Source organism: Corythoichthys intestinalis, chromosome 14 (genome assembly GCF_030265065.1).
Source record: "Corythoichthys intestinalis isolate RoL2023-P3 chromosome 14, ASM3026506v1, whole genome shotgun sequence".
In the NCBI taxonomy this organism is placed as follows: Eukaryota; Metazoa; Chordata; class Actinopteri; order Syngnathiformes; family Syngnathidae; genus Corythoichthys; species Corythoichthys intestinalis.
This window is the reverse complement of record NC_080408.1, coordinates 13794430-13921584: the sequence shown is the minus strand read 5'-3', so window position 1 is coordinate 13921584 and position 127155 is coordinate 13794430. Positions and strand designations below refer to the sequence as shown.

Genomic DNA, 127155 nt, shown 5'->3' with positions numbered 1-127155 from the left:
TTTCAATCAAAAAAAAAAAACTAGTAGCCCGCCATTATTGATGCCAATAATTACTTACACAATGCTCATGGGTGCTGAAGCCTATAAAATCAGTCGCACCCAAGCGCCAGCAGAGGGCGACCAAACTCCGAAAAACACAACAAGTACACATTTCACTGTGCTGTCATTTTAATGTTTGAGCGGGGCATGTGTGTTAATTGCGTCAAATATTTTAACGTGATTAATTAGAAAAATTAATTACCGCCCGTTAACACGATAATTTTGACAGCCCTAATATATCAATATACAAATACATTACAGGCAGGCGAAAAGCTCAGAGTAGTCCAGACAATTTATTGTCAATGAATTATTCCCAAGATGCATTTTGCTTGGCTTTTGCACAGATTTTTGGATTTTTATTACTTTTCTTAGTGATTATTTCTTTCTGGTAACGCAGTAGTTTTATGCAATGATTTTATAATAAATTATTTTTTAAATCATTTATGTTCATTTAATTTTTTCACCATGAATGCAAATGGTCTTTTCACAGAACAAATCCAAAACTACTTTGAATGTTTTTTTTTTTTTTTTTGTATTTATTATTTGTTTTGCTGTTTTAATTATGAATTTGATGAAACTTTACTGGAGTAATGTAAGACAGTTGTGCGCCAACAACATACTGTAGGTTTGAGGTTATTAGGACAACCAGAATTCATACTCAAGGTTCACTGGATTAGAAAGCACGCTTTAAATTTTGGGGAAAAATTAAGGTTTTATGATTGCACATTATAATCTGAAAAATATGGTATTAATAACCAAGTCAAACAACCTTTAAGGACTCTCCTGTTATGTTGCGGGTCGAATTGACCCCTCTAAAAGTCCCTTAAAACTGTGATGTCAGATCCATTTTAACTGGGATATCTGGCATTAACTGATCATGTTTCACTGCATAGACTGCGATGGACATCCAATCTTCCAGACCTTAATCAAAGGCTATGTTCCTACTGCAGGTCTTAATGCACAAATCCAATTTTTTGTCATATCTGATCTTTTTGCATGCCCGCTCAGCCTACTATTTTCAAGTGTCACCGAGTAAGCGACCCGCATGCGCAGATGTAGAAAAACGCATCACTAGAAAGAAGCGCCAACATATGCTAGCATAATTAATATTGTGGAATGTGATGTTGCTGTCCATTGATCTATGTTCTATCTCTTGTGCTAAATTAAATTAGATAAGTCATTGAGTAATAGCAGGATTGGCTACTCCTTGGTAGGGCTGGTGTTGGTCTTCGGAGGGGCTTTGAAAGTTTCTCTGCCTGTGCCAGCTGGCCCATCCCAGCCGAGCTGCCACAGCTTCAGCAGGAGGTGTTGCAGAGATCAAGCTAGTTCCTTAATAAGCCTAAAGACTTCACTGGAGATTTCCTCTGACCTCACTCCTATCCGCAACTCAGCTTATATTGAGGATGCCGTAGTGCACATTAAATAACACAAAAATCACAAAGTTCCCCTCATCTTAGGTAAAGTCCTTCATCACCAAACCGAGCAAGTCTGAACACCTGAACACCAAGTCCACAAAATGGCCTTCCCTAAACTGTCCCAAAGGGTCAGAAAGCATCCCAAAAACTCTTTTTCTGTAACACGTATGTCATTTATTTAAGAATATGCGTGTTAAATTGAGTGAGTTGTTGTTCCAAGGATTGCTAACTAGTTTAAAGCCATCTGTCAACATTAGGCCTCTTTGCCAACAAGCCCGGCTTATTCCCTATAGAGTAGACCACACATAACATTGTTAGAATGTGGCTTCACTCCCATTCATTGAGCACAGGAGTCACCCAATGCTATGTTAATTTGGCAGGGAAAGGCACCATACAGCCACTCGTACATTTGGGAAAAAAAAACTTCAATGGAAACATACCTGTTAACAAGGCAAGTGGAACTAGGTGACTGTGTGAGCCTTACGACTAAAATAGTAAGAACAAAGATATATAAAAGTACGGAGACCATATTTTGATTTCTAAAAAAAAGGACACTCGGCCCGGCCTCGAGATACTTGAATTTTACTTAAAGGTGCCTATATCACTTTAAAATATTTAAAGTGTGCCTCTTCTGTCAGGATAGAAAAATTCACTTTTATAACATATATATATATATATATCAGGGGTCGGGTTAACCGAATATTTTCCGTTGTTGACCGTTTTTTTACAACGGTGACGGAAAAAACTGAAGTCCATCTGTCATTTTGACAGGTTGCAATTCACACCCCAGACCACAGGGTGGCGAGTGAGCACATTAATTAGCTATTGTCTCTCTTGATGCATGACGTCGTTGGCCTTACTCGGAAAAATGTCAAGGCAACTGAGTGTCCGAAGTTTCTTCAAAAAGCCCCAAAACGACGATGGTGTTGATAAAAGAGGTAAAAAAAAGAGGGACTGATGCAGTGAAGGATGACAACGAATCAAGTGAATCGCTGGTTAACTCCTCACTGCGACGAGCAGTTGAAAACGCCGCCAATTACCAAGAAGAGCAGAATTGGTAACACGGTGAAAGCGGCATAAAGCCAAAAAAGTGGACCAGACTAGCCAGAGCCTGAAATGATTTCAAGGAAAATATGGAGGGTGCCACCACTGTGTGTATTCTTTTTGCTAAGCTGAGCTCGCATACCACGTTAGCATGTGGGCTATAAACGAACACTTGACGCGCCGTCACCCAGGTGTATTTCGGAAGACAACAGGAAACAACAAGCTAGCGGATTGTAAGTCCATACAACTTTCTAACGATTTTTTTTTTTTAATTGGAAGTTGCCTTTATGTGCGTCGTATCAACGTGCATTTTTATTTAATAATAATAATTATTTAAAAAAATATATATATATATATATATATATAATGGAATTATTAAATGTATTAGGATCATAGAAGGTCCCACTTGGGGGAAAAAAAAAAATATATATATATATATATATACATGATATAATAAAAATATATATGGAAACACAGTACTGGCCTGCTTACTGTAATCCATGACTGCACTAATGTTAGTTACTTTATATTATAAAGTATTATTGTATTATTGTGTATATACATATAGTGACTGCATCAAGATATAGTCATTTTGAAAATTTAAGTGACGGGTAAAAATAGATTATGACCGGATTTTTATGACCCTGTCAGTCAAAATGACAGACAACGAAAAAGTCTATATATGTGTATATATATATATATATATATAGCCATATCGTATATATCATATACGAAATGGCAATATTTTTTTTACTCAACAGGTTACTCAACAGGCTTTATTCTTCCCCAAAAAATAATCAAACAATAAAAATGCAAAAAAAAAAAAAAAACAGGAAAAAAAAAAAACGAATTAAATTTTGATTTAAAAAATAATACCGGTAATACAATGGAGACACAAATGGAAATGTATGTATTCGTCAAACCTTTTCTTTTATCCCAGGCAATAGTAGGTGGTTTTATTTACCTGACATGTTTCGGCGAGCACTTCCGCCTTTGTCAGAGGGTCACTGATGTTGGTGTGACGCGTCTTTATCAGCTGATGGATGAAGGCGTGACTCACCTGTCAAAATGACAGGCGAGTCACGCCCTCTGCTGCCCATTCACTCTTCGAAGATGCTGTTCCAGGTCGTAGAGAGCATGTATGCCCCCTCGTCCCTGTTGATGGTCATCGGAACACCCCACTATCCACAAACTGTCAGTAGTCAGAACATTATATGAACGTATGACAATAATAACGGACCCGGAAGACAGAACACAGTCGGAGATTTGTTGATGCACTGAAAAGCTGGACCAACAAATCACGGCCCTGACATAATAAAAAAAAAAAAAAACTGGAAATTTGCGGCCTCTGGGGAGCAAGCTGCCAGGATCAAACGGTATTTCAACATGCCAAAAAGACATTTGCATTTACTGTCTTTTTTCAAAAAGAAGGAAGATGGTTCAAAACGAGTCAGAAAAGCAACAACCGGTGATGAGGGCAGCTGCAGCGATCATGCTAACGGGTGCAGCAGGAGGTTAACGCCGCAGCAGCTAGCTGGGGCAGGAGGCTGCTACCGTGGCAACAGCTGGTCAGATTCAGTGCCATCCGGAGTGGGGGCCAACTACAGTGCCAGCAGTCAACCAGTTGGACCACCAACAGCAGGAGCAACAGGCCAGTACCCTTATGGGAAATTCGGGTTTGGGCTGCATGATTTGCGAGGCGATGGGAACTTTGGAGATAGAGAAGATGAGGGAGATGAAACTCACAAAAGAATGGGTTTGTGTTTTTTATTGTAATTTCTGATTATTTATTTATTTATTTTTAATGTTTCACAAGTTAGACTGTACGTTACTGTAAGTCCCACCTGTGGGTATGTGGGAAATTGCCCGTGCTGTGCAGAGTATAGCCTAAATAATTGTAAATTGTTGTCATAACATTTATACCATGGATATTATCTGAAATTGAGACTTGTAAGTCCCACAGCATGGCATGTGGGCATTTGTGTGTTGTTTTCAGCACCATTTTCTGTGTATGTTCCAGGACCTGTGCCCGACTCGTCATCCCTACGCTTTACAATTTAAGCACTGCCCACAATCTCACCAACAGGAGCGTTGCGTTGCTACATTGAACATCGAATTTTCAAATCAAGAAATTTTGTATTTGTTTTATATTTTATTTATGAATTATTATTTAATTTTACTTTATATATGTTCTAGGACTTTTTGGACAATAATGTATGAATTGATGGGCCGAAAGTTGAACTTTATAGAAGGTGTGTTTTCTTACCTTACCACCTGGCACAAATGTAACAGCTTTTCATAAAAACATCAGTCAAACAGTTAAAGATGCTTTTGGTATTGTCATGTTCTGGGGCTGCTTGGCTTATGACAGGACTTGGACTGTGATAGATGGAACAATAAATTCTGCTCTCAAGGTTCGGCCATCAGGTCGTGATGTTCATCTGGAGCACACTATGGTGATACAATAAACCCGAAACTCGACTGACTAGCTTAAAAAAAAGCTTGCGGGGTAGCTGAGTCACAGTCAAGACTTGAATCCAATTGAAATGCTGGGGAATTACTTTAATTACTTTCAGCTGCTCCCTGTTAAGACCAACATAAGGAAAGTTTTTGTTTGAGCTAATGATTTTTTTTTTGTGCATTCTTATTTAGTTTATGGTTGTATTTAGGCTTTTTCTATGAATGATTTGTTAAGAACATTGATAAAAAAAATTTTTTTTTAATTTTTTAAAAAGAATTTTAATGCAATACCATAATACCATGAAACCGCGGTATTTTTGCTTAAGGTTATCATACCGTCAAAATCTCATACCGGCACATGCCTAATCGAATGTGACGTTTCTTTTTTAATTGCATTTTTTAAATTTAAGTCTAGTGAGTTTTTTGCCACCGAGAACACTTTTGATGATGTAAATTTTAAATTGTAATCTTTTAGATGTAACGCAGAGGTCATTATTGTCTGAGGAGTCAATTGTGACACCTGGCAAGTCATTGCCGAGGGAAATTGATAATCATGTTATCACATTAATATATTAAAGCTGTCCCTCTTTGCTTGTTTCCCCCACCATTATCCTAATTGAGTGCAAATTGGTTAAGCGGGCGCCGCGTAGTTAGCAAGCATCTTAGTTTTATCAGATGACAATTTAAGCCCGCCACATCCTATTAACCACAAAGCGGCTAACACTGCAAAGGCGCTGTGTCAGCTTGCGAGCGAACGAGGGAGGAAAGAAAGAAGGCAGGCAGGCTATAAGAAAGAAAGAAAAGGGGGATGGGGAGCAGGAGGACAAGCAGCTGATGGCAAGTAGGGCCTACTGCCTGACCATGTGACCAACTTGAGGACTAATATGGGAAAAAGGTACCATAATAATGAAAAATAACATACATTAACTCATTGGCTATCATTGATAGTAGTAGATGTCCAATCAATTTTGGTGCATTAGCAGTGAATTATAACTGTCAAATCTTCCAGTCAAAATTGATTGGACGTCTATCCCCGCCTATGGCTGTGAATTACTTTTTTTTTTTTTTCTTTCAAGGAAATTTGCACATTTTTTGTAGGTTTATAGAATAGAATAGAATTCTGTTTTCTATGTTGAACCGCTGTACAGGGAAAATATTTCCACCTGATCTAAACAGGTATGTCCAGTATAGTGAGTATTTTGCCTTTATTTTTCATATTGTATTTTATATACCGTAATTTTCGGACTATAGGGTGCACCTGACTATAAGCCGCCACCAAGGGCATAGGTTTGCGTAGGGACGGTAGGGATAAAACGTTACCAACTTTACAGAATGCTCAAATTGTCCCCACCAACTTTCAAGCAACCTTATTTGCACTACATACAGTGCCCTCCATAATGATTGGCGCCCCTGGTTAAGATGTGTTTTTTAGCTTCTAATAATTTTTTAAAATTCAAATAATATGGGACCTTCATGGAAAAAAAGAGAAAAATCCAACCTTCAATACAAGTGCATTTATTCAGTGGGGAAAAAATCCCACATAAAGAAATAATTATTTGACATCAAATAACGTGTGTCACAATTATTAGCACCCCTGGTGTTAATACTTTTTACAACCCCCCATTTGCCAACAAAACAAGGTCTGGGGACTGAGATGGCCATGGGAGGAGCTTGATTTTGTGTCTGGTGAACCATTTCTGTGTAGATCCCAGTTGAAGCCTGGGACCGTGTGCTTTGGTCAGATGAGACCAAGATTGAGCTTTTTGGCTACAAACACTCTAAGTGGGTCTGGCGTGCCATGAAAGATGCGCATGCTGAAAAGCACCTCATACCCACTGTGAAGTATGGGGGTGGGTCAGTGATGCTGTGGGGCTGTTTCGCGTCCAAAGGCCCTGGGAACCTTGTTAGGGTGCATGGCATCATGAATGCTTTGAAATACCAGGACATTTTAAATCAATATCTGCTGCCCTCTGCCCGAAAGCTGAAGATGGGTCGTCACTAGGTCTTTCAGCAAGACAATGACCCTAAACATATGGCCAAATCTACACAGAAATGGTTCACCAGACACAAAATCAAGCTCCTCCCATGGCTATCTCAGTGTCCAGACCTTGGCAAAAGGGGGTTGTACAGAGTATTAACACCAGGGGTGCTAATAATTGTGACACACATTATTTGATGTCAAATAATTATTTCTTTATGTGGGATTTTTTCCCACTGAATAAATGCACTTGTATTGAAGGTTGGATTTTTCTCTTTTTTCCATTAAGGTCCCATATTATTTGAATTAAAAAAAATTATTAGAAGCTAAAAAACACATCTTAACCAGGGGTGCCAATGATTATGGAGGGCACTGTAATGTGTTCAGTTATGTAGGTCATTTACATTGTCTTCCCATATGTTGTAATGCATTGACCCTACCATTATCAACTGAATTATTTTCATTATGTTCAGACTTATATTTACCTCTTTTTCACTTGCTGAATGTGCCACCCCCCCCCCCCCCCCCAAAACGCACATTCGATTGGCTGGTGACTTGACTCACCCCGACACACACATACACTTACACCCACACAGCCCAGACAGAAATACATGTCGAAAACATGCTGCCTCCATCGAAGAGAAGGGAAATTAAAAGGTTTTTTTTGTTCGACCAGCAGTAGCCACTGTAATTTAAAAAGATGCCAATGTTGTGTAGGTGGGAAACACACCACTAATTTTGCTACTGAAAGTCCGACCTGCATTAGACTTAGCATAACATTAAACTGTGTGAACTTGCTAGACTGCAAAACTTGGGTAGGAAACCGCTTTTTTCCTCAAACGCACGTTTGATTGGCCGATGACTTGACCACCATTTTTTTCTTGATTTAGGTGAAAAATGAACAACTTTTAGATGTATGGGCCTAATAAGAATAAATGGTAATATATACTAAAAGTAAGTGAAAGAATCTGATGCATTTATCTGTTAACTAGCCTTTAAAAGTCAAAACAAAATGAAAAAAATTATTTGACTAGATTTAAGAAAAATGATCAGATTAAGACATTATACAGTAAAATTTGCAGTTTGAAAGTTAGTACAAGTTAATACAGATTTATTTTGCATTAATCATTTAGCCTATCAATCAATTAGGTTCTTATTGGTGAGAAATGTAGCCCTGACCGCCGTTCACCCAATCTGTTTGGTTTTATTAATGTCCTGTCCCCAGCAAAAAGTGTCCATGCAGCTTATGCTGTTATATCGTCCCTACCATGATTGAGACCAAACCTACGTCCTTGGCCGCCACCCACCAAATTTGACACGAAAACAGCATTTGTTCATAGATAATCCCCACTGGACTATAAACCGCAACTGTCCTCACTGTATTATGGGATATTTACGCCAAAAAATATTAACCAGTAACACTTTATTTGACAGCGGCATCATTAGACTGCCATAAGACCAAATGAACCACCATGACTAGCTTCAAGAAGCTTCATGTGGCCATCACTGCTCCCTTGAGGGAGACAGTCAACCTCCTGCTGTCAACATTGTTGTCGTCCAACATGCCTCCTATTATACATTGCAGCACTGCAGGTGTAAATAACAATCAAAATTAATAAAGATGTCCCGATCGATCGGGATGCCGATCAAGCGGGTCCGATCACGTCATTTACAAAGTATCGGAATCGGCAAAAAAATATCGGACATGCCTTTTTTTAATATACAGTATATATATTTTTAAATTAAATTGTTTTCTAATTGTATTTAACGTTACAGACAAAATGTCTTACACTCATCCAGTCTTTAGTTTTGGCTTAAAGTAGGGCTATCAAATTTATCGCGTTAATGGCGGTAATTAATTTTTTAAATTAATCACGTTAAAATATTTACCGCAATTAACGCATGCGCTGCACGACCCACTCACGCATTGTCGCGTTCAATCTATAATGGCGCAATTTTACCTATATATAGGACTAAAAGGCAGCGTAAAATGAGTAGAGTGAATTTTAGCAGTCTTTGGAGCCTTTTTGTAATTGGCTAAAGCCTTAAAATCCCTCTCTCAACAATTAGAAATATCTTGGAAGCAATTTGGGGTAGAAAGGTAGTAGTTGATCTTTTTCTTAACACCCTATGTTATTTCCCAACGCAGAGAAGATATATCAATTGGTGCCACTACGCACAGTCAAGGTTGCACTTCCCATCATGCATTTGGGCAGAACAGTTAAATGGCTACAGTATCATTTACTGAAAGCTCAGCAAATACACTAGATGGCAATATTTAGTCACAATATACAAAGTCACATTTATCCTTTAAGAATTACAAGTCTTTCTATCCGTGGATCCCTCTCACAGAAAGAATGTTAATAATGTAAATGCCATCTTGAGGATTTATTGTCATAATAAACAAATACAGTACTTATGTACTGTATGTTGAATGTATATATTCGTCCGAGTTTTATTAATTTTTTTCTTAATGCATCTCCAAAATGTATATGATCGGGAAAAATTATTGGGAATGATTGGAATTGAATCGGGAGCAAAAAAAAAAAAGCAATCGGATCGGGAAATATCGGGATCGGCAGATACTCAAACTAAAACGATCGGGATCGGATCGGGAGCAAAAAAACATGATCGGAATAACCCTAAAAATTAATATTCTGTGCTAATTATTTCTTCAGTTACTGTTCCAGTTGTTTCATTAATTGCTAGTTATGATTTTTGGTAACACTTTTTTTTACATTAGTGCCATAAGACTGTCATACCCCCATCATTAGATCATCATAATTATGAAATGACACTTCCATTAGCATTAATGACTGCCTATGAAAGATGTCATTTTGCATCATAAGACTCTCATAAGACCAAAAGAACCACCAAGAAGATTCATGTGGCCATCACTGCTCCCTTGGCGAAGACTGTCAACCTCCTGCTGTCAACATTGTTGTCGTCCAACATGCCTCCTAGCATGCTTTGCAGTGCTACAGAGGTAAATAACAATCAAAATGTATGTTTTGTGCTAATTATTTCTTCAGTTACTGTTCCTGTTGTTTCATTAATTACTAGTTATGGTATTTGGTAACACTTTATTTGACAGTTGCGCTATAAGACAATCATAATCATGACATGACAGTGTCATGAGCATTAATGAATGCTTATGACAGACGTCATTTAGTGTCATCCGGCAAATTATCTCACTTTTGAATGGATGTAAAAGATCCGAGCTAGACATAAATGGAGTTATTGATATAATTTGCCGGATAACACCGAATTACATCTGTCATAAGCATTCTGTAATGCCCATTACAGTGTCTTGTTATAATTTTGACAGTTTTATGACAGTCATGTGACGCCGCTGTCAAATAAAGTGTTACCTATTAACCCAAATATGTCAACAAATAAGCCACACTCGACTATAAGGCCCAGGATGCAAAATGAGGTGGAAAAGTAGCGCCTTATTGTCCGAAAATTACGGTAGTACTATGTGTTTGTTTAAAAGGCCTATATTTGAAGGGAAAAAAATATATATATATATATATATATTTTTTTTTTTTTAAATCATAGTTTTAAATTTCAGGTAAAGTTGGATTTTAACATATTACTGTACATATATTTATGCATTCATCTTCTTTACCGGTTATCCTTACGAGGGTTGCGGGGGAGCTGGTGCCTATGCCATCTATCTATGGGCAGGAATCAGGGTACATATACTAATTTATACAAAATCTTTTAAAAAATAATCATTTTTACTTATAATTTACTTATTTGAAAGTATAAAATTTTCTAAATATGTTTTAAGTGGTGCTATAATGCTTTATTTTAATTGAATAAATCAAATGGTGTGCCATTTAAGTTTCTGAATAGTAAAAATGGCGTAATTATAATGTGATTAAATTGGCCATTTTTCAGTCACACACAAAATAAATCAAGACAAAGGTGCTATTGGCCTACTTCTGAAAGATGAGTTAACACGTCAAACGTGTAGTAAGGTGACGCAGTTGTTTGGCGAGCGTTTAAGAAACCTTGGAAGCTTTTCTGCCGCTTTATCTTTTAATCTTTCAGTTTGCCAAAATGGGCAAAGGGGTTAAAACCCTTCCTGCATTCATCCAGCTTAGGATCCCTTATTGCGCTTGGGATTGTATCTGTTCTAAGACAAACCCACCAACATTATTATTAGTCCGTCTTTTGATAGTTTGCTAGAAGGCATACAAGCATCGGACCTCTCCCTGCTAGTCTGCAAAGAAGTGTAACTAAGTGATCATGTCTCTATTGTAACAATAATGAAAGAATTTTAGAGACTATAGTACCATAGACTTCATAACCTACTGACATAACACGGGAAACGGGGCCAATTCATAGGGGAAATATTTTCAAAAACAGATTCAAATATTTTCAAAACCAAAGCTGCTCCCGACCTAAAACCAAAACAGTCACCTACCTTAGCCATATATGATTCTCCATGAGCAGTGGCATAAAAAAATTCAGTCGTTCAATAATAAAATCCCGATTAATTATTTTTTATATAAGTATAACAAAACTTAAAATGGCTATAAAATGCTCAGATTTTACACTAGATGCAAAAAAAAAAAAAAAAAATCACTAATTGCAGAGATAACCTATATTTTCAGGATCAATAGCAATAAAACATATAAGTTTTCGCCCAAAATAGCAACTTCAATTTTTTTTATTTTTTTTATTTTTTATTTATACAAGTTTTCAACAGCTAATAAATCACTCAATTTTCACATCAGAAACTTAATACTTGAGGAAAGCATGCAAAATCAATTATAAAATATAAATAGATTACTAATAAATTCTCTTTACAATCACAACATTTACAGAATAGAATAGCCCTTTATTGTCATTACAGTTGTACAATGAAATTGTGGAGCATTTCCCTTTGCAGTGCATGGTAAGTTCAAATCTCAAAAGTGACTTGCAAGTATAAAATCTAAATAAATTAGGGCTGTCAAACGATTAAAATTTTTAATCGAGTTAATTACAGCTTAAAAATTAATTAATCGTAATTAATCGCAATTCAAACCATCTATAAAATATGCCATATTTTTCTGTAAATTATTGTAATGGAAAGATAAGACACAAGACGGATATATACATTCAACATATGTACTGTATTTGTTTATTATAACAATAAATCAACAAGCTGGCATTAACATTATTAACATTCTCTTAAAGTGATCCATGGATAGAAAGACTTCTAGTTCTTAAAAGATAAATGTTAGTACAAGGTATCGAAATTTTATATTAAAACCTCTCTTAATGTTTTCGTTTGATTAAAATTTGTAAAATTTTCAATCAAAAAATAAACTAGTAGCTCGCCATTGTTGATGTCAATAATTACAACATGCTCACTCATAGTACTAACCCATAAAATCAGTTGGACCCAAGCGCCAGTAGAGGGCGCCAAACACCAAAAAACAAGTAACAAGCGGACATTACGCTGCACTGTTATTTTCATCTGTTTGAGCGGGGCATGTGCGTTAATTGCGTCATTTTTAACGTGATCAATTAAAATAATTAATTACCGCCCGTTAATGCGATAATTTTGACAGCCCTAAAATAAATATAAAATTCGTATGAGATAGCCCTATGTTCAGGCAGTGCAAATAATGTGTGAAGTAGCAGCAGTTTGACAGTTAAGGCTTGATGTCAGGAAATAAAACACATGAGTATTCTATTCGATAGTCACAATGAGAGAAACCTCCCACTTCATCGGGGATTTAACCATTTGCAGTCAGGAATCACTCGAGTCAGCTTCAAAGTTAAACGTGCGCACGGAGTCGGCAGCTGCGAGGCTCCACACAACTGGGTAGCGTCGCGAATCGTCTCCCTACTGCCGAGTTCCTGTGTTGCCTTTTTATTTAGTAGCAATAGTCAAAGCATGTCATAACAGCGGGTGCGTGGTGCGCGATGATTGGTTAGTTCAGAATAGCAAAGTTCAGAATAGCAACAGTTTGGGAAGTAAGTCAGCTCTAACTGCTTCTCCCTATTTGGTGTTATTTCCCAAAACTGGATGCTTACTGTGAAACAGACGTGAAACTTATTACAGCCTAACCTGGGGATTTTCCACAGAAAAACATCCCGAGTTAGGACCTTGGAAACTAGCTCTGGCTGGTACAAGAGGGAGTCATCTCCTAATAGAGCAGTCAACAGGCGTCATTGTGGAAGTTCAAAGGAATATATGAAGCGCACATATTTGGAACGCACGAACATGAATACAGTCTCACATGCAAGCATATAGTTTCACAGAAGTTAATAATTGTGTTTTATAAGCATGAATAAAATATTCTGTCACACTTGAATATTGCAGCTGAGTAAATATTGCACATAGAATATTGCTTATAAATGAATATTGGACTATGCCTTAGAGCATTTCCCTTTGCAGTGCATGATGTTAAAATCTTAAAAGTGACTTGCAAGTATAAAATCTAAATAAACAAATATAAAATGCGTATGAGATAGCCCTACTTTATAGATATGGACGTAAAACAGTTTCAATTCTTGGTTAAAAGCAAAAGAAATCGTACGTGTAGTATCTATTTTACGTAAATATGGTGAATGTGCGGCTCGTCTTGAGTTCCCTGTGGTGCCGCCTTACTACAAGTCCACAGCAAAGAGCTTTTTAAGTTGAAATTCTTGTGAATAAATGCTTACATCCCTGAATTTTTTATAGATATGGACGTAAAACAGTCTTGATTCTTGGTTAAAAGCAAAAAAAGCGCAGTTTGAATTTATTTGACTTAAATCTGTTGAAGAATGATGCTAGTCTGTTAGCTCTTTGTTATGATAAGGGGGCTGCCACAATTGCTTTTTCTGTTCAAAACTCTTTTGAATAAATGCTTAAATCACTGAATTCTTTATAGATTTGGACGTAAAACTGTCTCGATTCTTTGTTAAAAGAGAAAAAAAAACGGGCAGTTACGTATCTATTTTATGTATATTTGTCGAAGAATGACGGTTCCCATTCTCCCATTGATTTTTTTCACGTTTCAAAATGCATGCATGGTACGAAAAATATAATATTTACCTTAAATCCTCGAACAAATCACTCCTGAGACAATCTTTCCTGTTTGTATGTGGTACAGCTTTCGTAGGTCTTCAAAAATACAAGCTTAAATCCGACATGAGTGTGTGCCGTCTTCGGCTGTTACTAAATGAAGCTCGGCCCCCTATGATAAGGCGTGACGCAAAGAATGGCGAAGTGTCAGGTCAATAGATTATGAAGTCTATATTTGAACATATTTTCCATTACATGTACACAATGCTGACTTAATTAGTTTTGCCCTATAAGATGTATTAATTTACATGTATATTGATTTTAAAAAATGTACTATTTAAATGTGAATTTGATGTCATTTATTAAATGTTATTTGTTAAACTACCTTTGACTTTTATTTTTAAATTTAGTTTGTAATAAACATTTGAATACCTCAAAATTAATTAGATTTTACAATTAGTTTTGAATTATTTATTTTAGAATTTGTCAAAGTGCCTTTTTTATTTGGCTAAAATCGATTAATGAACAAATATTGAATTATTACATACAGTTTAAGCTTTCACTGTAATTCAACGGTATTTTTTTGCATTTATTTGAATCACAATTAGAATTTTTAAAATCATTTTTGTGTCAGAGGTATCATATATTTTTTCTACCAATGTTATACATTAAATTTGTTATTAGTTCATTTTGTGCATTTTATTTTATTTTTTCTTAAGTGTGTCGTGCAAATGTTCATCCGCAAATAGGGTTGTTCCGATCATGTTTTTTTGCTCCCGATCCGATCCCGATCGTTTTAGTTTGAGTATCTGCCGATCCCGATATTTCCCGATCCGATTGCTTTTTTTTTTTTTTTTTTTGCTCCCTATTCAATTCCAATCATTCCCGATATTTTTTCCCGATCATATACATTTTGGCAATGCATTAAGAAAAAAATGAATAAAACTCGGACGAATATATACATTCAACATACAGTACATAAGTACTGTATTTGCTTATTATGACAATAAATCCTCAAGATGGCATATACATTATTAACATTCTTTCTGTGAGAGGGATCCATGGATAGAAAGACTTGTAATTCCTAAAGGATAAATGTGACTTTGTATAATGTGACTAAATATTGCCATCTAGTGTATTTGTTGAGCTTTCAGTAAATGATACTGTAGCCATTTAACTGTTCTGCCCAAATGCATGATGGGAAGTGCAACCAAGACTGTGCGTAGTGGTACCAATTGATATATCTTCTCTGCATTGGGAAATAACTTAGGGTGTTAAGAAAAAGATCAATTACTAGCTTTCTTCCCCACATTGCTTCCCACAATATTTCTAATCGTAGGGAGAGGGATTGTAAGGCTTTAGCCAATTAAAAAAAGGCTCCAAAAGCTGCCAAAATTCACTCTACTCATTTTGCGCTGCCTTTTAGCTCTATATATAGGTAAAACGGCGCCATTACAGATTGAACGAGACAATGCGTGAGTGGGTCGTGCAGCGCATGCGTCAATTGCGTTAAATATTTTAACGTGATAAATTTTTTAAAAATTAAATACCGCCGTTAACGGGATAAATTTGATAACCCTACCTTAAGCCTAAACTAAACACTCTGGATGAGTGTAACATATTATGTTTGTAACGTTAAAGACAATTAGATAACGATTTAATTAAAAAAAATATGTATATTAAAAAAAGGCATGTCCGATATTTTTTTGCCCATTCCGATACTTTGAAAATGACGTGATCGGACCCGATCGATCGGGACATCTCTATCCGCAAAGGTTGAATAAAAACAACCACCGTAGTTTTCGGCCTATAAGAGGGGTTTTAATATAAAATTCCTATAACTTGTACTAACATTTATCTTTTAAGAACTACAAGTCTTTCTATCCATGGATCGCTTTAACAGAATGTTAATGGTAATGGCATCTTGTTGATTTATTGTTATAATAAACAAATACAGTACTTATGTACAGTATGTTGAATGTAGATATATCCGTCTTGTGTCTTATCTTTCCATTCCAAACATTATTTTACAGAAAAATATGGCATATTTTATAGATGGTTTGAATTGTGATTAATTACGATTAATTAATTTTTAAGCTGTGATTAACTCGATTAAAATTGTAATCGTTTGACAGGGATTCAGGGATTTAAGCATTTATTCACAAGAATTTTCGCCAGAAAAGCTCTGTTTACGCCAGAAGGTCACTAGCCTCATTCGCTAACAGAGTAGCATTGTACTTCGACAATATACGTAAATAAACGCTAACTGCACGGTTTCTTTGCTTTTAACCAAGAATCGAGATTGTTTTACGTCCATATCTATGAAGAATTCAGGGATTTAAGCATTTATTCACAAGAATTTTCGCCAGAAAAGCTCTGTTTACGCCAGGCGGCTGCTAGCCTCATTCGCTAACAGTATATAGCGTATAATGATTGTAAAGGGCTATTCTATTCTATAATAAGTTGTGATTGTATATAGAATTTGATTAATAATCTATTTACATGTTATTCATAATTGATTCAGCATGTTTTCCTCAAGTATTAAGTTTCTGATGTTAAATTGAGTGATTTATTAGTTGTTAATAACTTGCAGTAAATAGAAAAAAAAATGAAGTTGCTATTTTGGTCAAAAACTTATGTGATATGTTAAATATTGCTATTGATCCTGAAAATATAGGTGATTATCTCTGCATTTGGTGATTTTTGTGCATCAAGTGTAAAATCTGACTTTCACAGCAATTTTAAGTTGTGTTACACTTGTATAAAAATAATAGGGATTTTATAAGGGAACGACTTTGAATTTTTTGATGTCGATGCTCATGGAGACTTATATACTAGTATGGCTAAGGTAGGTGCCTGTTTTGGTTTTAGGTCGGTAGCAGCTTTGGTTTTGAAAATATTTGAATTTGAAGTTTTTGAAAATAGACCCCCTACGAATCGGCGACGTTTCCCGTGTCATGTCAATAGGTTATAAAGTCTATGATCTTTAGGTGTAAATATCCCATAATACAGTGAGGACAGCTGTGGTTTATAGTCCAATACGGCTTTTCTATGAACAAATGCCGTTTTCGTGTCAAATTTGGTGGGTTGGCGGCTAATAGTCAGGTGTGTCTTATAGTCTGAAAATTACGGTACACCTAAACACACCATCATGTCTACTTCATCTGATGTATATCTATCAATATGTTTGTGTAATAGATGTGAAGTGTGGGTCAGAGAAGAGTGACCTGACATAAGGCAAGGTTATTATAAGTTCAAAGGGCAGGAGGCTTTGAGCAAAGCTGCGCAATGATTGCTTGCGCTGTTATTTGGTGGTTGTGGTGGTGCCATTTAATAAGGATAGAGACATTTTTATTGCCATTCTGAATCGTGTCGCAACGTTGTCATCTTGGGGTCCGGATCTAATGACTTGAATCGGTCATATTTTCATGTTACGTTGCTGCAAGAAACTAGTATTGGGATCACTGCCAGCACTGCACCTTCCAGTCCAAAGAGATTGGACGTCTATCACCATCAATGGTTGCATAAACCCACAAAACTGCATGATACTTCACTCCTATTTGCTGACATCATTCTGTATATGTTGACTATATAGGGACCATTTTGTGCTGTAGTGTGATAGCTGTAACACTTGAATTTCCTTTAAAAAAAAATGTAAATAAATTGTTCAACTCATTGATTTATCCAAAATGCTTTTAAGCTTGGATTTTTTTGTTTTCTTTCATATTTTTGTTCGGAATTGCTAATTCCTTACCTTTTAACCCCTTCAGAACTGAGCATTTTGCTGAAGGACACGACGCGTTTGCGTCTTTAAATCAATAAATACACTGATTTTAGTTGGTATTGCCACTACTGGGAGATGATGGGACGGAAAATTACCTATCGAAATCAAATCGTGAGGTTTAGCGCGCCCTCTTTTCTTTGAGACAAAACGCAATTTGAAAAAAGGCAAATGTAAGTGCTTATTTCTAATTAAAAACAATGTAACTTTAACATTAAAATAACCAATAAAAGCATGAAATATCCTTGACCAAAGAATTGCACTTTGTTCTGGTATTTGAGTAGAGTAAAAATCAAAGATTTTTTTTTTTTGCCCAGCAGAAAAAATGCAGGTCTGAAGTGGTTAAAATGGTAATTTTTCACTATTCACTTTAACAGTGACTATGAATAAATTACCGCACTGGCCCAAATATAAGACGGCCTTGATTATAAGACGACCCCCTCTTTTTCAAGACTCAAGTTTGAAAAAAGATTTTTTAAACACCAAATTAATTTTTATACAGAAAATCATTACAGCACATATGAAACAAATGATTATAACAATATATCTGAGAGAAAAAGCTTGTTATTTTGCCTCAATCAAAGCTTAATATCTGAACATTAAAATATGTAAACTAAAGTGCAATCGCATTTGTAAATGAATGGCTTCTGATTTTTGAAATGTAAATAAACCAATCTATTGTGATGAACAACAAAATTACAATAACTGCATTAACCATCAAAGTGAAGTCTAACTGTAACTGTAGTCTTGAAACAAATCTGAATAAGGAAAAACATTGCAATAAAATAATGCAAATTGGTTAAACTTGAGAGTAGCTGAGATCTATCATGAGAGAACATAGCTTCAATGATATCTGGCGCCATCTAGCGTCGGGAATGGGTATAATGTCGAGACAGCGAATATAAGACCCCCACTTTTTCAGTTTTATTTCAATGCCCAAAAAAACCACTGTATTATATTCGGGCCAATACGGTACTTGTTATTATTTCATTTATTGATTTTGTGTTTGTAATTTTTATTCTTTCAAGTTATTTGCTTATGTAGCAATTTTTTGTTTTTGACTTTTTTTTTTTTTTACGTATCAGTTCTATTTTCAGTTGGGGGGTTTTCTGTATGCATTAGTATTCTTATATTCTACTTTTTTAGGCCTTGTTTATAGCCTATATTTTCGTTTTTTGTCATATATTTTCTTCATGTACTGTTGACAACATTGTTTTTTAATTCAATATATATTTTTTAAAATTCTTTTCTATTGTCTGCAAGAAGGCCAAGCCTCTCTTTAAATAAGCTTACGTGCAGCTTGGCGCACACCGGCTCTCTTGTGCTTGATCTCTTGGCCGGATATGTACTGCTCCTGCGTCTTTTTTACCCTTTGACCGCCTGCTTTTACTCTCTTATCAGTGGAAAATTGGAACCCGTTGAACGACGGCTCTGTTTGAACTCCCGCTGCCGAAAAGATGATGTCAGCCCGGGGATGTTAATGTGATTAAATAATTATTGTTTTAAAGCGCGCTGGGTTAAGAGGCGTGTTTAAACAGCGCCATACTGACACGGGAGCACCTAGCTGAATGGTCGCCTACGAGGCTAATCCGATCTTCTTTGACCCTCAGCTAATTTGAGCCCAAATAAAATAAACAAGACACCTCAAAGCTCCCACGTAATCTGCACTCGCATCCGTTGATGTCATACTGTAGCACTAGGCAGGAAGTTCAGGCCGCCGTTTAATACGCACTAGTCTGGTGTCTATGTTAACATAAAAATGAGGCTTTGAAAACCACTGTCTGAACTGTGACTTTAATTTGAGTACCACACACAATTAATGCGAGCACCGACAATTAGGACAGATTTATATATATATATTAGGGAACTGCCTCAGTTCTTCGTGGCATAGATTCAACAAGGTGCTGGAAGCATTCCTCAGAGAGTTAGGTCCATATTGACATGATGGCATCACACGGTGCAGATTTGTCGGCTGCACATCCATGATGCGAATCTCCCGTTCCACCACACCCTAAAGATGCTCTATTGGATTGAGATCTGGTGACTGTGGAGGCCATTTGAGTACAGTGAACTTATTGTCATGTTCAAGAAACCAGTCTGAGATGATTCCAGCTTTATGACATGGCGCATTATCCTGCTGAAAGTAGCCATCAGATGTTGGGTACATTGTGGTCATAAAGGGATGGACATGGTCAGCAACAATACTCAGGTTGGCTGTGGCGTTCCAACGATGCTCAATTGGTACCAAGGGGCCCAAAGAGTGCCAAGAAAATATTCCCCACACCATTACACCACCACCACCAGCCTGAACCGTTGATACAAGGCAGGATGGATCCATGGTTTCATGTTGTTGACGCCAAATTCTGACCCTCCCATCCGAATGTCGCAGCAGAAATTGAGACTCATCAGACCAGGCAACGTTTTTCCAATCTTCTATTGTCCAATTTCGATGAGCTTGTGCAAATTGTAGCCTCAGTTTCCTGTTCTTAGCTGAAAGGAGTGGCACCCGGCGTGGTCTTCTGCTGCTGTAGCCCATCTGCCTCAAAGTTCGACGTACTGTGCATTCAGAGATGCTCTTCTGCCTACCTTGGTTGTAACAGGTGGTTATTTGAGTCACTGTTGCCTTTCTATCAGCTCGAACCAGTCTGGCCATTCTCCTCTGACCTCTGGCGTCAACAAGGCATTTCCGCCCACAGAACTGCCGCTCACTGGATATTTTTTCTTTTTCGGACCATTCTCTGTAAACCCTAGAGATGGTTGTGCGTGAAAATCTGAGTAGATCAGCAGTTTCTGAAATACTCAGACCAGCCCTTCTGGCACCAACAACCATGCCACGTTCAAAGTCACTCAAATCACCTTTCTTCCCCATACTGATGCTCGGTTTGAACTGCAGAAGATTGTCTTAAACAATGTCTACATGCCTAAATGCACTGAGTTGCCGCCATGTGATTGGCTGATTAGAAATTAAGTGTTAACAAGCAGTTGGATAGGTGTACCTAATAAAGTGGCCGAAATCGTCATCGTTGAATACGGTACGCCCGCCGTTGTCTTGCCAATGTAGTTACCTCCGTCAAAAATTGTATCCCCTGGCCGCGGGAGCGCACACACACACACACATTAGTCATTAGTTATGTCGACTTAAACAATTAATTGAAGCCAGAAAGGAACCACAGTTATATATTTTGGACATCGACGTTTATTGAACTGGAGAAACTCCATGCAGGACATGAATTACAGTAATAACAGCTGTACGAGTAAAAGTTGCAAGAGTTGCATTTTTTACATTAAGTACGTATGTTATGTTATATGACAGATAAAAAAAAAGTTGTTTTTTTGATGGATGGCCCATATTTTAAAACCTTGTAGATAACTACATCACCAAAACACGGAAGTTAAGCAAATCATTGCAGCGCAGTGGCTCCACCCATGGGATACGATGTTTGATCGGGGTAACTACATTGGCACGACCCCGACGGGCGTACCATATTCAATGGATAACGATCTTGGCGAAAAGTATAGCTGTCCAAAGCAGCCTGATTTAGAATTCCCCTCAAGAATAATGGGAAACACAAAAAACGCTCAATTTTAATTTATTATTATAAATATTCTTGAAAGTTCATTTTATTGCTGACACTGCGTTTCGGGGTCATCAACATGTTGTGCCCCCCTGCCCCAAAGGCCAAACTCCGCCTATTGGGAAAACATGCTGAAAGGATAATGAAAGGCATGTATTCTTTATCCTCTGTGAAGAACAACTAATATTACATTATAGTTGAGACAATGTGTTTCATCACGTCTACTCATCTTTATAATGATATTCATATGTGCTGTACTGTAATGGTAATTGTTCATGTTTTGTCAGTTCAATGGCTAATCAATCACTGAGTCAGGCGTGTGTAATTTGGAGGAGTGTGTGTTGGAGCACCCACGACGTGTTCTAATCGGTCTTGCTAATCCGTAGCTTAATGCACATGTAGGTCATTGTTTGTCTTCACACTGACTATACGTCTGTGGAAACCTTGAGGCCAGCTCGTTAATAAGAATCCTTCCAAACATAAACAAATGTGCAAGCAGGAAGGGTGATGGAAAATCAAGCGTCAGCCAATGCAGCGTTTAACAGCTACACACGCACTGTATCACCCTCTAGTGGTCATTTAAAAGTAATCTCAAATATGCATAAAACGAGACAAATTGCTTTGACACAGTAGGATTTTTTAAATATAAAATTGTTTTTTTTTTTTTATATTTACTCATTCATTGCCATAGGCAGTAAATTTAGATAATTTTAAATAAGATGGAACAGTAAAATTATTTTTCGAAACTAATGGATTTCTAATGTAGTTCAACAATATGAGTTTTGATGCCAACTTTCTGTATTTGTGTCAAGGGCGTAGGTTTGCATGGGACGGTAGGAACACTACCAACTTTTCAGAATGCTCAAATTGTCCCCACCAACTTTTAAACAACCTAATTGGCATTATATAATGACTTCAGTTATATACAGTGCCTTGCAAAAGTATTCGGCCCCCTTGAACCTTGCAACCTTTCGCCACATTTCAGGCTTCAAACATAAAGATATAAAATTTTAATTTTTTGTCAAGAATCAACAACAAGTGGGACACAATCGTGAAGTGGAACAAAATTTATTGGATAATTTAAACTTTTTTAACAAATAAAAAACTGAAAAGCGGGGCGTGCAATATTATTCGGCCCCCTTGCGTTAATACTTTGTAGCGCCACCTTTTGCTCCAATTACAGCTGCAAGTCGCTTGGGGTATGTTTCTATCAGTTTTGCACATCGAGAGACTGACATTCTTGCCCATTCTTCCTTGCAAAACAGCTCGAGCTCATTGAGGTTGGATGGAGAGTGTTTGTGAACAGCAGTCTTCAGCTCTTTCCACAGATTCTCGATTGGATTCAGGTCTGGACTTTGACTTGGCCATTCTAACACCTGGATACGTTTATTTTTGAACCATTCCATTGTAGATTTGGCTTTATGTTTTGGATCATTGTCCTGTTGGAAGATAAATCTCCGTCCCAGTCTCAGGTCTTGTGCAGATACCAACAGGTTTTCTTCCAGAATGTTCCTGTATTTGGCTGCATCCATCTTCCCGTCAATTTTAACCATCTTCCCTGTCCCTGCTGAAGAAAAGCAGGCCCAAACCATGATGCTGCCACCACCATGTTTGACAGTGGGGATGGTGTGTTCAGGGTGATGAGCTGTGTTGCTTTTACGCCAAACATATCGTTATGCAGTGTGGCCAAAAAGTTCAATTTTGGTTTCATCTGACCAGAGCACCTTCTTCCACATGTTTGGTGTGTCTCCCAGGTGGCTTGTGGCAAACTTTAAATGAGACTTTTTATGGATATCTTTGAGAAATGGCTTTCTTCTTGCCACTCTTCCATAAAGGCCAGATTTGTGCAGTGTACGACTGATTGTTGTCCTATGGACAGACTCTCCCACCTCAGCTGTAGATCTCTGCAGTTCATCCAGAGTGATCATGGGCCTCTTGACTGCATCTCTGATCAGTTTTCTCCTTGTTTGAGAAGAAAGTTTGGAAGGACGGCCGGGTCTTGGTAGATTTGCAGTGGTCTGATGCTCCTTCCATTTCAATATGATGGCTTGCACAGTGCTCCTTGAGATGTTTAAAGCTTGGGAAATCTTTTTGTATCCAAATCCGGCTTTAGACTTCTCCACAACAGTATCTCGGACCTGCCTGGTGTGTTCCTTGGTTTTCATAATGCTCTCTGCACTTTAAACAGAACCCTGAGACTATCACAGAGCAGGTGCATTTATACGGAGACTTGATTACACACAGGTGGATTCTATTTATCATCATCGGTCATTTAGGACAACATTGGATCATTCAGAGATCCTCACTGAACTTCTGGAGTGAGTTTGCTGCACTGAAAGTAAAGGAGCCGAATAATATTGCACGCCCCACTTTTCAGTTTTTTATTTGTTAAAAAAGTTTAAATTATCCAATAAATGTTGTTCCACTTCACGATTGTGTCCCACTTGTTGTTGATTCTTGACAAAAAAATTAAATTTCATATCTTTATGTTTGAAGCCTGAAATGTGGCGAAAGGTTGCAAGATTCAAGGGGGCCGAATCCTTTTGCAAGGCACTGTAGGTAATTTAGATTGTCTTCCCATATGTTGTAAGGATAGAATTGACCCTACCATTATTAAGTGAATTACTTTGTTCAGACTTACATTGACCCCTTTTCACTTTCTGAATGTACCAGTCCATTTTTTTCCCCTCAAACGTACGTTTGATTGGCTGACGACTTGACACAAATACAACATGCCGCCTCCTCCTCCCCCTTCGAAGATAAGGAATATAAGTTTTTTTTTCCACTAGAAGCAGCCACTGTAAGTAATATAAAAAGACATTGAAGATGCTGTGGAGGTGGTAAACACACCACTAATTTTGCTACTGAAAGTCCGACCTGCATCAGAGTTAGCATAACATTATTTGTGTGAATTTCCCGAACTCGAATAGGAAGCTGCTTTGAAAGAAATATCCTCCTGTATTTGTTTTCTACTGTTAGCGTTAATTAAACTGTGAATAATGTAGTGAACCAAGGTTTACGCCCTTCTCGCCAATTTTCATTTTTTATTTTATTCATGTGGTTTTAAAGCAGCCCAAAAAAGCTTTCATTTTTTGTTATGTTTTGCTCTGCTTGTGGACAAAAGAGGTAGTGTTTTACTTTACCTGAAGGAAGGCTTCATTTTTATTCATTTCTGTAATACGCATTGAGTGTTTTTAGGACAAATATTTATTTTTTGCATTCCTGGATAGTGAAGAGACTATCAAAAGGTTTGTATTCATTGTGTATGTTAGTATAATTCAAGTTATGTTCAAATATTGGGGTTCAATTTTGCTAATAAAACCCAGAAATTTATTCTGGAAGCTTTCAAAATGTTTCTTTAGTAATTTTCCTCCTTAAAACTAGTTAAACTCCCTTGTTTTCAGTGTAAATCTACTACAATCTGTCAGTCAATGATCTGTCAATGCTTCAAGTAAATTTTACTCAGATTTCTTGAAATAATAAAAATAGCTAGCTGGAAATAAGTTAACAGATTTATTTTAGGCAAAAAATGTGGTTTAATCTTAAAAAAAAGCTTCTTCGTCAGAAATATTCTTAATTCAAGAATAGATATTGTTTAAAACATTATTTGAAAGCATTTTTGTCTGGATTTAGGTGAAAAATGATAAACTTCTAGATGTATGTATATTAATAAGAACAAATAGAAATATTTACTTTTCAAGGGAAATAATCTGACGTATTAATCCGTTAATTTTAACACTCAAAACAAGATTAAAGAAACACTATCAGATTAAGACGTTTTTAAATTTGCAGCATTAAAGTTATTATAAGTCAGTACAGATTTATTTTGCATTGATCATTTAGCCGATCAATTAATTAGATTCATATTTGTGAGAAATGTAGCCCTGACCCCTGTTCACCCGATCTGTTTGGTGTTATTAATGGCCCGTCCCCGACAAAAAGTATACATGCAGGTTATGCTGTTATATCGTCCCCATATAATGACTTCAGTTATATAGGTAATTTAGATTGTCTTCTCATATGTTGTAAGGATAGAATTGACCCTACCATTATTAAGTGAATTACAGTATTTTCATTATGTTTTGGCTTATATTCACCCCTTTTCACTTGCTGAATGTGGAAGTCCATTTTTTTCCCATCAAACGCATGTATGATTGGCTGATGACTTGAACACACACATTCACCCCCCCACCCCCGACAGAAATACTTTACAACATGCCGCCCGTCCACACCCTTCGAAGATGAGAGATATTAAAGGTTTTTTCCTCCGCCAGCAGCAACCACTGTAAGTGATGTAAAAACGTAAATGTTGCGTAGGTGGGGAATACACCACTCGTTTTTTTTGCTGAAAGTCCGACCTGCATCAGCGTTAGCATAACATTAATCAGTGCAAATTACTCGAACTCGGAGAGGAAGCTGCTGTGAGAGAAATATCCTCCTGGATGTTTTCTACTGTTAATGTTGATTAAACTGTAAGAAATTTAGTCAACCACAGTTTACCCCCTTCTCCCCAGTTTTCATTTTCATGTTTTTTTTATGTGGTCTTAAAGCAGCACAAAGGAGTTTTCGTTTTTTTTTTAGTTTGGCTGTGCTTGTGGAAGAAAGCAGTAGTATTTACCTGAATGAAGGCTCCATTTTTATTTATTTTTGTGATTCCCTGACTAAGAAGTTTTTTTGTTGTATTTGATTTATTTAGACAGACAATTTTGGGTGGTATTAAGACTTTTTTTTTTTTTTTTTTTTGCACTAAAAAGTTTTTTTGTTCTATTTCATTTATTTAGACAGACAAATTTGGGTGGTATTAAGACAAATTTTTTTTTTTTTTTTTTTTGCATTCCTGGATACTTAAGAAATGATTAAAAAGTTTGTATTTTTGTGTATGTTAATATAATTTGTGTTCAGATAATGCAATTTAAATTTGCTAATAAAATCCAGACATTTATTCTAGAAGTTTTTAAAAACAAGGGTTTGAATCGAACGATGTATCACCTGAACCAATACATATGAACTGCAAAAATCCACCTCCTTAAAACTGGGGGGGGGGGGGGGGGGGGAAATTCCCTTGTTTTCAGTATAAATCTACAATAAATAAGTGAAATTATCTGCCAGTGCGTCAAGTAAATTTTACTCAGATTTCTTGAAATAAGAAAAATAGCCAGCTGAAAATAATCTTAACAGAAATATTTCAAGCAAAAAGTTAGTATATTTAAGCTTTTTTTTTTGTTTGTTTGTTTTTTTTAAAATCTTTTTTGTTTGTTTGTTTGTTTTTTTTTAACTTGTATGTCAGAAATGTTCTTTATTCAAGAATGGATATTGTTAAAAAATATTTGAAAGTTTTTTTGTTTTTTTTAGGTGAAAAATGACCAACTTTTAGATATATGGGCTTATTAAGAACAAATAGATATATTTACTAAAAGTAAGTCGAAGAATCTGCTGCATGAATCTGTTAACTAGCTTTTAACGCTCAAAACAAGATGGAGAAAATTATTTGACTAGATTTAAGCGAAATTATCAGATAAAGAATACTGTATATTTACAGTGTAAAAGTTAATATAAGTCAATACAGATTTATTTTGCATTAATCATTTAGCCCAGTGGTCTCAAACCGGTCCTCAAAGGGCCGCAGGGGGTACTGGATTTCATTCCAACCAAACGAGACAAATACCTTTTCACCAATCTGGTTTCTTACAAGTGTAATCAGTTGATTGCAATCAGGTGCTGCTTATGTTAGTAGAAACCTCATTGGTTGAACTGTTTGTGCTGGATCTGTTGGAACAAAAACCAGGACCCACTGCGGCCCTTTGTGGAGTCGGTTTGAGACCGCTGATTTAGCCTATCAATTAATTAGGTTCTTATTATTGAGAAATTGGCCCTGACTGCCGTTCACCTGTGAGAGAATTTTATTCATGCTTAAAACACAACCATTATACATTTCATATTTTGTATGCATTTGTTATGCTTGCATGAAGAACATTATAGCTTAGAGTATTATTGTTATAATAATCTGTTGTAATCTTTTTGAGTGTGCCTTCTCATGGCCTTGATGATCGTAGACGGTATCACCATATGCCCAAATATGGACTATTATGCTCCGTTGTTTTCCAATGTGCCCTGAATGAATGCAAGGGAGTACAGTGGTTTCTTATCTTCGTTCCACCCGGCACCAGTGTTCAAGGTCTCAGCTCAAAGATGTTTTTGTATGGAAAAATACCAAGGCTTGTGAGATGATGAGTTTCGTTTCCGGGTAAAGTTTTGTTTCACGGGGCGCTTCCGCACCGCCCTTTTTAACAGTATACAGTTGTGGTCAAAAGTTTACATACACTTGTGAAGAACATAATGTCTTATGTCTAATGTCTAATCTTATCTTTCCATTCCAACAATTTATTTTACAGAATATATTTATAATTTACAGAAAAATATGGCATATTTTATAGATGGTTTGAATTGCGATTCATTGCGATTAATTACGATTAATTAATTTTTAAGCTGTAATTAACTCGATTAAAAAAATTAATCATTTGACAGCAGATCTGCCAAGAATTAGAAGCTGCTGGAACACAGGTGTCAGTGTCCACAGTCAAGCGGCTGCCGTGCAAGAAGGAAGCCCTTGCTCCAAAAGCGGCACCTTAAGGCTCGACTGAAGTTTGCTGCTGGTCACATGGACAAAGATAAGACCTTCTGGAGGAAAGTTCTGTGGTCAGACGAAACAAAAATCGAGCTGTTTGGCCACAATGCCCAGCAATATGTTTGGAGGAGACAAGGTGAGGCCTTTAACCCCAAGTACACCATGCCTACCGTCAAGCACGGTGGTGGTAGTATTATGCTGTGGGGCTGTTTGGCTGCCAATGGAACTGGTGCTTTGCAGAGAGGAAATGGGATAATGAAGAAGGAGGATTACCTTCAAATTCTTCAAGATAACCTAACGTCATCAGCCCGAAGATTGGGTCTTGGGCGCAGTTGGGTGTTCCAACAGGACAATGACCCCAAACACACATCAAAAGTGGTAATGGAATGGCTAAATCAGGCTAGAATGAAGGTTTTCGAATGGCCTTCCCAAAGTCCTGACTTAAACGCCATTGAGAACTTGTGGACAATGCTGAAGAAACAAGTCCATGTCAGAAAGCCATCAAATTTTACTGAACTGCAACAATTCTGTCAAGAGGAGTGGTCAAAGATTCAACCAGAAGCTTGCCAGAAGCTTGTGGATGGGTACCAAAAACGCCTAATTGAAGTGAAAATGGCCAAGGGACATGTTACCAAATATTAGCGCTGCTGTATGTATATTTTTGACCCAGCAGATTTGATCAGTTTTTTCTGTTCACCCATAATAAAGTCATAAATGAACCAAACTTCATGAATGTTTTTTGTGACAAAGAAGTATCTGTTCCAATCACTCTATCAGAGAAAAATCGGAGTTGTAGAAATAACTGGAAACTCAAGAGAGCCATGACATTATGTTCTTCACAAGTGTATGTAAACTTTTGACCACAACTGTAAATGTCCAGCTTCTTTTGTACAGCTTCGTACTTTCTGGGTGATCTCAGCTCCTAGCTGAGTCATATCATTTTGTACCCGTGCTATTTCATGTTTACCAAGTCTTCGAAGCAGGCAATCCTTGGCTGTCTGATTCATTATTCTCATTTTGTTATATGTTGATACTTGTCTCGGAGTTCAAACTTGAACTTCCCTGACATCACCCAGTCTGTTTGGTTATTAATGTCCCGTTCCGAGCACAAAGTGTACATCTAGGTTATGCTGTTATATTGTCCCTACCAATATTGAGACCAAACCTACGCCTTTGATTTGTGTGACTATATTTTGCAGCATTACATTTGTCTATGCCATCTCCCCATTTGTTCTTATCTGTAATTTTTTATTAATTTTATTTTATTTATTTATTTATTTATTTTAGGCAGAAGCAACCTCATTGTTGGGGCATCGCGAGCCTTGAGAACAGCACTTTGTGCGAGCAAACAAAGGCCACACTCTCATTGCCCTAAGAGCTTAGTGCATTGTGATGAGAGGAGGAATGTTTACATGAGGTAGCAGGAAGAGCGAGAGGGTTTAAAAGCCATGGAGGAGGAGGAGGATGTGGTTGCTTGGAAACAGCCTAGTAGTAACCACCGTGCTGGCCAGTGCGTGAGTGCATTTTAAAAATAAACACACTGGTTGACAAATACCGAACGTGATGAAGAAAAAAACGTGCTATCCTGGAGGCACCGCATTCTAAAGAGGATGCTTGTTTGATTACATAAGCAGCATATGGATGACATCATCACAGCAGGATTAAAGGGGGCGCGGCTTTAGCTGAGGGAACAGTCCGCAGAGGTAAAAAAGGACAGGAGGATTATATTTTTGGGATGTTGTTGATTACATGGCATCAAAAGCGAGAATGTCATCTATGATGGTTTTGATGCCGCGGCATTCCCGCTCTTGAAAGGACTGCCGCTAGCAGAGGCTCTCCCGCAGCAGACGGGGGACGCTCGAACGCCTTTGAAGGAGCATCATCGCCATTGCATCACACAGACGCTCGGTTTTATGTGAGTACCCGCATGCAGGCCGCCTATCAGTTTGTGCTTAAAGAGCTTGTATGTGTTTTCTTGACTGCAATTATCTCATCAAACATGAAATCTATCATGGATGATCTCAGGTGAGAAGCAGGGTACACCATGGTCTTATTTTCGTAAACATCAAAGACAATGAAGTTATCAGTGAAGTTAACATGTCTTTGTCAACATCAAATACAGTGGGGCAAATAAGTATTTAGTCAACCACCAACTGTGCAAGTTCTCCTACTTTAAAAGATTAGAGAGGTAGGTAATTGTCAACATGGGTAAACCTCAACCATGAGAGACAGAATGCGGAAAAAAAACAGAAAATCACATTGTTTGATTTTTAAAGAATTCATTTCCAAATTAGAGTGGAAAATACGTATTTGGTCACCCACAAAAAAGCAAGATTTCTGGCTGTCAAAGAGGTCTCACTTCTTCTAACGAGGTCTAACGAGGCTCCACTCGTTACCTGTATTAATGGCACCTGTTTTAACTCCTTATCGGTTTGAAAGACGCCTGTCCACAACCTCGGTCAGTCACACTCCAAATTCTACTATGGCCAAGACCAAAGAGCTGTCGAAGGACACCAGAGACAAAATTGTAGACCTGCACCAGACTAGGAAGACTGAATCTGCTATAGGTAAAACGCTTGGTGTAAAGAAATCAACTGTGGGAACAATTATTAGAAAATGGAAGACATACAAGACCACTGATAATCTCCCTCGATCTGGGGCTCCATGCAAGATCTCACCCGTGGCGTCAAATTAATAACAACAAGAACGGTGAGCAAAAATCCCAGAACCACACGGGGGGACCTAATGAATGACCTACAGAGAGTTGGGACCACAGTAACAAATGCTACTATCAGTAACACAATGCACCGCCAGGGACTCAAATCCTGCACTGCCAGACGTGTCCCCCTGCTGAAGCCAGTGCACGTCCAGGCCCGTCTGCGGTTTGCTAGAGAGCATTTGGATGATCCGGAAGATGACTGGGAAAATGTGTTATGGTCAGATGAAACCAAAATAGAACGTTTGGGTAGAAACACAGGTTCTCGTGTTTGGAGGAGAAAGAATACTGAATTGCATCCCAAGAACACCATACCAACTGTGAAGCATAGGGGTGGAAACATCATGCTTTGGGTCTGTTTTTCTGCAAAGGGACCAGAACGACTGATCTGTGCAAAGGAAAGAATGAATGGGGCCATGTATCGAGAGATTTTGAGTGGAAAATCTCCTTCCATCAGCAAGGGCATTGAAGATGAGACGTGGCTGGGTCTTTCAGCATGACAATGATCCCAAACACACAGCCAGGGCAACAAAGGAGTGGTTTCGTAAGAAGCATTTCAAGGTCCTGGAGTGGCCTAGCCAGTCTCAAGATCTCAATCCCATAGAAAATCTGTGGATGGAGTTGAAAGTTCGTGTTGCCCAATGACAGCCCCAAAACATCAGTGCTCTAGAAGAGATCTGCATGGACGAATGGGCCAAAATAACAGCAAGTGTGTGAAAAGCTTGTGAAGAGTTACAGAAAAACGTTTGGCCTCCGTTATTGCCAACAAAGTATTGAGATGAACTTTTGGTATTGACCAAATACTTCTTTTCTACCATGATTTGCAATGCAAAGAGAACTCACAAGGACATATCATCTGTTGGCTGTAAATACACAGACAAGTGACTTCAAATTCTTCAAATTCTGTAACGACATGGAAGTGGTCGATTGGCCACTGTCCTGCCCAAGATCTTTACAATGCGGTCAGAACCTGGACAACGCGCCTGCCCAGAAAACACCTTAAAGTCTGGATATTGTGGAGGATAGCTGGGGTAGATGTCGGCCGCTGTGTCTACCCACACTCGAAGTGGAACGATATGGAGGATGTTTCCTTTTGGTGCGCTGCTGGCAGCTACTCTTCTGATTGTGCCAGGTGGGACAGTGATCGCTGGGACGGTCCTTACTGAAGGACCTAGCGACGCCAGTCCCCCAGGCCATAAGTCCACAACCGGAATGGCGGTGCAACCTACTACAAAGCTGCCCAACCTTGAGATGAATGTTCGTCGGGAGTCAGCAAGGAATGAAAACTGCGACGAGGATTAAGTCGACAAAAGGAGGGTGGCGGACACGGCCTACCATCGGTCCTCAGCTATCCCCTATCCTCTGGATCGAATCAACGGAATAAACTAATTACTGAATTATGAACTAATCTACTGGATCTAATCATCATAGCGAGCACATTGCCACGATCGACAATGGACTATTGGGAAAATAACCAATCAGAGGGGATGGTTATTATTTAAAAAAAAAAAAAAACAACTTGTAATCACTACGAAATCTGAATGTCAAATATTGATATTCGATATTTTCTGCGTCCTATATGGTATACAGGGGACGGGTTTCAATAAGCTTCGGCTTCTCCCGTCAGTCCTTTTTTTTTTCTGGTTCAGTTAATTGTTAACACATATAAATGCTGTATGTTTGGATTTGTCATGCCTGAATGGAAGATAAATAAATAAATAAAATTTGCAAATAAATTCTTTAAAAATCAAACAATGTGATTTTCTGTTTTTTTCTCCACATTCCATCTCTCATGGTTGAGGTTTACCCATGTTGACAATTACAGGCCTCTCTAATATTTTCAAGTGGGAGAACTTGCACAATTAGTTGTTGACTAAATACTTATTTGCCCCACTGTACATTTGAGTGTAGTCATTGTAAACATCTAAGATTATTTACACACTGCCTGCAATCATGCCTCTTCCAATGAAAACTGATTAGACGTCTCTACCCGTCAGTGGTACTGAAACATACATGTCCATTCCTTCCAGTTCATATTGATTGGACGTCCTTCTGCGAGATCCAGTGAAACTGCGGATTAACAAGCGTTGCTACTGGAACTGATATCTACTTTTATTATAGTTTAGTGTTGTCCATCACTTGTTACTGCCCCCTATAGTCCTGGAGAATATCAGCAAACATTATTACACATGGATCATTGGTGTAAAAGGGGATAAACACACGGGAGGCCGTGTCGCTCTAGTTCAATACATTTTCTATGGAACGAGGCGGAAATTGCCGACCCTCTTGCAGCGAAGTGACATGCGACGTTATTGTACGTGAAATTTTGCACTGATGCACTGTGCTTGGCAACAGTCCCATATTGTGTGGGACAACCCGAGATTTAGGAAGTTCGCCGGTGGTACCAATCAGAACTTCCTAAATTGGTGGCACGTCCCCTCACCCCATCCCTGAAGGCTGGTTGATAGAGGCGCGGATGGCCTGGGGGACCACACTGGATCTCAGGTGGATGACGGTGGCCCCCTTGCTGGGCTGTGGGAGGAGAGATGGGCCGCGCTGGCTTGCCCATCCCCGACTGGCCGGGGAAGGGCCGCGGCCCTGAGGCCGCTCCTGCCGGCATTTCCAATCGTCTGCAGGACTATTACTGTTGATGGGACTCACGCATGTCTAGGTGTAATTAGAAACACTCAAGTAGTAAAACTCGGTGTCAGGATTAGCGATCAGATAGCATAGAATAGGATGCCAGCATTCTCAGACTCTCAAGTCACTCACAGTCCACCCCTCCCAATCACTTGTCTTTCTGACACCCCCTTTCTTTTTTTCCTTGGTCATCAGGCCCACCACATCGTGTCAACTGGAAATACAACTGGCTAACGAAAGCACCAACATATTCATAGTTACTGTAGGCATTCAATGTATTTCTTGTTGTTTGTACTTCTTCTGTCTCTCCTCCTTTTCTTCTGTCCCCCCATAACTCCTTCCTGTTTGCTGCTTTCTACTAATAAAAGAGGTATGTTGAAGGATCACAATGGGAATATGTCATACTCCCATGTGATACATTAAAACTGTTCAGACCAATCGGACACTAAGATTTCTATTCTCTGTATCAAGCAGCTTAACAGGACAGATGTCCCGCGCAATCCGGGACTGTTGGCAACCCTAACGGGCACACTCGGATCGGCAACGCGATATAAGAAAATAGAAAATGGTTCTATTTTTGTCCTATTATGTGGCCTGGTACTACAACCAAACAGCAACAGATTTATTATTGACAAATCACCTGTGAGGACACTGTCCAACCCAGAAATTGACATCCACACGCCACACTATGTCAACATTATGTATATGGTTTCTTTCTACAATACTGTCAAGAGCCTGATTTTGTTTATATCTATATTTGTTCATTTTGACTTTGTTTTACTTGGAATACAAGATGTTCGGTGTCATTTTTTACCTCAACCTGCACAATTTTTCAGGTTTTATTTTTGCAAGGGAGTCCGAGTCACCTGATTTTGAGAATCTTCCGAGTCCCGATCAGATACCGGAAAAAAACGTTGATTTTTAAACAAAAGTTCCAAACATCTTACTGTCCTACTGTTCCGCCTGCATAATGTGAATTATTTTAAAACAAGAATAACGTAGAAAAATTCCTGTCTTTATTAGATGCTTAATTGAGTGAGTCCACTCAAATCCAGTCACGCTGCTGAGAACAGCCTCTCTCTTGCACGATCCTTTTCACCCAATTCCAATCGTCCGGAAAATGGCGCGATTTCCGATCTCGTGATAACACAGATTTCTAAACATCAAGACAAATTCAAGAGATCAATGCTGCTCACATACTTAGTTTGCTAAACTCTTCCACAAATTTAAACTAAAAATAGCATAAATTGTCAATAATTTTGCCTTGTGCTGCAGATTGTTATTTATTTTTCTCTACTTTAATGGCTGTTTATTGAATGATTGGATGGATGTGTTTTTGCTTTGAGTCGCTTAAAAGGTTTCACCCAGTATAGGTTTATTGATGGTTTTTCAGCATACCTCTGCAGGCCATGTTAATTAAGAGATGTCAATCATGACAATTTTTTTTCCCCCTCTCGCACTCGTTACTTTAAAATTCCAATTTGCTGCAGCCATTTTGAATCTGATCACAACAACACAAGCAGCATGTTGTAGCCTGAAGGGGTTTTAGCCTCTTCGTGTGTGTCGGGGTGCGTGCGTGTGTGTGTGTACATCAATGCTAAACCATATAACAAAAGGACTGTACGATGCAGAGTAGAACATCCCTCCCCCTTTCATTGTATGCACGCTATTGACACACGTGATGTCAACTAAGAGCATGGATCATCCTATTGTGACCAGTATAGACAATATCACAAGTGCTGTCATATAAAAGACGAAGGACACCAGAGACAAAATTGTAGACCTGCACCAGGCTTGGAAGACTGAATCTGCAATCGGTAAAACGCTTGGTGTAAAGAAATCAACTGTGGGAGCAATTATTAGAAAATGGAAGACATACAAGACCACTGATAATCTCCCTTGATCTGGGGCTCCATGCAAGATCTTACCCCGTGGCGTCAAAATGATAACAAGAACGGTGAGCAAAAATCCCAGAACCACACGGGGGAGACCTAGTGCATGACCTACAGAGAGCTGGGACCACAGTAACAAAGGCTACTATCAGTAACACAATGCACCGCCAGGGACTCAAATCCTGCACTGCCAGATGTGTCCCCCTGCTGAAGCCAGTACACGTCCAGGTCCGTCTGCCGTTCGCTAGAGAGCATTTGGATGATCCAGAAGAGGACTGGGAGAATGTGTTATGGTCAGATGAAACCAAAATAGAACTTTTCGGTAGAAACACAGGTTCTCGTGATTGGAGGAGAAAGAAATTGCAAACTGAATTGCATCCGAAGAACTCCATACCAACTGTGAAGCATTTTAGTGGACAAATACAAGACCCAAGTTTGGTTTGAAATGACTAGACTCCTTGCACGTTCAATGGCTTTGCAATTACAATCATGAGAATTCAACATCAACCTAATGGACAACAATCTTAATTGTTGACGATTGTGTGTCATTTTCAAATGCAGCGAGCTGATTCCCGAACATTCTGCCATGGGGACAGCTGAGGCAACTTTACGTATGGACAGCATGGAGGTGAAGGACGAATGGCAGGATGAGGACTTTCCCAGGTAGGGTGCATTTATACTGTGATGCTGATGTGATTGCTTCACGCTATTTTTCTTAGGGCACGTGTTCCTAATGCTATGTCCTCCGTGTTCCACAGGCCTCTACCAGAAGATGGAGATTCCACATGCGGCCTCACAGACAACAGAACCAGTATGTGAACAGTTATTTTTAAATTTTATTTCACGTCATGTTTACCTTACTGACTTCTCGGCTAAGACCCCCCCTGTAGTCTGAACGTGGGTGGATCGGGCAAGGACCAGTCCAAACGCCGGACGCTGACTGCCCCCGAGATGAACTTGTCACTGGATCACAGCGAGGGCTCGCTGCTCTCAGATGACCTGGACATCAACGTGGACGATATGGAGACGCCCGACGATACCGACTCGCTGGACTTTGCCAATAATGGCAATGAGCTGGAGTGGGAAGGTAAGGGAAGTCTGAATTAACCCTTTCAGGGACAACAGTCACTACAGTGGACATCTATTAAAAAGTTATGAATAACTTGAAAAAGAATTCAGGGCTAACCCAGGGAGAGTACACGTTCAAAAGTCTGGGGTCGCTTTGACCCCAAACTTTTGAACCGGATTGTACATAATGAAAAATCCCATATGATACACTACGGTTCAAAAGTTTGGGTATATGTGGTAGTAGTTAGCAAAAGAGGATTCACTGATATTGAAAGCACCTTTTGACGGTAAAAGACGCCTAACCCTAAACCGTAACCCTAAGAAAAAACATAATTCGTGAATGAAAGATTTAAAGACATGACAATATATTATATACACACTTAACACAATCAGTTAAATGTGAACTAAATCAATGAAAAAATACAAAGCGATTTTGATATTTTTGACAATTTGTATGTTGCTGAAAACACGTAAACATTTTAGTTAAAACCAGAGTTGTTTTTGGCAGCCCTTATAATTTTCGTCTTAGTCTTTTGGATGAAAATACTTATTAGTTTTACTCATATTTTAGTCATTTCAAAATGTGTTCCGTTGTCGTGTAGCTCAAAATGTTATCGTCTATTTCGAATTAACATTGACAGACGAGCACATATTGAAGCATCTACAAGGACAACGGCAACTTCGTGATGATGATAAACACTCGGCAGGAAAAAAACGTACATTATTTTCAATTAATTTTACCCAACTGGACGCCATGAACTGTATGTAAAATAAAGTTGTCCGATAGGTTAAGAAGACACTCACCCCGCTAAATGTTAAAGCTAATGTGAATGCTAGGCTAACGCAACGAGTTACATTTAGTTTGTGACGCACACGACGATTTAAAAAAACCAACAAATTTTACCATGCTTGAAGGACATCTTAGCACCGGTGAGGATTGTGGGTGGGATAGGAGCAGGGGTGAAAGTGGCTAGAACTTCTTGCCGGAACTCCCGGGTTAGGGTTTGAAGGTCACCATGGAGCCAGAAATTTTATTTATTTATTTTTCATTCAAAATTGTATTTTTTCAATGATTTGCAAAATAAAACTTAACAAAAACAGCAATAACCCCTATCTCCATCTCTTAATTTTTATTTTCCCTCATTTCCTCACATACTAAATGCCAAATCTTAATTTTAACTACTTAAGAACATACTAAAATTGAAGTTAATGTAAGCATTTACTTTTTTTTTTTTTTTTTTTTTAAATACTAAAGATATAAGTAACATACATTCAGAAAAATAAGTACAAATGACTTATATTATGGAGAGTGAAATGGAATGTATTTTGAAGATCGCGCAAACATTGACCTTTTTAAATCATAAGGAAATGAATAAGTAGCCTAACATAAATGAACAAATATAAGTCCAAAGTGCACATTGACAGCTAAGATGTTCTGAACCTCCCCATCAGAGCAAATAAAACAAAATATGATAAATAAGCCTCCTCAACTCTTTCGTTGCTCTTAAAGATTTGATCCATTTTATGTTGCATTGCCCTTTTTTTGTCGCATCAATTCAACAAACTTTTTTTTTGCTGTTCCAGAAAACATGCACATTTGAACCAATTAGAGCTAACCATCTCTGCTGATCACATGTCAGTATGTCAGCCAATTGAACGGATAAATGAGTCCAGGTTTTGCTTTGCTCCGTGCATTCGCACATTTACGTGACTCATCATCATCAGACTCAGATAACTGCAGCAGCTGGGGAAACCTCCATGCCGTCCGTGGAATAAAATCAATAATAAATATTGGTGGAAAACGATTACGCTACACAAGCACTTTATTATGTTTGTTGTTAACACTTATGTATGTAAATCTGATGTTGGTTGATTGTTTTCTTCTTTGAACTGAAATGCATGTGTGGCAGCTTAGCATTTTTTTTTTTAACATAGCGTTTTGACAGTTGCTGTCATATTTTCAGAATCAAAGCACTGTGTACCGGAACAGCATTCCAGCCCTGAATCTTATACTGGAACAGCATTCCGGCCCTGAATCTTATACCGGAACTCCGTTCTGGCCCTGAATCTTATACCGGAACTGCGTTCCTGACCGTTCTGGCCCACTTTCACCCCCTGGATAGGAGGCAACACCTCTCACATGAGTGACACAACCCACGTACTCGAACAATATGAAAACGGCATGCAATGTGAAAATATGACAGAAATTATGTCACATATTCATCTCGTTGTCGTCTCGTCAGACGAATGCTGGCATTTGTCTTGTTATGCTTCAGTCTCCCAAGCCATGTTTTTATCTCATGGTCGCGAAAAAATTGTTCGTCGACAAAATATTTTTTGTTATCGTCAACGGTGACAAAAACAACAATAGGGGTGTGACAAAATATCGAAAAGGTTGATACATCGTGATACTTTGTATCCCAAAACGTTATCGATATGTTCCTGTCAAGAATCAAGATATTGTTTTAAAAAGGTGTCAATGTTTTTTTTACAAAAAAAAAAAAAAAAGCATCAAGTTGCTACCAAAATCTTCCACTATAATAGTGTCTCAATTAACTCTAAGGCTGCCATTGACAGTGCTCAGCGCCCAATCCATTTAGACTGGGAACGTTCGTTCATTCAAAACCAGAGCATTCAGTCATTCAGTCCGATTTTTGGGGCATTTACAGGTCATTTGCTGTTCATTTTAGGGCATTTACAGGTCATTTCCTGTTGAGTTTGAGTCACTGCCTATTCATTTGGGTGATTCCCAGGTCACGTCCTGTTCTGTAACTCAAAATAAAAAGGAAGTGACCCATAAAATACCCCCAAATCAATAGGAAGTAACTGAAAATCAACAGGTAAATGACCTTAAATGGCCCAAAATTACCTCATTGCCTGGCATTGGCTGCCACTGACGGCCATAGACGTTTAATCCATTTGAAGTGGGAGGGTGGCAGCGAATGAACATTCGTTCATTCGCTGCCACCCTCCCAGTTCAAATGGATTGGACGTCTGCTAATGATAAACACACAGCCCAAGGATGAAAATTGTGTTTTTCTGTTTATTACTTGCTTGCTGTATATCCTAGAATGATTTCCTGACCAATGTAACGATAATCGTTGTATCGCCGTATCGTCAGATCGTTATCGTGAGCTTTGTATCGCAAATTGTATCGTATCTTGAGGTACCAAGAGGTTCCCATTCCTAGACAACAATGATTAAAACCTTCTTTTTATCAAAAGCGCATTTGTAAAAGATGACGATAATGATCAATGTTTGTTGTTACCGTCAAATGTGCCTCACAAACCTACAGTCACTGACAGATTCAAGTAATAGAACTTTCTATAAAATGTAATTGTAAAATAAAAGCAATTTCTGTTGAGGAATTAATTAGAACGCCCCCACATTCAATCTTTTAAAATGGCTAAAATAACACACAGGTGTATCGCATCAGATGCACATGATTTGAACATCATTACCCAGTTTTTTGAAGGAGGCTTCGCTTATTTATACCTCACATTTAGTTTGGTGTGCCTCTAACTGTTGAAGTGAGAGAAAACACCATGGCTAGATCAAAGGAGCTGTCTGAAGCCTTCAGAAAGAAGATTGTAGACGCTTATGAGTTTGATAAGGGATTTCAAAAGATCTCAGAAGAATATAAAATCAGCCATTCCACTGGAAAATAGTCTACAAGTGAAGGATATTCAACATAATTGCCAACATGCCCAGGTCTGGCCGTCCATGCAAGTTCACCCTGAGAGCAGACCGCAAGATGCTAAAAGAAGTCTCCAAAAAATGGCATCACAGGACCTACAGCAGGCTCTTGCAACTGTTGATGTGAAAGTGCATACCTCTACAATCAGAAAGAGACTTCACAAGTTTATTAATCTTCATGGGAGGTGTGCAAGGTGGAAGGTCAGACTGAAGTTTGCCAGAGTGAATGTAGACAAAGACCAGGACTTCTGGAATAATGTTCTTTGGACAGATGAATCTAAAATTTAATTATTTGGACACCAGAACAGAGAATATGTTTGGCATAAACCCAATATAGCATTCCAGGAAAAGAACCCCATACCAACTGTGAAGTATGGAGATGGAAGTGTCATGGTTTGGGGATGCTTTGCTACAGCAGGACCTGGCCAGCTCACCGTCATAGAATCCACCATGAATTCTATCATGTATCAGAAGAGGGTGCTTGGGGAACATATGAGATCATCTGTGGAAAAAAAATAAAGCTGGAGCAAAACTGGACCCTGCAACATGACAATGACCAGAAATATAACAGTAAATCCACCAAGGACTGGCTGAAAAGGAAGAAATGGAGAGTCCTGTAATGGTCGAGTCAAAACCCTGATCTTAATCCCATTGAGATGCTGTGGGGTGACTTGAAAAGGGCTATACATGTAACAAATCCCTTACACATCTCACAGCTGAAAGTATTCTGCGTTGAGCTGTGGGGCAAACTTTCTGCATACCAATGTCAAAGACTGGTGGTAGGCTACAAAAAGCGTCTCATTGAAGTTATTTCAGCCAAAGGGGATACCACTAGCTATTAGGTGGTAGGCTGTCCTAACTTTTTCCTCTGTTAGAATATGCATTTTTGTTGATATATTTGGTTTAATGAGTAAAACAATGGTAATTTTTGTTGTTTACCTGCAATTAAGTCACTTTCTTTTCCAGAGATGAAGAAAAACAAGATCAGACATTGATATGTGAACATTTCTGAATAAAGAACTGAATATTTAATAGGGTGTCCTAATTTTTTCACATGATTGTAGTGTAATGTCAAGGTTAGAATAGAATAGAATAGAATAGAATAGAATAGAACTTTATTGTCAATATTTGCCTTTCCAATGAGAGTAGCTCTCTTCCGGTTTCTATTCTATTCCAGATGACACCCCCGTTGCCAGCGCCAAATGTCTTCCAGGCGAAGGCGAGGAGGAGCGGGACTCATCGGGCCGCCTGTGGAGAACGGTCATCATCGGCGACCAGGAGCAACGTATTGACATGCAGGTCATCAGGCCATACCTCAGGGTCGTCACGCACGGAGGTGAGTTGGCAGAAGCGGGGATCCCACCAAAGCGCTTCTGTGACTCATTTCCACTTGGGAAAAGTCTCATTAGCACAGATATTGATCCACTTTGTCAACAGGCTATTACGGAGAAGGCCTGAATGCCATCATCGTGTTTTCAGCCTGCTATCTCCCAGACAGCAGTTGTGACGACTACTCGTACATCATGGAGAACCTCTTCTTGTAAGTACTTCAGGAGGCTCGCTCACACTTTGCTTCAGTTGACTGACTTGTGTGTTTGTGTTCAGGTACGTGGTGAGCAGCCTGGAGCTGCTGGTAGCCGACGACTACATGATCGTCTACCTGAATGGCGCCACGCCGCGCAGGAAGATGCCCGGCATCGGCTGGCTGAAGAAATGCTACCAGATGATTGACAGGAAGTAAGATGATAATAATAAGATGATAATTAGGTCATTATAAGGTAAAAAAAAATGGGTTACACAGTGTTATAAGACTATCATAATCATAATGACACCTGTCATGAATATGAATGAAAACTTATGAAGGTTGTCATTAAGTATCATTCGGTAAATTGTTTCACTTTTGATTTAAAGTGTTAGGGTTTAGAAATTTTGTTAGGGTTAGGAATTGAATTAGGTTTAGGTAGGGTGACCATACCCATGGAAATGTAGTCCAGTCAATACTCAATACACATACACACAGTAGGCTATGTGCCAACTAAACATTTTTATAAATTACTATCACGACAATTGTCCTTGACAAATTGTTATTCTCATTCAATTGATATTCTCGTTCAGTGTTCTAGATTGCACGCAAACAATAACCGAAATAAACTGACAAACTATTCAACCAGCATGTTTCCAAACGTAGAAGTTCAAAACTACATTTCCCATAATGCCTAGCGTGGCTTAGCTTACTGATAGCTAGCTGAGGCAAAAATCAAACTTTGCTATAAAAGTTTACAATCATTGGCAGCGCAACGATGCGACACCAAACTGGATTTTACAGTCAAAGCTCCGACAGAAGTCAACAGTTGCCATTATATACGTATTTATCGTAAAAAACTTAACAACTGGGCATGCGTTGGGGCCAAATCGTCAACCCAGTAGATGGCGGTAATGCCTCATGTCATGATAGGGGTAAACTGCCAACAAAAACAAGAAGAACTACGCTTTCCCTCCCTACTACTAGGAGGCATGTCATTGCAGGCAGGCGCTGCCACCCAGCGGCCGGAGGGATTCTCTTCAAATTGGTCCTGTAAAAAATGATAAAAAACGGACATTTTTATGAATTCATAAAACCCGCCCAGACGACGAGGATACTACGTGAAAGTAGGACTTGTCCGGGCAAAAGAGGACGTTTGGTCACCCTAGGTTTAGGAAACTTATTGTCACTTGTCATGAAAAGCAATCAAATAAAGTATGACCAATATTTGTCATTGCAGATTGAGGAAGAATCTCAAGTGTCTCATCATTGTTCACCCAACGTGGTTCATCCGGACAATTCTGGCCATCTCCAGACCTTTCATCAGGTTGGTGACATTTCCAGCAAAAAAACATGTTGCAGTCCATGTTTTGTCATGAGTGATTGTATTGCCAATGAAGATTATTTTTTATTTTTGGGATGTATGACAAGTTTAAAGTAGGAGGAATACCTCTTAGTTAGTAGTTTATGGTGATTACAAACTTTTGATTTAAATAATAAATAGGGGAAGATGATATTTAAATTAACAAAGCTGAAGGGTAATAATAATATAACACATTGATTATTATAGTTAAAGGTTGATAAGAAAACACAAGAATAATAATTGTAGGAATATATATGGGCAGATATCTAGTTTTGTTTCACAATTTTTTTGAAAAGTACATAAATAAACACCATTTATGACTAATATTTTCATTTAAATGCACATTCATCATTATTAAAGGTTTCTGACAATGAAAATGCATTGGGTACTCAATTTTAATTTGGAAATGAATTTGTATTAGTAGGCATTAGCAAACACTAAACTACTTAAAACGTAAAAATATTTTAAAACTACTTAACCCCTTCAGACCCACATGTTTTCTGCTGGGCAAAAAAAAAAAAAAAAAAAGAATCTGCGCTTACTTTTACTCAAACATCAAAATAAAGTGCAGTTTTTTAGTCGACGTATTTCATGCTTTTATTGGTTATTCATGTTAATTTGTTTTTGATGAGAAATGAGCACTTTATGTGATCCTTTTTTAAAGTTGTTTTTGTTCAGCCATTTTCAAAGAGGCAAAAATAGCAAAGAGGACGTGCCAAACTTCATGATTTGATTTCGATGGGTAAACTTTCATCCAATCATCTCCCAGAAGTGGCAACAGCAACCAAATTCAGTGTACCGTAATTTTCGGACTATGAGCTGCTACTTTTTTCCCTCATTTTGAATCCTGCGGCTTATAGTGCAGTGCGGCTTATTTGTTGATTAATTTGGGTTAGTAGATAACACTTTATTTGACGTTGGCATCATAAGACTGCCATAAGACCGTTACAATTATGACATGACGTTATCATGGGCATTAATTAATGCTTATGACAGATGTCATTATAACTGTCATCCGGCAAATTATGTCGCTAACTCCTTTGATGTCTAGCTCGGATCTTTTACATCCATTCAAAAGTGAGATAATTTGCCGGATGACACAAAATGATGTCTTTCATAAGCATTCTTACATGCTCATGGCAGTGTCATGTCATAATTATGATGGTCTTATGGCACCACTGTCAAATAAAGTGTTACAAATTTCATAACTAGCAATTAATGACACAACTAGAACAGTAACTGAAGATATGATGAGCACAGAACATGAATTTCGATTGTTATTTACATCTGTAGCGCTGCAATGCATGCTAGTAGGCATGATGGACGACAACAGTGTTGACAGCAGTGGCAGCAGAGGTTGACCGTCTCTCCCAAAAGAACAGTGATGGCCAAATGAAGCTTCTTGAAGCAATGAAGCTTTGCAGCCAACTGGATCAAAGCTTCATGGTGGTTCATTTGGTCTAATGGCAATCTTATTATGCTACTGTCAAATAAAGTGTTACCAGTTAATATCTTTTGGTGTAAAAATCCCATAATACAATGAGGACATCTGCGGCTTATAGTCCAGTGTGGCATATCTATGAAGATCCATGTCAAAATTGGTGGATGGCGGCTTGTAGTCAGGTGCACCTTATAGTGCAAAAATGACAGTATTTATTGGTTTAGAGACACGAACCCGTCATGTCATGTTTCAGCAGCATGCTAAGGTCTAATGGGGGTAAAAATAAAAGTTAAATCATATATAATTCTATGTATGAACAGTTGTGTTGAATAAATTTTGTAAAGCAAGACCAATGTCAGGTTTTGGTGATGGGATTGTGTGGTGTGAGGCAGGGTGGAGGGAAGAAGCAAGACAAGTAAGCATTGCCTGTAGAAACCTAAAAATGTTTATTTACAAAGATACACCACAAAAATTAAACACAAATTACAATAAAATCCTAGATTTCAATTAAAAAAAACAAAAAACAAAACACTGGTGTAAAATAAGCACTAGTGTGCCCCAGCACACTACAGGCAGAAGGCTGTGCATGCATGCCCTCTACTGGCTAACTTGTAACCTACAGGCAACACTGGCACCAATAAGTCTGCAATTGATTAATCAACCCGAATACAAAAAAAAAGAAAAAATTAAATTAATAGTTTCAAGATAATCGGTTCCTGAATCACGAAAGAATAGGATTTTAAAGTTAGATTGCACAAATGTCAAGGAAGTGCATCATTGACTGTCGCCCTGTAAAACTGCACGGCCCCCGAGCCTAGCATAGGTTACACGCTGACACGTTAGGTTAGCAGCACCCAAGGACTGACAGAGCAATGTTTCTCATTTCAAAATAACATAATCACTTACTAGTACCAGTATACATTAATAACTATTTATTAATGCACTAATGTATATGTGAATTAATATTAAGTAATGTAGTATATACATTATATACTGTATTATAACCTTACCTTAAGTATGGTATTATTACACGTGAACGTACCTCATAAGTATTACTTAACCTTAATTAACCATTACTAAATGTTTTTTGGACCCTTATTGTAAAGTGTAGCACATGTGTCCCTTAACTAAGAAATTATAAATGGTTAAGTCCCCCCCCCCCCCCCCCCCCAACCTTTAATAACCATCACTGAACTCTTTTTGGACCCTTGTTGTAAAGTGTAGCACATGCGTCCCTTAACTAAGAAATTATAAATGCCTAAGTTTACAAACCCTAACCCTATATAGGCCTATTTTTAATTTTATTTTACCAAACTATTAGTTACTGTCTGGTTGTGCATTAACTAATGCATTAACTAATGTTAATTAATATATTACCAAATGTTAAATAAGGGATTATATGAATTATTGTAATGTTACTTAAACATTAGTTATTGTTTTAAAATGCATTAAATGATGCATTAATTTATGTTCATTGATATATTAATAAATGTTAGATAAGGGATTAAATGAATTATTGCCATGTTACTTAAACATGAGTTGTCTAAAAATGCATTAACTAATGTTTAATTAAGGGACCCTTATTGTAAAGTGTTACCAAATATTATATAAAGGTTGAAATGTTATACCAAATATTTTATAAAGGTTGAAAAGCTGCCTAGTGTTGCCCTAAGAAAGAAAGCAGGGAACGAAATACAAACAAATTGACAAGACAAGGAACACCTGGGCTGGAGGCGAGTAGCTGGGAGAAGCTGACAGGTGCAAATGAAAAACTAATCAGACGATACAGGAAGTAAAAACACCTGACTTAACAGGGAACATCGCTTTTTTTTTTTTTTTTGATACCTTTTGTTTAATGATTGTGTGTATAATAAATGTTTTGTCTTATCACCACTACCATAAAAGGTAATTGAACCAAACTTTCTTTCTAACTTTGACATAGCGTGAAGTTCCTGGACAAGATACGTTACGTGTATACTCTGCACGAGCTAAGCCTGCTCATCCCCATGGAGCACGTGCAGGTGCCTGAGTGTGTGCTGCAGTAAGTAGCTTTCTCTCTCGGCCGCCATCAGGCTCTGCATAACACACACACAAAAAACGAATAACATTAACATCAGTCAATGCAGATTCTGACATGTTTTTGATTCATTCTAGGTACGACGATGAGAAGATAAAAGCAAGGTGGGTGTTTATGTGTGTTGTTATGGTTATCATTTTATTGAAATAATTTCAGAGCTGTAAAAAAGGTATATTAATGCTCATTATTTAACATTGTTTTATATAAAATTGTGGGTTTTTTTTTCAAAAGTCTTCAATTATTATCATAATATTTTGTTGCTAGCATAATAATTGTTTATTATTTATGTGCAAGAACAGTGCATATAAAAATTACAACTAGGGGTGGAATTTAGGGGGTTATGGGGGTGTGTCCGCACCCAGGAGCCTGGTTTGCTGGCGTAAGTGGGCGTGGTTGGGCGAGGGGCGGGTCAAACAGAAAGATATGATGTGCGGAGTTGTAATATAGTGTTTTAAATGTTAAAATATCTCTGACGCCCCCCCCCAAGGACGATCCACTTGGGGGGGCTCATCTACAGTGTTCATCTGTAGTCCTAGGCCAGATGTACACAGGCATCCTGGAAATAGTAAAACATTTTCATTCATAATATTTAAATGATAAAAAGCACAATAGAGAGCATTACAAAATATTTGGTACAAAAAAGGAAAAAAACAAAAGCCAAAGCAGTACAAAAATTACAAAGAGTAGTTCTTTTATACACTATATAATAATAATATAATTAATAAATAATTTAATGATATTGTTTTTATCATGTTTTTTTCTTTTTTTTTAAATAAAGTGTTATAATTTTGCAGTAATTCTGATAGACTATTATTATTATTCTTAATAGTAATAGATAGAGATGTCCCGATCGCTCGGCACCCCGATCGATAGGGTCCGATCACGTCATTTTCAAAGTATCAGAATCGGCAAAAAAATATCGGACATGCCTTTTTTTAATATATCTATATTTTTTAATTAAATCGTTTTCTAATTGTATTCAACGTTACAGACATGATATGTTACACTCATTCAGAGTCTTTAGTGTAGGCTTAAGGTAGGGTTATCAAATTTATCCCGTTAACGGCGGTAATTAATTTTTTAAAAAATTTATCACGTTGAAATATTTAACGCAATTAACGCATGCGCTGCACGACCCACTCACGCATTGTCGCGTTCAATCTGTAATGGCGCCGTTTTACCGATATATAGAACTAAAAGGCAGCGTAAAATGAGTAGAGTGAATTTTTGGCAGCCTTTGGAGCCTTTTTTTAATTGGCTAAAGCCTTACAATCCCTCTCCCTACGATTAGAAATATCGTGGGAAGCAATGTGGGGAAGAAACGTAATTGATCTTTTTCTTAACACCCTATGTTATTTCCCAACGCAGAGAAGATATATCAATTGGTACCACCACACACAGTCATGGTTGCACTTCCATTCATGCATTTGGCCAGAACAGTTAAATGGCTACAGTATCATTTACTGAAAGCTCAACAAATACACTAGATGGCAATATTTAGTCACAATATACAAAGTCACATTTATCCTTTAAGAATTACAAGTCTTTCTATCCGTGGATCCCTCTCACAGAAAGAATGTTAATAATGTAAATGCCATCTTGAGGATTTATTGTCATAATAAACAAATACAGTACTTATGTACTGTATGTTGAATGTATATATTGTCTGAGTTTTATTCTTTTTTTTTTCTTAATGCATTGCCAAAATGTATATGATCAGGGAAAATTATCGGGAATGATTGGAATTGAATCGGGAGCAAAAAAAAAAGCAATCGGATCAGGAAATATCGGGATCGGCAGATACTCAAACTAAAACGATCGGGATCGGATCGGGAGCAAAAAAACATGATCGGAACAACCCTAGTAATAGACTTTTTTTTTTTTTTTTTCTTAATAGTATTGTGCTTTCTCAAATACAGTATTTGTATGTTTGCAGACTGGAGCAAGAGCAACAGAATGGAAACGTTTTGCCGCCTACAGAAAGGTGACCTCATTTTGCACTTTGTAGACACCCACCATACGAACACAATGTCACATATGAAGCAGTGTATACCAAGAAAACCGAAGAAGCAGAAAAATACCCTGGTAAACAAAATTTTACACTTTCACAATAGTTAAGATGAACGAGTTTCTAAAACGCCTTAAAACCATGGCCGCTAAGCAACTAAACATTTTTTGAAAATGGTACAAACAACACCCACGAACAGATTTGAATCATCTTAACTACGTTCTCTCTAACTTGATTAAAGATGTTTTTCCCTCCTTCCAGGCTGAAGCAAACGATAGCCGAGATTGGGGGCGAAATCTGAAATTCAAAAGTAAGTGTTGGGGTCATGCTAGGCTACATTGAGATGTTAGTGGGCTTCTTGAATCTGAGCTTTCTGTGTTGTTCAAATTATTATTATTTTATCAATCTATGGCTTGCAAAGGGTGTCTGCAAACTCGTTCGCTGCCATTGAGTCATAGAGTTCACTATCTGTTAACGAGAAACTGGGTGTGAGGCCGCTCCGTAGGGGGCCTTTTTTCGAAAACTTAAAATTGAAATATTTTCAAAACCAAAGCTGCTATCAACCTAAAACCAAAACAGGCACCTCTCTTAGCATATGTGAGTCTTCATGAGCAGCGGCATCAAAAAATTTAAAGTCTTTCCCTTTAAAATCCCGATTAATTATGTTTTATATAACAAAACTTAAAATGACTATATAATTCTCAGATTTTACACTAGATGCACAAAAATCACCAAATGCAGAGATAATGACCTATATTTTCAGGACCAATAGCAATATTTAACATATCTTATAAGTTTATGCCCGAAATAGCAACTTTTTTTTTTTTTTTTTTTTTAATTTAGTGCACTTTTGACATGTGACAAGTTTTCAACAGCTAATAAATCACTCAGTTTTCAGTTTTCTTAATACTTGATGACCGCATGCAAAACCATCTTAATTTTACTCAACAAAAGTAAATTTGGCATTTTTCTATATGGAATCACAACTTATTTAGGTTAAATTCCAATGTCCCTCTTGCCTCAGCATGTCTTGACGGCTATCTGACCCTCGTCGTTTTTAGGGTTAGTAAAATAAAACATGTAAAAGCGGATTTTATTTTGTATGGACGTAGAAATGTCTAAATTACCATATTGGTCCGAATATAAGACAGCCCTGATTATAAGACAACCCCCTCTTTTTCAAGACTCGTTTGAAAAAAGGCTTTTCGAACACCAAATTAATTTTTATGCAGAAAATAATTACAATACATCTGAAAAAAATGATTATAACAATATATTTGAGAGAAAAAGCATGTTATTTTGCCTCATTCAAATCTTAATATCTGAACCTTTAAATGTGTGAATGAATGGCTTCTGGTTTTTGAAATGTATATAAACCAATCTATTGTGATAAAACAACAAAATTGCAATAACTGCAATAACCATCAAAGTGAGGTCTAACTGTAACTGTAGTCTTGAAACAAATCTGAATAAGGAAAAACATTGCAATAAAATAATGCAAACTGGTTAAACTTGAGAGTAGCTGAGATCTGTCATGACAGAACATCGCTTCAATGATATCTGGCGCCATCTAGCGTCGTGAATGGGTATAATGTCTTGACCGCGAACATAAGACAACCCCCACTATTTCAGTCTTATTTCAATGCAAAAAACACTGTATTTTATTCGGGCCAATATGCTACAATTTTTTTTTTTTTTTGCCAATAAACGGGCAGTTGGCCAAAAATTACCTAATTATTTTAATGTAAAGTTAACGCGTACGCTATTGTGTATGGACACAAAATCCAACATGCCGTCCATTACAAAAAAGCGCTTTTTGAGTAGAAAATTCTTATAAATAAATGCGTAAATCTCGGAATATCTATAGATATGAACATAAAACAGTCTAGATTCTTGGTTAAAGGGAAAAAAACTGGGCAGTTATCATTCATTTTATGTTACGAATTTTTTTTTCCATTCATTTCATTTTTTTTCACGTTTCAAAATGCATGCATGCTGCTAGTTTATATAATAATTACCTTGAATCCTCTACCAAATCACTCCTGCCTGCTTGTATGCGCTAAAACCTTCGTCCTGTTTCCACCTAAATCCGGGGTTAGAACGCAGCGTGTTTGAGTTTATCGTAGTGAAAGCCTATGGGTTAATTTGATATTTTACATGAACATACGTTTTATATGAACATAAAACAGTCTAGATTCTTGGTTAAAGGGAAAAAAACTGGGCAGTTATCATTCATTTTATGTTACGAAATTTTTTTCCATTCATTTCATTTTTTTTCACAACGTTTCAAAATGCATGCATGCTGCTAGTTTATATAATAATTACCTTGAATCCTCAACCAAATCGCTCCTGCCTGCTTGTATGCGCTAAAACTTTCGTCCTGTTTCCACCTAAATCCGGGATTAGAACGCAGCGTGTTTGAGTTTATCGTAGTGAAAGCCTCAATGACTCTCTGCCTGGCCCACCCTCTTACGGGAGGCTGTGGCACAATGTCTGTAGGAGCTGTCTCCTCAACATATAGTGAAGTCTATGATTGAGTTAAAATGTTAAAAATGTACTCTCCAACAGTATGTCATGTGTTAAATTTTATTTTTTTTCGCATTCCCATAGAGAATTGATGCACCACGAGTGGAACTTCTCCCAGACATTGAGAATCACTGTAATAGACCATTTTAGCTAGGCGGTGGCAGTGTCAGGAAACGGGCTTGACTTTTGCCTTTTGGCTCTCGGCCAGTGGCCTCAAGATCCAGAATTACAGTAGCTGGCAAGCAGCTGTGATGGGGAATGTACAGTGAGCTGTGACACCAAACATACCCTTTGACATGTCGAGCTAACAGTGAGCTCCAGCGTGTCACATCTCCACCTTTTGGTTTGGGACTAATAAGCTAACATAACGAGCACAGGAATATTAATACTCTTCTAAAATGCAAAATGAGAGAAGATATTTGGGTTAACTGGAACAGGGCGTATGATAGATTTGACTCGAGCCGCATGCTAATTAACAAGCTTTGAATTTTGAGCTGCATGTTACTTCACAAGGCATGGTTATCCAAGTGCTGAAATATTGAGGGCAGTCAGCACCTTTCCTCATTCATCAATGCAATTGTGGGTCAACTCCCATTTCCACTTCACATCAAGTAAAATCATCCCCAGTCAGGTTCAGATAGAAGGCTTAGTAAATGAGTAGCGGTGTAGCTGGGGTGTTATTTACCATCTAGTATAATCATATAATCAGATTGGATGACTTAGACCACTATTGCACCAATTATACTATATTGTTGAAATAATTAATAATAATTTGTTTTTCTTAGTTTTTTGTTTTTTTTTGTTTTTAATAAATAAATATAAGTATACTTTTACAATTTGGAAACATGCCCAAATCCTAGCAATATTCAAAACTATAAAAAACCCCAGCTACTTTTTTTTTTTTTTTTTTTTTTTTTTTTTGCAGCCCTAAAAACTGCAAAAAATGCACCACATGGACTAATTTTGAGGCCTTCTTCATCACACTTGGACCAAAAGGTGTTGCAATGATTATATACCGTATTTTACGGACTATAACTTGCACCAGTCAAAATACACATTGAAGAAGGAAAAAAACGACTTGCTCTACTTACGCGATTTTGACTTTACAACGCAGGAGTTTCGTCCGCCATTTTGTCTCTAGTTTTTTTTTTTCCCCTTAGTCGCACAAACATTACCTTATTGTACCTCACAGTATCTTATTTTTACTTCGTTAATATGACGTGTTCTGTCCTCTCTAAACGTGAAGGTGTTCAGCTTTACAGATAGCAAACAAGGCAATTATGCTAGGGTGACCAAACGTCCTCTTTTGCCCGGACATGTCCATCTTTCACGTCATGTCCTCGTCATCCGACCTGGTTTTATAAATTCATGAAAATGTCCGGTTTTTATGATTTTTCACGGGACCAATTTGAGGAGAGTATCTCCGGCCGCTGGGGGGCAGCGCTTGCCTGCGTTGTCGTGGCTTCTACAAGTAGGGGCGGGAGAAGGAGTACAGTTTACCCCTTGTATTATGGGGCATTACCGCCATCTACTGGGTTGACGGTTTGGCAAGAGAAGAGGCAGTTACAGACTACAATAAGGAGTAATTTTAAGAGACGTTTATAGTGCTCCGTACACCTTTCTGTAAGTTTATCTTCTGTTAATGTCACTCATGTGTCTTCTGTTATATATTATACAATATATGGGTACAAAGAGATGCAGTATGTTGTATTAGTCTTGTATTAATTGTTCTGCGTTCGTGTATTTGGTTTAATGTTGGTATTATGTTTTAAGTAGAAGCTTCCTGCCCAGTTGTTAAGAGGTTTTTTACGATAAATTCTGATATAATGGCAACTGTTGACTTCTGTCGGAGCTTTGTACTGGCGTGATCTGTAAAATTGATGTCAAATTGTTGCGCTACCGATGATTGTAAGCACAGATAGCAAAGTTTCATTTTGCCTCGTCTCCCGGTACTCGCTAATAGGGTAGCTATCAGTGAGCTAAGCCGTGCTAGGCATTATGGGAAATGTAGTTTTGAACTGCTGCGTTTGGAAACATGCTGGTTGAATAGTTTGTCAGTTTATTTTGGTTATTTTTTGCGTGTAATCTAGAACATTGAATGAAAATAAAAATAGAGTGAGAATAACAATTTCTCAACAACAATTGTCGTGATAGTAATTTATAAAAAAATTTATGTGGCACAAGCCTACTGTGTGTCTGTATTGACTGTACTATATTTCCACGGGTGTGCATGATTTTTTTTTTTTGTCATTAATTTTTTTTAAATTCCATATAGTATATAATATATACTATATGGCTTTTTTTTTTTTTTTTAATAAAACTGATTTTTTTCTGTCTAGACTGAGGAGGCACACTTTAAATATATTAAAGTGATATAGGCATCTTTGAGTGAACTTCGAGTAAAATTGAAGTATCTCGAGGCCGGGCCGAGTGTCCTCTTTTTTGGAAATCAAAATATGGTCACCCTAAATTATGCTTTTTAAAGCTTGTTACTTCCTTCACTCTTGACATTTTGTAAAGCTGCAACATACACGTACACTTATGATCAAAATGACATGCATTTTAACAAGAAAACACTTGCCACAAAACAATTGGTGTTCAAACGTCCATTTAGTCTGATCAATATGTAAATTTACTAGATTAAATTAGCCTAATTTGCCTAACAAAGTCCACTATCTTAAATGCTACGAATGCTAACGCATTTACAATTCTCATAGCAAATCGCTCACATGTAACTCTACAAACTGCAGCTGTAAATTTAATTATACATACACAAACAAACATATATTAGCTGAAGCAACTTACAGCCTTATGTGGCTCAAACCAGAGCGCAACTGTCCTTTATCCATGTCACACGTCTGCTTCTCAGTCATACAAGGAGACAGTCCAGCCAGACCCAACGCTGCCACTAGAGGGCAGTGTATCCTCCATCATTAAACAAAATACAATACTGGACATTTTGGATAGTTATTTTGAGATGTACTTAAACGGTTCATTCCAATTTACGCGGAAATTTCGGGATATGTCGCCAGCGTAGGAACGGAACTCATTTGTAACCAGGGGACTACTGTCAGTGCTGTTAAAAAAGTAATTAATTATAGTTACAAATTACTTCTCCCAAAACGTAATTGATTAGTAACTCAGTTACCTGAATGTAAGAGTAATTAGTTACTTGGCAAAGCAACTGGTGTTACTTTTCATGTTTTTTTCTTCATTCCAAAAAAAAAAAAAAAAAAAACAGGTCACACTACGTGAAGTTCAACGGGTTTTTGGCACAATTGGCCCTAGCCCAATTCTTTACCCTAAACTTAACTAGATAAAGGGGAATTGCGGATATTGTTAGATAGTAACCTTTGCTATGTTTGGAAGTCATTTAATGTTGTGAATCAACCGTTAAAGTTGTTAAAATTGCTCCCGTTATTGCATTACCGTATTGGCCTGAATATAAGACGATGTTTTTTTTGCATTGAAATAAGACTGAAAAAGTGGTGTTCGTCATATATTCGCGGTCTAGATGTTATACCCATTTACGACGCTAGATGGAGCCAGATATCATTGAAGCGATGTTCTGTCATGACAGATCTCAGCTACTCTCAAGTTTAACCAGTTTGCATCATTTTATTGCAATGTTTTTCCTTATTCAGATTTGTTTCAAGACCACAGTTGTAGTTAGACTTCACTTTGATGGTTAATGCAGTTATTGCAATTTTGTTGTTTTATCACAATAGATTGGTTTATTTACATTTCAAAAACAAGACGCCATTCGTTTACGAATGTGATTGCACTTTAGTTTACACACAGATATTAAGATTTGCATGAGGCAGAATAACATGCTTTTTCTCTCAAATATATTGTTACAATCATTTGTTTGAGATATACTGTCATTATTTTCTGTATAAAAAGTAATTTGGTGTTCAAAAAGTCTTTTTTCAAACTTGAGTCTTGAAAAAGAGGGGGTCCTCTTATAACCAGGACCGTCTTATATTCGGTCTAATACGGTAGTTCCCTTCTCTCTACTTTTGACATGTAAAAGTTTTAAAACTGTTTCATCATTTAATGATAGATTCAAGTCAAGATTTTGCTGATTTGTGAGTACTATATTTTAGATAAAAAGTTAATAAAGGTTCGCTTCGAAGGTACTCTACAACAGAGCCTTCCTGAGAAGTCTACTGCTTTAAGATGGCGGCTGTTTACTAACGCCGGCGAGTCTATCATTTCGCATATAAGTTCTCTGTACATGTCATACCTATCGTAGCATCATGGGCGTAGTTTGTAGGCTATCGGCTACAGTCAGGGTCAGGTATTATTGGAGCCACCTAGCATCGAGTTTGCAGCGGCGTCCCAACTCCCTTTCCTCCAACCCCACTCCCGCTCTGCTTTCTCCGTGAGTCTGTGTCTCTCACTTTTATCGCGTCATTCAGCCAACATAGTAACCTCATCGTAACGCACGACTTTACATCCTCAGTAACGGTAACGGCGTTGCAAAGATGAGAAAAGTAATTAATTAGATTACTCACGACTGAAAATAATAACGCCGTTAGTAATGCAGTTATACTCTAATGCCGTTATTAACAACACTGCCTGGAGTAGTAATAAAATGGATAACAAAGTGCTAATCAGGTATCTGTTGACACATTAACAGTTATTCAAATAACGATAAACAAAATAGACTTTTACTCTCACTCCAAATCACTACCAAATTTATTCAAGTCTTCATCTTCAGTATCACTTTTAAACAGTTACATCAACTTGAAGTAGAGGCAAGTATCAACATATAAATCGCCTCGGGTATAAGTCCCATGCCCAGCCAAACTATGAAAAAAAAAAAAAAGTGCTATTTATATTCTGAAATGCAGTTCTCAGTGTCTGTTTTTTTCTTGGGAGCATTTTTGTTGGCTTTTTTCACCATAAGACATCTTTAGACGTTCCCTTTTTTGATCGTTACTTAAATACCTTGGGATTAATTATGCAAGTTTTTTTTCTTTGGCTTGACTTAAAGTGTGCCAAGTCACCAGCTTAATGTGTGTGCATATTTGTGTGTGTCACACAATCCTCACACCTCATATTCCCTGAGGACGCCAGTGTTACATAAAGCGCAGCTGTTAATCTTTTTAAGTCGTCCTGTACGCCAGCAATAGGTTCTATTTTTAACAACGAGCCCCCGGGACAACCCAGCCCCCCGGGCAAATTGAACGCCATCGCACACGGTGTCCTGAAACCGGAGAAAAAAATGCATTGGGCTCATCCCGTGGTTCAGGTGCGCTCCATACGCTAGATGTCATGAGCTGGTCTGGGAATGTTTGACAGGGTTCAAGCTGAGGAAACATTGACATACTTATTAACATAAACAACATTTCATATGATCTCATTTGAGATGACTTGATGCTGCAAAGGCAACATACAGTATACAAACATACAGTTATGTTATGTTTTCTAACATATTTGGTAATATGGATATTTAATATCAATTTTAACAATATTGAGGCATTAAAGTTATAGAACTAAACAATTAAAACTGAAAAAAGATTTTTTAAAATAACTTTCTGTCAAATGCAATTTTAAATAAATGCAATTTCTGTTGAGGAATAAATTGGGCAGCCCTACATTCAATCCCACTTAAAATGGCTAAAATCACACACAGGTGTATTACTAGTACATCAGGTACCCATGAATAGAACATCATTGCCCAGTGTTTTGAAAGAGGCTTGCCTAATTTAAACTTCACATTTAGTTTGATGTGCCCCTGACTGTTGAAGTGAGAGAAAACAACATGGTGGGATCAAAGGTGCTGCTTGAGGCCTTCAGAAAGAAATTGTAGACAGTTATAAGTCTGGTAAGGGATTCCAAAAGATCTCAAAAGAATATAAAATCAGCCATTCCACTGTCCAGAAAATAGTCTACATGTGGAAGACATTCAAAACACCTGCCAACATGCCCAAGTTTGGTCGTCCAAGCAAGTTCACCCCGAGAGCAGACCGCAATATGCTAAAAGAAGTCTCCAAAAACTCTAAAATGTCATCACGGGACCCACAGCAGGCTCTTCCTACTGTTGATGTGAAAGTACATGCTCCTACAATCAGAAACGGAACCGTCATGGGAGGTGTGCAAGGAAGAAACCTTTGCTTTCCAAGAAGAACATGAAGGCCAGAGTGAATGTAGACAAAGACCAGGACTTCTGGAAAAATGTTCTTAGGACAGATTAATCTAAAATTGAATTATTTGGACACCAGAACAGAGGACAAGTTTGGTGTAAACCCAATACAGCATTCCAGGAAAAGAACCTCATCCCAACTGTGAAGCTTGAAGGTGAAAGTCATGGTCTGGGGATGCTTTGCTAAAGCAGGACCTGGCCAGCTCACCATCATAGAATCCACCATGAATTCTATTGTGTATCAGAGGGTGCTTGAGGAACATGTGAGATCATCTGTGAAAAATGAAAGCTGAAGCGAAACTGGACCCTGCAAGATGGCAATGACCCAAAACATACCAGTAAATCCACCAAGGCACCACTGGCTGAAAAGGAAGAAATGGGGAGTCCTGGAATGGCCGAGCCCAAAGCCCAGAGCTTAATCCCATTGAGATGCTGTGGGGTGACTTGAAACGGGCTGTACATGCAAGAAACCTCTCAAACATCTCACAGCTGAAAATATTTTTGCGTTGAGGAGTTGTACAGGAGGAGATGGCTACAAAAAGTGTCTCACTGAAGTTATTTCAGCCAAAGGGGGTAACAGTAGCTATTAGGTCGTCCTAACTTTTTCCTCAGTTAGAATATGCACTTTTGTTTATATATTTGGTTTAAAGAGTAAAACAATATTAATTTTTGTTGTTCACCTGTAATTAAATCACTTTCTATTCTAGAGATAAAGAAAAAACAAGATCAGACATTGATATGTGAACATTTCTTAATAAAGAACTGAATATTTCATGGGGTGTCCTAATTTTTCCGCATGACTGTACTCTATTTATGATTCTGTGGAGATATGTGATGTTTTAACCAGCGTCTTTCTTACTGCAAATGAGGGAATTAATTCAATCCTGTGTGTTTCCATTGCAGAAATTTGAACATTGCCTGAACTGAGACCGCTTGCCTGGATGTGAAACATGCAAGACAATCGTTTGTCACTCACATCCTGCCAAGTAAATGGAATACATGCTTCACACAAGCTTGTACTAAAAAGCTTTACACTCTTCATTCGCATTGCGGGAATGTGTACATATATTTTTGAAAGAAAAAAAAGGTGTCTTATACATTTTGTCATTATGAATGCCATGTGGTTGATTTACGTGCAATGACGTTGATGTTCTCTGGAGCTTCCGTTGACGATGCAAAGGTGGCATGCTTGTCAATTTCTGTTTTATCTTTTGTCATTTATGTGTCATTTTTGCCAGATGGAAATTGTAAACAAACAAAGCCAAAAAAAAAGGATGAAAGTGTATTTATAAACGTGACATGCTGTGATATTTGTAATATTTTGGAAAGAGAACTAAGCAAGAACAAATAAAAACGCTTGTCATACTGCATTTGGTGTGATCATTTATGGTATTTATTTAGCTGCTGATATTCACCTCATTTACAGAATGCTTTTGAAACTTCCTGGTAAAGGTTATAAATCATTTAGGACATTTGTTGGTGCACCTTTAATAAATGTTTACTTTCACTCATAGCACACCTTTAAAGGGAGACTTGTAGTTCTTAAAACATAAAGGTTAGTACGAGTTAAAATAATTTGATATTAAAACCCCTCTTGATGTTTTTGTTTGTATTAGGGCTGTCAAATATATCGCGTTTACGGGTGATAATTTGTATTAGGGCTGTCAAATTTATCGCGTTTACGGGTGATAATTTATTCTATTAATTAATCACGTTGAAATACTTAACGCATTTAACGCATGCGCGGAACAGTCCACTCACGCATTGCCGCAAACAGACTACAATGGCGCCGTTTTAAATATATTGAGAGCTAAGAGGCAGAGACAAGCGAGGGAAGTGGACACAGGCATTCATTGGGCCTTGTTATTTATTGGCAAAAGCTTTGGCATCTCTTCCACAACAATTATAACTATTGTGGCGAGCAACGTGGGGAAGAATGACAGGAGATGATCTTTTTCTTAACACCCTGTATTGAACACATCGCAGAGAAGATATACCATTTGCAGCCACCACTGACAGTCATGGTTGACCAACTTCCCATCATGCATTTGGGCGGAACAGTTTAGTCGCTACTGTATCATTTACTGAACGTATAACAAAAATAATATTCCTGTCCCTCCAAAAAAATAATGTTCACAAAAAAGAAAAGCGCTCAATGCAAAGAGAAATGGCATTCCCAATCAAAAAAGGTATGCAAAATAATACTCAGACTTAGGTCAAACATTATTCAAACATTTCGTTTAGCTAAACAAATACACTAGATGGCAATATTTAGCCACAATATACAAACTCACATTTATCTTTTAAGAATTACAAGTCTTTCTATCCGTGGATCCCTTTCACTGAAAGAATGTTAATGCCATCTAGTGGATTTTTTATTATAATAAACAAATACAGTACTTATGTGCAGTATGTTGAATGTATACAGTATATCCGTCTTGTCTTATCTTTCCATTCCAACAATAATTTACAGAAAAAAATGGCATATTTTAGAGATGGTTTGAATTGCAATTAATTACGATTACTTAATTTTTAAGGTGTGATTAACTCGATTAAAAATTTAATCGTTTGACAGCCCTAGTTTTTATACAATTTGTAAAATTTGTTTAACTCATAGGTCACCATTGTTGTTGACATCGCAGGGCGGTGACGTCACTGGGTTACGCTGCCGGGCTTCCAGAGTATGACTCTAGCAACATAAACATGTCTTTTGTTCAGCCCTTGAAACTTGAACCCAAGAGGGACATAAATGAGCATGACAGCACTGTCGATATTTCACAAAACGAGCAGCAAAAGCAAACTGAACAGGAAAGACGGGATGAGACGAGATTAGGACAAAACCGGTGTTCTGCCAAAATGTGCTACACCGGCGAATTTGACACCCCAAAAACTACCGTGCGATTTCAGCTTGTTTTGTTTAGATGCATACAGACAGAACATACTAAAGATGCCTTAAGAAATGACTTAAACATAGTAATATCAAATAAGGGTGGTTCAAATACGCGACGTGACTAATGTGGTCAACAGATTAACAATCTGCTTTAAAGCTACCACAAGAAAACACAATGCTGAGAGGGAAGCACATGCAAAAAGTATTTTGAGGCAATGAAAAGGTAATAAAAACACAAATATTAGGTACTCGCCGCTTTTAACCAATGTGCGCATGTGTTGTCTCGCCGCATTGGAAGGAATTGCAGAACAACGGTCCGCGAATGCGGAAGCAAGATAGGACAGTGGGATTGTTTAAAAGGGTTTATTCAACAAAGAAAGAGCACGTGATCGTGAAAAGGGAGACGAAAAAAGGTTCCGTGACAGTTGGGCAGGGTCTATTAAAAAATAAAAAAATAATAAAAAGAGGGAAAACCGCAGTGAGAGGCAGACAAACCAAAAAAAAAAAGGCAATGATGCAACAGCAACGAAGGGATATACAAATGGTTAAATGGCAGCATGTCAATATCTCGGCAACCTGCCTAGGATCGGTTTAAAGACACTGCTGATGAGCTGGAATTGGATGCAGGTACAACAATGGGAACTCATCCCACAGCTCTGTAAAACAACAATCTGACCAGCAGCAGAATGTGACAAAATCATGGCAGTCGTCATACGAGCTTCGCTTGCTAGCTAGCACAGCCATTCTCCCAGTCCAGTCCAATTACGTCATCACCACGAGCGTCCATTGCGCACATAAAAGATGGCGCCCTCCGTAGGTAGAAACGTACGAAATATTATAGATTTTTAAATCAATGCCGATATTTTATGTGTTTCTAAGACCATATTTTAGTAAAAGAGAGCAATTGTGGCTTATTAGAGCCTACAACCCTTTAAGTCTGAGGTTCCCTTTAACTGTTATTTATTTATGACTTAATGGAGCTTAAATATTCCAAGCTAAACCTTGGAAACTCAGTGGGCAATAGCTGATTTACTATGACGTTTCCTTATTTTTACTGATGCGTTTACTGCAGTGTATGAAAGTTATTTGTAGGCTGCGGCTAATATATTGGTGTTGTCACCGGGAAACTTATCCGTGAGTTTGCAGAGGTGTTGTATTCTTTTTATTGATGCAACAAGGTAAAATTATTAACCACGAATCACATCACTTACATCCATTTGTCAAGGAAAGATGTACCACAAAGTCACGGATAAGGTTGCTATTGAGTACAACATCTATATATCGGGTACAGCCTACAAGTAACTTAGCTTGTTACTTGTACAGCTTACAAGTAACTTAGATCAAGCTGTTTTTTTTTTTTTTTTTTTTTTTTTTTTTTATGTGGCTTCCATAATTATCAAAACCTGTTTTTTTTGCTCAAAACATATGCTTAATTCTACTTTGCTCTTCCCAAATCTTTTTTTGAGTGAGTAACAGTTCTGTTTTCGTCAACAATGACTAAAACGAAAATATTTCGTCAACGAACACTTTTTTCATGACGATGACAAGATAATATCGAACAGCAAATGTGTTTTGGGGGACCAAAACATTAAGAGACGCATGCCAGTTTTTGTCTAACGAGACGAGAATGAGACGAAAATACGCAATAGTTTCCGTCACATGTTCACAATGTGTGACATTTTATGTGTAGTTGGCCTGCATCGTAGCAGTTTCTGGTTGTGCCACTCATTTTAGCCTTTAAAAGTGTGTTGTGTCTTATGACAGTTTTATGGCGTCACTGTCAAATAAAGCGTTACCAAATACCAGAGCTAGCAATTAATGAAACAACTGGAACAGTAACTGAAGAAGTAATCAGCACAGAACATGAATTTTGATTGTTATTTACATCTGTAGCGCTGCACTACATGCTAGGAGACATGTTGTACGACAATAGTGTTGAGTGATCATCACACGCAAAATGCAACTTAGCTAGCTAAGCTAAGTTTAGATGGCTATGCGTTCGTGTTAGCAATAGGCTAAAGCTAACAGCGAGCATCCTCTTAAACTCTCGGACATTTTTTTTTTACATACAGTTCGTGGCATCCAGGTGGGTATAATTAATTGAAAATGTTTAATCAACATGTTGTCCTTGTAGACGCTACAATATGTGCTCGTCTGTCAATGTTCCTTTGAAATACAGTGTTGTAGTTGGAAACCTTCATTTATTTTTATTTATTTATTTTGGGAGTAACATTTTTAATGTTTCAGATGAAAAAATTTTTCGTAAACGTCGACTAAAGCTAGACAAAATTAGTCTTGAGTTTTCGTCAACAAAAACTAGACGAAGACAAACACATTTTGAGATGACTAAAATATGACTATGACGAAGAAATATTATCGTCCAAAAGACTAAGATGAAAATTAAAAGAGCTGCCGATAACAACACTGGTGAATAAACTGTAAAAAGTAAAGTTAAAATTATAGAGAAAAAAATGTAAATGTTTGATTAGCCGCCCTAATATACACATTGTAAAAATAATCAGAAGGAAAGGTCCCTTCCTTGACAAATACACGTGCGTGAGATAAGATAGCTAGTCAAATCTAACCATAAATACAACAAACATGAGGAATGGACCACTTGCTGTTAGTCAGCAAGCTGCCGGAGAATCGTCTTTTACGACCCTGGAGCGGTGAATGAGTCGCCCGGGCTGCAAGTCACATGGCTCGACGCCACGATAGCCTGCCGGTTGCATCAGAAATATGCATGACGCCTAGTGAGTTAATTATAGCGCTAAAACCACCACGGTGGTTTTCCCCTTGAATTCTCTCAAACTCACATGATTCAATTGAAGTGTTAAATGTAGGACACCTTGCGGAAATGTTGTCAATGAGGCATCAAAGCACTGTTTTAAGAACCTTCTTAGGTGCCGCATTCCCTCTCCCCCTGACAGGTGGAAACATTTTTGGGCTTGTATGCAAATAAGGCCCTGCCTCCTCCTAGAGAAGCAATCTGATTGGTTCCCCAGCCAGCTCGCTCCCTTTAAATAGCCCGCACATATTGTCTATCAATGAAGTAGTAAAAAGGGGGGAACTGTTGAGGTCCAAGAGGGAGGAGAAAGGAAGGTCTGAAGAGAGCTTAGCATATAGCAGTTCCCCTTTATTTTATTACTGAATTCCATAAACCAAAAAAAGACGACCAAGATGAAATTCATCATTGGCATTGGAGGGTGAGTATTCATTTGACCTTTATGGTCCATGTTTTTTTTTAACCACAAGTTATTTAGGTTTATCTGTTCAACAGAGTGACCAATGGTGGCAAGACCACCCTGACTAACAAACTGCTCAGGACGTTACCCAACTGCTGTGTGGTGCACCAAGATGACTTTTTTAAGGTAAGAGTCCATGGCAATGAAGGTATGCTACACTGATTGCATTTGAGGACACAAGCCGAAAATTCTCTCCTGTCATGGCAGTAGCCTAGTGACACAAGCGGCTGATTGTCTCCTGGACAGCCAACCATCAAGGCCGAGTCCCCTCTTAAAATCCTTTAAAATTGTTCTGAGCCTCCATTGGCTACAACTGTACCGAAATTGGTGACAGATCGAGGCTGTCGTTTGCTTTTCGCCCAATTAGCTGAGGAAACATCAGTTTCTTATAAGTGCTAAAAATAAGATGGACGAAAATGTCCAATAAGACTTCAGGACAAGTATCTTGCAGAAAAAGGGAGTAGAAAGAGTTTCAGTGGGTTACCTGTGGGTTCTGCGTATCGCATATTTTCATTTCTGTTCTGCGAGATATCAGAAATCTAAAAGTAAAAGTTGATAAAGTTCATAGGATTTAGAAAATTCAACCCCAGAAATTCTTTTTAGGGTTAGGGTTAGGGTTCACAGTTAAGCACTTTTATGTATTGCCCTATATCGGTTCTAAAGGATCCTCGGTAACACTTTATAATAACTATCCGTTTTACTAGTTAATAGATCATTCGTAAACTGTTGATAAATGATTTATTGTTGATTTGTGAAGTATTTGTTAACAGTTTGTTAAGCATTTACAGAGTGTTCTTAACCTGAAACACAGTTTGTGTAGAAACGTTTCAAGTTTTTGTGTGTAACGTTTGGCATTTCTATCTTTTCAGGTTAAGAAATGCCGTTCAATTCAAAAGAAAAGGCATTTTGATAAGGCATTTTGCAGGCAGCACTTATGTTGCACATTTATGAAAATCTGCCATAAAACCAACAAATATTTGTACTTTTCTTTGTATATTTAACCAATAAAACTTATGACCTTCAACATAAAGTGTATATAGTTTTACTAAGATCCATCAACTAGCATGGGCATTTAGAATGGGGTCAACCATATTGGAACACCCTGTAAATGCTTAACAAACTGTTAACAAATACTTCACAAATCAACAATAAATCATTTATCAACAGTTTACTAATGATCTATTAACTAGTAAAACGGATAGTTATTATAAAGTGTTACCGGATCCTCCATTCCTGAAAAATGTGGTTCTTAGGATTCTACCATTTTTTTGCCCCAAACACATCAATCAATCCCTTTTCTTGAACTGTTGCGATCTTTTAAAGCATCCTCACTCTCTATCAACATGCTAAAAAATTCCGTACGAATCCAGTAACAATACCCAGTCCCAAAGATCGTGCACTCCTTTGGGTGGAGACAGGTTCTTGACTTGCCCTGTCCAGGAGTGATCAGCTGCGACAGGTTACTAGGTTGCAGCAATGTTTCACTGGTGACTGTTATTTCAGAAACCCGATCAAATAGAAGTCGGGGAGGACGGCTTTAGACAGTGGGATGGTAAGAATGGATTGTTGCGTAGGAAAACCATATGCAGTAATGTACTTTTCCTTTCCTGCACATTACCCTTTTTTGGTAACCATCCAATCTTAAACATAAAAATGATAAATTCACACGGTATTCCCTGTGAATGCCAGAGACATTCACCAACAATGATTAGTATGTTAACGGCACATTGAAAGACCCAATGTGCTTAAAGGGTTTTTTGTTTTTGTTCTCTGCCAGTCATCTCGGCCCTGGACATGGAGGCTATGGTCAGCACCGTGAAAGGCTGGCAGGAGAACCCGGTCAAGTTTGCGCGATCCCACGGCGTCAGCTTGTCACCCGAAGCTGAGGAATGCGGCTCGGGCCAGAAAGGGATCCATATTCTCATTGTGGAGGGCTTCCTCATCTACAATTACAAGTGGGTCACTCTCCAAGCTATGCATACAGTGCCCTCCATAATTATTGGCACTAGAGATGTCCGATCACGTCATTTTCAAAGTATCGGAATCGGCAAAAAAATATCGGACATGCCATTTTTTAATATATATATATTTTTCAATTAAATAGTTTTCTAGTTGTATTTAACGTTACAGACATAATATGTTACACTCATCCAGAGTCTTTAGTTTTAGCTTAAGGTAGGGTTATCAAATTTATCCTGATAATGGCGGTAATTAATTTTTTAAAAAATGTATCACGTTAAAATATTTAACGCAATTAATGCATGCGCTGCACGACCCACTCACGCATTGTCGCGCTCAATCTGTAATGGCGCCTTTGGAGCCTTTTTTTTAATTGGCTAAAGCTTTACAATCCTTCTCCCTGTGATTAGAAATATCGTGGGAAGCAATGTGGGGAAGCAAGGTAGTAATTGATCTTTTACTTTGCACCCTATGTTATTTCCCAACGCAGAGAAGATATATCAATTGGTAGCACTACGCACAGTCATGGTTCCACTTCCCATCATGCACTTGGGCATGGCTACAGTATCATTTACTGAAAGCTCAACAAATACACTAGATGGCAATATTTAGTCACAATATACAAAGTCACATTTGTCCTTTAAGAAATACAACTTTTTCTATCCGTGGATCCCTTTCACAGAAAGAATGTTAATAATGTAAATGCCATCTTGAGGATTTATTGTCATAATAAACAAATACAGTACTTATGTGCTGTATGTTGAATGTATATAGTTTTATTCATTTTTTTCTTAATGCATTGCCAAAATGTATATCGGGAAATATCGGGATCGGCAGATACTCAAACAAAAACGATCGGATCAGGAGCAAAAAAACATGATCGGAACAACCCTAATTGGCACCCCTGAAAAAGTGTTTTTTAGCTTCTAATGTACGTTTGTACATCTTGGTCTCACACAAAAATACACACGGTCCCAGGCTTCAACTAGGACTGTGTGCTTTGGTCAGATGAGACCAAGATTGAGCTTTTTGGCAACAAACACTCCAAGTGGGTCTGGCGTGCCACGAAAGATGCGCATGCTGAAAAGCACCTCATACCCACTGTGAAGTATGGGGGTGGGTCAGTGATGCTGTGGGGCTGTTTCGCTTCCAAAGGCCCTGGGAACCTTGTTAGGGTGCATGGCATCATGAATGCTTTGAAATACCAGGACATTTTAAATCAAAATCTCTTACCCTCTGCCCGAAAGCTGAAGATGGGTCGTCACTGGGTCTTTCAGCAAGACAATGACCCTAAACATATGTCCAAATCTACACAGAAATGGTTCACCAGACACAAAATCAAGCTCCTCCCATGGCCATCTCAGTCCCCGGACCTTGTTTTGTTGGCAAAAGGGGGTTGTACAAAATATTAACACCAGGGGTGCTAATAATTGTGACACACATTATTTGATGTCAAATATTTTTTTCTTTATATGGGATTTTTTCCCCACTGAATGAATGCACTTGCATTGAAGGTTGGATTTTTCTCTTTTTTTCCATTAAGGTCCCATATTATTTGAATTAAAAAAATATATTAGAAGCTAAAAAAAAACACTTCTTTTTCAGGGGTGCCAATACTTATGGAGGGCACTGTAATTGGTAACTTCCAGATCAGTGGTTCTTAACCTGGGTTTGATTGAACCCCATTAGTTTAGTAAGTCTAAGGTGTTCGGCGAAGGTAAAAAAAAAAACGTACACTGATTACATCTAGGCAAAGTGGCATTTTAGACTAGGTTTTGGACTGGTTCGCTCCCAATTTAAAGGCTTAATCCATTTCTTTTAACTGCTAGTCCTCGATCTCAACTGGTTTGCTCAGTAGAAGGTTGATTCGCACTTGGTATGAGGGAATACAACAGACCAATGGACAGTGTGGTCTCAAATTTTGAACTGTTTTAAAACATGCTGTCAATTGGAATTTGCTAAATTATCAGCTTGCTAGCATAGATATATTAGGGCTGTCAAAATTATCGCGTTAAAGGGTGGTAATTTTTTGAATTAATCACGTTAAAATATTTAACGCATTTAACGCACATGCCCCGCTCAAACAGATTAAAATGACAGCACAGTGTCATGTCCATTTGTTACTTGTGTTTTTTGGTGTTTTGCCGCCCTCTGCTGGCGCTTGGGTGCGACTGATTTTATGGGTTTCAGCACCATGAGCATTGTGTAATTATTGACATCAACAACGGTGAGTTTATTTTTTTGTTTGAAGATTTTACAAATTTTATTAAAATGAAAACATTATGAGAGGTTTTAATATAAAATTTCTATAACTTGTACTAACATTTATCTTTTAAGACTACAAGTCTTTCTATCCATGGATCGCTTTTACAGAATGTTAATGTTAATGCCATCTTGTTGATTTATTGTTATAATAAACAAATACGGTACTTATGTAGAGTATGTTGACTCTATATATCCGTCTTGTGTCTTATCTTTCCATTCAAACAATAATTTACAGAAAAATATGGCATATTTTGTAGATGGTTTGAATTGTGATTAATTACGATTAATTCATTTTTAAGCTGTGATTAACTCGATTAAAAATTTTAATCGTTTGACAGCCCTAACAGATATATCAGTGTTGAATTTGAAAAAAAATTGAAGTTTCGAAATTTCGGTAAATCCACACGTGAAACTTGTAGGGTTCGGTACGTTTAGGCAAGTTAAGAACCACTGCTCCAGATTACGAATGCTGATCATGACTGGATCTCAAATTTCTGCAGACCTCTCATCGATGTCTACGACAGATGCTTCTACATTTCGCTTCCGTACGAAGAGTGCAAGTCAAGGAGAAGGTAATGTAAGCTTTCATTCTTGTCGTGAAACTCTGATTCAGTCCACTTCAAAACAGTTCTGATTGTGTGTCCGCAGTACGAGAACGTACACCGTTCCTGACCCTCCCGGTCTGTTCGACGGCCACGTCTGGCCAATGTATCTCAAGCACAGGAAACAAATGGAGAGCCAATGTGACAGAATAGGTATGTTATGAACAGAAATGCGGATTTACCAACCCCATTGGGTGGGCTAAAACTGAAAAAAGACAGTCCAAAAGTCTTCGATGTATCATTCACCTGAAAAATATACTACAAAGGTCTCCAAGTCCGCTCCTCGAGAGCTGCTCTTCAGCTTGTTTTCCATGTCTCCCTCCTTTAACACACCTGAATCAAATGATCCGGTCATTAGCAAGCTCTGCTAGAGCCTGATAACGATCCTGGACAATGATCAGCTCATTAGCAAGCTCTGCAAGAGCCTGATAATGATCCTGATTATTTGATTCAGGTGTGTTAAAGGAGGGAGACATGGAAAACAAGCTGGAGAGTGGCTCTCGAAGACTGGACTTGCAGACCCCTGATTTACCTGCTAGTATCGACATACCAAGGGTTTTTCTTCCAGAAAAATGGTAGTCACAAGCACAGGGGTGGGTAAACCAGTCCTCGAGGGCTGCAGTGGGTCCTGGTCTTTCGTCAAACGGATCCAGCACAAACAGTTTAATCCAGGGGTCCCCAACCTTTTTTGCACCACCGACCAGTGTTACAGTATTTGGGTATTTTTTTTACGGACCGGTGTTCTGATAAATTTTGCAACCCATCAAAAATTGCGACGATGCGGTTCTGCGCTTGCGCGTAACGTCAAACATGGCCGCATATGCAGCGATTCCTAAGTAAACACTACAAACTTTCTTTAAAGAAAGGAATATTAACTTACGTTTGATCATGGAAAGACATGTAGAAAAGTTCTCCTCAGATACATCCTGCCATGTTAGCTGCACACAACAACTGCACACGACTTCGCCTTGTCGTTAAGCATTAAGAAGTCCGCTTCACAAAGATACGATGTTGGAAGTTGTAGCAAGGTTTTCAATGCTCTCGTAGCAATGTCAGGATATTCCGGAATGACTTTAATCCAGAACCTTGGTAGAGTTGTTGTCTCAAATATATGTTTAAGGTCGCCGTCATTTGCGATCTCTACAAGCTGATCCTCCTCTCCTGTTGCACAGACATGCTCGAATCACCCATTTTATTCACAAACGGGTCACAAATCCACTTCTTCACATTTCGTGGGTCTTCGAGGTGGTAGGCTCATCTTCTGGCTCGTCAGGTGCCCTTTTCGCTGTAAAAATATCTCCAAAGACGTCTGTCTTCCAGTCATCTTCGCTCGTGTGGCGGCTAACTATTTCCGGGAACAAATGTGCTGCGCTCGTGGCCTTGTAATACGTTATTATCGAGGACAAGCGCCCATAGATATATTATATACACAAAACAAGATGTACTGCTAGCAGTCCAATCAATGCATTTCTATGACGACATTCTACTATTCTGTAGTATTATATCTAGAGTAGGCAGGGATATTAGTGTGTAAACAGGGACACAGGGTTAATTCGGCCAGAATTCGGTCATTAATAAATTATTATTTCTGTGCGGCCCGGTAGCAAATGCGCCACGGACCGGTACCGGTCCACGGCCCGGCAGATGGGGACCCATGGTTTAACCAATGAGGTTTCAGCAGTGCTTGCAATCAATTGATTGCACCTGTACAACACTAAATTGGTGAAAATGTGTCCTCTTAATGGGTATGAACAAAAACCCACACTCACTGGGGCCTCTTGTGGAATACTTTGCCCACTCCTGCACGAGCACGATGGTTTTTACTTGACTTGAAGATCAACATCCTACGGAGCCCCCGGGTGCCAGGATAGAAAAAATAAAAAATCATAGCTAATCTGTACCCACAGTTTAGTAATCTGTGGGTACAGTTTAGTAATCTGTACCCACAGATTACTAATCTGTACCCAAATTTACTAATCTGTACCCACAGATTACTAAACTGTACCCACAGATTACTAAACTGTACCTACAGATTATTAAACTGTACCCACAGTTTACTAAACTGTACCCACAGTTTACTAATCTGTACCCACAGTTTAGCAATGACCCGGAAACAGTAGTCACCAATGTACCCACAGTTTACTAATCTGTACCCACAGTTTAGCAATGACCCGGAAACAGTAGTCACCAATGTTTGGCGGGGACTCCGAGTCCACGCCGAGGGACCGACCGAGCAAGCATCTGCACCATTTGCCCTCGGCAAACAAAAGGGTTTTAAAAGGTAACTATTGCACGTTTTCTTTGGTAGCCGTCTTTCAGGTGTCATCAATCAATATGGTATGTTGTGTTTGCACATTTTCTGTGCTGCTGTCGTGTCCGTGCGTGCTTAATGGCGTACCGCACGCATGCTATTTTTAGACCGTGGCGTTGCATCACAACATGCCATATTGATTGATGACACCTGAAAGACGGCTACCAAAGAAAACGTGCAATAGTTACCTTTTAAAACCCCTTTGTTCGCCGAGGGCAAATGGTGCAGATGCTTGCTCGATCGGTCCCTCGGCGTGGACTCGGAGTCCCCGCCAAACATTGGTGACTACTGTTTCCGGGTCATTGCTAAACTGTGGGTACAGATTAGTAAACTGTGGGTACATTTTAGTAATCTGTGGGTACAGATTAGTAAACTGTGGGTACAGTTTAGTAATCTGTGGGTACAGATTGCTAAACTGTGGGTACAGTTTAGTAATCTGTGGGTACATATTAGTAAACTGTGGGTATAGATTAGTAATCTGTGGGTACAGATTACTAAACTGTACCCACAGATTAGTAAACTGTACCCACAGATTAGCTATGATTTTTAATTTTTTCTATCCTGGCACCCGGGGGACTCCGTAGCATCCCAAGACAGCAGAGGAAGGAGACTTTTGGCATTTGAATGTTTCGCACCGAGCAATTTGCTAAATTTAACTGGGAACCAATTTACATGCACCGAATGTAAAACTGACTTGTTTGCAGCATTTCCAATTTGCTTGAGATCTAACTAACCGCCATGTTTTCCCCTTTAGAGTACCTCAATGGAATGATGGCGATAGACGACATCTACACTTTGGTGTTTGAGAGTATTCAGAATGCCCTCCTCAACAACTCATAGGTAGGTTTTATCTAACTAAATAGTTATTACTGTTCTTATTTTTCCACAGTTTACCTATTAATTCTTGTATCTCTTCACAGCAGGACGCCGGCTGAGAGGATCTTGTGTATAAATCATGTAAATAACTGCCATTTTAATGACATGTACGCCTTACGGGAAATGTAAATAGTTGGTTGAGCAGCACACGTTAACTTTTGTATCACTCTGTCCTGAAAAGATAAAAAGCCACCCACGCTTTGGCACGGGTTGAATGAACGTACAATATGTACATGTTGCTGTACAGATGTATGTCCAACTGAAAGCACATAAAATCAACAAAGCACTCCTGTTTCCTGTTGTTTTTATCACTCACGTTTGACGGGATTAGAGATTAGACCAGATAAACATCATAAATGTTTATGATTAGAGATTAGACCAGATAAACATACGTTTATGACATTTTATTAACACCTGCAAGAAATCTTCTGTTTTTATGTTTTATTTTTACAAGTGCCGCACTTAGATCACATTTCACAAAAGAACACGTCTGCTCATACTTCCTCATTCGAAGCATGAGTCAGCCTTCCACTGAGCAAATCAGCTTCTCCTCCCTTTAGACAGAGGAAGATTTGTGTTGTTAAAGGGAACCTCAGATTTAAAGACTCTGTTTAGCCACAATTGTTCTCTTTCAGTAAAATGTTATGAGGAAACACATAAAATATTGCTATTGATTTAAAAATCTATAATATTTTGTACATGTTTTGACCTACGGAGGGCACCATGTTTTATGCGTGCAATGGACGCCCGGAGTGATGACGTAGTTTGTCACTGTCACTAGACGAACATTACCGGTGTTCTGCAATTCCTTCATACGCGGCGAGACGTCCAACACATGCGCAAATCGGTTAAATGCGGCGAGTACTTACTATTCGTGTTTTTACTGAGGCTTTTATTACCTTTTTATTGCCTAAAAATACTTTTTGCATGTGTTTCCCGCTCATACTTTTAAGCATCGTGTGTTGTCTTCAGGCGTCTTCAGTATGTTCTGTATGTATGTACGTAAACAAAACAAGCTGAAAGCGCACAGTAGTACTTTGGGTGTCAAATTTGCCTGTTGTACGACAGTCCGCCGTTGTAGCACGTTTTGGCAGAACACCGGTTTTGCACTACTCTCGTCTCGTCTCATCCCGTCTTTCCTGTTCATTTTGCTTTTGCTGCTCGCTTTGTGAAATATCGACAGTGCAGTCATGCTCATTAATGTTCATCTCGGGTTCAAATTGAAAGGGCTGAACATATTACTTGTTTATGTCGCTAGAGTAATACTCTAGAAGCCCGGCTACTTAACCCGCTCTGACGTCAACAACAATGGCGACCTATGAGTTAAACTAATTTTACAAATTGTATAAAACCAAAAAAAATAGGAGCAGTTTTGATATCAAATTATTTTAACTCATAATTAGGTTTATCTTTTAAGAACTACAAGTCTTTCTATCTGTGGTGCCCTTTAGAGGGAATGTAAATAAGACTGCTTATTGGTGTGAAAGAGTAGGTGTTCACTACTGTATCTCTTTCCAATGAGCAGGCTTGTGCTTGTCCATAAAATTATCATAACCTGTTCTTAAATGCCCCATTGCTTGATCGTTAGTTCATCCCAGCTAATTATAAACATAGGCAGGATGCATCCTAAAATGGTTGCCAGCCAACAAATAGCAGAGGGCTTAAGATGTTTGAACAAATTAGCACGTCTATTTTTAATTATACACAACACATTCATGCATAATGCATGTATGAAATATTACTGGTGCAACACTGAACAATACTGCATATCAATACAGCCAGTCACTCAACCATATACCTCCAAAATGCTATTATTTCTGCAGCAGAGAACAGTTGCAGCCCTGTTTATAGCTTACCAGAAGCTACATTTCAAGCAGCAATGGCTCATAATTCCAAACCAAGGCACAGCCACTCCGATAATGAGCTCCTTTTTAATTAATAGGACGACCTTGTTTAAAGCAACACTTGGTAACCTTTTAGTTTTGGACGATTTTAGCGACGCCGGTGGACATAAGCGGTAGTGTTTTGCCTTGAGGGAGACTGCGTTTCCCATGACGACCAGCACACATAGTGTCGTAAAATCATTATGGCCGCGTGCAGATGGATTAAGCAACATTACTGTTTCCAGTGGCTGTGTGAAGGATTAAAAGTAATAAGGTAATGAATCCAGTTTTGGCATATGACTGTTAGCAACCGTGTGGCTTAGGGTGGCTAACACCCTCACCACACCCGAACTCGTCGGCACTGACGAGTTCGGTTTGGTTGGCGTCACAACAGCGAGTGAAAGCACAGCCGATGTTTATATCCTGGTTTCCTCCCTTAATTTTTCCTTCAAAGACACTTTTTTTGGTCTCTTTTGTTGCTCTGCCACGATGAAAGCGTTATCATCGACTTCCGTCTGTATAATAAACGGCGAAAGGGGGAAGTGACATATGCCGTAAAGCAGTCAGCACATTTGTAGGTTTTTTTTTGTGTGGCTATGTTCCTGCCACCTTCCTCAAAGTTATAGTCTTGTTATAGTTGTACAGTCCCTGACAAAAGTCTTGTCGCTTATCCATTTTGTAGAAACAATTGCTAATAACCTGACTTTGAATTATTCAATTGGTTTCAGAAATGGCTCATATGAGAGCTAAGACCCTCCCAAATGATTTTGAATGTACAAAAATATATTTGTTTCACTGAAAAAAGATTTATCATTTAATAAAGACATAAAGGTCAAATTTTGGCAAGGATTCATACAATTTATTGATGAAGTCATCAGGACCATCAAAGAAAGCAGTCTTGCAAACCTTCCAGAGTTCATCAACATTCTTGGGTTTCGTCTTCCATGCTTCCTCTTTCATCCTACCCCAGACATGCTCAATGATGTTCCTGTCTGGTGACTGGGCTGGCCAGTCATGGAGGATCTTGATGTTCTTTGCCTTGAAGAACTTTGAGGTAGAGATTGAAGTATGCGATGGAGCACCATCCTGATGCAGAATGTGTCCTTTTTTATGGTTAGGAATGTAAGAGGAAGCTAAGATTGGTTGATATTTCAGACTATTTATGTTGCCTTCCACCCTGCAGATCTCTCGCACACCCCCTTACTGGATGCAACCCCAGACCATGATTTTGCCACTACCAAACTTCACTGTTTTCTAATTGGATCTTGCAATAGGTCTCCTGCAATATTTGCGGCGACTGTGGAGACTGCAGAACCGCATGGATGCAGTCCTTGAAGCCCATGGAAGTCATACAAAATATTAAATTTGGATCTCACAGCACCACTACTTAATTCACTTATGTGATGTTACATATTTTTGTATTCGAACTAGGGCTGTCAAAATTATCGCGTTAACGGGCGGTAATTAATTTTTTTAATTTCTCACGTTAAAATATTTGATGCAATTAACACACATGCTCCGCTCAAACAGATTAAAATGACAGCAAAGGGTCATGTGCACTTGTTACTTGTGTTTTTTGGAGTTTTGTCGCCCTCTGCTGGCGCTTGGGTGCGACTGATTTTATGACCATGAGAATTGTGTAATTATTGACATCAACAACGGCGACCTACTAGTTTATTTTTTTGATTGAAAATTTTTCAAATTTTATTAAAACGCAAACATTAAGAGGGGTTTTAATACAAAATTTCTATAACTTGTACTAACATTTATATTTTAAGAACTAAACGTCTTTCTATCCATGGATCACTTTAACAATTTTAATGTTAATGCCATCTTGTTGATTTATTGTTATAATAAACGAAGACAGTACTTATGTTGAATGTTGAATGTATATATCCGTCTTGTGTCTTATCTTTCCATTCCAACAATAATTTACAGAAATATATGGCATATTTTATAGATAGTTTGAATCAAGGGCGTAGGTTTGGTCTCAACATTGGTAGGGACCATATAACAGCATGACCTGCATGAACACTTGATACACCGTTCGATTCAAACCTTTGTTTTCAAAAACTACTAACATAACTAGAAACATTTGGAAAACTTCCAGAATAAATGTCTGGAATAAATATCTTTGCAAATTTAAAGAGCAATATTTGAACACAAATTACATAACATACATAATACAAACTTGTTAATAATATCTAAACTATCCAGAAATACAAAAAATAATCATTTGCCACTCAACATTGTCCGTCTAAATAAAGAAATCAAATATAACTGAAAAAATGTCGTAGTCAGGAAATAACAAAAATAGGGCTGTAAAACGATTAAAATTTTTAATCGAGTTAATTACAGCTTAAAAATTAATTAATCGTAATTAATCGCAATTAATCGCAATTCAAACCATCTATAAAATATGCCATATTTTTCTGTAAATTATTTTTGGAATGGAAAGATAAGACACAAGATGGATATATACATTCAACATACGGTACATAAGGACTATTTGTTTATTATAACAATAAATCAACAAGATGGCATTAACATTATTAACATTCTGTAAAAGCGATCCATGGATAGAAAGACTTGTAGTTCTTAAAAGAAAAATGTTAGTACAAGTTAGAGAAATTTTATATTAAAACCCCTCTTAATGTTTTCGTTTTAATAAAATTTGTAAAATTTTCAATCAAAAAATAAACTAGTAGCCCGCCATTGTTGATGTCAATAATTACTTACACAATGCTCATGGATGCTGAAGCCTATAAAATCAGTCGCACCCAAGCGCCAGCAGAGGGCGGCAAAACTCCATAAAACACAACAAGTGAGCGTTTCACTGTGTACTGTCATTTAAATCTCTCTGAGCGGGGGATCTGCGTTAATTGCGTCAAATATTTTAACGTGATTAATTTAAAAAATTAATTAACGCCCGTTAACGCGATAATTTTGACAGCCCTAAACAAAAATGGAGCCTTCCTTTAGGTAAAACACTACTGCTTTTGGCTGCTGCCCGCCGGAAAAAACGTCTAATATCCTTTCCCTGTGAAAGGGGTGGAGGAGGCGGCATGTTGTCGACATGTTGTATTTCTGTCGGGGCTGTGAGTGCATGTGTGTGTTTGGGGGGGGGGGGTGCAAGTCATCAGCCAATCAAACGTTTTCGGGGAAAAATATACTGTCTCATTCAGCAAGTGAAAAGGGATAAATGTAAGTCTGAAAATAATGAAAATAATTCAATTAATAATGGTTGGGTCACTTCTATCCTTACAACATACGGGAAGACAATCTAAATCACCTATATAACAGAACTCATTATATAATGCAAATAAGGTTGCTTAAAAGTTGGTTGGGACAATTTGAGAATCCTGAAAAGTTGGTAGTGTTATGTCCCTACCGTCCCTATGCAAACCTACGCCCTTGGTTTGAATTGCGATTAATTACGATTACTTATTTTATTTTATTTATTTTAAGCTGTGATTAACTCGATTAAAATTTTTAATCATTTGACAGCCCTAATTTGAACTACATTTTTAGTTCAACTTTCACACTACTTTCTGTAGGTGACAAAACTTTTGTCTTGCCAAAATTTGACCTTTATGTCTTCATTAAATGATCAATATTTTTTCAGTGAAACAAATATATTTTTGTAAATTCAACATCATTTGGGAGGATCTTAGCTTTCATATGAGCAATTTCTGAAAAACCAATTGAATAATTAAAAGTCAGGTTATTAGCAAATGTTTCTACAAAATGGATAAGTGACAAGACTTTTGTCAGGGACTAAGAGGCAAATACTTTTTCAAAGCACTGTATAAAATTGTAAATTTACAATGAAACAAAATGTACAGTAAGTCTATTCCAAAGCACATACAGTATGTTACAAAACCTTTTTTAAGGGGGTCTTGTGATATGTTTGAGGGGTGGCTTGACATACCACCTCTTGAGTAGATGGCAGCTGGCCTGACACTTTATATTTAGGCCAAGTGCCTGAGGTGTCAGGAGTGAGGGAGCTATTTTAAAAACATGCCACCGGACCACGAGCCGGTTGTCGTGCGGGGGCGGCGGCAGGGTAAGACGACATGTCCACAACCACCAAAAATACAGTCGCCCTACCTTACATGGGGGGCACGAGAGATGATTGCGTGTATGAATATGTGTCATGTGTGCGATGCCTCATTCAGGCCATAGAAAAGGCAGACTGAATGTTTGGCACCGTTTTTTTTCTAACTTTTTTAATATCTTATCAGTTGGTTGTTGTTTTTTTTGTACTTTAATAATTTTGCTAGCAATTTTATAGAAACTGAAATATTTATTTGACAACAAAAATCCCTTTTTGATTAGGTTTTTTTTTTTTTTTTTTTTTTTTTTTTTTTTTTTTTTTTTTTTTTTTTTCGAGGGGAGGGAAATTCTTTAAGGGAAAATATCCCTTTGGGATAATACCAAGCAATCTCTAGGGGGAAAAAATCATCTTAAAACAGAATATGCTTGAAATAAGTGTTGTCTTTGTCCAAGTTAAATGTTGCAGTTGTCATTTTTTATTCCAAGAACAAAATGAGCAATCTAATAATAAGCAATAAAAAATTTTTTTTTTTTAAATAAATCATCATTACATCATTTATTATTGGAGTTTGCCTTTCAACTGTGATTGATTCCTATGATATTGACTTTAACTCATAACTGTAGGCACACACACAGTTTATCACATGACGTGTCCTTAAGAGTCACATTGGCGTGTAAGTACAAACTCACGAGACAAGGTGAAGGTTAGCATGTAAAATTATCACTTCTCAGTCACACTTTATATACTTTGTCTCTCTGTATGTGTGTGTCTCTCTCTGTCTCAATCTTTAAAAAAAAATCAGCATCTCACCTGCAGTGTGTGGCCCTTATCAATAAGTTTCCTTTATCATCATCATCATCATCATGAGGCAAGGCAACGGAGGACACCTACAGATTGTAACATATATTCAAAGCGTCAAGTTTTCAAATGTTTTATTTCCAAAGCATAACGCAAAGGTTAGTTTGCTGCCATTTTTGGTGGTAACAATTTGTTGTGATTGCTTCACTTTCCACACACAATTCAAGACTCAATTCAGTGTTATATCATAATACTTACTGGCTATTATTTTGTGCCTTTTACATGTCTTGCTCTGTGAGGTGTCTTGTGCCAAACCAGTGCCCAGGCTGCGGCGCTCTTATAAAGCCGGCGGGAATGTCGCTGGGCGGGATGTGGAAGGCCCAGAATAGAAAGGTGCGCGCGTTGGCCCTATTTGGACGGGCCGAGTGTCACGATGCATCGCTGGCATGTCACAAGGGAGCAGCTAGTCTGGACGGGATGTGACAATGTTAACTCTGCAGCCAGCTGCATTTCAAGTCCTTCCATTATTTTGGTGATTTACGTTCACGCTTTTAAAAGCTATTCTTTTATGTGTTCCAGGATTAAACTGTACACTGCAAATTTGGGAGTGTTAAATCAACTGCTTATGTTGGTCCACTATAGGTTGAGTTAAAACTAGGGGTGTCAAACTATTACAATTTTTAATTGAGTTAATTACAGTTTAAAAATTTATTAATCATAATTAATCGCAATTAATCGCAATTCAAACCATCTATAAAATATGCCATATTTTTCTGTAAATTATTGTTGGAATGGAAAGACACAAGATGGATATATACATTCATCATACGGTACGTAAGTACTGTATTTCTTTATTATAACAATAAATCAACAAGATGGCATTACCATTATTAACATTCTGTTAAAGCGATCCATGTATAGAAAGACTTGTAGTTCTTAAAAGATAAATGTTAGTACAAGTTATAGAAATTTTATATTAAAACCCCTCTTAATGTTTTCGTTTTAATAAAATTTGTAAAAATTTTCCATCAAAAAATAAACTAGTAGCCCGCCATTGTTGATGTCAATACAGTGGGGAGAACTAGTATTTGATACACTGCCAATGTGTATCAAATACTTGTTCTCCCCACACAATGCTCATGGGTGCTGAAGCCTATAAAATCAGTCGCACCCAAGCGCCAACAGAGGGCAACAAAACTCGGAAAACCACAACAAGTACACATTTCACTGTGCTGTCATTTTAATGTGTTTGAGCGGGGCATTTGTGCGTTAATTGCATCAAATATTTTAACGTGATTAATTTAAAAAATTAATTACCGCCCGTTAACGCGATCATTTTGACAGCCCTAGTTAAAACAGCACTTTTGAAAGTGTTTGAATCGTTCGATCGCTGCCAGCCCGGCCAGTCAAACTGGATTAGACATCTATCGTAGACATCTATCGTCATCAATGGCAGCCAATGAGTTAATCCGATTGGCCATTGGTGAGTGGGTGTGTAGGAGGCACAAAGTGGGCATATATTTGCATAAAACGTGGTTTGATGTCGTATCGTTTGCAGAGCGTTTTGACTTACAAAACTATTCATAGTCAAATCACAACCTACCCACAATAAATATATATTTTTAAGCAACACTTGGTAACGTTTCAGTTCTGGTCGATTTTAGTGACATCAGTGGACAAAAGCGGTAGTGTTTTGCCTGAAAGAAGACTGCGCTTTCCATTAGGACCGGCGCTGCGCTTCCTTTGGGGCGCACACAGGGGTGAAAGTGGGCCAGAACGGTCAGGAACGCAGTTCCGGTATAAGGTTCAGGGCAGGAACGCCCTGTTACTTATGTTACTTATATCTTTATTATTTAAAAAAAAAAAAAAAAAAAAAAAAGCAAAAGTAAATGTTGACATTAACTTCAATTTTAATATAAATCATGTGTTCTTAAGTAGTTAAAAATTAGATTTGGCATTTAGTATGTGATGAAATAAGGGCAAATAAAAATTAGGAGATGGCGGTTGGGGTTATTGCTGTTTTTGTTAACTTTTATTTTGCAAATCATTGAAAAAATACAATTTTGAATGAAAATCAGTTTTTGTATGTGTTATAGAAATAACTGCGCCAAAAGAGTTTTCTTTGTATTTCAGTAGTTTTAAGAGGTTTGCCCCCCCCCCAAAAAAATAAAAATAAAAATATAAATCAACAAAATTTCTGACTCCGTGGCAACCTTCACGTCGGGGAGTTCCTGCAAGAAATTCTAGCCACTTTCATTCACCACTTGCATTCTCATACCCATCCTTCTGTATTGTTTCCCCTGCTTTTATAATACGCTGTCCAGCACCAACAGGAACTGAGCAAAATAACGCACACTCAATCCAAGATCGTCAACCATCCAACACCCAACCTCACAGATTGCAGAGCAGTCGTATATCTTGCGCTGTCAATAACCAACGATCCAGACCATCCTCTCACCTTTACCGAACCCTGAGACTGAGATAGGCTCGCTTTAGTAAAAGTGTCCTCCAAATTAGTGGATTATATTCCATAACTAATTAACGAGCCCTTAACATGTAAAAGTAAAACAGAACAAAGTAAAACAGAACACAATTGTTCGTCTTGTTTTAATTATTTTGCAAAAGGTTGGTGTTACAGTTAGCAAACTATATGTGGACACTAGGCACGACACTCCTAAAATGTCATACTGTGTAAACTTGGCAACACTGACCTCATGTGGTGATATTTGGATTTGGCAGAATTTTGGCACGTGCGAATACTGTACAACTTTATATACAAACAAATTGGCTAAAAAGTCTCTGTACATTTTATGACACATTTGTATCGGTGCGTGCTGTGAGAATAGTAAAAAAAAAAAAAAAGTATAAATAATAACCATAATTATAACAATAAAACAAATTAAAATAAAATTGCTAGGGTCTTTTTTCCAAGTCAGATTTTTCAATTAAAGTCCATTGCGGCTTATTTGTTGATTTATTGGGTTAATATGTACCACTTTATTTGACAGCGGCGTCATAAGACTGCCATACGACCATCATAACTATGACATGACACTATCATGAGCATTAATAAATGCATTTGACAAATGCCATTAAGTGTCATCATTATGTCACTAACTCCATATACAGGGGCGCCGTATAGGGGTGAAAAGTGATATTGATTCTAAGGGCCCATGCCTTGATGGGGCCCACAAAGAAAATTAGAACATTAGGTAATCGTTTGTAAATTTAAATATTAATAATTATAATTTTAATAGAAATAAAACGAAGGGTTCCTTTTTCTTGTTTTGTTTTTGGCAAAAAAAAACCCACCCAGAGAGCATATGTATTGGCAGCAGCCCCCCCATCCCAACCCCAGTATTTTCATTAAATGGTTTGTTCCGTCCTTCAATCAGACCGGGAGCAGCCGTGCACATTTACACCAGTCAATGACTCAGAGTGCGTGGTACTGCAGAAATGTTTTCAAAACAAAAATCGGGTTATCAAAAGAGGAAGGAAACGAAAGCAAAACAGGAGAGGGGTAGAAAAGGGCAACAGGATGTGACAAAGTACTTCACAAAGGAAGGTTGGTGTGATGGTGTCTTGTGTCAGTGTAGTGCTGAAAAATTAACCATTTATCTCCAGCTCCATCTGGAACCTCGCGATATCTATTACAAAGCTCCGAAGCGAGGTCCCAGCTCACTCCGTAAGAAATGCGGGATTTTCACGGCCTCAATGAGCGACATTCACCTATTCAAAAAAATAATGACGGCATTTTTCGGTATCCTACAGATAGTGAAAGTTGGTGTGGAAATGTAATTTTATAAAATCGGCTTGGATCTAGTTTGTCAAGAATTTATTGAATTTAGTTTGTCATCAATTGAATTTAGTTTGTTAACAAGGGACCTCGCTTCGGAGCTGTAGCCTATAGTGGAGATTCCAGATGGGGCTAAGCCTACTCCATAATGAAATACTGTAATTGTTTGCTAGCTAATGTTTGCTCCACTTTTAGCTTACATTTAATCAGTACAGCAGGCAAACCCTTAGCAAGCTCTTCATACTAAAACAGTTGTATACTGTAATGTATACTGTAGTATAGTTAAGTTAAAACTAAAGATGCACCGATACCGATACTAGTATCGGCAGGGGGCGCTGATCCAAATTGGCAAGTTTCAGTGCATTTTTACAGTTCGTTACGTTAAGGCTTTTTGTAAAGGAGAGCGTTATGAAACGCATTAAACCTATGTTTCACTTTCACAAGTTTGCATTTATGTATATGAAATTTACAGAGGATGAGTATGTTGTTAATGAGAAAGTCCACCTCATTGTTTTCTTCAACCAGTCCATAGATAGCGTCATTTGACAAAAAGGATCAAGCCAAATATTTGTATGCAGCCATTCATGTACATAAATCCAGAGGGATTTTGAAAACATACAATGAAACAACTGCATTTCTACAGGTTTTTTTGTGTGTGTCCATAAATTAAAATAGTGATACAATACACTGTTTTACCTATTACTAAAAATCACGTTTCAAAAAATCGAGAAAATGGAAATATGGTCATTATGAACACTTTTTGCCTAAAGGTATTTTTGTGTGTTTTAGAACACAAGAAAATCAGACTTACACAGACATAATGCAATAATAAATTCAAGTTTATTTTATGTGAAATATTTATGTACGTATACTCTATGTATTTTTTCATTTTAGAGCCCATTTTCCCCAAATCATAAAATGTGTAGTGATATTAACAAAACAGCCGCTAGAGAGCGTCATTTCTATGCCATGTTAAATAAGCCAATTATGATTTTTGCAGCCATTTATATTTACTTTTTATAAATATTGTTAGACTGTTTTAACATCAAAGTAAACGTAGGTTATAGACTGCTACCATACTCCTACTGATGTGTCGTAAAAAGGGAATGACCCCGCCCACCCAGTTAACACCTTCACGTCAAAGTTTACCCAGTAAATCAGTGACTGGTTAAAAAGGAGAAGGTTTGACCATTAGGAGCTCATTCAGTGGGCTGCAATGGAGAAATAACTAGAAGAAAAGAACAAGAAAAAAAAAAAAAAAAACAGGGAGGGTGGGTGTATTGGAGTGGAATAGGGGTCCAGCCTATTTAGAGTCTTGATACAAGTGGACCTGTGAAGACACCCAGGACGTTAACGCGCGTGAAATCCCCTCATTGACCTCTTAAAACTTTTTTAAAGGGCTTTTAGTTTGGTTGCCATGGCAATTGCTTCTCTCTTCTTCTTCTATCTTTCCCACGGATTACTCCAAGTCATCAGCGGGCAGCAGCAGAACCCCGAACCGGCGCACGCTGGCCGCTGGCGTCACCGCATCCAGTGGGAGAACAACGGCCAGATCCACAGCCTCATGAGCACCGGTTCCGAGTTCGAGGCCCCGGCGCGCGTTTACGTCAGTAGCCGTGACCGAACCACGGGCTCCGGCGGCAGGGTCAGGATCCCACCAAGAGTCCCCGGAGCGAATCGCACCCCGCGCGCGGGGCAGCGACGCGGCACGGCTGTCGCCTTCGTGGGGAACCCCCTCAGGTACCCTGTGGAGGGGGATCCCGGGCCACCTGCGCCGTTCCACCCGCTGGAGGAGAACGCGTCCTACGAAGTGGAGGGGATGTATAACGACGAGTCCCTCCAGGCACACGGCAATTCGGTGCTCTATAACATGTATCCACTCGGGGGCCGATCGGGGGCCCACGCGCAACGACCCCCAGACGCGGGATATGGCACCAGATACTTCCAAAACGGTAGGGTAACTTTGGTAATCATGCAGAAGAACTATTCCTAATATTTTGACCCGAGTTAAAGTAAATGGTCTTCACACATCACATGATCACAACCAGGCCCGGATCTAGGTTTACCCACCAGAGTGGGCACTAAGAAATCTTGAGGGGGCGCCCCCAATGCAGGCTTTTTTTTACCCGCTGCATTTCTCCGGGCTTGGGACCGGCGCAAGTAGGACACTGGCCTGTGTCCCGTTGAGGCTGCATTAATTTTGGGGGGGTTTATTTATTTATGTATTTTTTTTTTTTTTTCATTCATCTATCTACTTATTCTCGCAGTCAGCGTGATGTCACGATGACGTCATCTCGCATAGCAACGTGTCGCCATTTTGAGATGGGGGCACGCACAGGTAAACATCCGTGGACAAACGTCTGAAATTCATATATTTCAGCTGTATTTTGCGTCTTTTTTGCATAAAAACGTCTTAAACATGACTTATTATTATCTCGAGTCACTGCCGACAGATGTGAGAAGGCGATACAACTTAAAATTAGCGTGTATTGGCCTGCAAATCTGCCCATACAAAGTCGCAGCTGATAGCTGGATAAACAATCCAAAGGAATTGCCTGCAGTGGAGTTCGGAAACATCTACAACTACCTCATAAAGTCCATAAAGTCACCCAGTAAGTTGACCTTTATCAATTACTTGGAATATGTACTGTGTGGAACTAAGAAAACTGGGAGTATATACGGAGTGATTATTTCTGCCGTAACCGGTAATTCGCCTCCAAGCGTTATTTAGCCGTGAACACGTCACGGCAAAATAACCAATTCCCACCAGGACAATAATATACCGACTGACCAATCAGAGCAGTTCACGGCAAAAGAAAAATAACGAGTTGTCGGTTACGGTAATAATAACCACTGCCTAGTCTATTGAATCCTAGCAGCTAATTGGGGCAAAAAAAATCGATTAAAGTTTACTCACCAGTAATAAAATGTCGGCTGCAAACGTAAATGTGCCTGGATTTAGGTTGCCACTGGCGAGAATGGTCCACGGAACTGTCTTCTTTTACTGTTCCTCTATTGATTGCTTTCAGCCATTTGCTTGTCCTTCTCACGAGGAAGAATGAAGAACTTCAAATGCGGCTCCGAACTCTTCCTTGTGTTACAACATGGCAACTTTTAGTCATTCCGACGGAAAAAAAGACCACAGATAAGACAAAAGTTCAACACGTTTGTACGACAATGCACGACAGAGCAACTGCTTGTGACTCGTGTTTTGCCCCCATTTCAACATGGCAACGCTTTGTTGTGGCTGGTGACGTCATTAATGCCTGGATGTCCGACTGCGAGACAACAAACGAGGTTGGAAAAACAGCTTGTTTTGGTGATTGCTTGTTCGGCGTGGTTGCGGCCAACAGTAACCGTTAATCCTGCAATAAAAAAGTAGGTGAGACCAACCCTCCGTGCGTTCTCTATATCCAGCGCGACGCTACAATAGATATTCCTGACATTTTGATTGGGTGGGCACGACTCGCGTCTGGGTGGGCCGTGCCCACCCCGGCCCCCCCATACATCCGGCCCCGATCACAACATAGGCTACCATAGAATACATGCACATACTACTATTCCACTTTGAGTACTATTCCATTAAGAAAATGTATCCAGTACATACTGAGAAAATAGAAATATATTATCTGTCATAAATTGTGTTGAAATATTCCAAGGGCGTTGGTTTGGTCTCAACATTGGTAGGGACATTATAACAGCATAACCTTCATGTACACATTTTGCTGGGGACGGGACATTAATAAGACCAAACAGATTATTTGAACGGGAGTCAGAGCACCATTTCTCACAAATATGAACCTAATTAATTAATAAATAAAATGATCAAAGCAAAATGAATCTGTATTGACTTATACCACCTTTTATGTACAGTGTATCACAAAAGTGAGTACATCCATAGGTGGATCTACTATTCAGGCGAAGTAGGCGATCGCCTTTGGCCCCCAACCAGTAGGGGGCCCCCAACCAGCTGCCCTTGCCCCAACAAGCAAGGGCTTGGGCCACTGGAGCCAGCAGCACCCCCAACTAAAGATGTCCCGATCGATCAGCGTCATTTTCAAAGTATCGGAATCGGCAAAAAAATATCGGACATGCCTTTTTTAATTATATGGCGGAAAACACTCGGGTGGCTTGAAGTTCCGCTTTGAGACCCCCAATTTGTCCAAATTTCAAAATTGTCCGATATGCATGTGTGATACATCATTCGAAAGCATAAAATCTCAATTTTCTGGGGGAAGAAAATTTTTGAACAGGAGGGCATTTAAAAAAAAAAAAAAAAATTGAAACAGCAAAACCCTTTCTGGAGGCGAGAACACGCGAGAGCAGAATTACAGACGCCATGACTTTAACGAGATATTATCGCGTACTTATCTTGTTTTGATCCAAAAACTCCATGTCGCATGTATTAGTGAGTGTCAAGACACAGCTGTGAATGGCCAAAGCTGGATTTGTTTGGGATTTTATGTGTGAAACATGGTCATATACCAAGGGCCGCGATGCAGAAATCGCAGACATCAAGGAGTGGTCGAGATGTTCTTTTTCATTTATTTACCCTTCTAAACGTTTTTTTTCTATTTTTCTTGGTTTGGATGGATTATTTATCATCGAACATATCGGAGAAAATGCGACAGTCACAAAAAAAAATACAATTATGCGATAGTTATGAGGTCGATATCCGTGACTTTTTTACAGACGCCATTTTTTTCATTGTGATATAATTTGTTTAGAAGTTTAAAATATGTGAGTGAATAATTTTTTGAAACAGCTTTTTTTTTTTTTTAACGAAATATGACACATCAATGAATGATTCTAAGCTAAAAACGACAGACATTTTGAATAACAAATATAATTAATTACCTTAGTTTTATGGATAGGTTGAAACAAAAGCGGTTGCGCGACGTCTGTAAACCAGGGTTTTGAGGGTAAGACGGACAAATTAAAAATAGTTTGGGGGCTTCATGCGCCATGAATCTGCTATGGCAGCATATAGACATACAGTTCTATTAAACGCAACAGTTGTTTTGGCTTAAAATACAGCAGTTTCTTTTAAAGAGGAGTCCAAGAGCAGAAACTGCTTTTTCAGTCTTGTCTGTGTTTTCCGCCATGTATATATATATATATATATATATATATATATATATATTTTTATTATTAAATCGTTTTCTAATTGTATTTAACGTTACAGACAAAATGTCTTACACTCATCCAGAGTCTTTAGTTTTGTCTTAAAGTAGGGCTATCAAATTTATCGCGTTAACGGCGTTAATTTTTTTTAAATTAATCACGTTAAAATATTTAACGCAAGTAATGCATGCGCTGCATGCCCACTCACCCATTGTCGCGTTCCATCTATAATTGCGCCGTTTTACCTATACATGGAGCTAAAAGGAATTGTAAAATGAGTAGAGCGAATTTTGGCAGTCTTTGGAGCCTTTTTTTAATTGGCTAAAGCCTTGCAATCCCTCCCTCAACAATTAGAAATATCGTGGGAAGCAATGTGGGGAAGAAAGGTAGTAGCTGATCTTTTACTTAACACCCTATGTTACTTCCCAAAGCAGAGAAGATATATAAATTGGTGCCACTACGCACAGTCACTGTTGCACTTCCCATCATGCATTTGGGCAGAACAGTTAAATGGCTACAGTATCATTTACTGAAAGCTCAACAAATACACTAGATGGCAATATTTAGTCACAATATACAAAGTCACATTTATCCTTTAAGAAGTACAAGTCTTTCTATCCGTGGATCCCTCTCACAGAAAGAATGTTAATAATGTAAATGCCATCTTGAGGATTTATTGTCATAATAAACAAATACAGTACTTTTGTACTGTATGTTGAATGTATATATTCTTCCGAATTGTATTCATTTTTTTCTTAATGCATTGCCAAAATGTATATGATCGGGAAAAATTATCGGGAATAATTGGAATTGAATCGGGAGCAAAAAAAAAAAAAGCAATCGGATCGGGAAATATCGGGATCGGCAGATACTCAAACTACAACGATGGGGATCGGATCGGGAGCAAAAAAACATGATCGGAACAACCCTAATTATGTGTCATAAATTGTGGTAAAATATTCCAAGGGCGTTGGTTTGGTCTCAACATTGGTAGGGACAATATAACAGCATAACCTTCATGTACATATTTTGCTGGGGACGGGACATTAACAAGACCAAACAGATTACTTGAACGGGGGTCAGAGCCACATTTCTCACAAATATGAACCTAATTAATTAATAGGCGAAATGATCAAAGCAAAATGAATCTGTATTGACTTACACCACCTTTTATGTACAGTGTATCACAAAAGTGAGTACACCCCTCGCATTTCTGCAGATATTTAAGTATATCTTTTCATGGGACAACACTGACAAAATGACACTCTGACACAATGTAAAGTAGTCTGTGTGCAGCTTATATAATAGAGCTACCGTATTGGCCCAAATATAAGACGGCCCTGATTATAAGACTCTTTTTCAAGACTGAAGCTTGAAAAAAGGCTTTTTGAACACCAAATTAATTTTTATACGGAAAATAATTACAGTACATCCGAAACAAATGATTATAACAATAAATTTGAGAGGAAAAGCATTTTATTTTGCCTCATTCAAATCTTAATATCTGAACATTTAAATACGCAAACTAAAGTGCAATCACATTCGTAAATGAATGGCTTCTGATTTTCGAAATGTAAATAAACCAATCTATTGAGATAAAACAACAAAATTGCAATAACTGCATTAACCATCAAAGTGAAGTCTAACTGTAACTGTAGTCTTGAAACAAATCTGAATAAGGAAAAACATTGTAATTAAAAAATTGCAAACTGGTTAAACTTGAGAGAAGCTGAGATCTGTCATGACAGAACATTGCTTCAATTATATCTGGCGCCATCTAGCGTCGTGAATGGGGAGAGTAGCTGAGATCTGTCATGACAGAACATTGCTTCAAGGATATCTGGCGCCATGTAGCGTCGTGAATGGGTATAATGTCTAGACCGCGAATATAAGACGACCCCCTCATTTTCACTCTTATTTCAATGCAAAAAACACCGTCTTATATTCGGGCCAATACGGTAATTTATTTTCCCCTCAAAATAACTCAAAATATACCCCTGGCAACAAAAGTGAGTACACCTCTTAGTAAAAACGTACATCCCTAAATGTCCAAATTGAGTACTGCTTGTCATTTTCCCTCCAAAATGTCATGTGACTCGTTACAGGAGTGCTGTCAGCATTGCTGCAGAGATTGAAGAGGTGGGGGATCAGCCTGTTAGTGCTCAGACCATACGCCGCACTCTACATCAAATTGGTGTGCATGGCTGTCACCCCAGCAGGAAGCCGTGTGCTTTGTTGACATGTCTTCAGCAAACTGTTTGCGGGCTTTCTTGTGTACCATCTTCAGAACAGGTTTCCTCCCGGGGTGACAGCCATGCACACCAATTTGATGTAGAGTGCGGCGTATGGTCTGAGCACTAACAGGCTGACGTTCCACCTCTTCAATCTCTACAGCACTCCTGTAACGAGTCACATGACATTTTGGAGGGGAAATGACAAGCAGTACTCAATTTGGGCATTTAGGGATGTGCTCACTTTTGTTGCCGGGTGTTTATGTATTAGTGGCTATATTTTGAGTTATTTTGAGGGGAAAATAAATTAACTCTGTTAAATAAGCTGCACACAGAGTACTTTTCATTGTGTCAAAGTGTCATTTTGTCAGTGTATTATTTTGTCAGCAAATAAGTATTTAGTCAGCCACCAATTGTGCAAGTTCTCCTACTTGAAAAGATGAGAGAGGCCTGTAATTGTCAACATGGGTAAACCTCAAGCATGAGCAACAGAATGTGGGAAAAAAAACAAAAAATCACATTGTTTGATTTTTAAAGAATCTATTTCCAAATTAGTGTAAGAGAGAAGAGAAGTATTTGGTCACCTACAAACAAGCAAGATTTCTGGCTGTCAGAGAGGTCTAGCTTCTTCTAACGAGGTCAAACGAGGCTCCACTCGTTACCTGTATTAATGGCACCTGTTTTAACTCATTATCAGTATAAAAGACACCTGTCCACAACCTCAGTCAGTCACACTCCAAACTCCACTATGGCCATGTGACGGCCCTGGCCGTTTAATAGTTAATTTTCTGAGCTTCTTCCAGTCAGCTGATCGTCGCCTCCACCAGCTGGCTGTGACGACAGCTGATCGACGCAGGACGGACCGACGACGTCACCACCGCTGATTGGCCACCGAAAAAGGCGCCAAGCTTCTTAAACCTGCCGCTGTCAACACTCTAGGAGGTCGCAATTTGGCAGCATTCTGTCGCGTTCCTCCTCGCTAGCTGTTTGCTCGCCATTCACGCTCGTTTGCATTTTGATCGCTAGTTTGATACACTCCCGCTTTTTCGGTGAGGTCTTTTGTGTTTATTCATTATTGGATCGTTTTTGTTCACCACTGTAAATAAGAGCACTGAAGCAAGTAAGGGTAAGTCGCCATTTCTGTTCAACCCGTTTTCTCCTGTTTTGTATAGAGTAGGAAGTTAGGTTAGACGCTGTCTTTTCTTTGTTCCTTTTACATGACCAGGGTTTAGTTAGCGGGTGGGGTTTAAGTGTAGCTCCTTTTGTTTGTTGTTTTGGCCTGGGCTTACCCTGAAGTCACGCTTCGTCGGCATTCTGTATATGTTCATTGCGAGTTTGATTATTGTGTAAATAAATTTGTGTCCACTTGTACCTTTGTGTGGATTGTTTTATGTTACGCCTTTCGCAAGCCATCTTTGGCACGTAACAGGCCAAGACCAAAGAGCTGTCGAAGGACACCAGAGACAAAATTGTAGACCTGCACCAGGCTGGGAAGACTGAATCTGCATTAGGTAAAACGCTTGGTGTAAAGAAATCAACTGTGGGAGCAATTATTAGAAAATGGAAGACATACAAGACCACTGATAATCTCCTTCGATCTGGGGCTCCATGAAAGATCTCACCCCGTGGCGTCAAAATGATTACAAGAACGGTGAGCAAAAATCACAGAACCACACAGTGGGACCTAGGGAATGACCTCCAGAGAGCTGGGACCACAGTAACAAACACTGTAACACAAAGCGCCGTCAGGGACTCAAATCCTGCACTGCCAGACGTGTCCCCTGCTGAAGAAAGTACACGTCCAGGCCCGTCTGTAGTTCGCTAGAGAGCATTTGGATGATCCAGAAGAGGAATGGGAGAGTGTGTTATGGTCAGATGAAACCAAAATAAAACTTTTTGGTCGAAACACAGGTTCTCGTGTTTGGAGGAGAAAGAATACAGAATTGCATTCGAAGAACACCATACCCACTGTGAAGCATAGGGGTGGAGACATCATGCTTTGGGCTGTTTTTCTGCAAAGGGACCAGGACGACTGATCTGTGTAAAGGAAAGAATGAATGGAGCCATGTATCGAGAGATTTTGAGTGAAAATCTCCTTCCCCCAGCAAGGGCATTGAAGATGCGACATGGCTGGGTCTTTCAGCATGACAATGATCCCAAACACACAGCCAGGGCAACAAAAGAGTGGCTTCATAAGAAGTATTTCAAGGTCCTGGAGTGGCCTAGCCAGTTTCCAGATCTAAACCCCATAGAAAATCTGTGGAGGGAGTTGAAAATCCGTGTTGCCTAACGACAGCCCCAAAACAACACTGCTCTAGAGGAGATCTGCATGGAGGAATGGGCCAAAATACCAATAAAAGTGTGTGAAAAGCTTGTGAAGAGTTACAGAAAACGTTTGCCTCCGTTATTGCCAACAAAGGGTACATAACAAAGTATTGAGATGAACTTTTGGTATTGACCAAATACTTATTTTCCACCATGATTTGCAAATAAATTCTTTAAAAATTAAACAATGTGATTTTCTGTTTTTTTTCACATTCTGTTTCTCATGGTTGAGGTTTACCCATGTTGACAATTACAGGCCTCTCTAATATTTTTAAGTGGGAGAATTTGCACAATTAATGGTTGACTAAATACTTATTTGCCCCACTGCATATTTGGGGGTGTTCAAATTCAGTGAAATCTGTCCATTGTCTTCAGATAAGACACCATCAGCCGATCAGTGAAATACGAAAGTAAATATATCCAAATAGTTCAATTAAAATCAAACTAATATATTTTGAGGAGGGAAGGTTCATACTTAAAATCACTAAAACGCTTTTTTGTTGCTTATTTTAGCATTAAATACTGTAATGCAGTGGTTCTTAACCTTGCTAAAGGTACCGAACCCCATTAGTTTCACATGTGGATTCACAGAACCTTTCGGAAATAGATAATAAAGCAATTTTTTTTCAAATTCAAAATTGATATACAGTATCTAGGCTAGAAAGCTGATAATTTAGCAAATTCCCGTTCAAAATTCTTCTAATCGTGAAATCATATTTATAAACAGGTCAAAATTTGAGAACATGCTGCCCATCGGTCTGTTGTATGTAATATGAGTCAACCTTCCACTGAACAAACCAGTCCCTTCCTTCCAACAGATCGAGGACTAGCAGGGAAAAGAAATGGATGAAACCTGTAAATTGGGAGCAAGCCAGTCCAAAACCTTGTCTGAAAAGCCACTTTGCCTAAATTTAATCAGCTTACGAAAATAGAGCTTTGCGTTTCTTCACCTTCACCAAACCTCTTCGACTTACTCAACAAACCCCTGGGGTTCAATCGAACCCAGGTTAGGAACCACTGCTCTAGTGTTTATGTATTGCCCACACGCCAAAGATTTCCCACCACTTCTCTAATGTCACATGGATTGCATGTTTGCACACACACCAAAATTTACCACTCGTAATGAATCTTCAATTCACGCTGCCAGGGCTTCCTGACCTGGTTCCGGACCCGTACGCTGTCCAAGCAGGCACTTACGTCCAGCGCATGCAGATGTTTGCCTTGCGTTGTGCAGCGGAGGAGGACTGCTTGGCCAGGTAAACACACACCCATACAAACTCAGTCAGTCTGTCAGTCAGTGTGTTACACTAAATGATAAATGATGGGCCCAGGTCGGCCTACGGACCCTCGGTGACAGATATTGACTTCCGGGTGCTCCTACGCTTCCCACAGAAGGTGAAGAATCAGGGCACGGCCGACTTCCTTCCTGTCAAGCCCAGGCATCAGTGGGACTGGCACAGCTGTCACCAGTAAGTCAACAACAGCAGATTAGCAGTAAAAATCACTAGAATTCCTGCTTCATTTTGACTATATATATATATATATATATATATATATATATATATATATATACTGTAGATATATATATATATACTGTAGATATATACAGTGGGGCAAATAAGTTTTTAGTCAACCACTAATTGTGCAAGTTCTCCCACTTGAAAATATTAGAGAGGCCTGTAATTGTCAACATGGGTAAACCACAACCATGAGAGACAGAATGTGGGGGGAAAAAAACAGAAAATCACATTGTTTGATTTTTAAAGAATTTATTTGCAAATCATGGTGGAAAATAAGTATTTGGTCAATACCAAAAGTTCATCTCAATACTTTGTTATGTACCCTTTGTTGGCAATAACAACTCTTCACAAGCTTTTCACACACTGTTGCTGGTATTTTGGCCCATTCCTCCATGCAGATCTCCTCTAGAGCAGTGATGTTTTGGGGCTGTCGTTGGGTAACACCGGCTTTCAACTCCCTCCATAGATTTTCTATGGGTTGAGATCTGGAGACTGGCTAGGCCACTCCAGGACCTTGGAATGCTTCTTACGAAGCCACTCCTTTGTTTCCCTGGCTGTGTGTTTGGGAGCATTGTCACGCTGAAAGACCCAGCCATGTCTCATCTTCAATGCCCTTGCTGATGGAAGGAGATTTTCACTCAAAATCTCTCGATACATGGCCCCATTCATTCTTTCCTTTACACAGATCAGTCGTCCTGGTCCCTTTGCAGAAAAACAGCCCCAAAGCATGATGTTTCCACCCTCATGCTTCACAGTGGGTATGGTGTTCTTCGGATGCAATTCAGTATTCTTTCTCCTCCAAACACGAGAACCTGTGTTTCTACCAAAAAGTTCTATTTTGGTTTCATCTGACCATAACACATTCTCCCAGTCCTCTTCTGGATCATCCAAATGCTCTCTAGCGAACCGCAGACGGGCCCGGACGTGTACTGGCTTCAGCAGGGGGACACGTCTGGCAGTGCAGGATTTGAGTCCCTGGCTGCGCATTGTGTTACTGATAGTAGCCTTTGTTACTGTGGTCCCAGCTCTCTGTAGGTCATTCACTAGGTAGGGATTTTTGCTCACCGTTCTTGTTATCATTTTGACGCCACGGGGCGAGATCTTGCATGGAGCCCCAGATCGAGGGAGATTATCAGTGGTCTTGTATGTCTTCCGTTTTCTAATAATTGCTCCCACAGTTGATTTCTTTACACCAAGCGTTTTACCTATTGCAGATTCAGTCTTCCCAGCCTGGTGCAGGTCTACAATTTTGTCTCTGGTGTCCTTTGACAGCTCTTTGGTCTTGGCCATAGTGGAGTGTGACTGACTGAGATTTTGGACAGGTGTCTTTTATAATAATGAGTTAAAACAGGTTCCATTAATACAGGTAACGAGTGGAGCCTCGTTAGGCCTCGTTAGAAGAAGTTAGACCTCTTTGACAGCCAGAAATCTTGCTTGTTTGTAGGTGACCAAATACTTATTTTCCACTCTAATTTGGAAATAAATTCTTTAAAAATCAAACAATGTGATTTTCTGGGGGGGGGGGGGGGGGGGGTTCCACATTCTGTCTCTCATGGTTGAGGTTTACCCATGTTGACAATTACAGGCCTCTCTAATATTTTCAAGTGGGAGAACTTGCACAATTAGTCGTTGACTAAATACTTATTTGCCCCACTGTATATTAGGGGTGTAGTTTTACACACAAGTTCAGTACGTACCTTAGTACGGGGCTCACGTTTCGGCACGGGTTCAGTACAACAGGAAAAGCAAATAGGCTTTTTTTTTTTTTTTTTTTAATCACAGCTTTGGAAAGTTAAAACTTTGTTGTATTGGGTTAAACTAAAAAACTGCTACTTTTAGAGTGCAAAAGAAATAGAAGGAAGCATCAAACTTGTGAATTAGTGTTTTTATTGTTCTAAAATTCTTTAATTCACAGTTTATGTGCAAAAATAGACAACACACCCTTTTTTGTGGGGATCGTCTAAAGTACAGTGGGGAGAACAAGTATTTGATACACTGCCACTGGGTTTTCCCATTGGCAATAAGTGTTTAAGTCCGGTAGCATTCACCAGCTGGCAACCTTGGTAACTATAAATAAGATACTACCGTTTTCAATGTTGGATTAAAAATAGTTAACTGTAAACAACTATACAATATATATCTTTTTTTAATAGGCACTACCACAGCATGGAAGCATTCAGCAACTATGATCTCCTGGACACCACCTCAGGCCTCAAAGTAGCTGAGGGACACAAGGCCAGTTTTTGCCTGGAAGACACGGCCTGCGACGCAGGGGTCCGGCGACGCTATGCATGCACAGCCCATACACAGGTAGCTCCAATTTGTAGAACTTCCAGTGGAATTAGAGATTTCAGCAATTCTCATTAGACTTTTTGTCATGAGACTTGTCTCAAAATTTTTGCAACTTTGGAAGCATTTTTTGAGGAGGACGTTGGTCATTTCCAGTTTATGTGACTTTTTTTTGGTACTCAAAAATTCATCTGAAATCTCAAGGCTACAACAATTTCTACTAATCATGACAGTGCTCCAATCTCTCAACATTTGTTTAACTTTAGAACAACTTTTTATATATTTTTATGAATTTTGGTTTAAACTTGTGACGCTTTAAGAAAATTTCCAACCTTAAATAAATCTATTGTGATTTCAACATATCTTACAAGGTCTGGACATACTGAAGGTTATTTATGAAATTTTGCTGTCTGTCTTGTTGAGATTGAATATTTTTCCAGTGTCAATTCGGCAGCCCTTTTAATTTTCATCTTCGTATTTTGAGAAAAAAAAATACTTACTAGTAGGGTTGTTCCGATCATGTTTTTTTGCTCCCGATCCGATTCCGATCGTTTTAGTTTGAGTATCTGCCGATCCCGATATTTCCCGATCCGACTGCTTTTTTTTGCTCCCGATTCAATTCCAATCATTCCAGATAATTTTTCCCGATCATATACATTTTGGCAATGTATTAAGAAAAAAATGAATAAAACTCGGACGAATATATACATTCAACATACAGTACATAAGTACTGTATTTGTTTATTATGACAATAAATCCTCAAGATGGCATTTACATTATTAACATTCTTTCTGTGCGAGGGATCCACGGATAGAAAGACTTGTGACTTTGTATATTGTGACTAAATATTGCCATCTAGTGTATTTGTTGAGCTTTCAGTAAATGATACTGTAGCCATGGCCAAATGCATGATGGGAAGTGGAACCATGACTGTGCGTAGTGCTACCAACTGATATATCTTCTCTGCGTTGGGAAATAACATAAGGCGTTAAGAAAAAGATCAATTGCTACCTTGCTTACCCATATTGCTTCCCATGATATTTCTTATCGTTTTAGAGAGAGATTGTAAGGCTTTAGCCAATTAAAAAAAGGCTCCAAAGGCTGCCAAAATTCACTCTACTCATTTTACGCTGCCTTTTATCTCTCTATACAGGTAAAACGCCGCCATTACAGATTTAGCACGACAATGCGTGAGTGGGTCGTGCAGTGCATGCATTAATTGTGTTAAATATTTTACCGAGATACATTTTTTTAAAAAATTAATTACCGCTGTTATCGGAATAAATTTGATAACCCTACATTAAGCCTAAACTAAAGACTCTGAATGAGTGTAACATATCATGTCTGCAACATTAAATACAATTAAAAAACGATTTAATTAAAAAATATGCAGTATATATATTAAAAAAAAGGCATGGCCGATATTTTTTTGCCGATTCCGATACTTTGAAAATGACATGATCGGACCCGTCCCGATTGATCGGGACATCTCTACTTACTAGTCTTCATCATATCTTAGTCATTTCAAAATGTGTTCGTCTTCGTCTAGTTTTGGTCAACAAAAACTCCATTTTCAAATTTCATCTAGTTTTAATTGATGTTTACTCAAAATGTTTTCGTCCTTAAAATTCAAATGTTATGGTCCAAAAATAAATTAAGGTTTCCAACAATTTGTAATGATCATTGACCTACTAGCACATATTTGTAGAGACTACAAGGACATCACCCTTTCCGTGATGATAATACACACTCAGCAGGAAAACTGAATATAATTTTCAATTAATTAAACCCACCTGGACGCCATGAACTGTATACAAAATAGATAAATAAAGCTTAATGTTGATGCTAACGTGAAAGCTATGCTAATGCTACAAGTTACATTTAGTGTGTAATGATCAATCAGCACAGACATTAACAGGCTAAAGTGACATATGGCATACTATCCCTAGCAAAGGTAAGAAAAGAAATCATACCATGTGTTTCAAAACACGTGAGTCACACGACGAAACACTGCTATATGCAGGCTAACTATACATACGATAAGAAATTAGTGAACTCCTGACAGAAACCGTGACGCATCTTCATCTCGTTCTCATCCCATCAGACGAAATCTGGCATTCGTCTGTTTTAGTCTGCCATGACACGTTTTCAGCTCATGTTCGACGACGAAGTGTTTTCATTATCGTCATCGTTGAAAACACTGATTTTGTGAAAACATCGTGTTTTCAGGGTCTCAGTCCGGGCTGTCACGACCTTTACGCCGCCAACATCGATTGCCAGTGGATCGACATCACAGACGTCGCCCCGGGAAACTACGTCTTGAAGGTATGAAAAAAATAAAATATTAGTTTAATTCCACAGAACACTCGCAAAACTCATTTTTAATGCCGCTCTTAGATCACCGTCAACCCCGACTTCCACGTACTTGAGTCGGATTTTAGCAACAACATTGTGAGATGCGACATTATGTACACGGGTGTTTATGTGCAGACGCGCAACTGCCGAGTAACGAGGTACTGGAGGCGATTCATTCATATCATATATGTATATCGGTGTTCATGCATGTTAATCTATTTGTTATTCTTACTTTTAGAGGGTGAAGATTTCTGGAAGTTCCAAAAAGGATCTCCTAGCATGGGATTTTTGTTTGTTTGTTTGTTTGTCTTTTAGTCAGTTGCATTAGTTGTTAGTAAGTTGCATTTGATATAGTTCTTCTATATTTAACATGTCATGTTTGTAAATTATGGTTGTTTTTTTACGTTATTGCTTAAATTAATTTTTTCTGTGGTGCTATTTGTTCTGTCTTTTTCACAAATTTTTTATGTATGTATGTAAAAATTGTATGTTATGTGTGTATGTAATGATCAGCTGACGTAAATTGTCGAAGGAACTTTTGAACTAATCGCGTTTCGGCATTTTACAGGCTACTCTAAAAAATATATGCAAAAATACCATTTTTGAAATCTTAAAATACCATTTCTTTTTGCAAGAAATAAACCTTATTCGTCTGATATACAACTGTTTTCAATGAATGACTACTTAATTCTGGTGGAATTATGATTTTTTTTTAAAAAAATTTGTTGTCCGATAATGTATTTTTAACCAATAAACGATATTGCGGTATTGACCAGCTCCAAAAATCCGATACCAATATATGCGGTCGTGGACTTAACATTGTATTGCGATGCCCAGGTCAAATGATCTGCTCACATAAGAAATCCCAAGCATCTTAGTTTGGAGACATCCAATAGTGAATAGGCATAACTCCTGTGCTAAGCTGTGACCAGCCCTTGTACAAAGGCAGAATGTTTCTACATTCACTTTGAAGGCAAGCTGCATATTAAAAAACATGTTGATATGATCCAAGTTATATTTAAAATGTTTTTTTCGGCCGATATTATCGGGCAACTCTGTTTCATTTTTCTTTAAAATGTACAACTTTATTCATGATATTCTGGGATTTACAACTTTAATATGAAAATATTCACACTTCCCCCAAATCCTTTTTATAAATACACAATTTAATTCCTGTAATATGATTTTTTTTTTTTTTTTTTTGTTCATTCAAGGATGGAAAGGAAATTTGTTGCCAATAACAAAGAAAAATGAGAGCCAAGATTTGTAAGGGAACATTCAGAGAGGATGTGCAATATGCCTTAAAGTTTTGTAAGACTGTTAGTAATGCTTGAACATATCTGTATTGTTATTATATGTCAGGTTTGATACAATAAATACTGTACTAAGGTGGAAAGGTGTTTTTGTGTGCTATTATGGACATTGATACGCATCACATGTCAGCTTTTGGAATGCTGATTGTAAGAGTTTTGATCAGCAAAACAGTTCAAATAGGCTAGGGTGTCCAAACATCCTCTTTTGCCTGGACACATCCACTTTTTACATCCTGTCCAGGTCGTCCGGCAGGGTATTATAAATTCATGAAAATGTGCGTTTTTTTGACTGACAATTTTCAAAGAATACTACGGTACTGTGCTGCCTCTGACGTGTTCCCAAAGAGCCTGCCCAGTTGTTAAGACTTGTGTTCAATATGTACAAAATCAAATGCTCATGTACCGTAATTTTCGCACTATTAAGCGTACCTGACTTTAAGCCGCCACCCACCAAATGTGACAAGATAACAGCATTTGTTCATAGATAAGCCGCACTGGACAATAAGCCGCAACTTATATTGTTGGAGAATATTGTTGGAGGCAGTCTTCAGGTCCTCCGCGTGTTCGTTTTCAATTCAGGTGAGACGGCTGGACTGGATTGCAAAGTAAAAGACTGGAGGCAAGAGATCATTACTGCGCAGTTTTAATTTCAGAAATTTCTGGGCGCATTCAATGACTGAACAAAAGCTGTGTAGAGGAATGCACACCGAACAGAGAGCTCGGCGTTGCTTATATGCTGTACTTAAAAGGACGTGTGTCCGTTTGGTGATTAACTCATCTTGCAAAATAGGTCATGAGCCTTGCTGGTTGGCAGTTAAAAGTCCATGATTATTGTTGGCAGTTAAAGTCCATGATTATCTGAGGCAAAACTAACTGTCAGCAGTTTTCTGTGAAAAACAACTCCATTTGATTGCATTAGAAAGATGCATACTGACTTCAATATTTACACCAGAAGAGTAACCGGTAACACTTTATTTGACAGCGGCATCATACTGTCATAGACCAAATGAACCACTATGAAGCTTTGAACCAACTGGCTGAAAAGCTTCATTGCTTCAAGAAGCTTCATTTCATTCACTGCTCCCTTGGGAGAGACAGTGAACCTCTGCTTCCACCTGCTGTCAACACTGTTGTTGTCAAACATGCCTCCTAGCATGCACTGCATCACCACAGATATTATAGCAATCAAAATTCATGTTCTCTGCTAATCATTTCTTCATTTCTAGTTCCAGTTGTTTTATTAATTGCTAGCTATGGTATTTTGTAACACTTTATTTGACAGTGGCACCATAACACTGTCATAATTATGACATAACATTGCCAAGAGCATTAATGAATGCTTACAACAGATGTCATTTAGTGTTATACGGCAAATTATCTCACTTTTGAATGGATGTAAAAGATCCAAGCTGAACATAAATGGAGCTAGTTACATAATTTGACACTTAATGACATCTGTCATAAGCATTTAGAAATGCCCATGATAGTGTCATGTCATAATTATGAAGGTCTTATGACAGTCTTATGACGCCGCTGTCAACCCTACCCTATAACTTGTTTTAATGGCAGAAAAACAAATGTCCCCAAATCAACAGGAAATTACCAGATATCAATAGGACGTGTCCCCCAAATGACCTGATATGACTAGGACAAGCCACCCCCCCCCCCCCCCCATGTCCCCAAATGACCTTATATCAACAGGACACGCCGCCCCCCAAATGTCCCCAAATGACGTGTTATGACCAGGAAACTCCCCACAAATGTCCCCAAATCAACAGGAAATGACCAGATATCAATAGGAAGTGTCCCCCAAATGAGCTGATATAAATGGGACACGCGCCCCCATATGTCCCCAAATTACCTGATATGACCGTGACAGACCCCCCAAATGACCTTATATGACCAGGACACGCCCTCCAAATGTCCCCAAATGACCTGATATGACCAGGACACGGCCCCAAAATGTCCCCAAATGACGTGATATTACCAGGACGCACCCCCCAAATGTCCCCAAATGACCTGATATGACCAGGACATGTCCCCCAAATGTCCCCAAATGACCTAATATGACCAGGACACGCCCCCAAATGTCCCCAAATTTCCCATTCATTTTTAATGGTAGAAAAACAAATGTCCCCAAATCAACAGGAAATGACCAGATATCAATAGGGAGTGTCCCCAAATGACCTGATATAAATAGGACACGCCCCCCCCAAATATCCCCAAATGACCTGATATGACCAGGACATGCCCCCCAAATGTCCCCGAATGATCTGATATGACCAACACATGTCCCCGATATGTCCCCAAATGCCCTGATATGACCAGGACGTTTCCCCCAAATGTCCCCAAATCAACAGGAAGTTACCTGATAATGTCCCCTAACCAACCTGTGCGAGGCTAAGATCTGTATCTCCACACAGCAAAGGCCCAGAGTAATTTCTCCAGAAATGGCAGTTTCTAGTTTTGGGGGGCTTTATTTTTCAATCCAGACGGAGGAGGAACACTTTAAATATATTAAAGCATCTTTGAGTGAACTTAAAATAAATAAAATTTAAGTGTCTCCAGGCCGGGCCGAGTGTCCTCCTTTTAGGAAATCAAAATATGGTCACCCTAAAATAGACTAACTACTCTTATGTTGTGTTGGTGAACTCATAGAGTGACATTGTCTTCTAAGATAAAACCACTTACGGTTTTTAAGAACTTTCCAGGTATTTTGGCTTTGTACTTATGCACGGCAGCCGCAGATTGAGAGAATTTGCTGTCAGACAGTGGTGGCATGTTTGCTGACGGGCCTCTGTGAAGCCGCATGAATGAAAGCCTTCACTGCCGCCCATCCTCCAGAACACCCATTTAAAAATGACGAGGCCACCGGCAAGGGAAACCATCATTAAAAACATGGTTATAACTACCATTAATACAACACACACACACACACACACAAGTGAGTCATCACACAAAGGATTTTTGTTTCTTTCCTGTCGGTGTTTAGGTAGAAATAAACCCAGGCAGAGCAAACACAAAGTCTTTGAGGTACAGATGTCGACCAAGGCAAGGTAAGGTTGCAGAGAGATAAATCCCAATTGAAAGGGTTTCGATACTGCCAAGATGCTTCCTTGCCAGGGTAGATTGTCTGTGTTATTGAAAGTGTCTGGAAAGTCCACCCAAGTGCTGTCTGGATATGTTCAAATCACGACTTTCTGGACTGCACTGACAGATTAAAATATCTTGAGACATGTTGGATTGCATGAGATGTACTTTGAGTAACTGGATAATTTTCTCAACAGTTAATATTAGAAGGCTAAGAATTGTACAGTGATTTTGCTTGAGCTTCAATAGTTCACAGCGATAGATGATCTTGATCGTGAACAAAAGAGGGATTGAAGAGGAAAATATTTTCACACAATCATGAATAATTATGTTATCCATTCATTGCTGTAATGGAAGTAATGTAAACAGGGCCCTGGCCTGGCCCATTTAGTCGACCGACTGAGAGCCGGGTGAGGGGGTGCTAGTGGTTCAAGTCTCTTGGGCCCCTACTCATGATGCGGGACCCTCCACACAAACAGCCGAATAGGTGGAGGGGCATAAAATATTTTAACACTTATTTACCACTTATTTTGTAGCCTCACGCATCATCTAACCTTTGTTTTTGGCTCAAACCTAGCCCAACCACACCCACAAACCGGGCCCCGTGAAGGCCCAGGTGTGCACGCACCCTAAGCACCCCGCCTAAGATCCACTACTGGTCTTCAGACTTGTTCACTAAGGCTAGGTTCATACAGTGCCTTGCAAAAGTATTCGGCCCCCTTGAATCTTGCAACCTTTCGCCACATTTCAGGCTTCAAACATAAAGATATGAAATTTAATTTTTTTGTCAAGAATCAACAACAACTGGGACACAATCGTGAAGTGGAACAACATTTATTGGATAATTTAAACTTTTTTAACAAATAAAAAACTGAAAAGTGGGGCGTGCAATATTATTCGGCCCCCTTGCGTTAATACTTTGTAGCGCCACCTTTTGCTCCAATTACAGCTGCAAGTCGCTTGGGGTATGTTTCTATCAGTTTTGCACATCGAGAGACTGACATTCTTGCCCATTCTTCCTTGCAAAACAGCTCGAGCTCAGTGAGGTTGGATGGAGAGTGTTTGTGAACAGCAGTCTTCAGCTCTTTCCACAGATTCTCGATTGGATTCAGGTCTGGACTTTGACTTGGCCATTCTAACACCTGGATACCTTTATTTTTGAACCATTCCATTGTAGATTTGGCTTTATGTCTTGGATCATTGTCCTGTTGGAAGATAAATCTCCGTCCCAGTCTCAGGTCTTGTGCAGATACCAACAGGTTTTCTTCCAGAATGTTCCTGTATTTGGCTGCATCCATCTTCCCGTCAATTTTAACCATGTTCCCTGTCCCTGCTGAAGAAAAGCAGGCCCAAACCACAATGCTGCCACCACCATGTTTGACAGTGGGGATGGTGTGTTCAGGGTGATGAGCTGTGTTGCTTTTACGCCAAACATATCGTTTTGCATTGTGGCCAAAAAGTTCAATTTTGGTTTCATCTGACCAGAGCACCTTCTTCCACATGTTTGGTGTGTCTCCCAGGTGGCTTGTGGCAACCTTTAAATGAGACTTTTTATGGATATCTTTGAGAAATGGCTTTCTTCTTGCCACTCTTCCATAAAGGCCAGATTTGTGCAGTGTACGACTGATTGTTGTCCTATGGACAGACTCTCCCACCTCAGCTGTAGATCTCTGCAGTTCATCCAGAGTGATCATGGGCCTCTTGGCTGCATCTCTGATCAGTTTTCTCCTTGTTTGAGAAGAAAGTTTGGAAGGACGGCCGGGTCTTGGTAGATTTGCAGTGGTCTGATGCTCCTTCCATCCTTCAATATGATGGCTTGCACAGTGCTCCTTGAGATGTTTAAAGCTTGGGAAATCTTTTTGTATCCAAATCCGGCTTTAAACTTCTCCACAACAGTATCTCGGACCTGCCTGGTGTGTTCCTTGGTTTTCATAATGCTCTCTGCACTTTAAACAGAACCCTGAGACTATCACAGAGCAGGTGCATTTATACGGAGACTTGATTACACACAGGTGGATTCTATTTATCATCATCGGTCATTTAGGACAACATTGGATCATTCAGAGATCCTCACTGAACTTCTGGAGTGAGTTTGCTGCACTGAAAGTAAAGGGGCCGAATAATATTGCACGCCCCAGTTTTCAGTTTTTTATTTGTTAAAAAAGTTTAAATTATCCAATAAATGTTGTTCCACTTCACGATTGTGTCCCACTTGTTGTTGATTCTTGACAAAAAAATTAAATTTCATATCTTTATGTTTGAAGCCTGAAATGTGGCGAAAGGTTGCAAGATTCAAGGGGGCCGAATACTTTTGCAAGGCACTGTACTACAGGTCTTAATGCACAAATCTGATTTTTTGTCATATCTGTTTTTTTGGCGTGCCCGTTCAGACTGCCTTTGTCCATTGAGACGATTCAAGTATTACGCATGCGCACTGATTCGCAGTCCGACACGCGCTGAGCAAGACGACCCGCATGCGCAGAAGCATCAAAACAAATGACCACACATACTGGCTGTCATCCGTCATTCCAGGGATATCATATTTTGCTTTTTAAAAAGAGGACACAAATAACAGACATAAATAATCCCAGTTTAGGCTTATATTCAAAGTATATGGATCAATAGCATGCACGCACTGTCCGTGCATGTCACACACACATACGGGCAGTTTGCCCCGACTCTCGGCCGTGTAAGCAATGTTGAAATATTGCTTATATGGAGCAGACAGAAAACCGATCATTCTAAGGCTTATCCTCAACCCATTTTTTTTTTTTTTTATGACTGTTGTCAAGTCCGACACTTCCTAAAAAGCTGTGTTCAAGGCAAGCTAGGCGCTAATAACGCACAGCTGCACCGCTACCGTAGCGTCTCTGTCGCTCCGATTTGAGAGACTGGAGAGTACAGACCGCCGCGACAGTCTGGAAAAATGTGGCGCAGATCAGATTTGAACCACATAAGAAAGTGACCCAGATCGGATTTGAGTTCCAGTTCCATGCGACTTGTCACGTTCAGACCATCAAGTTAATGCCTCACATGAGTCGGAAAAACACGAAAAAATCGGATTCGTGCATTAAGACCTGTAGTATTCTTCTTTCCGTAAACACTTGAACTCTCCTCCTTGAAGATATGATAAGGGGAACATAGGAATGTATTGTTTACACTTTGTATGTTTGTGCCATGTGAGATTCCATGGCTTTGACTTTGTCCCGTTTTATTCATAATACTTATTCTGATTTGTTACAAGTTGTGTGTCGTTCATTTGAGAGAATTTTAAAAAACGTGTAAAAAGAAAAACTCGACCCTAGTTATGCTTGCTTTGACTTTTTCTCTTCAAATAATCAATCCCAGTCTACCCTAATAAACTAATTTCTTCCAACTGACGGCAGTAGACTTCCAATCCGTCAGTGAATGATTGCTTCCAGGCCTCCCAGATAAAATGTGTTAAAAAGTGTTTTGGTAGATTATTGTTCTTTTTTTGTTGTTGTTAAAAATAAATCAATTTAAAAAACATGTTAAAACAATAGCGTATTTATTTTGGGGGATTAAATATATATGTTGAAAAAGTTTTTTTTTTCTTAATAACATGGTCACCACCTGACACCTTGCTTCCTACCAGGATACGTTGGATAAGGCGCTATTGGAACGGAAAAGTTAACTGTTGATAGAGGAAGCGTTAACATGGTGCAAAAACGAATTAGCCCTGTTTGTCTTTACAAAAAATTAGAGGTTGAGAATGAAGATGATTATGATAGTTTAGTAATATTGTCCAGTGAGGCAGACCCGGCTGCAGAAAGAAATTACAAGGGGGGAATAACATTTTTTGCGGGGGGGGGGGCACACTTCTTTAACGTAAATTTAGCCTGAACAAAGGCATTATTACCCGTACATTACTACACCAGTGCACTGAAATATTTTCTGTCACTGAAGTCACAAGTGGTAGTTCATCGTAAAATCTATAAGACAAACGAAAACATACCTGTCAACCCGAGGCCGTTGGCAATCTTACAAATAGTGACGTATGCCCTAACAAATTGGTGACTAATCTTACGTTGTATATAGCGTGCAATATGAAACAAAAATAACACTTAATTTTTAAAATAATATGAATTTATTGGTAATATTGTAACATATAACCTGGTGCAATCAAAGAACAATCAATATCTTCAGCTACATCATGATTACTAAAATTTAACAGTGACTTTTGTTAGAATTGTATGTAGCACTTTTGGCAATTTCTATCATGTCTTTTGATGGCTGCACTTCAGCTCGCAATTCGGTGTGACTTGAAGGTAGTTCGTCAGTGTGTCCAATTAAATTAAAAAGGTCAATTGATTAAATTAACTTACCGATGCAATCTTTGAGTCGGGGAACATTTCTTTTGCTAATTCTGAGAAGTGATCAGCAATAGTTGCAGGCAAATTGTGTTCGGCACCAAATTGGCAGAATGAAATCTCCGATTTCATCACTTTTCATTCTGCAGACTTCATCTTTATGACCAGTGTTGGTAATCTTACTTTTTAAAAGTAATTAATTAGTTACAAATTACTGCTCCCAAAAAGTAATTGAGTAACTCAGTTACCTGAAGGTAAGAGTAATTAGTTACTTGGCAAAGTAATTGGTGTTACCTTTCATGTTTTTTTTTTCCCATTAAAAAAAAACAAACAAAAAAAACATAGTAACCTTTGCTATGTTTGGAAATCGTTTAATGTTGTGAATCAACTGTTAAAGTTGTTAAAATTGCTACCGTTTTTGCATTAGTTCCCTTCTGTCTACTTTCGACATGTTAAAGTTTTAAAACTGCTTCATCATTTAAAGATAGATTCAAGTCAAGATTTTGCCGATTTAGGAGTATTTTAGATAAAAGGTTACTTAAGTTCGCTAGGAAGGTTCACTACTACAGCGCCTTTCTGAGAAGTCTACTGCTTCAAAATGGCAGCTGTTTATTAACGCCGCCGTCCGGGGCCGGATGTATGGGGGGGCCAGGGTGGGCACGGCCCACCCAGACGTGAGTCGTGCCCACCCAATCAAAATGACGGTGTTCTGTTATGCATAAAAGATTGATGGGTTTTGTGATTGAATACCTGAGTTTCTTTTACGTCTTATTAGCATCATCTAGTGGACGCCTTAATTTACTGCATCTCATGCGCACTTTATTTGAATGAAACTGCAACACGGAAGGGACGTTGTTCAGTAGAGAATCAGACGACGACGGCCGCAGTCAGTATGCGCCGTCTCTGTGACCACTTTGCCTTGAATTTGAAGTTGCATCGCCGGTATTTATTGTTTAAATGTGTTTAAAAACGTAAATATGTGAACTGTGTGTATTTCAGTGCAAAAAAAGTGAGAGATTCACTTAGCATGAAACTTGTGATATGCTAATTACCCACGAGTTAGAGGGTCGGCAAAATGGCGTCTCGGGCGCTCTGCTAATTGTTTATTCATATTTTCATATGCAGTTTGCTACAGATAGTGCAGTACATATGCAATTTCATATATTGTGCATATTTTGTGTTGAGGTGGTTGCAGCTCAACGTTGCATTCGTAGGAAGAATTGACGGAGAATAAGTTGTCTTTTAGCCAAAAAGCGTGTTTAATTTCCACTGACATGCGGATACATCCTCTCTCATTGCTGTCTTCACAGGCAACCCCACAATTCTTTATGAGGTAGTTGTAGATGTTTCCGAACTCCACTGCAGACAATTCCTTTGGATTGTTTATTCGGCTATCAGCTGCAACTTTGTATGGGCAGATTTGCAGGCCAATACACGCTAATTTTAAGCAGTATTGCCTCCTCGCGTCTGTCGGCAGTGACTCGTGATAATAATAAGTGATGTTTAAGACGTTTTTATGAAAAAAGACGCAAAACACAGCTGAAAATTATGAATTTCAGACAGCGTTTGTCTACGGCTGTTTACCTGTGCGTGCCCCCATCTCAAAATGGCGACACGTTGCCATGCGAGATGACGTCATCATAACATCATGCCGACTGCGAAAATAAGTAGATAGATGAAGAAAAAATTAAATAATTAATGCAGCCTCAACGGGACACAAGCCAGTGTCCTACTTGCGCCGGTCCCAAACCCAGAGAAATGCAGAGGGTAAAAAAAAAAGCCTGCATTGTGGGTGCCCCCTCAAGTTTTTTTAGTGCCCACTCTGGTGGGTCAACCTAGATCCGGGCCTGCCGCCGTCTGTCATTTTGCATGTAGTTCTATAAGCATTTGATATCAAGGCGTAGATTGTAGGCTGTCGGCTACAGTCAGGAAATATTGCAGCCACCTAGCTTAGCATCGCGTTTGCTACAGCGTCACAACACTCTTCTCTCTCAGTGTCTCTGACTTTTCTCGCGTCATTCAACCAACGTAGTAACGCACATTGTCTCGTTGTCAAAACGGTGATAAAATCCGAACGGAGAAAAAAAACGTAATGCACGAAAAACGTACAGATTTTGAACGTACGGCGTACACATTTAAAAATCAGTGCTCACTTGTACAAATTACGCCGAAACCGTACAACTTGACAAGGATGTGAGAAACAATGGTGCAGTTCTGTGTGCATTTAATCAACTGAAGTGCTTCAGCGTAAATATAACATATGCACTGATGAACATACGCACCCAATGGCCGGCTACTCGGCTCGCCCTCATCTGTGATTGGCTAGAAATTGCCTTCATTCGCTGCTCAGATTGGTTGAATTGAATGACGACAGATCAAGATAGGATGAATAGACGGTTCGTCCTATGCGTGTGTGTGTGTTTTTTTGTGGAAGATTAAAAAAAAAAAAAAAACACAGTACAGTCTAATCGAGCCAGGGCGGGCCCGGCCCCCTAATGCCCGCCCATGCCACCGGGTCTGCAGCGAGGAAAGGTTAGCTGCAGATTTAGACCATGGAGAACTTAAAATAGTTTATATTTTAGCCATATTACTGATTGTTGTTGCTGTTGAGCTGCCGCCGGGTCGAGCACTGTTGGATATTTGTGTACAAATTATTTGAGTGCTGTCAAAAGAGGGGTGTTAAACTGAGGCTTTTTGGACCTTTTGTACACGGGCGCTTTTATTTCCAATACAAAAACTCCAACAAACACTGTAGGTGAAACAGAACACTGTCTTTGCAGTAGCCCAGTTGTAGTACATAACTGTGCATGCGCGTGTACTGTCATTGTGCAAGCCTTGTATGGAGAAAAGGCGCGAGCATGACAAATTTGGACCGGACAAGCTTTTTTTGGATCGGAAAAACAAAATAACATCCTCAGCAAACCTTGTTGTGCGTGACTTACAGCGTCCCTATCAGGGGGAGCCGAAGAGTTAAACAGTTTTTCTCGGTGTAGGAAAATGAAATATAGTATATTACAGCTTTAGGCAGGTATTTAGGGAACTTTTAGGTTTTGGCCCATTTTCACAAATCAGTTCAATGTACATTACTCCCAGGTCAGCTGGCCAACATCTTTTTAGACTTGCGTGTAATCTTAAACATGTCACATTGTAGAGAAGACTGGCTGCTGTTTGTTCAGCTGCGCAGATTCGCACCAACATCTGGACCCTGTTTCTGGCTGTTGAGCCTTGTGCGAGCGCTGAGCCGCGAAAACACTCTTGCTGGCGATGCCAGGTTTGACCCGTATAAATACAACATGGCGTACAGGTGGGCAGAGTCCACCATCTGGCTGCAGACCACACTTAAGTTGGGTGTAAGATTTTCGAAGGGTTACCTTTAAACTGTGCGAGTGAATTCCTGTAAAGGGCCAAAATTCAAAGCTGCTGATTGAACATTGGAATGCAAATTGCGCATGCACTGGCTTTCCCGATAACAGGTTTACATGTCCAAATATTGGCTTTGGAAAAGGGTTCATCTAGGAGCAGTAATCAGGTTTTTGAAAGCAAAATATGAGCATATTCTGTTTTTTGAAAATGTTTACATGGCCATGCAAACAAGGTTACTGCCAGGGGCGGAACTTACAGTGGGGCAAATAAGTATTTAGTCAACCACTAATTGTGCAAGTTCTCCCACTTGAAAATATTAGAGAGGCCTGTAAGTGTCAACATGGGTAAACATGGGTAAACATCAACCATGACAGACAGAATGTGGGGGTAAAAAAAACAGAAAATCACATTGTTTGATTTTTAAAGAATTTATTTGCAAGTCATGGTGGAAAATAAGTATTTGGTCAATACCAAAAGTTCATCTCAATACTTTGTTATGTACCCTTTGTTGGCAATTCCGGAGGCCAAACGTTTTCTGTAAGTCTTCACAAGCTTTTTACACACTGTTGCTGGTATTTTGGCCCATTCCTCCGTGCAGATCTCCTCTAGAGCAGTGATGTTTTAGGGCTGTCGTTGCGCAACACGGACTTTCAACTCCCTCCACAGATTGTCTATGGGGTTCAGATCTGGAGACTGGCCTGGCCACTCCAGGGCCTTGAAATGCGTCTTACTAAGCCACTCCTTTATTGCCCTGGCTGTGTGTTTGGGATCATTGCCATGCTGAAAGGCCCAGCCACGTCTCATCTTCAATGCCCTTGCTGATGGAAGGAGATTTTCACTCAAAATCTCTTGATGCATGGCTCCATTCATTCTTTCCTTTACACAGATCAGTCGTCTTGGTCCCTTTGCAGAAAAACAGCCCCAAAGCATGATGTTTCCACCCCCATGCTTCACAGTGGGTATGGTGTTCTTCGGATGCAATTCAGTATACTTTCTCCTCCAAACACGAGAACCTGTGTTTCTACCAAAAAGTTCTATTTTGGTTTCATCTGACCATAACACATTCTCCCAGTCCTCTTCTGGATCATCCAAATGGTCTCTAGTGAACCGCAGAAGGGCCTGGACATGTACTTTCTTCAGCAGGGGAATACGTCTGGCAGTGCAGGATTTGAGTCCCTGCCGGCGCATTGTGTTACTGATCGTAGCCTTTGTTACTGTGGTCCCAGCTCTCTGTAGGTCATTCATTCATGTGGTTCTGGGATTTTGGCTCACCGTTCTTGTTATGATTTTGACGCCACGGGGTGAGATCTTGCATGGAGTCCCAGATCGAGCGAGATTATCAGTGGTCTTGTATGTCTTCCATTTTCTAACAATTGCTCCCACAGTTGATTTCTTTACACCAAGCATTTTACCTATTGCAGATTCAGTCTTCCCAGCCTGGTGCAGGTCAACAATTTTGTCTCTGGTGTCCTTCGACAGCTCTTTGGTCTTGGCCATAGTGGAGTTTGGAGGGTGAATGAAGTTGTGGACAGGTGTCTTTTATACCGATAATGAGTTAAAACAGGTGCCATTAATACAGGTAACGAGTGGAGCCTCGTTAGACCTCGTTAGAAGAAGTTGGACCTCCTTGACAGCCAGAAATCTTGCTTGTTTGTAGGTGACCAAATACTTATTTTCCACTCTAATTTGGAAATAAATTCTTTAAAAAAATCAAACAATGTGATTTCCTGTCTCTCGGGGTTGAGGTTTACCCATGTTGACAATTACAGGCCTCTCTAATCTTTTCAAGTAGGAGAATTTACACAATTGGTGGTTGACTAAATACTTATTTTCCCCACTGTTGGAGGCTGCCGGGGGTGCGACCACACTTTGGCCCAGGTCTTTAAGGGGACTGGTTTGCGGCTGTAAAGTGGGCGTTGCTGGGCGAGGGCAGGGTCAAGCAGAAAGGTAAGATGATGCGCAGAGCTGTGATATAGTGTTTTAAGAAGTGCTGTTTTCGTCAACGATGACGATAACGAAAATATTTTGTCAACAATTTTTTTCATGACGATGACGTGACGATGACGAGCTAAAAATGTGTCTTGGGAGACTAAAGCACAACAAGACCGATGCATGTTTTTGTCTGACGAGACGAGACTGAGATGAAAATTAGCCATAGTTCCGGTCATAGGTTCACAATGCCTGACATTTTTTTTTTTATCATATGTGTAGTTAGCACGAACCGTAGCAGTGTTTGGTCGTGTCACTCATGTCACATCGGCTGGTGAGTAAGCGTGTGTCCACTCCAGGCTCCTTTTGTAAAACATGTGTCAAGTGCTGCTTATTAAGTATTGTGTTCTCATCTTGGCTTGATATGCCGTGTTGCTTTTATCTTTAAAGTGCGTATGACACCAATAACCATGTTTATTTCATATTGCAAACAGTGTTTTATGCTCCTGAACGAAATGGACCGCTTGGATGTGTTTGGAAGCGATCGTTTTGTATATTCAATTTTTGAATCCCACGCCATGAAAATGAGTGACTTCGGCTTCAGTCTCGGGTTTAGGATGAATGCGAATGTGAAGTCACCCGTGTCAGCATCTCACAATACAGCATTGCTTTATAGCATGCAGATGGACTGCAGATTCAGCTAGTTTTGCGGATTAATTTGTTTATTTTTCGCATCACGCCAGCCAAACGGCTGCAGAAAATTGTTGCTGCACCAGGGAGAGGCGTGTGAGCCGGTTCCCATTCACCGCGGATATTGGCCAAAACAAGCCCTACTACTGTGGGACCATTGGACTTACAAGGAAGTAAGTAAACATCGTATTTTGTATTATGTCAAATACTGGGATCATGGCACACGCTTTAATACGGGGTGGCTTGCATTTTGTGGCTGAGTGTCCAACGAGAATGCTACTCGGTCGACGACCGGCGGCTTGTCGCACATCCCCCTGCCGGGAGAGCACTGCACTCAGCTTATTGCCCTCTTCATGTGCTCGGTGTTCTGTCAAATATTCAACCCCAACTTTGTGTTAAAAATGGCCGCGAATGCAACAATTACAAAGTAAACACTACAAACTTTCTTTGAATAAAGGACTATATACTTACGTTTGATCATGGCCGGACATGTAGAAAAGTTCTCCTCAGACACGTCCTGCGATGTTAGCTGCACAACAAATGCACGCCGCTCTCTAATTATTTAAGTCTTCGCTGTGTAGTAAGGCATTATTTTACGCCATATTCGTGTTGACCATGTGGCAGCTATGCGCTCCCTCGACGTCGGACGGTTTGCCCGGTGGTACTCTCCAGCTGCTTCCCCAGCGAGCTCTCCTTTCCTGCCGACGTCATCCTCCTGTTGGGGACGCTAGAGCCCTGTAATGATGGTCGTGGCTAAACGGCAGATTAAAAGACAAATTTCTCGTCATCTGCGCTTTGCCAAATTGTTGGATATAGTCGAATCGTCTAAAAATATTATTCTAATGCATATAATAATGCTATTTAAGACTTTTTTTATCCTGTCGTACGCACTTTAAAGGTCTGTGCTGAGTGATCATCACACACTAACTGTAATTTGTTGCGTCTGCTTAGCGTCCTCGTTAGCATAGTGTTTGCGTAAGCATTAGCATTTAGCGTGGTGATTGTCGTCTTAAACTCTTGGAAAACTCAACATACAGTTCGTAGCGTCCGAGTTTATAATTAATTGAAAATAATGTACTGTTTTCCTGATGAGTGTGTATTATCACGAAGATGATGCCCTTGTAGACTCCACAATTACAGTTGTGGTCAAAAGTTTACATACACTTGTGAAGAACATAAAGTCATGGCTCTCTTGAGTTTCCAGTTATTTCTACAACTCTGATTTTTCTCTGATAGAGTGATTGGAACAGATACTTCTTTGTCACAAAAAAACATTCATGAAGTTTGGTTCTTTTATGACTTTATTATGGGTGAACAGAAAAAAGTGATCAAATCTGCTGGGTCAAAAATATACATACAGCAGCGCTAATAATTGGTAACATGTCCCTTGGCCATTTTCACTTCAACTAGGCGCTTTTGGTAGCCGTCCACAAGCTTCTGGCAAGCTTCTGGTTGAATCTTTGACCACTCCTCTTGACAGAATGGTGCAGTTCAGTTAAATTTGATGGCTTTCTGACATGGACTTGTTTCTTCAGCATTGTCCACAAGTTCTCAATGGGGTTTAAGTCAGGACTTTGGGAAGGCCATTCGAAAACCTTAATTCTAGCCTGATTTAGCCATTCCATTATCACTTTTGATGTGTGTTTGGGGTCATTGTCCTGTTGGAACACCCAACTGCACCCAAGACCCAATCTTCGGGCTGATGACGTTAGGTTATCTTGAAGAATTTGAAGGTAATCCTCATTCTTCATTATCCCATTTACTCTCTGTAAAGCACCAGTTGCATTGGCAGCGAAACAGCCCCACAGCATAATACTACCACCACCGTGCTTGATGGTAGGCATGGTGTACTTGGGGTTAAAGGCCTCACCCTTTCTCCTCCAAACATATTGCTGGGCATTGTGGCCAAACAGCTCGATTTTTGTTTCGTCTGACCACAGAACTTTCCTCCAGAAGGTCTTATCTTTGTCCATGTGATCAGCAGCAAACTTCAGTCGAGCCTTAAGGTGCCGCTTTTGGAGCAAGGGCTTCCTTCTTGCACGGCAGCCTCTCAGTCCATGGAGATGCAAAACACGCTTGACTGTGGACACTGACACCTGTGTTCCAGCAGCTTCTAATTCTTGGCAGATCTGCTTTTTGGTGATTCTCGGTTGAATCTTCACCCTCCTGACCAATTTTCTCTCAGCAGCAGGTGATAGCTTGAGTTTTCTTCCTGATCATGGCAGTGACAAAACAGTGCCATGCACTTTATACTTACAAACAATTGTTTGCACTGTTGCTCTTGGGACCTGCAGCTGCTTTGAAATGGCTCCAAATGACTTTCCTGACTTGTTCAAGTCAATGATTCGCTTTTTCAGATCCATGTATGTATATTTTTGACCGAGCACATTTGATAACTTTTTCTGTTAACCCATAATAAAGTCATAAAAGAACCAAACTTCATGAATGTTTTTTGTGACAAAGTCCAATCACTCTATCGGAGAAAAATCAGAGTTGTAGAAATAACTGGAAACTCAAGAGAGCCATGACATTATGTTCTTCACAAGTGTATGTAAACTTTTGACCACAACTGTATGTGCTCGTCTGCTAATGTTCATTTGAAATTGTTGGAAACCTTTTATTTATTTATTCATGGATTAAAACTTAGACGAAAAAATTTTGAGTAATTGTCGACTAAAACTAGACAAAATTTGTCTGAGATTTTGTGGACTAAAACTAGACGAAGACATTTTGAAATGACTAAGATTAATAAGTATTTTTGTCCATATGACTAAGACGAAAGTTAAAGTGTATTATAATACTAAGGGGTTGTGAGATATCAATAGAACTGTTATCTGGCAAGATAACAAATATTAATAATGTTAACAAAAAAATAAATCACATTCATGAGCAATTTTCGAAAATAGATCGAAAATTACGAATATTTCCGATAGCATTCCGGAAACAGCCGAGAGGGGCGGAGACGTCACAACAAGGAAACAAAAGGTCCAGGCAGGTGCCATCGTTGTTTATCGACGAGAGAGTTGCATTCGTGTTTTATCAAAAAAATCGCTAAAATGGTTCAAACCTGTCATGCTACGTGGTGTACAAATAGCCATTTGTCCCACTGTAGTACCCATGAGTTCCCGAACGCGAGAAAAAGAGCTGGACTACGCAGACAATGAGTAAAGTTCGTCATTGCTAAGAGGGCTAATTTTCCAGACCCAGCTTCCGGCACGGTTTTGTGTGGTGCGCATTACACCTAAAAGATATTCGAACTATGGACAAATGAAATCAGGTTTTGCTAAGAAATTGCTGCTGAAAGCAGATGCGGCGCCCACCTACACGCGGAGCCACCTAAGTTTCCCGAGATATCAAGAAAGAGGACGATGACTGGCTCTGATGAGACCACCCCACCACCCCAGGCAAAGCAAAGGAGGGAAATGGCCAGAGTGAGTACTCTTTTATAATAAAAAACATACCATGCATTGGATATAGGACTGGACACATGTATAAATTATCGCTCGTAAAATATATAGAGTAAATCCTTTAATCCCATTCATATTTGTGTCGGTTGGCAGAGCGAAAACCTATGATAGCGCAATAAATGATAATTATTCTATACATTACTTTATTTTGCAGTCACGGTGTATCAGCTTCAGAAAAAGAAATTCAAAACAAACCATTCGGTGTTTCCCACACGAACTGTTGCCGGTGTTTCATCAGTGTGATTGCTCCCCTCAATGATCCTTTCATTTGGCTGCATTGGCTTTCGTTTGGGCTCAAATTGATAACTCAAAACACCAAAGAAAGCCTCATAACTCTCCTTGTCACCATTAGAAGAACGTTCGTTATGTCGGATTCGTCGCTGCAAATAGAAACAAAATTGTCCGCCATCATCGCCACCATTCAGTACTAAGCACTGAGCCGGGTGTTTCCTTGTTTTGACGTCACGCACACAATATGCTAGATTTCCGGGATCTCGGGCGCCAGTCGTTTTAGCTTGACAATCGATCCAAATTTCTATCATTTTCTTGGTGTTGCGATGTGTGTAATTACACGAAGTGGCATGATATGAATACAAAAGGCATGTGTTGATGGATAAATGATGGAATATTAGCATTTCCCCAGGTGTTGTCATAGCCTTTGAAAGGGCTGCCAAAAAATAACACTGGTTATAAGTTATATAGCACGTATAAGTGTTAAAATATTTATGTTTGGGCAGTTGCACTCCCCCAACCACTCTTCGGACGATCCACTTGGGGGTCCTATTTCTGCTCATCGCACCCAGCCCTGTTCACATTTGTCCCACCAGTGGTTATTGAAAAAAAGGCCATTTTTAAATGGGCATGTAAAAATACCATCTCTGCATTAGAAAAACTAATTGGGAAGTATGATGATAGATCATTATACACAATTTAGGAAGCTGTAACCAAGACAAACTGTTTTTAGACAGTGTTTGGAGACGTTTCTAAGGCCAACCAACCTTTGGTATTCGGGGTAGAGGTCATATTTCTGCAAAAAGCCAGGGCCACGTGAGAACTAACGGCGACGGAGTAAAGCATCCTGACTGGCCCGTTTAGGCACGGAGTAGAGAAATTCCTCGGCACTTCTGTCATCCGCTTGAGATTAAGAACAGTGTCAGGCCAGACGTCCTGGAACGCTCCAACTCTTGAGTGGGGACCTGTGATGAAATATTTCCCTTTCGAGTTGGGTGGTATGGTGACTTGGGTGGTATTCGCAGAGGGATGCCTCTGAGGATTTGCTGTTTCTTTTCATTGTTGATTCGTCGCACTGCATCTGGAAGGCTCTTGCTGCTAACCATCTGTTTGATGCACTCTGGATCACCCAAAAGAAGTTGGGAATGCTGCAAAATTGTGAGCTTAACTGTATAGAGATACTGGGCTGTGGTATTTTAGATTGTGTTGTGTAAAATTCAAAAGGTTTGCGCAGTACTAAATTGTACACTGGTATTAAAAAGTATCTGAACCTTTTGGAATTTCTCATATTTCTGCATTAAATCACCATCAAATGTGAGCTGATCTTTGTCAAAATCACACAGAGGTAAAATCAGTGTCTGCTTTAACTAAAACCACCCAAACATTTATAGCAGAGGTCACCTCGGTCCGGACCCCAAGCCGTCTGGACCGGATCTCAAGCTGTCCGGACTAATACACGTTGCAACAACAAAAATAATTTTTTCTGCGGGTTTGCAGAGCGGAGTTGGGCAACAAACAAAAACCTTAGCGGTGATGTGCGTGAGCCAGCCAATGGGAGTGAAGCATTTGAAAGTTATTTTTAGAACAGCATGTCTCACACTCGCTTTGCAGACTCTGCGGAGTGACAGCCAAAAACTGAGCCGAATGAAGTTGGAGGAAGAGGCGAAAAGGTATGGCAAATGGCGTGCTCAAAACTACGCAAGATTGATGCAGAAAGCAGAGTGTTTAAAGGGATCCTCTATTTTTAAGACAAGTAATTCCTAAAAGATAAATGTTAGTATGAGTTATAATAATTTGATATTAAAACCCCTCTTAATGTTTTTGTTTTAATAAAGTTTGTAAAATTATTTTAAGTGATAGGTCGCCATTCTTGTTACGTCGCAGTGCGTGACATCACTGGTCCCGTTAAGGAAATTCCAGCGTGTCACTCATTAGCTTTCCCAACATGTTGTCAGTTCTACCCTTCCTATTTGAACCAGGTCTGAAAAGTAAAGAGCAGGACAGCACTGTCGGTCGTTCACAAGACGAGCTTCAGGGAAAAATGCGTGCAGCAAATACCTGATAAGACAAAAGTTGGGCAAAATTGGTGACGCGAGAGTTGCTGTTTGGAACTCCAGTTTGGAGCAAGAGTGTATGCTGTTTGGAACTCCGGTTTTATTAGCAGATATTCAAGGTAAGCATATTGCGTTTTCAAACTTATCCCAATATAATTATGTAGATTGTTAGCATCCAGAGCTGTCGTGTGCTTTACATACAGTACAGGAAAAAGCACACCTTGTGTAATCCATGTCTTGTACATTGTAACACGTGGTAGCTAGGATACGTGTATAAAAGTACCAAAAAGGGGAGAAGCTTCCACTATGCACATTTATTCACAAAAAATAATATTTCCACCTTGACCACTCTTCACTCGGGAGCTCAGCAGTACGCCAACACGCGTTCCCTGAAGAACTCCAACATTGTTGTGAGGTCCACTTCAGAGTCACTGTCGTCACTGTAGCGTGCCATAGTGCTTTAATTATTTAGTATGATTTGGGGAAAACTCCCACGAAGAATAGTCAACATAAAAGATAGCAATAGTAATCCAAATCCGCGTTTTTTACTCACTCGATAATCCAGGAATTAGACCGATCCCATTGCACTGTCGCAGCCGCGATCAGGCCGTCGATTCCACAAAATAGACTGATCCGAAACGATGCTGGGGGACCGACGAATCAAAAAAATGGACGGATCCGGAACCAATGTTACAGACGCGGCGGGACCGTCGGATCCAGAAAATATCCCTTACTTGACTGAGGATCCAGGAAAAATGTTCGGGCGCCAGTCGTAACGTGTGGTGGGTAGGATACGTGCATACAGGGACCAAAAACTGCTTCAAAGCTAACACAAAAAAACACAATGGTTAAAAGTATGAGAGGGTAATACATGCAAAAAGTATTTTTGAGGCAATGAAAAGGTTCTAAAAAACTAAATAAAAACAAAAATAGCGAGTACTCGCCGCTTCTGACCGATGTGCGCATGCATTCGGATGCTTGCGCAAGCGTGCTGAGCGTTGTGTAGACGTTTCGCCGCGTAGTAAGGAATGGACGAACAACGGTAGCGCTTGTAAAAAGCAGCAATTTGAAAAGGCACTATGAGACGAAGCACGCAGCTTTTTCGCAAAGTTTCCCTATGAACTCTGCCATCCGTTCTAAAAAAATAGCGGAATTAAGGGCTCAGTATGATCGCTTTATTATTTATTACTAATTAATTATAATTAAATAACATTTATTACTTACTATAAATTTATTTTTTATATTTTATTTACATTTTTGAAAGTTGTAATTATCAGCATAGCCACGTGAAGATACGTTTGTATTTTATTGAAAAAAAGAAGCATTAATAAAAATATTTCCGGACCCGAGATTGTTGTAATTTTTTAATTTCGGACCCAGAGGATTTTTAAATCATGACCCCTGATTTATACTGTAGGTTGTCATACTTTAATGAGGCTAGCATGCAAACAATGACATAAGGGGGGGTGGATAACTAGACTGGAACTCCAGACAGACTGTTCCAGCTATAGAGTCTGGAGACTGCTCAGCGGATCAAATTCCCAGGGCGGAGCAAGCCACAGCAAACAGACAGCGGAGTGGGCCAATCTGCGACGGGCGGACGTGACGTTGGTAAAGCGACAAGAAACTCTGGCGCGAGGATGTAAACATATGAGAAGAGCGGAGAACGCAGAAGTCTATTCAACATGGCTAGCGCCTAAGGAGACTTAGGCAGAGGCATTAAGAGCAATTGAAACCATTTTTTACCAAACAATTTAAGTCAGGTGTGTGCCCAATCACTGATGAGTGGTTTAAAGCTGCCCTGCCCACTATAAAACACACACCTGGTAAGAATTGTCTTGATGAGAAGCATTGTCTGATGTGCATCATGGCTCAGCCAAAACAGCTGACTGAAGACCTGCGATCAAGGACTGTTGATTTGTATAAAGATGGGAAAGGATACAAAACCATCTCTAAAAGTCTGGATGTTCATCAATCAACAGTCAGAGAAGTTGTCTACAAATGGAGAGAGGTTGGAACTGTTGCTTCTCTCCCAAGGAGTGGCCGTCCACCAAAGATGACGCCATGAGTTCAGTGCAGAATACTCAGAGAGGTAAAAAAAGAGCCCTAGAGTGTCTGCTAAAGAGTTACATAAATCGTTGGCACAGTCAAATATCTCTGTGCACACATCAACTATATGTAAAAATATGGCCAAGAATGGTGTTCATGGAAGGACTCTACGGAGGAAGCCACTGCTGTCTAAAAAAAAAACATTTTTGCTCGTTTACTGTTCGCAAAAAGGCACTTGGACACTCCACAGAAGTTGTGACAAAATATTGTGGACTGATGAAACCAAAGTTGAAATGTTTGGGAGTAACACACAAAGTCATGTGTGGAGGAAAAACGGAACAGCTCACCAGCATCAACACCTCATCCCCACCGTACAGCATGGTTGTGGGAGCATCATGAATTGGGGCTGTTTTGCTACCTCAGGGCCTGGGCAACTTGCAATCATTAATGGAAGAATGAATTCAAAAGTTTATCAGGATGTTTTGCAGAAAAACCTGAGGCAGGCTGTCAGACAGTTGAAGCTAAAAAGAGGATAGATGCTGCAACAAGACAATGATCCAAAACACAGAAGTGAATCAACTTCAGAATGGTTTCAGAAGAACAAAATACACATTCTGAAGTGGCCGAGTCAAAGTCCAGATTTGAATCCCATTGACATGCTGTGGCATTACCTAAAGACAGCAATTCATGCCAGACATCCCAGGAAACTGACTGAATTACAGCAGTTTTGAAGAGGAGAATGTGCCAAGATTAGTCCTGATCGATGTGCCAGACTGATCTGCAGCTACAGGGAGCATCTGGTTGTTATTGCTAAGTTATTGCTGCCAAGGTGGGGGCACATAATATTAAATGTGATGGTTCACTTACTTATTTTCCCCCTCTGTCATTGTTTGCACACTATCCTCATTGAAATATGAAAACCTATATATGTTTGGATGGTTTTAGTTTAAGCAAACACTGTTTTTTCATCTGTGTGATTTGGCAAAGATCATATTTGATGGTGATTTTATGCAGAAATGTGAGAAATTCCAAAAGGTTCAGATACTTTTTCAAACCACTGTACAAAGTCTGACTATCTAATGAGCGTAAATGTCCTGAAAAATGTTAACACATATTTAGGTACATTTTTTTGCTGTTGGAGTGTTCAGTGATTTTGAACTGTGAAAATCTTAGCATTAGCACTAAATAATACAGAGACTACATTTTGTGTGGAGTTTTTTTGTTGTTCTTGTGAGTTTTTTTTTTATTTTTTTTTATTAATTTAACTCATTCACAACCACTGATGGCGCTAAACGTCCAGTCCAATTTGACTGTGAGGGCTGGCAGTGATCATTCACTGCCCCCTTGGACGTCTAGCAGTGTCAATGGCCACCAATGAGTTAAGTTCCTCTGAGAGTGTGTACTGCCCTATTATTTTTACTTAACTAAATGAGCAATATCAGTACTTTGTCCTTTTTTAAACAAGTACAGTATAAACACTTGTGCAACAGTATGAGTAACAGTACTGCTAATCAGCAGCTACAAGATTTGGCAAACTGTTTACTCTGTCCTTGGGCGTCTTACGAAACTGCATCCTTTGGTTGACAAAAGAGAACAGGCGATGCCGAGTGTTATTCTTGGTTCGCTGTCTGAAATTCCAGAGAATCTCCGGTATTTACAAAACGCCAAAAATGCATTCTTTCCAACGTGATTGAAAATCCTTGACGGCAACCACTGAGGGCTGTAAAACCATCAGTGGCGCCGTGCTCAGAATCAGGCAGTGTACCATTGAAAGTTATGTTCGTCATATCGAGGAGGCACAATGAAACCATTTGAAACCAAGAAGGCAGCTCATGATTACAGAGCGCAAGGGATAATAAGGCACTCCTAAATCAAAACACTGGTATCTCAAAACGATTTCCCATATTACATTATATTGAATGAGCATGCTATTCATCTATTCTTTTCTAAGCAGAAATTATTTAATAACATTACACACAAGACATTTCACTGTGACTTATTAATGTAAAATATTGTATAGTAGCCATTTTTTCACAGAGGATAAAGAATATACAGTGCCTTGCAAAAGTATTCGGCCCCCTTGAACCTTGCAACCTTTCGCCACATTTCAGGCTTCAAACATAAAGATATAAAATTGAAATTTTTTGTCAAGAATCAACAACAAGTGAGACACAATCGTGAAGTGGAACAAAATTGATTGGATAATTTAAACTTTTTTAACAAATAAAAAACTGAAAAGTGGGGCGTGCAATATTATTCGGCCCCCTTGCGTTAATACTTTGTAGCGCCACCTTTTGCTCCAATTACAGCTGCAAGTCGCTTGGGGTATGTTTCTATCAGTTTTGCACATCGAGAGACTGACATTCTTGCCCATTCTTCCTTGCAAAACAGCTCGAGCACAGTGAGGTTGGATGGAGAGTGTTTGTGAACAGCAGTCTTCAGCTCTTTCCACAGATTCTCGATTGGATTCAGGTCTGGACTTTGACTTGGCCATTCTAACACCTGGATACGTTTATTTTTGAACCATTCCATTGTAGATTTGGCTTTATGTTTTGGATCATTGTCCTGTTGGAAGATAAATCTCCGTCCCAGTCTCAGGTCTTGTGCAGATACCAACAGGTTTACTTCCAGAATGTTCCTGTATTTGGCTGCATCCATCTTCCCGTCAATTTTAACCATCTTCCCTGTCCCTGCTGAAGAAAAGCAGGCCCAAACCATGATGCTGCCACCACCATGTTTGACAGTGGGGATGGTGTGTTCAGGGTGATGAGCTGTGTTGGTTTTACGCCAAACATATCGTTTTGCATTGTGACCAAAAAGTTCAATTTTGGTTTCATCTGACCAGAGCACCTTCTTCCACATGTTTGGTGTGTCTCCCAGGTGGCTTGTGGCAAACTTTAAATGACTTTTTATGGATATCTTTGAGAAATGGCTTTCTTCTTGCCACTCTTCCATAAAGGCCAGATTTGTGCAGTGTACGACTGATTGTTGTCCTATGGACAGACTCTCCCACCTCAGCTGTAGATCTCTGCAGTTCATCCAGAGTGATCATGGGCCTCTTGGCTGCATCTCTGATCAGTTTTCTCCTTGTTTGAGAAGAAAGTTTGGAAGGACGGCCGGGTCTTGGTAGATTTGCAGTGGTCTGATGCTCCTTCCATTTCAATATGATGGCTTGCACAGTGCTCCTTGAGATGTTTAAAGCTTGGGAAATCTTTTTGTATCCAAATCCGGCTTTAAAATTCTCCACAACAGTATCTTGGACCTGCATGGTGTGTTCCTTGGTTTTCATAATGCTCTCTGCACTTTAAACAGAACCCTGAGACTATCACAGAGCAGGTGCATTTATACGGAGACTTGATTACACACAGGTGGATTCTATCTATCATCATCGGTCATTTAGGACAACATTGGATCATTCAGAGATCCTCACTGAACTTCTGGAGTGAGTTTGTTGCACTGAAAGTAAAGGGGCCGAATAATAGTGCACGCCCCACTTTTCAGTTTTTTATTTGTTAAAAAAGTTTAAATTATCCAATTAATGTTGTTCCACTTCACGATTGTGTCCCACTTGTTGTTGATTCTTGACAAAAAAATTAAATTTCATATCTTTATGTTTGAAGCCTGAAATGTGGCGAAAGGTTGCAAGATTCAAGGGGGCCGAATACTTTGGCAAGGCACTGTATGCTGTTGTTATCAGTGTTGGGAGTAACGGCGTTATTTTTTTTAGTAACGGGGTAATCTAACTAATTACTTTTTCCGCCGTTACAACGCCGTTACCGTTACTGACGGTCAAAAGCGGTGCGTTACTTACTCTGAATAAATTCAAGAAACTACCAGCCGTGTCGAGTCAACTCTCTGCTCTGTTGATTTGTCATCCAAGACTTGGGGTGCGTTCAGGTTCGAGAATAGTGTACGTACTTCTGACTCCAAGCTGTTTGTCCCGGCTCATTCAATTAGAGAATGCTTTCCAAAGTTTGGTAACGCTTCTGTGTTTGCTACACCTGATGCTAGCCTCATTCCCATCTCCCACTGTCAGCCAGCAATAATTCTGCTTCCATCTTGAGGACGGCAGACGCTTTGAAGGTGACGTGAATTGTCGGGAAACGAGCCTACCTGAATGCAGCCCCTCGAGAGATGCGATGGAAGTGATTGTGATTGGCTGAGGGTTAGAGTCATGTGTCGTGGTAAGGTAATCAGAGCCGGTGATTTCACAAGCAAACCGGAACAGCGCGTGCGGCAAACACACACATGCAAAACAGATGCACAGGGGCGGGATGGCAGAACATTCAGAAGAAAAATTGTCCTTTAAGAGGTGGGGATATAGACACTATTTCACGTTTGTCGAAATTAAAGGAAAGAACCTGCATGTAATGTGTAATTTATGTCCCGGGGCAAAGCTTTTGTCGACATCTGTGTTAAGCAATTCAAATCTGCTGACGCACCTAACAAGTTAACTATCTGTCTGTTCTTCTCTATTCCACTGACTCGAATACTGCTCAGAAAATTTCAAATTCTTTGACATACAACAAGTTCTTTTTAAAGTAATGGAAATAGTTACTTTCCCTGGTAACTAGTTACTTTTACTATAGAGTAATTCAGTTACTAACTCAGTTACTTTTTGGAAGAAGTAGTGAGTAATGTAACTAATTACTTTTTTAAAGTAACGTGCCCAACACTGGTTGTTATATTGTTTGTCAAGATTTGATCATTGATTATTTGGAGGAGTCAAAAGTATGCTGTATTTGGGGGACCTAAATCTAAACTGTTCCTTTAAAAAAAAATACTAGTTGCAGTTTTATGTTTCCTGAAATGGCAAAAAATCCCTGTCTAAATCGTATAGTAGTACATTTTGTCATAATATACAGTACATTTCAACTGAAAAAAATAAGCATCTTTGTATGCCTACGAGGAGATTCATTTTAGCCTGAGTTGTTGCTAAAAGTTAAATTTATATGCATGCGTCACTGCACTTCTAGTACCTTTCCCCCCCAAAAAATAGTATAATCATTAAGCCATTTATTATTAAGGGTAACTTAAAAAAATGAAACAAAATCAACATGGTATGGAATCACAGTTACCGTATTGTTCAGACTACAAGTCGCAGTTTTTTTTTCATAGTTTGGCCAGGGGTGCGATTTATACTCTTGAGTGACTTATGATAAAATTATTAACACATTACTATATCACTTCACATGTTATTTTCCCACTAAAGCGCAAGAGTTTATGCATAGACTTCACTATCAGTTGACAAGACAGCTCCTAGAGACATTGAGCCACGGCTTCATGTAGTGGGGCGGGATTTACGCATTTATTCACAAGCATTTTCAACTTAAAAAGCTATTTGTTTTGTGATGGCTGCCATGTTGGATATTTACTGTATATATCTAGACACAATAACGTAACTTTCATTATTCAAATAATCAGGTAATTTTTGGCCAACTGCCCTTTTTTTGTAAAAAAAAAAAAAAAGACCTAGTAATTTAGACATATCTGCGTCCATACAAAAAAAAAAAAAATCGGCTTTTACGTGTTTTATTTTATGTAACATTTCAAGCTAAAAACGACGAGGGGCAGATAGCCGGCAAGACGTGCTGATGCAATAGTGACATCGGATTTCAACCAAAATAACTTGTGATTTTTTTATAGAAAAAGGCAAAATTTGCTTTTGTTGAGTAAAATTAGGATGATTCTGCATGCTTTCCTCAAATATTAAGTTGCTGATGTAAAAATTGAGTGATTATTAGCTGTTGAAAATCCATGTCAAATAGGCACACACAAAAAAAAAAAATGTCGCTATTTCTTAAAAAGTAACTAATTAGATCACACACTAATGAAAAAAATAACGTCGTTATATTCTAACGCCGTTATTAACAACACTGGGTGGGACTTATGTTTTTTTCCTCTTCATTCCACATTTTTTGGCTGGTGCAACTTATACACAGGTGCAATTAATAGTCCGGAAAATACGGTTATTGTTGTATTTGCCTCCAGATTAATCGATCAGAAAAGACAATTGCCAACATTTTGGTGGGTGTGTCAATTATGCATGCTTCTTTGTAATTCCAGGGGATAACTGAGTACAAACACATCTATGTTGCAAAGTGAATATGTATGGGGCGCCGTTTGTAAAGCAGCACATGCTGAAAATTACGACAACATTTTCTCACATTTAGCGCCGCATCAGTGTTTAAAATGTGGTGTGAAAATTTTAGAGTCACTTTTTTTGCACATTTACGACATTATTTAGCAATCTAAATATTTATTTTTAAATAACAAGTATTAGGCTTAAATATTGAAATCCAGAACTAATTTAAATATTTAATCTAAATCTTAAATGTTAATCTTACATATATATCTTAAATCTAAATGTTAAATATAAATCCTTAATCTAAATGTTAAATCTAAAATGTTAAATCAAATCCTAAATCTAAATGTTAAATCTAAATTCTTAATCTAAATGTTAAATCTAAATCTTAAATATAAGTCTTAAATATAAATCTTTCATCTAAATGTTAAATCTAAATCCTGAATCTAAATGTTACATCTAAATTCTTAATCTAAATGTTAAATCTAAATCTTAAATATAAGTCTTAAATCTAAATCTTAAATCTAAATCTTAAATCTACATTTTAAATATGTCTTAAATCTACATCTTTACTATATATCCTAAATGCAAATCTTAAGTATAAATCTCAAATCTAAATTGTAAATGGTAAATGTAAACCCTAAATCTTGAAACGGGTGGAACTAAATATTTATGTAACGTGTAAATTCATATAACTGGTGACCGGAAGTAAAAATAAAAAAAAAATTAAAAAGTTGGAGCAGCTCAGACTGTGTTTGCATATTAGCTAAATATTTAGTTTCACCCGTTTCAAGATTTAGATTTACATTTAAGATATATATTTAAGATTTACATTTTAAATATAAGATTTATATTTAAGAGATATTCAGGATTTAGATTTAACGTTTACATTAAAGATGTAAGATTTAGGATTTAGATTCAACGTTTACATTAAGGATTTAGATTTAAGATTTAGATTTAAGAATTTGATTTAAGATTTAGATTTAAGATTTAG

At 38.8% G+C, this 127155-nt stretch overlaps 3 protein-coding genes and 1 long non-coding RNA gene across 8 annotated transcripts; 3 read left to right on the top strand and 1 right to left on the bottom strand.

The window, feature by feature from the left end:
- Positions 1–29484: 29484 nt before the first annotated feature.
- On the top strand, positions 29485–58402 carry LOC130929474 (caytaxin-like). Of its 3 annotated transcripts, none has more exons than XM_057856622.1 (13): positions 29485–29847; positions 35742–35843; positions 35939–35991; positions 36058–36267; positions 41122–41280; positions 41382–41484; positions 41550–41681; positions 42707–42793; positions 46213–46311; positions 46425–46451; positions 48284–48331; positions 48617–48665; positions 57936–58402. In XM_057856622.1, the coding sequence occupies exons 2-12, from the start codon at positions 35767–35769 to the stop codon at positions 48654–48656; spliced, it is 1035 nt and encodes a 344-aa protein (XP_057712605.1). In that variant the 5' UTR covers positions 29485–29847; positions 35742–35766; the 3' UTR covers positions 48657–48665; positions 57936–58402. The 3 variants fall into 3 exon arrangements, with proteins under 3 accessions (XP_057712605.1, XP_057712607.1, XP_057712608.1); XM_057856624.1 differs by lacking the exon at positions 57936–58402 and adding an exon at positions 50966–51781; XM_057856625.1 differs by lacking the exon at positions 36058–36267.
- On the bottom strand, positions 45466–78220 carry LOC130929476 (uncharacterized). Its single transcript, XR_009066900.1, has 3 exons — positions 78177–78220; positions 77931–78007; positions 45466–46345 (listed from the first exon to the last, which is right to left on the bottom strand). It is a non-coding gene; the product is annotated as an uncharacterized LOC130929476 (long non-coding RNA).
- On the top strand, positions 62981–71550 carry LOC130929475 (nicotinamide riboside kinase 2-like). 3 transcript variants are annotated; one of them, XM_057856626.1, is made up of 8 exons: positions 62981–63128; positions 63203–63293; positions 64671–64719; positions 64945–65122; positions 67892–67963; positions 68040–68146; positions 71059–71144; positions 71225–71535. In XM_057856626.1, the coding sequence occupies exons 1-7, from the start codon at positions 63103–63105 to the stop codon at positions 71142–71144; spliced, it is 609 nt and encodes a 202-aa protein (XP_057712609.1). In that variant the 5' UTR covers positions 62981–63102; the 3' UTR covers positions 71225–71535. The 3 variants fall into 3 exon arrangements, with proteins under 3 accessions (XP_057712609.1, XP_057712610.1, XP_057712611.1); XM_057856627.1 differs by having other exon boundaries at positions 62988–63128; positions 71228–71550; XM_057856628.1 differs by lacking the exon at positions 64671–64719 and having other exon boundaries at positions 63069–63128; positions 71225–71540.
- A 4840-nt stretch (positions 78221–83060) lies between the features above and the next one.
- LOC130929473 (protein-lysine 6-oxidase-like) lies at positions 83061–98835 on the top strand. The gene is made up of 7 exons (XM_057856621.1): positions 83061–83666; positions 92542–92650; positions 92726–92863; positions 95068–95224; positions 97434–97529; positions 97602–97717; positions 97798–98835. The coding sequence occupies exons 1-7, from the start codon at positions 83132–83134 to the stop codon at positions 97802–97804; spliced, it is 1158 nt and encodes a 385-aa protein (XP_057712604.1). The 5' UTR covers positions 83061–83131; the 3' UTR covers positions 97805–98835.
- Positions 98836–127155: the final 28320 nt, after the last annotated feature.

Bases quoted from the DNA above. Each gene is read 5' to 3' on its own strand.
- LOC130929474 (XM_057856622.1), top strand. From the start codon at position 35,767: ATGGGGACAGCTGAGGCAACTTTACGTATGGACAGCATGGAGGTGAAG. The intron at 36,268-41,121 runs GTAAGGGAAGTC...ATTCTATTCCAG, and splicing joins CAATGAGCTGGAGTGGGAAG to ATGACACCCCCGTTGCCAGC. The intron at 42,794-46,212 runs GTTGGTGACATT...ACTTTGACATAG, and splicing joins ATCTCCAGACCTTTCATCAG to CGTGAAGTTCCTGGACAAGA.
- LOC130929475 (XM_057856627.1), top strand. From the start codon at position 63,103: ATGAAATTCATCATTGGCATTGGAGG. The intron at 63,294-64,670 runs GTAAGAGTCCAT...CTGTTATTTCAG, and splicing joins ACCAAGATGACTTTTTTAAG to AAACCCGATCAAATAGAAGT. The intron at 64,720-64,944 runs GTAAGAATGGAT...GTTCTCTGCCAG, and splicing joins CGGCTTTAGACAGTGGGATG to TCATCTCGGCCCTGGACATG.
- LOC130929473 (XM_057856621.1), top strand. From the start codon at position 83,132: ATGGCAATTGCTTCTCTCTTCTTCTTCTATCTTTCCCACGGATTACTC. The intron at 83,667-92,541 runs GTAGGGTAACTT...TCACGCTGCCAG, and splicing joins CACCAGATACTTCCAAAACG to GGCTTCCTGACCTGGTTCCG. The intron at 92,864-95,067 runs GTAAGTCAACAA...TTTTTTTAATAG, and splicing joins GACTGGCACAGCTGTCACCA to GCACTACCACAGCATGGAAG.